Source organism: Panthera leo, chromosome D4 (genome assembly GCF_018350215.1).
Source record: "Panthera leo isolate Ple1 chromosome D4, P.leo_Ple1_pat1.1, whole genome shotgun sequence".
Lineage (NCBI taxonomy): Eukaryota > Metazoa > Chordata > Mammalia > Carnivora > Felidae > Panthera > Panthera leo.
In genome coordinates this window covers 88,975,687-89,084,223 of record NC_056691.1, presented here as the reverse complement: position 1 = coordinate 89,084,223, position 108,537 = coordinate 88,975,687, and the positions used below count along the sequence as shown (strand labels likewise).

The 108,537-nt window shown below is 55.2% G+C and overlaps 2 protein-coding genes and 1 non-coding gene across 22 annotated transcripts; all 3 read right to left on the bottom strand.

The window, feature by feature from the left end:
* Positions 1 to 530: 530 nt before the first annotated feature.
* Positions 531 to 17,063, bottom strand: POMT1 (protein O-mannosyltransferase 1). Of its 7 annotated transcripts, none has more exons than XM_042912714.1 (21): positions 16,330 to 16,425; positions 15,905 to 16,062; positions 14,665 to 14,771; positions 14,167 to 14,217; positions 13,469 to 13,615; positions 12,663 to 12,774; positions 12,216 to 12,281; positions 12,035 to 12,128; positions 11,678 to 11,833; positions 10,616 to 10,746; positions 10,023 to 10,118; positions 8,986 to 9,078; positions 7,388 to 7,484; positions 5,351 to 5,443; positions 4,923 to 5,043; positions 4,447 to 4,544; positions 3,840 to 3,953; positions 2,937 to 3,063; positions 1,756 to 1,933; positions 1,135 to 1,330; positions 531 to 973 (listed from the first exon to the last, which is right to left on the bottom strand). In XM_042912714.1, exons 1-20 carry the CDS (start codon positions 16,381 to 16,383, stop codon positions 1,156 to 1,158), a joined length of 2,268 nt encoding a protein of 755 aa, XP_042768648.1. In that variant the 5' UTR covers positions 16,384 to 16,425; the 3' UTR covers positions 531 to 973; positions 1,135 to 1,155. The 7 variants fall into 7 exon arrangements, with proteins under 7 accessions (XP_042768648.1, XP_042768649.1, XP_042768655.1 ...); XM_042912715.1 differs by having other exon boundaries at positions 1,141 to 1,330; XM_042912721.1 differs by lacking the exon at positions 16,330 to 16,425 and adding an exon at positions 16,907 to 17,063 and having other exon boundaries at positions 531 to 1,330.
* Positions 17,064 to 19,062: 1,999 nt separating this feature from the next.
* On the bottom strand, positions 19,063 to 107,886 carry PRRC2B (proline rich coiled-coil 2B). 14 transcript variants are annotated; one of them, XM_042912699.1, is made up of 33 exons: positions 84,076 to 84,289; positions 82,656 to 82,877; positions 79,930 to 80,099; positions 78,985 to 79,162; positions 76,086 to 76,188; positions 73,496 to 73,568; positions 69,567 to 69,710; positions 67,091 to 67,332; positions 66,505 to 66,626; positions 65,576 to 65,718; positions 60,279 to 60,369; positions 56,941 to 57,133; positions 52,956 to 53,271; positions 50,764 to 50,957; positions 48,401 to 48,596; positions 43,494 to 43,710; positions 40,782 to 42,845; positions 39,262 to 39,458; positions 38,542 to 38,687; positions 37,850 to 37,991; positions 36,011 to 36,093; positions 35,355 to 35,543; positions 35,013 to 35,210; positions 34,483 to 34,569; positions 33,662 to 33,766; positions 33,315 to 33,507; positions 32,374 to 32,471; positions 31,306 to 31,433; positions 30,488 to 30,728; positions 27,540 to 27,719; positions 26,870 to 26,961; positions 24,660 to 24,741; positions 19,063 to 23,353 (listed from the first exon to the last, which is right to left on the bottom strand). In XM_042912699.1, the coding sequence occupies exons 3-33, from the start codon at positions 80,042 to 80,044 to the stop codon at positions 23,219 to 23,221; spliced, it is 6,687 nt and encodes a 2,228-aa protein (XP_042768633.1). In that variant the 5' UTR covers positions 80,045 to 80,099; positions 82,656 to 82,877; positions 84,076 to 84,289; the 3' UTR covers positions 19,063 to 23,218. The 14 variants fall into 14 exon arrangements, with proteins under 14 accessions (XP_042768633.1, XP_042768634.1, XP_042768632.1 ...); XM_042912700.1 differs by having other exon boundaries at positions 84,089 to 84,289; XM_042912698.1 differs by lacking the exons at positions 82,656 to 82,877; positions 84,076 to 84,289 and adding an exon at positions 107,825 to 107,886.
* On the bottom strand, positions 28,474 to 28,557 carry LOC122205729. Its single transcript, XR_006196231.1, has one exon. It is a non-coding gene; the product is annotated as a small nucleolar RNA SNORD62 (small nucleolar RNA).
* Positions 107,887 to 108,537: the final 651 nt, after the last annotated feature.

Sequence of the window (108,537 nt, the reverse complement as noted above, 5' to 3'; positions counted from 1 at the left end):
CTTCCCTCAGCCAGCCTCGGCCGCAGGGGACGGGCCCCGCTCCCCCGGCCCGAGCCCCGTCCCCGGCCCTGCGGGTCGGGACAGGAGGCAGGCTGGCGCCCGCCGTGTCCACACACAGTCCTACTCGGGGTCAGGCCTCCCCGCTTGCAGGAGCCACCTGGGCCCCGCGTGCTCTGCGGACAGGCCTTCCCGGGTCGGGGCGCACCGTCCAAAGGCAGCCCGTCTCCCTGCACACACCTAGAGTCCGCGGCCGCACAGACGGTGCCCGGGCTCCATGTCGTCCTGCTTTGTCTTCCCCTCCCCAGTGGCACCGTTCCCGTAAAAGCGACGCTTTGCCGTTGCCACTGGCTAAACCGCACGGGCACTTCGGGTTTCCTTCTAGCGAGTACTGTGTGTAGTGACACGGATGGGACCTCAGTTGGGCTTGGCCGAGCTCCGTGGCTGCTTTCGGAGGTGTGTGTGACAGTCTTGTCCAGGTTATTTTCTCCCCTTCTGGAGGGAGAATCGATAAATAACACCAGTTACCAATACCAATTTGTCCCTTTTTTAATTCTACACGGGAGGCAGGTTCAGGACACGGATCCGCGGGGCTGGAATACACGTCACGTGCGGCAGGTGCCGCTCGGCCACGCACCTCAGCCGAACCCCGCAGGGGCGGGGGGTTGAGAGTCGGCGGCAGTGAGGGTCCTCACTGCAGCGGCCAGAATCCCACCTCTCCTTCTTCAAAGGCTTCTCACTCGGTAGCTCGTGTGACACCACCGTGTTCAGAGCGCGTCCTCAAGACCTCACCGGGGGCAGGGGCTGAGACCGCCGTAGCCCAGCGGGTCCAGCGGGCGCTCGGGAGAGCGACCGGGGCCTTGGCTGGCACGACCCTCGCTCCCTTCCTGCTTCTCCTCCCGCGTGAGTCCCACACTAGCCTGGTTCGGGAGGTTCTTGGGCGTTAGTGGACCCAGAAGGCCGCGTTCTTTAACGCCTGGAACAAAGAAACTTTGTTGCTCAAAACAAACTTTGCTTATCCCGGGACTGTTTGAAAAATGAAACCGCGGTAGCCCGGCCAGCCGGCCAGGCTTAGGGCTACCCTGTCACAAGAACACCCCCGTAAAAGTTCTGCCTCGCCCCGGCCCCGGCCCAGACCTTCACCGGGTTTGTGTCCTGCTAGTATTTGCGAATCAAAATGTCCCAGCTGTCCTTCCAGCGAAGGGCCTTCAGTTCGCTGGGGGAGAGTGACTTGTCCCCGTAGGTGAGCGGGCGCAGCGTGTTGAACACGTGACAGGCACAGGAGTACCACGCCACAAGCAGGGCGCTGAAGAGGCTCCTCAGGAGCTGGGTCCTGCGGGCACCAGGGCAGGGCACGGGCATGAGGGACCCTGTCACCCTCCTCACGCCCTGCCTGATGTGCCGAAAGTGACCCTCGTGCACCTTCCCGAATCTTCCATCTACACCCACGATCCCACAGTAGCGTCCCCACGTCCAGCGTCATCGCACCACAGCCCTCCCGAGAGGCTCTGCGGCCCCTGACCACCCGGATCCCGAGTGCATGCCCTTTGGGCCAGCTTCCAGAACTCGGGTTTACACATCTGTGCTGTAGCTCTGTGCACCGGGCAGCCCCGCCACGGGGGTCCTTCCCCGTCTCCCACACCCGCACCTCCTCTCCCAGCCAGCCCCAGCTTCGTCCCCTGGCGTCCCTGCTGGGACCTTAGCCCGTCCCACGCCACACTGAAGCCGTCACTCCGGGGCCCCGGGGAGGGCCTGTACCTGCACAGGTGGTCGCTGATGTGCTGCAAGACCACGGGGAGCAGAAGGATCTGGAAGGTGAGCGCCGGCAGGTAGTGGTACAGGAAGAGCGTCTTCTCCATCAGGAAGAAGGGGACGTAGTTCACCGCCCAGCCGCCGGCACACAGAGCCCCCGCCAGCACCCAGCGCAGCCAGGAATCTGGGGCGGGAAGGTCGCCCTGAGCCAGCGCTGCTGACTCGGGCCTCGCCCGCAAAGGCCCTGTGGGTCCCTGGAGCCGCCTGCCTCATCTTTCAGGGTGCCCACTCGCTCCTCCCCCGCCTCCTGACCCTTCCCGTGATCTCTGGGGAAAGAGCGGACTGTGTCGTAAGAACTTTCCAGTGGCTTCCTGCGGGGTCCTCACCATCCCGACCCTCTGAGCCACACCAGCCCCCGGGGTGGGCGGGGGGCAGGCCCAGCTGGTCCCCACGGTCCCCGGCTTGTCCGGGATCACCACCAGGTGGGTCAGCCTCCCGTAAGAGCCATAAGGGGCTGTGTTTGTGCGCCCGGCCGGCCCGCTGGGTCCAAGAGTCAGCGGGAAGAGTGGAGACGGGCCACACGGCTCCCGAGGCCTTTGTGGCCCCGCCCTGCCCAGGTCCTTACAGCTCTTCTGTCTCAAGATGGTTTATAGTGGTTTCTATTACTGTAAAGCACCCCTGCCCAAGAGATCGCCTGCTGGCCACTCTGTGCCATCCAGCCATGCCGGAGCGTGCAGGCACTCAGGCTGTCACGTCCTGAGGTCACAGCAAGCGCTGCCTGGTACCCACACGTCCCCGGAGAAGCCTCTGGCACAACCGGGGAAGTCAACCGCAACATTTTGTCTCTAGGGAGACAAACGTTGATTTAAGTTCCTTCTATGCAGAAAATCGTCTAAGGTGCAGGATCCTGGTGAGGCTGGGCTGTCACCGGAAGTGCTGTGAATGCCCGTCAGAAACAAGCTGCACATTCGGGGCACCTGGGGGGCTCAGTCGGTTAAGCGTCTGACCGGCTCAGGGCACAATCTCGCGACTCACAAGCTCGTGAGTTCGAGCCCGGCGCTTGGAGCCTGGAGCCTGCTTTGGATTCTGTGTCTCCCTCTCTCCCTGCCCCTCTGCTGCTCACGCTCTCTTTTTTTAATGTTTGCTTTCGAAAAAGAGACAAAAAGAAAGAAACTGGCCGCACTAACCCTCAGGGAGGTCACAGATCTTTCTTCGGCGTCTAAGCAGGTACCAGAAGAAGAGCAGAGCGTAGACCACAGTGGCGAGGCTGGCCGAAGCCCAGATCACGACGTTCCCAAGCAGGTGGATCTGAGCCTGTGAGCACACAGGGACACACCGTCGGCCATCGACCGCCCAGAGGGATAAACCCTCGAGGACGCTCGCCTGTCTGCCGGCCTTCAGCCCAAACGCTGGCGCAGGCTGGGACCCCACTGCTGATGGATGTGCCTATTCCCAATGAGTCTCCCTCTGGAAAAGTGCTAAGCTCCTTGATCTGGTAGGCAGAAACCCAGCCAGGCGCGGCCGGCACTCTTCCATTATCAAGTGCCAACCCAGAGCCACAAAGGGCCAAGGACCCTGCTTCCCGGCAAGTGATGGCTCGTCCCCCGCTCCGGCGGGAACGAGAGAGGTGAGCGTTCTCAGCATGAAAATTTGGGGAATATCTGCTGGCAACCGACTGGGCGCCAGCTCCAGGGCCGTTGGTCCTACTGGGACAAGAGGGACGACGACACACATGGAAACGGCACTGGCGGGCTCGGCCGCTCATGCTCCGCGGAAAATACAGCTTTTGTCAGGAAAGGGGAACAGCGTTGCTCCCCCCAGAGCAGTAATGCCTGGTTTCCGTCAACATGCAGACGCGTAGGACCTTACTCGTCACGTGGGGGAGGGAGCACTCTCCCGGCAGGAGCACTGACCCTGTGCTGCCGACTCGTGTAGGGAGAAAGCCCAACGTGGGCTTCTGTGCGGAGGAAGGCCCTGGAGGAAGCCAGGCTGGGTAGGACGTGGTGGCTGCTCTTAACGCCACGGGAGTCTCGAGGGACGACTGTGACGGCCGCCCACTTACGACCAGCGCGAGCACCCCACCCACTTACGCTGGTCCTGGGATGCAGCCAGTACGCGATGCTGGTGTCCAGCGTGACCCAGTCCAGTGGCGACGAGCTGTACTTGTGCTCCGAGCCGTCGCTCTTGGCCGTCAGCATTCTCCACTGCAACAAGGCCACAGGCTTGAGGCGGGCGGACAGCCAGACGCCTCACCGCGCAGGGACCTGTCCCGGTCACGGGGGCATCCCGCTCCCCCTGAGACGCGGCCCCAGAGCTCCAACCACCCTGTCTGCAGACGAGAGAACTGAACTTGGTGCTGAGAACGCTTTTAGAGACGGGAGGCCGGCTTTCTGCTTCTGACCTCTCTCGGGCCCCACCGTGTTGACCGTGGCACACGATGACCTGACCCGGGGGGCTCAGCGTGTGCCACGCTGCTGGCTGGGCTCTGACTACTCCTGCCCCCGACGTCACAGGCCCCCCGGGCTGTCAGTGGGGCACTGGCCACTTCCAGAGACAGAGGAGCCCGCCCCACTGAGCCAGGCCCCAGGCTGACGCCGGGGAGGGAGCCGCTCTCCGGGGCGCAGTGCCGTGTGGCCGGGAGCCCGCGCCCCCACGCAGAGCCGTGGTGCGCCCACCCACCCGCCCCCACCACGTCACCTGCAGCTCCAGGAACCTGGCCAGGAAGCTCAGGTTCCTGTGGACGTCCATCTGCGTGGGCGAGTGCAATTCCACTTCTCTCTCCTTCTGCTCCTGGCCTGGCAGACACACCGGCCCCAGAAGAACGTGAGCGGAAGGTCGGGGAGCCCGCGACACAGCCGTCGGCGTGGTGAAAAGCGGGCCTCCCCCTCCTCAGACCGCCCACAGCGGCTGCGTCAGACCGTGTCACTCCGCTCGGCTCTCCCCCCGCAACGGGACCAAATCTACCCACCAAATCTAGATCCTTCCAGTCAGACAGCTCAGCTCATACCGCCTTCCAGCAACACTTCAGAGTGACGGCTTCGGTTGCTCACGGCTCGGCTGAGCGGGGAGCAGCGTGGACAGCGCGTCCAGCCCCCGCCGGAACCAGAGCCCGCGGGGCCGGCGTCCTGGTAAAGGGGCGGCGACGGGTGGCCAGCAGGCCAGGCCGGACTCACTTTTGCCGTAGCGGTGTTCCTCCACGTTCCACACGGTGCTCTCGTGGTAGCCCCGCGACAGCTTCTCCCCGACGACCTCCAGCTGCCGGAACCCCCAGTCTGGGAGGTGTGCCCCGCTCAGCTGGCAAAACCAAGGGAGGCGGGGCGTGACTGGGAGGCTAGGGGCCCCGGCTCACGCCCGCCGCCCCCGCCAACCGGTCACTTTGTCTGCAGCCCCCAAGGGCGACAGCCTCTCCCCCGTGGGGCCGTCACGGCGGGATTCAGTGGTGAGAAGTTATAAAGTCCTCCCTCGTCAGTGGGCAGGAAACACGGCGAGGACCTTGGCCAGATGTGCTGCCCGCTAGGAGCCCGTTCGGCCCGAAGGATCCGTAAACCGATTTCACGAGCCCCCCGCCCAGACGGGCGAGCCAGACGCGGCGCCCTCTCACCTTCAGGACCGCGGAGGTGTTCACGTGCACCAGGCGGACCTCGGACAAGATGGTCTTCCAAACCCCCGCGTCGGAGTCTCTGTTTACGATGTCCTGTGAAAGCAGACCCCGTCCGTCGTCTCGTTACGTCCCCCACTTCCTTCCACGGAACGTGAGGACCGGTCACCAGACGACACTGCCCCAGGCCGACAGGAGGGGCCAAGCTCCGGGAAGCTAAGAGGACGGCGGCCCTGACCTCGCTGCGGACACCCAAGCACAGGTGCCGGTGCCGCGGGTCCGGGACACACGCTGCCCTCCTGCAGAGTTGAGGGACCTCCGAGAGCTCCCTTCTCTGGCAAGTGCACACGTGGTCCCCGACAGGTCTTTGGAAGGGACTCCCCAGAGTGCATTACGGAAACACGAACGTCACAAGAGCACTGGCCTTGTCATATCTTATCACAGCCTCAAGAAGACCCCGTGAGGCCGTGTGCTGCTGGTGAGAACCAGAGGGCCCGGGGGGCCTGGTGGGCACGGCGAGGAGGCCTGGCCGAGGAGCACGGCCCATGCCAGCCATCTTCCGGCCCTGTCCCAGCTCTGTGAGCTCCCGTGGGAAATGTGGGTGCGTGGGGCTGAAGGTGCTACCAGCAGGAGCAGGAGCAGGGGAAGGGAGGGGGGAGGAGGGGGAGGAGGGAGAGGAGGGGGGGAGGAGGGGGAGGAGGGGGGAGGAGGGGGAGGAGGGGGGAAGAGAGGGGAAGAGGGGGAAGGAGGAGGAAAAGAATCAGCGACAGCAGGACGGCAGAAAGGGCGGCGGATAGGACCCTCAGTAGAGATTCCAGGCTGGGCTGGGCGCGGAGTGTGTGCGTCCAGCGGGGACATCTGGGGGCGGGGGGAGACGAGCAGACTGCAGGCAGACAGCTGCCCACGGAGACGCAAAGCGGGAGACACAGCGTGCACACGAGCACCGACAGCAGCCTCGCGGCCCTGGCTTTGCCGGGACGGCCTACGAGCGGCACCGCACCCCGTGGGATGTGCCGGTCACGCCTGCGAGAACCACAAGTGGGGCGAGGAGGCTGGTGTTCGGCGGGCAGCTGCTGCCGCCGCGAGGAAAGCCCGCCTCTCGTTAGGGAGGGCCCCCCAGCGGGTCACCACGCTCAAGGGACCGTAGCGGTGTCTGCGAGCACGTCCTTAACTCCTGCGGGCTCAAGGACCCAGCCACGGAACGCTTTCCTCCTGCCTTCTTTGCTGGACGTGCGTGCAGCCCCGGAGAGTGACTCTGTGGGGACGGCACGTGCCCCTGGAGGCTCCAAGGAAGGGCGACCACAGCGCCCGCCGCCTCAGCGAAGGGCCACCCCAAGGAACCACCTGACTGAAGGGCCAAGCAGCCCCTGGGGAAACTCTGTGGGCGGGGGGGGGCGCTGGTTAACATCAGGCTCCTCTGGTCAAGGGAGGGGGGCCGAAGCCCCCGACCCCGTGTGTTCGGTGACCTGGAGGCTGAACAAGCAACCAAGTCAGAGGGAACCTTCACCTGGAGGCCCACGTGAACCATACAGCCGGCGTGGAGCGCTGACCCACCGTTCCGTAACCTCGTCACTGCCTCAGGGGAAGTCTCTGTCCCCAAGGAAAACACCTATGACCTTATGACTAAAAGTCACTAATTTTACATCGAAATCAGAATTGTGTTTTTTTTTTTTTTTTTAAGATTTTATTTTTCAGTCGAGAGAACAAGGAGGAGAGAGAATCTTAAGCACGCTCCACACTCTGTGCAGAGCCCGATGCGGGGCTGGATCCCATGACTCTGGGATCACGACCTGAGCTGAAATCCAGAGTTGGATGCTTAATCGACTGAGCCACCCGGGCGCCCCTCCAGATTTTCAAGTCATCTCTACGCCCGACGTGGGGCTCGAACTCAGGACCCTGATATCAAGAGTCACCCGCTCCGCCGAGGGAGCCCCTGGGCGCCCCTGAATCGGAACCGTTCCAAGTGGCGGTTCTGAACGGTCACATTACAAAGGATGCAGTACTGACGGCCACTAAGCCCCGTTTCCGGTGGGGACTCACCAGTCTCCAGAGGTTCTGAGGAGGCATGGAGATGTTGTAGTCGATGTAGCAGGACACCTCCTGCGAGTGGGGGCTCAGGGGCGCCGCGACGTCGTGCCTGGAGAAGGAAACAGGCTTGCGGAGGGACTGCCTCAGGCTGCTCTGAAAAGGCGTTCACGAGGTCTTCGAGGGTCCCCGAGGACGCACCACCCTGGGGCTTGCTGATAAACGTGACACTGAGAAGGCAGCCGCCTGCCACAGTCACACCTCTGGGGGAAAGGACACGTGACGAGGGGTCTGACAGAGGCGTCGTGTCGCTGGACAAGCGCCCACGATCCCCCAGAAGCACGACAACGTGCATCCGGCAGCTCCCGGACAGCCAGGCCTCAGAAACGTCTGGGCTACGAAGAGCACTCTCGGGGGACAAGGTGCCCTCGGTGCCGGCGACCTCCAATGTCCAGAAACACCCACCACCCTCGTTCGCTGTGTCCTACTGTGCGCTGGGCACTATGGAGCAGCTGGGGACCCCACAGGGAACGGAGTCTGTCTCACACCCTGCAGAAGGCAGACCTTCACACATATGGACGCGAGAGTGCCAGGCTTGTAGGGCACCACCGATAAAACCAAAGTAGCAGGGAAAGTGCCCGGGCGACGCTCTGAGGAGGTGACGTTTCAGTGGACACATGGACACAGCAGGCCATGGGGGCGTGAGTCCAAGAACTTTCCAGGCCGATGGAGCAAGTGTCAAGGCCCTAGGGGTGCAGCACTTGGTCGTGTGGGGACAGCAGAGGCCAGGGTGACTGCAGGGAAGGTGACCAGGGGGTCACCAGGGGCAGATCCCAGGGGGCCTGCAGCCAGGAGAAGTGGGGATGTTGAGTGTCAGGGCCACACCGTGGAATCCAGTGGAGTGCTTCTGGCCAAAAGGCCGGCACTGTGTTCACAGGGCGCCGCTGTCGGGGGTGGGGGGAATAGAGGCAGAGGTCGGGGCACCGGCCCCAACAAGCACAGGGATCAGGCCTGGCCTGGGCCGCAGTGAGAACGAGGATGGGAAGAAGTGGTCTTATCTGAGGAGAGGAAGGGAACACAGAGAAGGACCCAGGGGACGGCTCAGCAACTGACTCTTTCCAGAGAGAAGCAGGCCGGAGGCCAGGAACCTGCTGTACCCCAAAGCCAAGGTCTGCGGTGTGGCCTCCGGGGGGAGGCCGGGACCCGAGGCACAATTCATGCGTCCTGGAGAGCCGTGAGATGACCCACGAAGCCGGGTGGAGGAAGAGACGGGGCCCTGGCCCATCGATGTGCGGACGGCTCGGGTCAGGTGAGGTGAGAGCTGAGAACCCACACGTAAGGACCTTTCCCAGCCCCATTGAGCCCACGTTTGAATCCTTCTCGAATTCACGTTTGCTTCAAGCAACCGGACTTCACATCATCCTGTGCGGGAAGCAACTCCCGTGCTCGCCCCAAACTTGTCTTTCGAAGCTCTGGGGCCTCCCGGGCTCGCACTGCTCCTTCGCGCCCACCGAGTGCAGGGTCCCGCGCGGGGCCGCCCCAGGGGAGGCAGACGCGGCTTCGCCAAACGGAGAGCCCGAGGGGGACCGAGGGGGCCGAGCAGGGACACTCACGTGTTGAGGAAGCGCGTGGTCATGCCGTGCACCAGCTGCACCACGTCTCCATGCCTCACGGGCCTCGGAGGGTTGCTCACCACCAGCTGGTGCCTGCGGGGACAGAGGGCCGGCTGGGACCGAGCTCGGGCCCCCGCAGAAGCACCGCGCCCACCGGGCGGCAAGGGCTCCACATTCTCCCACCGGCGGCAATTTGTACCTTATGGGAGGTGAATTCGTAAAAATCAAAACAGAGAAGCCTGGTTAACTCTTTTCTGAGACCTCAGGCCACTTTCCAAGCTTCCTGTCGTGACCCCGCTCGCCATCACCACGCTCTGGTTGCTCTGTGTTTCTCTACAAACGGCGGAGTGGCAGACACACCTGCACCCGCCCAGAAATCGCTCGAACGGATGGAATCTGTTTTCCGGCAAGCCCTCGATGAAAGCGTACTAAGGGCCCGTCGGGTCGGCACCGTGCGTGCGGTCCACAGTCGGACGTGGCCGCTGGCCTCACGTCACCACAGTAAATGGGGAACACAGCCGCCGAGAGAGCAAGCTAAGCAGCAGCCAACGGTTGTGCCACGACGGACACGGGGAAGCCATCGGGCCACCCACAGGGAGGAGGGCGGTCCAGGCCGCCTCCCAGAGGAGCCAGCTGAGGAGGACTGTTCCGGCCAGAGGGGCGGCACGCGTGGAGCCTGCCTCACTCCAGAAACGCAGGGCCGAGGGCAGAGGTCTGGATTGCACTGGATGGGCAACAGCACAGCCTGGCTGACGGAGTGGACTGGGAGAGGGGGACAAGGGGGTCCTCCGTCTGGGAGGCCTGAGCAGGTGAATGTCCGGGGAAGGTGGGGTGGATGGTGACAGAGGAGCGTTTGGGATGCACCTGTACAGAACCCAGGGGTGGCACAGAGAGCGGCCAGTTCACGGAGGAAGGATCTACCCCCCGACTGCGGCTCATCAGCACGGAGCTGCTCTCGGAGCTCCGAGGGAGGAGGTGCACACGGCGAGGAGCCCAGGAGCCGAGCCCTGTCCCGGAGGCCCAGCACCTGCACGCACCTCCCAGGGTCCTTTACGATCCACCAGTTGTTGACGTCTTTGAAGGGGTAACAGGTCACCTGCTGCTGGTGCGAGCTGCCTCGGCCGTTCTCGTATCTGTGAAGGAACCAACACAGAAACGCGTCTGCCAGCGGGCGGCAAGCAGCCTCCTCTCCAGGTCCCTGAGAATGTCACCTAGCAGGGTGGGGGGCCGCGGGGGGGTGGGGAGGATGAACGTCTAAGTCTAAGCGGGGCTGGAAGACTCCGGCAGGAGGCGGTGTCCAGCGTGGAGGGCGCACAGCTGACATGACAGAGCCCGGGCCCCCTGCTCCTCAAGTCCCTCTGTTTTATACACAGAAACGACACGGTTTATTGATAATCAGACTCTCAGAGCCCAAAGTCTTTCTGTCTCGTGTATTTCTTTCTTTTTTCCTTTTTTCCACGCCGTGGAGCCTAACGCAGGGCTTGAACTCATGACCCTGAGATCAAGAGTCAGACGCTTCACCCAGGCGTCCCCCCATGAACTTCATTTACAGTGAAAGCTGGTAACAGTCAAAGTGTGAAACAAACCAAACGTGTTGCAATGTTCGAGTTGCAACGGCCACTTTCCTTACATCATGGGGTAGGTGCTCTGGTGGGAATGAAGCCAGCAGGGCACGGGTTTGCCAAAAACGTTCTTCAGAGTGACCTGGGAACCGTAGGCCACCTCCAGGGGCTGGCCCTGCGTGATCCGAGCCAGCCCTCCCTAAGACAAAAGCGAAAAGGTGGCAAGTGAGAAAGGGGGGTGCCGATCTCACCAGCCTCACTGATGGCCACACCTCCATGGGGTGGGGGGGGGGGGGGGACATATTCACAGTGGTGGCCGTTGTTATCACGTCACATAACTGTGATGACAGGGGACCTAATCGTAATGTCACGTTAGGTAATCGCCAACACAGCTGCTGAGGACTGGATGCTGGCTCTGGGGCCAGGCGCTCACCTACCCTTCCACAACACCCCGAAGATCCGACAGCATCTTCGGAGAAGGGCAACCCTGTCCATTCAAAAGGTGAGAAAAGTAGGAACAGGATGAGCTGACAGATTTGTGCAAACACCCAGACCAGCACTCAGGAGCGGGTCCGTCTGACTGGAGTCTCCTGTCCTAACCGCCCCGACTGGCACATCTCACTATCGCCGCAAAGTCAGTATGAACGAATGCCAGAGTCGAGCTCGTCCTCGGAAGCATTTGCAGCTGCCCGGAGTTTGCAGGACGTCATGATGTCCCGGGGCAGGTCACACTGAAGAGCTAACCCCTTCATGCAATAGCTCACCGTCAGCATGTGCAGTATTAATTTAAAAATACTAAAGCAGATTCCTCTTGACTGGGTTTTCCCCTAAACAGTCAACGTTTATGTGAGAAAACTTTGAGTCCACCCTGTCCTCTTTTTTTAATGTTTTTATTTATTTTCGAGACAGGAGAGACAGAGCACGAGCAGGGGAGGGGCAGAGAGAGAGGGAGACACAGAATCGGAAGCAGGCTCCAGGCTCTGAGCTGTCAGCCCAGAGCCCGACGCGGGGCTCGAACCCACGATCCGCGAGATCATGACCTGAGCCGAAGTCGGACGCTTAACCGACTGAGCCACCCAGGCGCCCTGTCCCTGTCCTCTTTCTAAGGGGGCCGTGGCACCGCGTCTTACCTCCAAGCTGGCCTGGAAGGCACTGGACATGATTTGATCGTGGGGCCCAGAGCGGTAGACCAGACTCAGGTGGACGTAAAAGAACAGCAAGTACATGGCGGCCGGGACGACCAACAGAGCTGCCGCGCGGGCCAGCAGGTGACAGAGCACAGAGACCTATACGGGACGGAGACACGTCACGTCCTGCCCCACGCCAAGGCACGCAGGTCAGCAGCAGGGCTCCGGGCTCCACGCGGCCGCCCGTGGGGGACTCACAGAAGTCTGCCTTTTGAGAAGCCTTTTCTGCCAGCCGCGCCCATCACAGCCCTCTGCCCCACCCCGGGACAGCCACACGCCCCGCTCTACTTTAGCACCTACGTTTGACAGACTCCGGTCTCCTATCAGGTGCCAGGCGTGGACGCCAGCGACAGCGAGCACGAGCAGGTACGTGAAAACACCCACGTATTTGACGCTGAAAGGACACGATGAGAAGCCGTTGCGACGAGGCTCAGAAGCAGGAGGCCGCCAACGCCGCCTCAGACCCGTGGACCAAACTCACCCCACGGCACAGGAGCAGGCCACTCCGGTCAGCGTCAGCCAAAACCACCAGCTCGGAGAGAAGGGCCTGGGGTCAAAGAGGAAGAGCGAAGCTGGGGACGGGTCACCAAAGACCACCCGAAGGCCAGAGAGGGCACGTTTCTCAGACCTCTCGGGGTCGGCTGGCTGTCCCCGAGCTTCAGGACGGGAAAAAACAAATGCTCGTCTCCCAAATGTCGGCCCTGGCAAAATCTCTTTTTAGCCGGGACATCTCTGCAGTTACTTTAAAGTATGCAAAAATGAGAACGTATTTCTGGAGTCAGGAAGGAGCAAAGGGCCAGTCCAGGTGACAAAAGGTAGCCAGCGGGCGGCTCTCCGAAATGAAAAGGCATCAGACCGTCTCAGGTCAACAAACCACCCGAGCCCTTCTTTCTCACGAACTAGGAAGGGCGTGTCACATCCTGCATACCTCTGTTTTTGGGAGTTGGAGAACTTCAGGTAGGACAGCACAGCCAACAGATTAAAGAATATTAACACGGACTCCAAAAGCATTAGCCTTGACTGAGTGATGAGAGCGTTCTCTGTTGCAAAGAGGACACACGTGTCGGTTGTGATGTAGTGAGGGCAGATGTACGGAGGTCGAAGCACCCACGGGAAGGGCCCGCCCTAAAAGTCACGGCACGTGGAGGTGGGAAGTTCGGGACTGGGGGGCCGGACGGGGTGTGGTCCAGAACCACGAAGGCAGGTTCTTAGGTGAGAATCATGCCCAGCAAGACCTATGCAACCCTGGGCGAGTCGCCGAACCTGAGTCTCTATTTTTCCCATTTGCCCAAGGAATACCAACTTGGTGGGGCTGCCCGTTAGGACAGGACACTGGTTCAGGGCCTCCGTTAGAGGGGCCACTCACTCCACAAACCCTAGTTCTTTGTATTTTCTCACATGACTTCTCATCTTAGTTTTCGGTTGTCCATAAACCCGGGCCAGACTTGGCTGGAGGCAGAGGCACCACGGAGCACCCGGGAGCCCCGTCTGGGCAGCCCCACCCCCACATAGGACTGCGCAAGTCTGAACACACGGTCCCGCCACCCTGCAGCCTGGGAGTCAGGTGACTCCCAGAGTCAAATCTGGGCGAACCGGGCATACTTCCCTCCATCCTGGGAGTAGGAGACACCACGGGGGGCGGGGGCACATCTGGGCACCACGCTCACACATAACAAAGGCCAGTGCTCGGTTCTTCCCTGCGTGACCCCAAAGCAGGCCGAGGCCCGGTCTTACCGATGAGCATCAGCAGGGCGGCCCCCATGGCGGCACAGTGAGAAAAACCAAGCTCCGACAGGATCTGGTAGGCCATGGGGACCGACAGGGCCCCCGTGAGGGCGGGCAGCAGGCGCAGAGACCACACGGGCACGTTGCTGCTGTATTCTGAAAGAACAACCACACTCAGCTAAAGGCACCACGCACACACCTTCATATGCTGCAGCCATGTTTTCCAACAGGGCATCGCGTTCACAGAACCGAAAATGCAAGTCTGCAAGACTAGGGGCCGTGTCAGGAACGAAGGTACAAGCTACAAATGAAAGCTCTGAAACGAGCCGCACGCACTCAAAACCTAGCTCTCGTTACGCCTAAAAACAACGCCCGATGATTCGGGAATTGGTGCTTTCCTCATTTACAAATTTACCTCACTTTTCCCCCAAAACATTGCGGCAATGTAGAAAATTTACACGTACAGAAAAGTGACTGTCGTCCGATGCCACATATGCAACGTGCTACGTATGCCAAAAACTCAGGATGCGATAGTTACCACGACTAAACGCTAAGAGAGTTACCAGATCTTTCCGAAGTCTTCCGCTTAGACCGAACTTCCCATACCCTGGACACGTCATAAACCACGCTTGTTAATCCCTATGAAAGCCACTCTCCCTCCATTGTGATACGTACACATCAGTAAAGGCCATGAAGATGACTTTTACCTGCTCCGATTCTGTTCCACAAGAAGTTACCATCGAATCCTCCTAAATAACCTGAAACAGAAGACGAATCGGTAACTCAGCCATTCAGCAAACGATTCTGGAGTTGCCAGACCGTGGCAGGGAACAAGGAAACAATGACAAATAATCAGAAATTTCACTTACAGGTCTGATTTCATTATTACTTTTCTTAATAAACTGCCACAATTTTATTCAGTTAGTTGTTTTTTTTCATTTTTCTTTTTTTTTAGTGTTTATTTTTGAAAGAGAGTGAGTGGGGGAGGGGCAGAGAGAGAGAGAGAGAGAGAGGGAGAGAGGGAGGGAGGGAGGGAGGGAGGGAGGGAGGGAGGGAGGGAGAGAGAGACACACAAAAACACAGAATCTGAAGCAGGCTCCAGGCTCCGAGCTGTCAGCACAGAGCCCAATGTGGGGCCTGAACCCACAAACCGCCCTCGCTTAGAAGTTTTAAAAGGATACTTCTCTCTCGGTAACGAATCCTACCTCCCAGTGCCAGCAGCATGTGGCCAAACGGTGGTCCACTGCCATCCAAAAAGAAGATCCGCTTCATGTAAAAAGAGATGTACTGCCCATAATACACTTCATCGAAACTGAAAAGCAAACCCACGCGAGATTCAACCAGAAATCTTCAGCAAACAAAGGCGCAAGGGCAACCATATACCCGTTCCCAAACAATGTTAGGAAGTGCTCAGCAAAGGTCGGAACTTTTGCCTCAACTGCACTCCGTCCCCAAATATGGAGACACGGGCACGGCATCATCCACCAGGACAGGAGGGAAAACGCACAGAAGCACAGCCACACATACTCTGCAGGTTTGCCTAACACAGACTCTATTTACCCCCACTGTTCCCATTGAGGGACGTGCTAGCAGGCGGCCTACTGAAAAGCCACAGAGACCTGACGCTAATCCCCTCGTTCGCCACCACTTGTGTGACAAAGGGTCCAGAATCACACCTGGTAACCAAACGAAACAGGGGCAGGTGGGAAAGCAAAACACGCAGAAACCAACCGCAACAAATGCTTCAGTCAATCGGGGACATTCGATGACACTGTCGATATTGCCGTTAATTTCTTAGGCGTGCTAACGCTAATATGGTTTTTGTTCTTTAAGACTCGTCATCTTTTAGAACTATACCGAATTACTTAACCATACTGTTTATGACTTGCTTAAAAAGATCCACCACGAGGGAGGGGTGGCTAGGAGTTGATAACTTGTTGAAGCTGGGTGTTTGGTAAGGGTCGTCATACCGTTCTCCCTACTTTTGTGTACGTCCAACGTTTTCGGCCACGAAAAGTTAAACAGAAAGTACACAGGTATTAACCAGAGAGGGGATAGCGCTGCGATAACAGCAGTCACGTCCCGTTTTATAATAAAAGATGCTCTCTTAAGGTCAGTGACGACTCACTTCCGAATTCATCAATCCTCCTCCCTCCACCCTTGATTTTAAGTGGTTACCTAAGCTGTGGCACCTGTTTCATGGGCCAGGTTTCACCTGCTAGAAAACTACGGGTCAAGACGTGATAGGCAGACTCAGCAGGGGCCGTCCGGGGGACAAACCGGCCTCTCCTCTGCCAGAAGCACCTGTCACCAGGAAGCCCAGAATTCCACCCTCCCACCTCCGCTGTTCAGAAAGGCACTTCCGGTCACCGGCGCATGAACAAATGACAACCCTTTCCGAATCCGCCGCCCCCCACCCCCCCCCAACGGAGTTGTTTGGCTTACACCACAGCCCTTGGATAGGAGAGCTGCCACAGGCGGCTCAGTAGCCCCATTGCAGTCAGAGCCACAACGTTCAAGTTGATGTCAGCCGTCACCACGACGGGGTGCTTCAAAAATCCCAACATCCCGTAGAAAAGCAAAAGCGGGTCCTCGAAAACACCCTAGAAAGCAAGGAAGAGATGACGTCGATACATAAGCGGCAAACCTGAAGGCTCCCAAAGGATCACAGCCGCCCTGGCTCTCAGGCGGCTCTAGGAAGAACCATACGCGTCGTGGGGTCATTGAGAGAAAATCGGGAGGACACGAACAGACAACTAAGGTGAGGGTTTGGGAACCTCGTGCCCGAAAATTCACTCATTCAACGACGCACCCCACGAACACCAGCTGAGCACTTCTTGGAAAGGAGCTGCTTTCAGAAGCCCGCTCACCTCGGTGACCTCGACCTTCTGACCCTCAGAAGCCTCCTCGTCTGCCGCCAGCATCTCCGCTCCTCCCCTACCCGCCGCAGCACCATCACCTAGGCGCCCCCCTTCTCACCGTGGGGGTGGCTCTGCACCCAGGCGCCCCCGTTTCGTCCCCGAGGCGTCATCTTCCCTTGAGCGCCACTCGTCTTAAGGCTGCATCTACTCGACGCCCCCTTTGTCGCACCAAATAAAGCTGCACCTGGGGTCTGGCGGTCCCCCTCTCCGCAGAGATCTCATCTGCCCCAGGAGGCCCCTACTGCTCTTCCAGACATTCCCCCCCCCTCCCCCATGGGCTGCACTTGTCCCGCGCCACCGTCCGCCCCAAAGGTTCCATTCGCCCGAGTACCCCTCCTTTTCCCAAGGCTGCACCTGCCGGGGCGCCCGCCTTTCTGCTCGCACTAGCCCTCGGTCCCGCCCCCCGTCGGCTACGACGCCGACGCCGACGCCCCCGCCCCGGCTCGTCTTCAGGCCGCGTACGCGCGTCCCGCGCAGGCTCTCCCGGGTGCCGACCCGGCCCTGGTCCCTGACGCCTCCAACGTACTCGGGTTTCGTCGAGTTCCCGCAGCGCTGCTCCCGCATCCGGCCCCGCCTCGGATCTGCTGGGGGGGGGGGGGGGGGGCTGACCGTTAGGGCTCCTCGCCGCGCGCGGGGGCGAGGCTGCTCGGCATGCGGCACCGCCCACGCGCCGCCTGCTCGGCGCTCGATTCGCCTTGCCTGCGGAGCCTTACGCGGGGGAGCGCGCGTGCGTCCCGGGCCCGGGCGCCGCGCGTGCGCACAGGCGCGGAGGTCCGCCTCTGTGGTACGTCGTTGGCGGCCTGGGTGGGTGTTCGAAGATCGCCGTGCCCGGGGAACGCTCCGGTGTCTTTTTAAAAAACAAGACAGTAGGGCCTTGTCCGCGTGCCTCTCAGCGCGAGCAACCCGCGTGGGCGTGTCCGCCCCGAGCCCGCGGGTGAGCACGTGCGCCGGGAGGGCGGGCAGGGTCCGTGCGGCCGCTGCGCCCCACGGAACCCGTACCGCCCGGCCCCCCCGCGCCTGCGGTCCCCGCACCCCGCGAGGAGCCTGCCCGAGCCTGCCCTGCAGGAGACACAGCGTCTTTGGCCAGGGAACGGCGGGGCCGGACGGTTAACCGACGGCGACACCACCGTTCTCCCCGGCCTCACTCTTCCTGGGCCTCTGGGGTATGTATGCTTTCGTCTCGAGGACGGGAAGGGTGCTGCTGATTTGAAAACCGCAATTGAGGTTCTTGATCGTCTGCAAGAATTTTTATTTCCGGGAATGTTGGTCAACCCAGCATTAGAGAACATCGGTTAAGTGTGTGGTGATTGAGGCGCCTGGGGGGCTCCGACGGTTAAGCGGCCGACTCGAGTTCCGCCCTTGTCATGCCCCGCATTGGGCTCTGTGCTAACAACTTGGAACCTGCTTGAGTTTCTCTCCCTCTCTCTGTCCCTCCCCTGCTGGCGCACACACTCTCAAAAATAAATAATGAACTTAAAAAATGTGGTGGTTACTTCTGACAAGCAGGCTTCTCCCAAGGCTGTGTAGACCGTGCCGGGGCTCCCTGGGCCTGGAGAGGAGTGGGGCTGGCTCCTGGTGTAGTTCCCTAAACTCCTGTCCCTGGGGGCAGTAAATCCAGGGAAAGGGTACCGATGCTAGAGCTGAGACAGCCCATGCCCAGGTCCCAATTCAGAAGGAGTCATTTCTCGTGGAAAGTGTCCAACCTGGGAGTGATTCGTAAGCTTCTTACGTTAATTGGTGCCAGGCAGCTACGTTAACTACTACCGTTACCTCTTTGAATCCACACGACCCCATGAGGTGGGCACAGTTCAAAGTGTGCCTCTGGGGTGGGGAAGTGTCCTTCCCAGCTCCCAGTCTTGCAGTTGTGGGGTGTGGGGTGGGCAGCAGAACTGAGAGGATCACCGCTGGGACTCCGATCCAAGCTCTTGATCCTTCACTGGCCCCAGACGAAAGAACTCCTCCCTCCTACCCCAAAGCGCTGCACTCCTTTCTCCTCCCAGCAAAAGAAGGGGTCACCACCAATAAAACGTCAAATCGGGGATGCCTGGCTGGCTCAGAGGGTAGAGGATATACAACCCTTGATCTCAGGTCATGAGTTCAAGACCCACCTTGGGCATAGAGCTTACTTAAAAATATTAAAAAAAAAAAAAAAAGTGACAAATGCTTGCTCCTCTGACCCACCCACTTCTCATGGGAAGCAGGGGGGAGGGCGGAGGGCAGGCAGATGTCCTGCACACCTTTAATATCACTCAAACGGATAAAGGGCAGAGATTGCTAATGCAAACCCATTTGGAAGATGCACCCCACCTACAGGTTTCGATCCCTTCCCTCCCCCACCTTGCTTTAAAGCATTTCAGCCAAGTCACTCTGGATTTCCTCAAGCACTCTGTAAAAACTCTAATTTTGTCAAATGACGGGAAATCGAGGGACACACAGCCTGAGAAAGCACATTCAGCTTTAGGGCTTTTTTTTTTTTTTTAATTTTTTTTTATTTAAATAAGGAGAATTCTTTCATATGGAAAGAGCTAGTACAATCACATATTTGAAAGGAGAAACAATAGGTACTGATCGGAGGGAAAGGGCAAAGGGTGAGTGTGCCACCATGGCCTGCTGAATCCATGATTCCGTTTCCCATCCAAGGCAAAAGCTTCCCAGAAAACGTATAAACAAGCTGCACGTTACACCTTTAGCCATCGTCTGCCCTTTCAAATATCTGGTCTACATGAAAAGACAAAGAGAGGAAAGGCCAAAATAAAAACAAAAGGGAACAAAAACAAAACACAACCCTTTTAAGAACAACAAAAAACCCAAACCCTTTTACTACACAAGGCATGAAGTCAAAAGCTTAGAGTACAGTATCCCCTTTAAACAATGGAAGAAAGTCATCCACACAGAGCCTTAGTAGAAATTTCCACTCTGAGGCTTCCTAACATGCTGAACACAGGGTCCTGGGGACACGGTCCCCCAGCCAGGGTGGGGAAATGGTGAACAGCAAGATCAGATGCGCCTGAACATCACTAGCCAAATATGTGCTGGTGGTCCTGGAGGAGGGCATGGCTAGGGGACAGTGTCAGACCCCAACACTGAGCCACCCTGTCCCAGGTGAGCTCTGTCTTAGGTCCATCTCATTTTCAAGCAGGATGAGCTGGCTTTCCGGAAGTCTGCATTTCCCATTCATCACAAACCATGACAAAGCAGAGGCACTCTGCAGTGTCCTCGGTTGTCAAAGGCCATTTCCAACTGACCTTCTAACCCAGGCTTGCTCTGCAAGAAGTGCAAAGGGACATACAGATTTGAGGGGCAACATGCAGCCGCTTGGTGGAGGGAAACAGAACAGCGGGGAGGGGCTTTACTGGTTTGCCACACACTGCCTCGGTGGGCCGTCTCTGAACACGGCCATGCAACCACGTGCACACCCTCGGCCTCCTTGGCTCTGAGCATCATTCACAAACCTCACCCACCATCCAGAAGGCAGATCCTGAAGACGGGAAGGCGAGGGCGTAGTTGGAGACCCGATGTCGACATTTAACAAGATACCCCAATATCCCCAGAAGTGGCTGGATGACCACAGCTTTGAACTCAACCAACCGATTTCTGAGTGTGTAGGTCCATCCTTTGTTTTCCCTCTTGAGGAACCCAGAGCCAGAAGTGTATGAATTCCAAGTTTGAAAACAAAAGTAAGGTGGATTAAAAAGGGGGAAGCAACAGTAAAGAAAACCAGACCAAATACAACTGGCAGAGAAGTTTTCAGTGGGTGTATGCCTCTCGGATACTCGACCCCACACTCTGAGACTTCGCCCCGTTCAGTAGCTGGCACTGGACGGACGCTCCTGCAGGGTCGCCTGTTGCCGAGCAACGGGCTGCACCATCAATGGCCAAGGCCAAGCTGCCAGCATCAGAAGGGAGGCAAAGGTGCGGTGAGAGAGCTCCGACCCCTCCCCTCCCCCCAATCTCGGCAGCAGGAAAGCTAAGTGCTGGTCTTCACCTGTTCCCACCAAAGGCCCCACGGCATCCTGGCAGAGGCCTCTGCGTGGATTTACACTCTGAGGATGAGGGTTTGAAACCAAAATAAGACCCTAAGCCCCATTAACCTTGAGCGCGGTTCTAAAACCACATGAAAGGAAGAGATATTGCACCTTAAACACCTCTGCACTAAAAACTGCATTTCATCAGACCAAGGAAGGGACGGGACGTCGGGCAGGCCTCAGGTCTGCCCTCTGCCCCGAGTCCAATTTAAAATCTGCATCTTAGTGGGAAAGAGACGGCAGCTCGGGCACACGGAGGTGGTGAATGCACTGAACTTCACATGCAATTTCCTGGCCTTTCCTGCACAGAATAATTCAGACATTATATATAAATAGAGCAGTGAAACATTTACTGGTTTTCACCTAGACCTACAACATCAATACATATAAATAAATTCTAGTGTTTTGTTTTTTTTTTTTTTATTGGGGAGGGGGAGGAGAGAAAATACAAGGGTAGAGAGAAGGGCTGGAGAACACGTGACCTTGTTTTTATTTTTTCTCAAAACAGGGAGGACTGTCACCCTGACGGCAGGTTTGCCTGCAGGGTACGTCTTGAGTGTGTAACAGCATCCACGACTGTTCTTTGAATTTCAAAACGAGAAAGCCTTTTTTTCCTTTTGACATACAACGTGCACCTGAATTAGGTGTGAGGGTGTGGCCGTGTTTCTAAGTGTACAGGTGAGCGAGGGTGGCTCCTGCGGGGGCAGGTGGTGGCAGAGGGGAGCTGTCGGCAGGGCGGCTGGTCACGGGGACAGCAGTCACACACTTGCAGGGGAGAGAAAGAGCAGGTGCGCACACGGGGGCGGTTGAGTGCGGGCAACTCCTCGAGCGAGCGGCCCTTCGAGAATGGACCTCAGAGTAAGCTAAGCTTCAGGCATGAAGGTGACCAGCTGGTAAGCGAGGTCTGAGGGTGGAGGCAGGAGGGGGAGCGCGGCAAGCTGCAGACTAAGCAACAGGGCGGCTTTCGGGAAAGCCGGCCCTCTCCGGGTGGGCCCCGCAGACGCCCGGCACCCTTGCGGGCAGGACGTGCCCCCGCTTCCTTAGAGCAGGGAACGGGGACAGGGAGTCGCGTGCACAGTTCCTGAGGCCCTGCCCTGCCCGGTTCTGCACTGAACATACAGCTCAGAGCCACAGGGTGTTACACGTCTGTGGTGGCACTCAGGGTGGACTCTGCGGGGCACGTCCCCACTCACCGGCTGCTTGTCCTCTGAGCCAGATCCTCCCAGGAGCCGCCAGTGGGCTGGCTGGTTAGATGCTCTGCAGAGCACGTGCATTACTTGACATTTCCCTTCCCCTCTCCCTGGAATGACAAAACCTGGGACGATTTCCTTCTAGTTCTTATTTTAAGAAAAAACAACAAAAAACCAGCATAAAATGGCTCACACAAACAGTTTGCCAGAGGCATCGCTGCAGACTTAAGAGGCTGTCGTTTTCCCCCCCGAGGCCGCCCCCAGGCTGCTGAGAACAAGGGTCAGACCCTCAACCCTCCCTGCCCCGGGACCCTGCCCCAGTCGTCCGCAGAGACGGACACCCACTGCCCAGCTCCGGTGCCTCTGTCCCAACAACCCGGGTCTGCCTTGGGAGCCAAAAAAAAAAAGAAAGAAAGAAAGAGAAAAAAGAAAGGGATCCCTCCCAGCAGCCTTGCAAGCCACACGCCTCTGCCGCAGACCCAGTCAGACAACCGTCCGTGCGCCCCTGTCCCCACGAGAAGGGGCCTCACGATCTCCAGGGACGAGCTGGGTGAAAGATGGCAGGACAGGAAGATCCAGACAAGAGACAGGCTCAGGAAGAAAAGAGGAGGGCATGTCACGGAAGGCTTCGAGAAGGGCGTGCGGGTCAGACAGCAGCCCCCAGGTGCTAGAGCCCTAGACGCGGAGGCGCCGCGGGGCCCGCGGCGCGGTCAGCTCGCACCGTCCGGGTCACGCCGGAAAACGCCGGTGACTGTGTATCTCCGTGGTTTACCTCAGGTGCCCCGGGGTCAGCATGTCCACCGGCCGTAGAAGGGTCCAGGACAGAAACTCTGTGTAATTCCTACGCTAAAATCGTCATCAGCTTCACTGGGCTGTCCCTACACTCCAGGGGTCCTCAGGCCAGGGGCGAGAATCCAGCCGTGACACCGACCCGCCTCCCCTGTCTCGCTCGCTGCTCCCAAGCAGGCAGCCGCCCCCGGCACGGCCCGGCACCGATTCACCGACGGAGGAAGCACAGGGGGTGGGGGGCGCCCGCCTGCGTCAGGTGTTAAGGGATCGCAGCGACGGACCAGCGGAGCGGCAGACGCGGTTAAGGGTAGGACCGGAACAGGAGGAGGTGAGGGAGAGGACGGCAAAGTAGAAAAGTTCAGCTACGCAGACATAGCTTGTGTTTTTGTTTTTCTTTTCCTTCCGCCTTTGTAAAAACTTCAGCTGCTTTTTACAACAGAAAGCCTCCAACTACAATGGCCCTGCTGACAAACCACTGTGCCTGGGGCCGGGAAGGCTGGGGACCCAGCGGCGGAGCGGGGTGGGGGTGGGGGGGGGGGAGCTCATCTGTACTGCACAAAGGTGGGAGTCACTCCACAGTCACGGTGGAAAGGAGGCGGGGACGACATGGGGTCGGGGTCGTTTGCTTGCTTGCTTGTTTCGTATTAAAGCGAGCAGGTCAACGTCACGTATCCACGGGGGCAAGCCGGTTGGACGATGGAGCTCTCAGGAGTGGAGAAGAGAAGGGAGGTCTCTCAGTCCGGGCCGGGTGGTTGCACGGTGGATCTGGTGAGATGTCAAGGCCGAGCGGGGGCCCTGGCCTCAAGGCGGGGGGCGAGGCGTGGCCAAGCACCTTCAGGCCTTGCTCTCCTCCACTTTGACCGCCCGAGGCTTGATTGCTCCGGTTCTCTTCATCTGGGAGGCGGCCGAGGGGGCCTCCTGAAGTTTCACAGCTCCCAAGCTGGGTTTTTCATCCACTCGTTGTTTGGCCTTTGGACAGATGAATGGGGACAAAGACAGTTACCCTTCCGTAGAAACACCGGTCTGGATACACAGCCCCCACCGCCCCCTGACTGCTTCTGAGTCACAGAGAAAAGCCACCCTAAGAAGCCCATCCTTTGGTGGAAGGACCGGACTGAGAAGGAACTGGCACGAGTAGGAAGGACACTGGCGTGAGATGCTCTCTCCCCTCCCACGGGTGCTGAGGGCGGTGATTCGGAGAGGCAGGAAGAGGCTGGGTCCTCCGGGAAGCATTCTGCGATGCCCACGGGCCTCTGAAGGAGCAGCACTTCCCAGGCCGACCCGAGAGACCTTTTCAAATCCGTGCCCCCCGTGCCCCAAGGGTAAAAGGCCCCCGACCAGATCCAAGTGCACCCCACGAGTCGGAACTCCCGGATGTTTGCCGAGGGGCACGGGGCCACTAGGTGGACTTGGTCCTCCCCAATCTTGGACCTCCCCCGTCTCCCGCTCCGTGGAGACCTTTCCCCAGGACCCTAGTATGCCCTCGAGATTCCCAGCCAGGGTCCCACTGACCTGCAGCTCTGCGCAGTGGACGGGTCACAGAGCGGCCAGCCTCGACTCTGCCCCCCCCCCCCGCCCCCACCGGGGTGCAAACTCTGGAAGAAAGCTTTAGCAGCTCAGTTCAAGCAATTCAAGGAGCGACCCTCCAGGGAACCAATCAAACTTCCACCTCCACCAGCCAGGAATGCGGTTCTAGTAAAAAACCACGCCTGATGCGTAGGAGCTCTGGAGCCCCATCGCGTTTTAGAGCAGTAGCCGAGAACGGTGCCTGAAGGCAGAGACCCTGAGAAACCCCTTCTGTCACAGAATGGGAAGGCGTCGTTCCACGTGTAATCCCACCCAGCCAAGACAGAGACGAGACACAGCACTTACTGGAGCCGGCACGCGCACGCACACACGCGCACACACGCACATGCACACACACGCGGCTTCTAGAGCTGACCCACAGACCTAACCGAGTCCCAGCGCCTTCACAGCCCAAATCGCTGTGGAAGGAGAGTCCACCTTCTGGCACCACCTCGTCAGAGGAATCCGCATCCTCCCTTCTCTGCAGGACAAGGAAGGATCCAGACGCCCGTCAAGAGGAGAAATGCCTTCGCCAGGAGGGACTCAGGCTGCCGGCTGCCGGCTCCCGGCGCCACACTCTAAGCGCTTAGGGCACGTCTCTCTTTATAAGAGGAGCACTCAAATGGGTTGGACACAGTCCCTTCTCTTTTGGCGCCTGGAGATGGGCCTAAGCGTCCGGGGCTGGAAGGTCTGGAAAGCCATCTTCTACCTGTTGAACGTAGTGTCCCTGCACAGAGCCCATGTTAACTGCTGATCCAGAGGGCTTCCCACTGGGGCTAGCAGAGCTAGGCCTGAAAAAACCAAAGGCAGGGGGTGAGAACACGCGCGTCGCCAGACAATGGAGTCAAGCCTAGCACACAGCGCGGCCCTGGCTCGGGCGGCACCCTCTCCGACAGAGGAAAGCCAAGACCTCGGACAGCCAGAGTGCAGAGGGTGCCGGGGCGGCTCACGCAGACGCACCCGAGGGCACAGAGGCCGAGGCCCCTGCCGTGGGCAGACACTGACCAGACGGGTGGACGGGCACCGACCGTCTCTCAGGGTTTGGGGGGTTTGGGCCAATGGGATTCTGTGACCCAGACACACGGTCTATGCAGCTGACTTAAGGGCGGTGCGGAGTATTTTCTTAGGTTTTCACTTTTGTATACGATGGGGGTGGGAGGGGCGGAAAGGGAAACCAAGAGCAACAAAAATCTTTCAGGACGTCTTTCTGAATGTGTTCCACTGACTGGACAATCAGTTCTCGTGGACGCTAATTACATGCCACGTGGAGAAAAAGATTCTGTGGTCAAAAGCTTGAGAAGTGCTATGTGCTGAGTTTGTCAGGACCCGCGATGGTGGGGGTACCTAGACCCCTCTCGTGCTGAGGAGCATGACCCCCCAATAAGCACGTCCAAGGACCTGACCGGAGGGCCCTTTTGTGGCAGGACGTGCCTCAGAAGCTCTGCGTCCAGAAAACATGGGAAACGCTGCTCTGTGAAAATATACCAATTTTCCCAACCCCAGTAACATGCCGACCGAACAAAGGCTATCCGTTAATGTTTATGTTTTCTACATAGTCTTTCTCCAAAGAGTTGGCTGCTGCCATTCTTACGCTAAATAGACACGGACGACTCCTGTTATGTGAGTTTCCGTGTTCTGGTTTGTCTCTGTCCTTGGATGCGGCTAAATGCCACCTGTGGCAGCCACGGAGACACAGCATCTGTTCATCTGCGAAGCTTCCTCTAGTCCAAACTACGCTCACTGTTCTGTGTGGCTGTCTGGCTGCACCTTTCCTACAGTTCTGTTGTTTTGACCTTTGTGAAAAATATGGTTGGGGAACAAAACAAATAAACAAAAATAAGTGAAGCCAAGAGAATAAAAGAAGAACAGAAAAGATGATGAAATGGGGAAAAGGTCACAAAAAACGCCTTTCTCTGGAAATGTGGAAGTATGGAATGACCAGACGGACGGGACAGAGGAGAAACGCAGCCTCGACACTCCAGGAGCGACAGGGCAGCGTGGCCACGGCACGAAGACTCGAGATGGCGACCTGATGTGCAACAGCGTTCCCTTCAAGGGGCCCGGGCCGCCCCGGAACCGGGCTGCTAACCTCTCACAGGGCAAGGGTGCTGCGAGCCGTGCGCGTCTGTTCTCCCCACCCCCTGCCCTGCAAGCCCGAGGGCTCTCCAGGCTTCTCCCACATGAGACAAGAGTTGGCTGCACCCACCCGTGGGCCCCACGCCACAGCATGCTGCCTCCCGTCCCCGCACACTTCTCCTCAGGGGCGAGCAGGTCAGCGAACCACTGGTTCTGCCACTTTCTAGTAGAAGGAATTCAGCACAGGGATTCACACAAAGCCACCTCCAGATCCAGCTAAGTAAGGGACCCGAGGCAGCTATTGGAGGCAGAGACCGAGGCCAAGGACGCAAAGAGAAGGTGCCGGTCCGCGCTGTGGGAGGCACGGACGCCCCTGTGAGGCCAGCAGCCACCGGCCTGGCAGGGCCAGAGGCTCGGTGCAGGGGACAGGCAGCCCTGAGGAAAGGGAATTCTCCCCGCCTTCCAGGGAGTGTACCTTCCTGGCCAGTAAATCCTTTGTAAAATCTGGTGAGAAAGCTGTGAGCAGTCGGGATGGGCCTCACACTAGTAAAACATCCGTTGTTCCTTTTCCTACCTTTCCAGAAAGCTCTCCCAAACCAGAGCATTTTATTATGACGATTAAAGGCAAACTGCTCTGACAGTTCCTGATTTCTCCATGGTTAACTAAAACAGGAGTGTGTCCCAGCACTGAAACTTCAAGGTGACACGTGGCCTCCAAGGGGACCCAGCCTCAGGGCCCTTCCGGGGCTCTCCCTGGTCCCCTAGGACTCGCCAGCACCACTGAGTCGCATCTAGACCAAGTACTCGGCGATGCAGCATCCGACTCCCAGGGCATTTCTTTACCTGTAAGTCTGCGGCGATGGCACGGAGCCTCCTGAAGGAACATTCTGTTTACTGTCGGCAAAGTGGAAGCCCTTCATCTCCATCTGAGAGGACTAAAGACACCAAGAAGGAATGAGGGGTCACTCGATGGCCCTGGAGACACCTGGCCCTCACTGAACCGCCCGTGCAGAGCCGATGAGGACTTCTGCGGACAGAGGAATTCTCTAAAGAAACGCGTACTCCCCTGCCCCCCAGTCTAGGCTCAGGAGGCGGCTTCTTGAAGTGGGAACTGTACTCTGTTTTTGTTTTTTTGAAGTGCAGTGGGGAGACAGGACTGTGCGTCACCACCGGGACGGCCATCAGCAGAGCCCAGGCCAGACACATTTTCTGGGGATCTGGGGGACCGGTCTCTGAAATGGCCCCACAGTGGCTCCACAGGCCGAAGGGCCCAAGCATCAGCATCAGCTACCACACTCCTCCCCTCTGCTCTGGGCCTTGGTTCCCATCGCTAGCTTACACGGGAACCAAGGGGGGCCCGCCATGGGGTTCCCCACGAGCAGGAAACCAGTGGTCTGGTGAGGCCAAGAGCTTGCCCCTCACCTAGACCTCTGGCACTTTCTGCCACAACAGTGGTTCCTGACTAGCTAGTAAGGGCTCTCCCCAGGACGCGACAGGATGAAGTCATCCTTACCTCTCTGCTGGTGTTAAGGACCGAAGGCTGGGACCCAGGTGGAAGGATTCGTCGGGGAGCCCCGACGGAGAGGCTCTGCCCCTGTGGCAGCTGGATGGACTGTGGCAGAATCAGGGGCTGCTGCCCGGAGCCGTACCGAGGCAGAGGCAGCTGGGAGCCAGGCAGCGGCATCGTCAGCTGCTGGATGACAGGGACAGTCAAGAGGAGGCATGGATGTTGGGGAGAAAGCCACAGACTACTGGTCACACCTGCCCCCAAGAGCAAACACAGATTATGCTTCAGGTTCTCGTTTCCAGACAGCTAAAGAGAGGCCTCTGCACAGCCATAGGTTCTGGGTTTCTGTTCGAGCACACCCTCTGAGGGAGGGGCAGGTCTGATCGCCAGAACAAGGCAGGGGGTGAAGATAAGCCCAAGGCCACGCACGCGGCTCCTCTCTTGGGCTGCAAGAGCCACGTGCACCCCAGACCTTCTTGCTCGCACCCAGCAAGGGTCCGCTCAGTGCACGTTACGTGCCGGGGAAGCGCCAGGACATGGTCAGACCAGGGAGCGGCAAGGACCCAGCATGTGGAATGTGGGCAGCAAACCAAACCCCATGTGTGTGGGGGATGGGGAAGAGGAAGGGAAGGTCAGGAAGGCTTCTTAGGAAGCAACGTCCAAGCGAGCCCCCAGAGACGAAAGCTGTGTGGATGTGTATCTTTGGCCTCTTTTGTGCAGCACAAAAAGGCAAAACTCCTCTGTTGCTTTGCTATTGCTCTAACGGTGATACAAAACAAGACACAACTGGGTTCTGGGGTTCAGGGGTTCTGGAACTGAACTGGAGACTCTGGATCCTTCTGAAGGCTGTTATATCAGAAGAAAGTGGGGGCGGTGGGGGGGGTGACAGGGAGGAGAGGGGCCTGGAGACTCGGGACTGGCGCAAGGAAGCCACTTGTCGTCTCTCAGTCACTTTCCTCTTCACCCCCTGCGTTGAGTCCACAGTGGAGGGTCAGAAGGATCTATTGGAATTGCATCACTGAGACGAGCAGCAGCCAGAGCCTCCAGACCCCAGGCTCCTCCCTGCACACGGCAGGGAGCGGGACGAGGAGGAGGACAGCGCTGTATCTCGGGAGACTCGTGTTCCGGGGGCACCCTGGCTGGTGTGTGGAGAACAGACTGACAGGCCCAAGAGCAGAGGCGGGAGATCAGGGAGGAGCCCCCACGGGAGCCTGGATGGGGAGGAAGGTGGAGGGCGGGGATGAGGCGTGGCTGGATTCGGAATGCTTTCCACAGGTAGGGCCAACAGGACCCCTGCGGAAGGATCAGAGGAGGCGCAAGGGGCAGCGGGGACCTACAGGGGACACGGACACGACAGCCAGGAGGACCGGGAGAACTCAGGTCTTGGACACGGTGCCAGCACGTGTCACGCAGGAGATGCCGCAAGACGCCAGAGCAGAGGCGACGCGTGACCCACAGGCTGGAGAACACAGCTGGGGGCACCAGGAAGACAGTCTGGATGGGACGCAGAGCCACAGGGCTAGACAGGGGTCGGAGAGCAGAGCCCGCGGGACACGGAGAAGCCACAGACCAGGCGGGTAACGAGGAGGGTTTCGCCAGGATGGTGCCCGTGAACTGAGCGAAGGACAGGACTCTGGGGGAACGAGCATCTCTGGGTCAAGTGTGGCCGACGGGGCAGCAGGACGAGAGCAAAGAGTAACCATTGGGAACTGATGCGTGTGCTTACACAATTTTGTTGGGGTTTTTTTTTTTTTTTTGAAAGGAGGAACAATAGGGTTGTCTGGGAATAATCCGGAGGACCCTCCTCCCCAGAGGGTGGCCCTGCGAGCAGCTCGTCTGTGTGCTGACGGGACATGTGCTGTAGGAGCGAGCAGGAGGCTGGCTGGAAGGGACGGGGGGTGAGGGGGCCTCTCCCGGGCACGACTAGCCCACCCTGGTGGCAGGAGACCCGACACGAGATCTTGTTTCTCTAGGGACACCGTAAGCAAGATGCAGGCGGGTGGAAGGTGGTAAGGAGGAAGCTGCAAGTCAGGAGCGGGTGCTGGGGCGGCGGGGAGGGACTGGGCCTGAGCGCGGCTGCCGGCGTGCAGCCGCAGGTGGTCTGAGCGGGGCTGGTGTTCTCCTGGCACAGACGGTTGTGCAAAGGCGGGACTGGACTCCACCAAGGTGGAAACACTGCAGGGGGGCCCAGAGAAGAGAAGAAGTGAGCAGAGAAGGAAGTGAGCCCATAGGGGGAAGGTGATAAAAAGGTGGCTGGAGCCGGGTGGCTAGAGGGAAAGAGCTAAGAAAGCAGAGGCGGTGACTGGGTAGACCCTTAATCTTGAGATAAAGAAAGAGGTACAGTTTCTAGCAGTGACCAATCCAGACAGGATCATGGGCACAGCGGACCGGTGGTGACAACGGGGCCTGTGCGTACACAGACGGCGTATCATCTACGCGGACGTCGAAACCACCAGCAGCTGTAACAGGAGCTGTGTCGCAGAGACTGGACCAGGGGCCAAAGGAGGAGAGGGGTGACCCCCGAAGGTGTCTGATATTGCGGACGGTCACGGGAGAGGACGACATGAAGCCAAACGCTAGATTCAAAATATGGACTCACAGCAACACGGAGGCCAGTGCGATAGTCAACACTATGGGCTCCAGAGCTGGGGTTTCAGGGAGAAGGGAGGGACAGCGGTCTAGAAGCATCGGTGGGAATGCCAGGAGGACGCACACACCTCATCTCCAAGCCCCCCCCAGGATGAGGGCGGGAGAGAAGCCGCGGGAGAAGCAGCACTCTTGGGATAGGCACATGAGGTGGGAGACCTGGCCCCAGTTCTAGCAGCCCGAGGACCAGTCCCAATGGTCGCAAACAGCATGTAAGTCAGCACGCAGCGAGAGGCAGATACGAGGGAGAAAGCCGTGGTGGAAGAAAAAAGCCCAGTGTTTTGGGCGAGAGGGGCTGAATTCCTGACCTGTGGAAGCTGGGAGTCCAACAGCTGCGAGGCACCCAGGCCAGCAGCCTGGCCGAGCTGGCCCTCGTAGACCAGGGCTTGGTTTCCGCTCATGGGCTGGTAGGGGGAGCCGGACTGGGGCTTCACCATCTCCAAGGGCTGCATGCCTGGGAAGGCCGAGTAGGGAGGCTTCAGGGCCGTGCCTCCAGAGAGGATCATGGTGCTGGGCGGTGACAGGCTGGGATGCATGTACACCTGAGATCTGCAAAAGCCAGACAGATAGTGGGTCGGGTGCAGGACTACACCAGGGGGTCTCAAATGAGGGCACACCCCACCATCCCCCAGAGGGCTTGCTAAAACCCACACTGCTGGCCTCCCCCTCAGAGTTTCTGACTCAGAAGGGCCTGGGACAGAGCCTGAGGATTTGCATTTATGACAAGCTCCTAGATGGTGCTGATGCTGCAGGTCTAGAGACCACAGTCTGAGCATCACTCGATTACACGAGCGAAATCATCCAGGCTGTACAAGGCACAGGAAAACCCAGTGGATGCCAAAAGCACAGGACCTCAGATGTGTGGGAAGAGCCCACCGAGGGTGGTGGGAGATGGGAAGAGGAGGAGGGGCTCAGGAGGGGCAGGATGACAGGGAAAGGAAAAACAAGGCCAACCATCGAATGTTATCAAGCCCACGGCAGCTCCTGCAGCAGGTTAATAATGACCCTGCGGTGCCGAGACCACCACGCCCCCGACCCACCGCCAAGCAGAGAATTGTGGAGCAGAAACAGTCCAGAGGGGCACATCCACGGGCCGCGGGGGCCTGAGCTTCTGGCTGCACCTCACCTGAAGGGCTGTAAGGAGCTGAAGATCTCCTGAGACTGGGAGACGGGGAGCCCGCCCCTCAGTCCAAGCTGGGCCTGAGCCTGCAGAGACGTGTGAAGGGAAATCGGGATCTGCTGGGCAGCGGCAGCCTGTGGTGGGAAGCCAGGCAGGTAACCACAGTGCCCTCCAGGGTGGGTGTCTGCCCCCCCGCCACACCCCCTGCTCCACGCAGCAGCTCAAACACTGCCCCAAATGCAAACTGGAGCATGGCCTTCCGGTGCTTTCCTTGCTCTTGGGGAAAAGGCAAAACCTGGGTATCAACCCCAAACCATGATTTCCTACATTGGGTTCTATACAACAGCAAGAACGAATTCTGGCTACAGCTGTCCACAGAGGTGCATTTCAGCATGCACCTGTCAACGGGAAACATACACGAAAACTACATTCAGTATGATCCGGTTAGGTGAACATCGATACATCATAAATCTCAACAACGTAATGTTTAAGAACATGTTTCATAAAGAGATCAGGACAGGCCAAGTCCTCTGTTCTCTGTCCCCAAATCTACTTCTGCCCAAGGGCCCCACCATCCAGGCACACAGGTCCATGGGGTGCCAGACCATCAAAGGCCCCGCACCAGGTTCAGGAGGGAGACTTCCAGAACTCTGCCCCTTGCAGCACAGAAAATATGCCCATCCTGCACGAAAACAAACACCTGCACATTTCTAAAACTACCTCTTTCTAACGCATCCATGCCTGGGAGTCTAGGCCTTTCTTCTCTTCATCAGAAGGATACCTGATACCAAAGGATACCAAAGAGAATTCCATTTCAGCTAATTCCCCAGCTAGGACACAGGAAGAACTGACAGAGGGGATCTAGGAGTCTAGAGTGCCAAGCTCCATTCCTCTTCCCTGCCTCTCCTGTGTTCATTCACCAAACATTTCCTGCCTGCTAGGATGGGCTGGGTGCTGGGCGGTCCACGTGAGGGGACACAGAAACAAGACAGTACGCAAGTCGAGAAGGGAAGTTAATTCCACCGTGTGCTGCATCCCCATCCCCCACGGGGCCACCTGTCCGGCTGTCATCACCTGCTGGTAACTCTGCTGCTGAGGTATCGTCTGAGGAACCAGCCGAGGCTGACCTGCAAACACGTGGCCGTCCAGGTACAGAGGTGGCAAGTGGCTGCCTGCAAACAGAACCCGAGAGCAGACAGGACAGGGTCAAGCCTCACCCCTCCTGAACGTCCACACACGCACACTCTCCTGGGGAATCAGTGGGAGGGACGGAGTGTGTGCAGAGCCTGCTCGGTCCCCTGCTGCTGGCCCTGCGCCCCACAGCCCCACACTTGCTCGCCCCCAGGGGAACGCGGGCCCGGGGGGATGGACAACTGACCTCGCTCACCAGACCCCGGGCCCACTGAACCACACCCTGGGGAGGGGCTCCACTGCAGCTCAGGCAGCCCTGGTCTCAGCCCCTACTCCTGTCTCCCTGCACGGAGTCCACGGTGGAGAGCAGGACGGTCCACTGGAAATGCGTCGAGACCCTGGCAGCTGGGCCCTCAAAACCCCTGCCCTCTCCCTTGGGGGCACCAACACAGCGGTCTACCACTGGTGGGCCACCTGCGAGGGCTTGGCCGACACGAAGCACTTTGCAGGTTGACTCTGTGTCACGAGCTAACAGCCCAGAGAGAGCCAGGTGTATCTCACAGAGGAAGGAAGGGGCCGTGGCCCGGAGGGCTGAGCCACTCGAAGGCGGAGAGGACACGGCCCCTGCATGTGACCCGGCTCTGACTCCAAGCCCTGTCTCTGCTTGCCCCTGGTCTGCTTCCCACACCACAGAAGGGACACGGGGTAGAGGGGAGGGCCAGGGGTCTGTAGCACCTGGGAGGCCAGGACCACCCGGCCCATCAACAAGCCCCTACTTTTGCACACTCAAGTCAGGGTAGGGGGAGGCGCTCAGGGCCGGCACCACTTTTCTCCTGACAGCGAAGGGAGCCTCCCTGAGCTGGTTCAGGTGAGGGAGGAGATACCTGGAAGAGAAGCAGAGGGTGCTACGGAGGCCACGGGCATGGGCGGCATGGAAACTCCGCCGAACGAGCTGTAGCTGACGCCGTTGGAGGCGCCCACAGAGGACGGGGGCTGGATTCCCGAGCCCGCGCCTCCCGGGGAGCTCTGCTCTGGCAAACTGGGTGAATTTTCCCAAGCCTTGCGTGCGGACTCCATCTGGAAAGCAAGGGGAGGGAAGAATTACTTCCAAGAAGGCGGGGGACGGCACAGATCGAGGCCCCGGGATGGGCGGGCGGGCGGGGCTGCGTGCTCCAGCCCTCGGCAAGCTAAGGCGCCCCGCAGCCTTCGCCTAGCGCCGGCCTGGCGTTACCTTCAGGGTGAGGTCGGCGGTGGGGAAGGACATTTGGGAGAGGCCGATGGCCCTCTGGATGTGATGATCACGCCGGAGGATGGGAATACTTTGTGTTAACCCAGCCTGGAAGGGGAAAGGAGACCATGGAACACGACAGGCACAGGGCCGACATGACAGCAGAGCAAAACGCACCTTTGGTTTTGCCCGCGGGCGCTCAAGACCCCTACGGTGAACCTGCCGGGAGCAGACACCCAAGCTGATCTGCTCCGGTCGGTGGTCTTCCCCGATTCCCTCAACAGAAGTCTGTGGAGAGCCACCTGCACACCCACAGCCCACGGAGCACTCGGGCAGGGGCGGCCGCGCCAGGCACAACGACGGGCTGCCAGCACAGAGGCGCCGACGCCTGGCGTGGAGACCCCCAGGTCCCGTCTCCGCCCCCCACCAGAAACTGAACGAGGTCCCTGGTAACGTTTCTTCACACATGTGGCCAACAGACCCTCCCATGTGTGCCCAGTGCCCCTCAGCGTATCAGAGGGATTCTGAGTAAACACGTTGGTTTATCCCAGCACTACCAAACATACGTAACCACAGAACGTCAAATAACCGGGACCTGAGAAGTTCTGTTTTCCCGTGGTAAGGTCACAAAACCGGGGCACAGGACATTTACACAACATGCCCGAGGACACGTAACCAGCTAGAGAACGCGTTGTGCCGCGCACCCAGGCCTGACCCCAAAGCTGGTGTTGGCCCCCTCCTCTGGCTTCAGAGCCCCCCAGAAGCCTTGCTCCTTTCTCTCCAGGGCCTGCCAGCACAAGAAACAGGGGGAAACACACACTCACGTTACTGGCCAAGGCATCCTGAAGTTTGACGACCGGATTCCCTGCGGGCCCAGAGGCAGAGCCAGGTGGCAAGCTGAAATCCGAGTCCTGAAGAGAAGGAAGAGCTCACTGAAATCATCTGCCCGCTTTTCAGAAGAGGCACACATTAATTCGATCCAGTCTCCAAGACTCAAGAAATCTAGTGGGCAGCGTCCACCAGATAGCACCCAAAAAAGGACGCCACCCCGTGACCCTCCCTCCGTGCTCCCTGCGTGTGCCCACTGGCCAATCCCGAAAGAGACAGTGAAGATCACTGGTCTGCCCAGCCTGAGAACCTGGCTGGTGTCAGAATAATCTAGAAGGCAGCTCAGTGGCACCTGCCTCATCCTGCAGGCTGACACACTCCCCCAGAGACCTGCTCAGCTTCTGTCCCCCGGCTCTTTCTAGGTGACGGCCCCGTCTCAGCACCTCCCCTCCCTCTCCAAGTTCAAAACCACGGGGGACTTGTGAGGGGGGTTGGGGGGTGGGAAAGAAACACATCCAAGCCTCACTTTTGGATTGACTCCAAATTCAATGGGCGGCACCGGCAGCACAGAGTCCACGTGAATCTCCACCCCGTTAACGGGCGGGACGACGGCTCCCTGCAGCCGCTCGGCCCCCTCTGAGCCCTTCCTGTTTTTCAGAGAGCGCTCATTGCCAATGGGTCCCGGTCTGTGCTCCTTGCTCTGTCCTGAGCCTTGATCCGAGTCCTTGATAGAAAACCAGAGATGCTGAGAAACACGGGCTGGAAGGACCCCAGTCCCCAGCTTCTGAGCACCAGGAAGAGGGGAGAAGACCAGGGACGGCAGTCCCCTGCCCCGGCCCAGGCCTCCGTGGAGGGACTTCCAGCTGACCTTTGGCTCGGGCTGCTTCTGGGCCTGCTCCTTGTGGCCGTCAGCCTTGGGCTCCAGGCCAGGCCCGTTCATGTCCTCCGGCTTCAGAGTGCCATACGGGGAGCTGCGCTGGGAGGATGTTGCAGACGACTCCCGAGACTCGGCGCTCAGGTCAACACCGCTATCCCCCTGGCTGCTCTTAAAACCCTGCTGTGCGAGGCACAAAACGGGTGAGAACCCTGACCCCCAAACTCCAACACGGGACTGCCCAGGAAGTGGGACCAAGTGCGTGGCTGAGACACACCCCCGTAAGCCTGTCCTCTTTAGCCCCGTCCTGACTCGGGCCCTGACCCGCCAACAGTACCCAGCAACTGAAGACGCGATCAAAAAAACCACGATATGCAATGGGCGCCAGGGATGGGGCCGCCAAGGTCATTCCCTTGTGGCCAGGTCAGACAGGGCCTGACTGCCACCACGGGCCCGGTCGCCCACCCTCCCCAGAAGTCAGGAACAAAGACCAGCGCCAAGCCAGGGCCGGTGGAATCAGGCTCTGGGCCGGGCTCATCGGCTCGGCGAGGAAGAGCTGGGCTGGGCAAGGGTGCACGAGGCCCAGGACGAGCCGGCCGTGGGGGCGGCGGGCTCGCGCGCTGCCCGCGGGCGGCTCAGTGGTCACTCACCTCGGCGGAGCCAGGCTCGGCGCTGTTGAAGGCAGTTGCGGCTTTAGTCCAGGAGTCGCTGGCCGGGGCCTGGACGGGGAGGGCTGCCCGAGGGCGCAAGACAGAGAGTCAGGGCCGCGCAGGGGAACCGCCTGGCTGGCGCAGCCCCTCCCAGCTCTCCTGCCCCATGCAGGGCACTGGAGCTGCTCTGGTAGCTTCACCCGACTTCCCAACATCCTCACACTCCAAGAAGCGTGCTTCCCTTTACTTCATCCGCTACTTGCTCTGGAAGGCACGCCAGCAACTTCTCGTTCACGTCCGTGAGAAAGCTGTACCGCTACTCCGTGTACTGACGTGGTCTTAATCTTAAGCCGACTGTTCACTTCTACGAGCCTGGCAGCTTCACAGAGTCTCTCGAGGATCTAGGCTGGTACTACTCAACCTCTGTTAGCTCGAGGACCACTCCAGGACTCCCACCAGAGCCGCAGAGCCTGCGTATGTACGCAAACCCGACGTGCTATTTTCAGAGCCAGGGACCCTCTGAAGCCGTGCGCGCGCCCCCGGGCTGAGCGGCCGGTGAGGCGGGTCCTGGCGGTAAAGGCCCGAGGGCAGGGGCTGGCGTCCAGCCTGCTCCGAGCGACAACCTGGGAGGTTATCTGAGGACATTCGGAGTGTGATACCCTGCTCACGTGTGCTACCAAATCAACTCACAGCCATATTTTATGAAGAGAAGATCATACTTTGAATCAGACTTGAACGTCGTCCAGTGTTATTTGTAACGTGTTGGAACCTAGGTTTTAGCCCGGAACGTGACAGGCCAGGAGGGAAGATTCAAAGAATCAACACCTAGGACCCAGAATTTTGAGTGTCTGTCATGTGGCTCTGGGGTCACGTCACTGCACTCCAGGGTCCTCGGCTACTTTGTTTAACACACCGGAAATGGATAATTTCTCTAGGCTCCCCTGTGAAGCATCATGCTTTTCTTCACCTGTGTACTCTCCAGGGCTCTGCCTCAAGCAGGCATTAATGAAGAATCTGCTCGATTAACATGGTTTTGTATCTCAGGAACACCTGGGTGGCTCGGTCGGTCGGGCGTCCGACTTCGGCGCAGGTCATGATCTCACAGCTCGTGAGTTCAAGCCCCACGTCCGGCTCACGCTGTCAACGCAGAGCCTGCTTCTGGTCCTCTGCCCCCCCTCTCTGCCCCCCTCTGACTCGTGCCCTCCCTCAAAAACAAACGCTAAAAAAAAAAAAAATTGCTTTTGTATTTTAAAACGAAGAGTTACCAAAAAAAAAAAAAGGGCATTGGGTTTGAATTTTTTTTTTTTTTTTTTTTTTTAAGTTCAGGAAAATAAATTTTCCAAAAAGTGAGGTCTCCTCACTTTGGTCTCAAGCCTGTCTGGCTCAGGAGAGCATGAGGAGGAGCGGCCAGGAGCGCCCGGCGTCAGGGCCGGCACGCGGCACAGACAGGAAAGCTTCGGACCCGCTCCTCCTCCCTGGTGGTCACCTGGTGCTCCTCCACAAGCTGAGTTTCTTGGGTGCCTGACAGGGGCAAAGGAGTCGAGCCAACTCCCCCCGTGACCGGAGCCGGGCAGGGACGGGGCCTCCCTTGTCCAGATCAGTGGACGCAAGGAATGGTGTGCTCTTGCCCCAAATCGCAGGCGGGGGAGTTTCCAGCTGTTCAGGGGCTGCCGGTGGTGCCGAGACGGTATCTGACACCGTGGCTCCGGAGAGGAGGCAGGAGACAGGCAAACCCCACAGGCATGCACAGCCCCAAAGCAGGACACTCCCACAGAAGAGACCCCCTGCCCTGGGGACAGCCGTGGACCAAGCAGCTGAGCCCAAGCACCCAACTCTTACCCTGGCCGCTGCTCTCCCAGATCTCCGTGCCCAGGCTGCTGCCAGGCACGGTCACATCACCCTGCTCCAGGCACAAGTTGTTCTGCTTTTTAGCGAACCGAGGAGGAATACGGGAGGAAAGACCTCGACCCTTGACAGGCACCTAAGGAGAAAAGAGGTGACGCTGTCCGGCCCAGACGTGAGGCGTGAAGCACGAGTTCTCCCCGCCAGAACCACACCACGGGAAACTGCCCCAGGGGTGCAGGAACGCTGGCATCTCAAGGCCTCGGCCACGGGTGAATGGCAAGGCCAACCACACCATCCCCGGGAAGGGCGACAGGCCGGTGCACGCAGGCTGCAGAGGCCAAGGGTGCAGGGTCCATGCCTGACTGCAGTTCAAATACAGGGTCCCCGGCCCTCGAGACGCCCTGGGTGACGAATCTCATCCCACACAGGCTGGAGTGGTGGGAGGAGGGGGGTCTGGGGGGCCTGAGGGAGGTCTGCGCCCTGCTGTCACCTGGGATGAGTCACCTTCTCCAAGCACTGGGCTAACATCACCTACTCCCACACGACAACAGGGTTGGTGGATGTCGGGGGCACAAGCACGCTGCTGTGCCCGCCTTCCCCTCTTCTAGCTTGGGCCTGATTCAGAACTCTCTCTCCTCGCTCTGGGTTTCTCTGTGCCGGCCTGCCCTCCACCCCACACCCCCTACCTGCACGGCCTGCTCCTTCTTCCTCCTCTCTTCTTCCAGCAGACGGCGCTGCTTCTTGGTCAGGACCTCAATGAAGCCTTCGCCCGCCATGGGGCCCACCTCACTCTCCTCCCCAGGGCTGGATCCGCAGTTTTCAATGATGGAATCTGAACCCAGATTTCACAAGAAGGGACAGTGTCTCCATTCATCGGAAGAAAGAATAACCCAACCCTACCGGTTTCTCATATCTAAGGACAGCTCAGCTCCGAAGGTCGGGCGGCACCAGGCCTGATGCCTCCAAGGAGCAGACTGTACATGGAGTCTATGGAAATCCTGAAAGGGTCCCTTCTCCCCCCTGCCCAGATCTCCTCGGCACATGGTCGTCTCACACCGCAGACGCCAGTAACACTACAGTTTAAGAAAAGACGCTGGTGACCAAAGTCTCTGCTCTGGTACCAGCCAGCCGCGTGACCCTGGACACACCACACAACCTCGCTAGGCCTCGGGGTCCCCCTCTGTAAAACTGGGGCACCGGGGCTGCTACGGGGGGTGGCAAGGCTGTGAGCAGCAGGAGGGCAGGAACCATATCCGTTCGGCTCACCAGCGTCGCCCCGGAACTTGGCCCACCACCTGCCCAGAGGCCACGATGTCCAGAGAACAGATGGGCAAACCCAGCGACCCTCGAAAGCCACCGTGGCCCTCGGTTTTGAGGGGCCTGAAGATGTGAGGGGACAGACTCACTTCCATAGTTCAGGTCAAACTGTTTCATGGTCTCTCCCTGTTCGCCCGCCCTCTGAGCAACCAGCTTGGCCGCCTCCTCCGCCGTCTCACAGGAGGCCTCGGGGATGTCAGAGGCACCGTGGGCCACCCGCTCCAGCACGTAGTGGCTGCTCCCACTGCTGCAACCGAGACCCGCGGGCAAGGCCTCATCCGGGGACCTAGGAAGAAGGAGGAACCGTGTTAGCTCGGAAGCGGCCAGAGGCTGGGGAAGGACAGAAAGGGACGATCAGCATGTGCACACGGCACGCACGTGGACACAGGGCCCCGACCTACAGCGCGCCCCCTCTGCGCAGTCGAAGCTGCTCCCCGGCGGCAGCCCTCCTACGGCCACACTGCTGCGGTGGCTCTGCCGGCTCACGGGGACAACTGCTCTTCTCTGACCCCTTCCAGGGCTCAGCGCCTCGGTTCTTTCCCACTGCGTGCCAAACTCAGCAGGGCTGCAGACAGGAGAGAACGAAGGGGACCGCCCAGAGCAGGGCCACAGCCCTTACCGCTCCTGACACGGGAGACTGACCAGGGAGTCAAGGAGCCGGGCCAGGCCGCACAACAAGGCTCTCAGCAGAAGTCAGAAGCAAAGCCCCGTGTCAGCAGCTGGGGCCTGGAAAGCTAGGCCAGCCCAACACCTGGAAAGCTCAGCGTTCCCCTAGGGCTCCTTCTTTGGGGCTGAGTGGATTCCAATCCAGGTTTCTGGCCCCCAGGTTTCTGGCCCTGGATTCTCAGGAGACTGGGAGGTAGGAAGTGGCCTTCCTCAGGCGGAGGCATGGATCAGAAAAACAGGCTGCACGAGTGAGTCTCTGCACGGGCTCTCCCCTCTCCCGGATTCCAGGCAGCCTGCAGGCAATGAGCCACACAAACCTGAGCCACCTGGAAGCCTCCAGATCCCCTGAGAGACGCTCACAGGGCCTCAGGCAGCTCACCTGCTTTTGCCACTGCCTGGCTCTTCCCACCAGGAGGTGGTCAATCCCTGAAACGGAGCCGCATCTCCTCACCGCCAAGAGGCAGAGCCACCTGGGAAGAGCTGTCCCTACAGGACCAGGAGGCTAGATGGCCCAGCAGGACGCGGCGGGGAGAGCAGTCCAGGGGCAGAGGAATCTGGGGGACCGGCACCGTGCACAGGAAGCGTCCCCCTCGGCGGGGCGGCAAAGGGTACTTATGGAGGCTGAGCTCTCCTGACGGGTGCCGGGGCAGCCACCGCTCGAGGACCAACGGGCTGGGGCTCTGGGTTTCGGTTTTCAAGCCACAACAACAACAACGACAACAACATGCCACGAGAGAGGCAGACAAGCAGTGTGAGAGCGAGTGATGGAGACGCCCACACACAACGGCCCGGGTGGGCAGCGGCCCTCCTGGAGGACGACAGAGGGACGGAGTCGGGGCGCCGGACACACGGCAGGGCATGCATGCATGGGTGCTGCTTACAACGACAGGCTTGGTAACAGAACAGCAACAGAGAAGAGCCTGGGGTTCGGTCTGCGTTTTACCTTTTGGCTTTCAAAGGCGTCCCGTTCTGTTGGCTGTCATAACGGGGAGAGGCGTCACCACCACCTGGCCTAATGGACTTGTCCCCAAACCCCCCCGGCTCCAGCTTTCGGCTCTGCCTGTCGGCCAGGGGCCTCTGGCTGGAGAAGCTCCTCTTGGCCAGCTCCTTCTTCTCACCCGCGGCGGCCCCGGGCAGGCTGCCGTCCGCCTGCGGGTCGGGCTCGGCCCCCGGGCCCTCGCGCCGCTCCCGCCGCTCGCTGAAGTCACTGCTCTCGGAAGCCGTCTCCCACTCCTCGTTGGCGTGATCGGACGAGTTCTGGTACGAGAGCTCGGGGGACCCGCTCTTGTCCCCGGGGCAGAGCTTGGGCCGGCCCGGCCACGGCCCCGCCAAGAGGTGCGGCTCCTCCTCCGGCCCCCACAGGCCCAGGGACTCCCGCTCCTGCCGGAGGCGCCGGAAGCGAGGGGGCTTGTCCTGACGCGGGGGGCGCCTTCTCCGGAAGGGCCGGTTCTCGGCGCCTTCCGAGTCGGCCGCGTGGTCATCGGGGAAGAAGGGCCTCTTGTCCTCCAGGCGGCCGTCCTCGAAGGCCCTGGCGCCAAGCGAGTCAGAATGTCTGTAGGCGTCAGGGACACAGTCTCTGTCTGCGGGTCGCCGGGACCCGCACGTGTCTGGGGAGCTGTACTCCTGCCAGGAGGCTCCCGGGCCCTTGCTCTGCCAGTGGGCGGCCTCTTTGGACACAAAGGTTCTCCGGCCGTAGCCGCAGCTGCTCAGCCGGGGAGGGAGCGCCCGGCCGAAGGCGCGAGGGCCTCGGCTCTTGGCCTCCGGGCCGCCGTGGTCCTCGGAGCATGCCTTGGTGGAGCGCCAGGAGTCCCTGAAGTCGCCCCTCCTCAGGGTGCTGCCCTCCCGCTCCAGGAGCGAGCCCTCGCTCCCGTTCTCCGAGCCTCGCTGCCGCCGCCGCTTGGGAAGCTCTTCGTACTCAGAGCCCTCGCTGTGCGTCTCGCTGGCGATGCGCCGTCGCGGCTTGGCCCTGGGGAAGTCCTCCGGCTGGCCAAAGTCCCGCAGCCCCCGGCCGCGGCCACTCCTCTGGCCGCCGCCGTAGACGCCCCGCGCCCCGAGCACCCCCCCACCGCAGAGGCCTGGGCCACCGCCCGCCGGCCGCCCTCGGAAGGTGAACTCTCGGAAGCCACGGCCGCGGCCCCGGGCCTGCCCTCGGCCCCCGAAAGCTTGCTCCTCGTCGATAAAGATCCAATTGTTCCTCTTTGTCGCGGGCGTGTCACTGGACTCCCGGGGGGGTCTGCCCTCCCAGGCCCTGGCCGGCTTCTCGTCCTCGTCACACCTGCTGGCCTCGCGGCCCACACTAGCACGGGCAGGGCCCTGGTCCTCCAAGGGGGAGGGGGAGGAGTTGGCCAGCGCGGGGTCGTTCTCTTCATCCTCGTCCTTCTCCGCCTTGCGAGCCGGCCCCTTCTCCTTGGCCACGCGGGCGCTCTCCTCCCCCAGCTCCTGCTTAATCTTCTCCAGTTCCTTCTCCTTGTCCTCCACCTTGAGGGCTTTCAGGACGGGCTTCTTGATGGGTCCCGACCTCCGCGTCCTGCTGGTCTGCTCCTGGTGCTGGCTGCCGGGGCCCCGGGGCTCGGCAGTCCACTCGGGCTCCAGGGACGGCTGTTTGTTGGGGCTCCCGTCCTTCTCCCAGGAGGAGACGTTAAAGGGTGGCTCCTCCCGGGGTGTCCCCTTCTCGATGCCGCTGGCCGTGTCCGTGGACTCTGGCGGGTGGCTAACGTCCCAACTGCTATACTCTGGCTTTTTCTCCGCTGGGGCAAAGTCGGGCTCCAGTGGGGAACACCTGAGGTCTGGGCTGTGACCCCCAGGAGCACCCGCTTCCTGAACATTTTCTTGGGGTGGAAACAAAAGCTCCTGGCCTATTCTTTGAGAAGAGACACAGCTGTCAAAGTCTGCTGGGGCCTTCTTGTCAAAAGCACTCAAGAACTCCTCCCCTCTCTCCTCAAGGAGATCGCGCTGGGCACCTACACCCCCTGACCTTCCGTGGGGGGCAGAGTAAGAGCTTTCATTCCTGAAAAGGAACCAGAAAAATCAGTCAATGTGATTGGAGCTTGGTTCCTGGTTTCCATGCTGAACACAGAGCTTAGTTTTAAAAAGAAAAAAAAAATCTTTTTTAAAAAGAAAATGAAAAAGAAAAAAAACACAAGCACCAACATTTGCTCTAGCTTTAAACACGTCTCAGAGCTGCTGGGCCATGGATTGGTCGGCGGCCCCTGGAGTCCAGAGTGAAGAATGCGGGGGCTGCTGGTGGACTCAGCGTGCCACCTGGAGGCGTAGCAGCTGGGGATCCTCTGGTTCAAGCGACAAGCTGGAGCCTGGGAGTCCACGGAGAGTCTGGGGCCCTGGGCCAGCAGGGCCAGCTTGCTCCACTTGGACAGGAAGGAGCCACGACCCGGGCACGTGGCCCCGCCAGACCCCACCCCTCGCCCTGACCCAAGGTTCAGCAGATCTGCCTCTGACCCAGGACCTCTCCTCGGCCGTCAGCCCCGCCGGCAGGTGAGCGCCTCTCACACAAAGGCGTTCCAGCAAACCTCCTCGTACTCCCCGTCCACGGAAGACACTGCCTGTGGGGACAGCGCCCCCTCCCGGAGCCCCGCACGAGCAGGATTTGGACATCCTGCCTTCACTCGCAGGCCAGGAGGGCGGAGTTCCAGCTCACCTGACATGCATGTCCACGGCCAAAGCGTCGTTTGATTTCGGCTGCGGAAGCGAGTAGCCTTTGCTCTGCAACGCCATGTAGCCCTCTGGGCTCCACACGGGGGCCGGATCGAGGGCGGCCACTTTCCTTTCTTGCAGCGGGGGCACGCAGTTCTGGTCCTCAGAGCGACAGCCAGTCCCCCCGAGGGAGTCTTGGGGCATCATGGGTTTCATCAGTCCTGAAGGAGGCACAGGCAAAGAATCACCCTGCATCAGCCAGCGCAGAGAGCCGCACTCCGACCTCGGGGGCAACCCAAGGCCCGAGGGAGACCGTAGTTACCAGTTACCCTATCAGGCGGACACAGCACCCCACCTGCTCGCCATCGCCGAGCCCTCCGTGTTCTCTCAACACGGAACCTCTGAAGGCGCACGAGCACGCGACGGGAGGGGTCTACGGATCCATTCTAAGACCTGTGAAGTCCAACCTGAGCTCCAGGTTCAGGACCCCATGCTGAAGAGTGCCTCAAACTGGCAAATGGAAACTGGAAATATCTAACTAGAGAGCCCATCATGTCAGCAAAAGGCTAGAGAGGTCAACCCGTCGGCCACGAGGGTCTGTGTGTGAGCAGGGACGCTGAGGTCTCCTGCCCAGGCGCGAGGAAGACCAGCCGTGTGGCCAAGAGGCACACGGACCAAGAGCTGCCGTCTGCAGGCTTCAAACCCCGAGCAGCAAGCCTTAGGAAGGGATTCTGGTGTCAGCTTTGTTTTTTTTTTTTTAATGTTTACTTATATTTCAGAGAAAGAGAGAGACAAAGAAAGAGAGTGCACAAGCAGGGGAGGGGTACAGAGAGGGGGAGACACAGAATCCGAAGCAGGCTCCAGGCTCTGAGCCGTCAGCACAGAGCCCGACACGGGGCTTGAACTCACTAACTATGAGATCGTGACCTCAGCCGAAGTCGGACGCTTAACCGACTGAGCCACCCAGGTGCCCCCATCGGTTCCTTTATTCATTTATTTTTAAAAAGATTTTATTTTTAAGTAATCTCTACACCCAACATGGGGCTCAAACCCACAACCCTTAGACCATTTAGAGTCAGATGCTCTCCTGAACAAGCCAGCCAGGTGCCCCAGTTCCTTTTATCTCTAGCCCTAGGACTGACTGCCACACTCCACGTTTTTATACGGTGAATGGTGGTGCACAGATGACAATAAACTGTTTAACGGGCCTGAGGTGATTAAGACACAGAGGACACCTCGGTCCCTCCAGACATAAGCTACCAGGGGAAAGTGTGCCACCACCCCCCTCCCTGCCACCGTGGCCTATCTGTCCACGTCCATCAACCTGGGGAGAGTGAGGAGGGAGGTGGTGCAGAAATTAAACGTCTCATCAGGCCTAAGTCTGTGGACAGAAAAAGATCTGATTTTTCAGATACTTTCTTCACAGAGCTTATTAGCATACACACATTTTGTGTGGCTTTTACACAGAGATAATCTGGCCAGAAAACAGCTCTGCGTTAGGCCGGTGCGTTAAAGCTTTCTTTTAGCTCTAGAGCGCCCTCTTCAAATGCCACTGATACGTGACTCCAACATAAAGTTAGTGTGAGTCAGCCGGTGGGGACCCTCTCTGGAACCCTGAAATTATACACCACTCATTAAGTACTCATTATGAGGCACACTGGCTTCTTTTCACAGCTCTTATTACCTGGAAAACCCTGCTACCACAAACGCGCGGGGCAGAATAGGTCATCACACATATCACTTGCAGAGCTGTGTTCCCAAGCAATTGGGAAATCTCCAGGGAGTTGAAACCACAGCCACCGGCCAGCGCCACAAGCCGGTGCTTCCTGGAGGGGAGCAGGGGAATACACCTGTCAGTCCTAGTAACCATGGGCTTGGACTCTGACCCCCGGCAGCACAGGGTATGGAGCTTTCTGCACAAGGAGAAGCTGCTCAAGACAGAGGCCCTCAATTCAAAGGCAGATTTAAAAATCTATGCTCTTTTGGGGCACCCGGGTGGCTCAGTCGATTGAGTGCCTGACTCATGATTTTGGCTCAGGACATGATCTCACAGTTCGTGAGTTCAAGCCCCACATCAGGCTCTGCACTGGCAGTGTGGAGCCTGCTTGAGATTCTTTCTCTCTCCCCGCCCCTTCCCTGTTCACATGGGTGGCTCGCTCTCTCTCAAAATAAACGAATAAAAATATTAAAACACACACACACACACACGCTCTTTAGTACAGGGCAACAACTTAAGTTTGTGTCCTGGCCTGGGCCGGTTAGGGAAAAATAGTTTGCTGCTAGGAATGTATAACTGTGCTGGCTTTCATGCAGGTTGTGGGGAGGAGGGTTTAGATGCATTCCCCAAGAGTGGTCCAGAATTTTCCCAAGTTAGAATAGCAAGGGGTTCTAGGAAGGCAAGAGAAAACATAACTGGAGGGACAGACTCTCCCCTCGAGCCGTACCGGATCCCCACAACAAATACAGCTCTGTTGAAAATGAGCTCACAACCCAAAATTCCCAGCATGTGTGGGAAGCTGCCCACCACTAGCCCACAGTAAGCCCACAGGGTTACCTGCCTGAGAACTTCAGATAACAGAATAATAAATACTAGAAATCAGGTTTTAAGTTATTAAAAGCATAAAAAAGGAATTAAAACCTTAAGAAAAACATGACACACACACAAACACACACACACACACACTAGAATTGACAAAAGAAATTCCAATAATAAAAAATATAGTCACTGAAAAAACTCACTGGGCAATAAATTAAAAAGAGAGAGAGAGAGAGAGAGAGAAATTGAACACAAGCAGAGAGAAAATGGACACAACACGGGGAGACGAAACCACAGAGGAAAGAGGAGATTGTAAAGAAGCCAGAAAGAACACAGAGTGGGTTCCACAGAAACGAATCACTCTGAGCAGCCACAGAACCAGAAGAAAATGGACTACTACCTTCCTGGTCCTGAAAAAGAGACGTGCCAACCCAGAATTCTACACCCAGCTAGAGAAAGGGTGTCATAAAGACTTTTTCAGGCCAAGAAAACCTACTGCCAGAAAAACTTCCTGAAGAACTCGACAGAATGTACTTCACAAAGAAGCGTATCGCACCCAGATGGAACACACGGGAAGGAACAGCGAAGGGACAGGCGAGTCCGCAGAAGCAGACTGCAGGAAGCAACAGAAACAATGCCCGATTTGGTGGCATAAAAACAAGAACTAAAACTCGAGGGAGAAATCAGAAGGCAGACTGATGAGCTAACCAGCTCGGCTGAAGGGTGAGAACGCCCATCAGCCTATGCCAGTCACAGGCACGTCTCAGAACGTCCCGTAACCACTAACACAGTACAAACAGCACGCAGAAGTAAAACAACCCGAAGCATAGGAAAACTTGATCCAAAGAAAGGAAGAAGAAAAGTAAGAAAGGCGGGATCAACAGAAAGCATAAAGTAGGACAGCAGAAAATCCGAATATCATAATCGCCCCAAATCCAAAGAGAGGCACTTTGGCGACTGCAGTCACAGATTTTCAGGGTGGGTAAAACCATACGCATCTTGTACCTACAAACGCCCCCTGCAAAAAAGGGCTCAGGGAGGCGGATGGTAAAAAGATACCAAATGAATCTTCATCAAAAGAAATCTGGAATGATGACATCAGTATCAGACACAGTGGACGGGAGAGGTGGACAGCACAGTTAAGGAGGACAGTGCTGTGTGAGGATAAGGAGAACGAGATACATCAGTCCAAACCCGTCTGCTTCCAGACAGAGCGAAGCCCGACAGGCTTAGGGATTCAACACACCTACAGTCACAGTGGGAGATTCTCACGCACCTCTTAGTAAGTGATGGGGGGGGGGGGGGGGGGGTAACAAATCGTGATGGATGTGAGAGAAACTCGCACAGCACAGCCAGCAAGTTCGATGGAATGGACCACATCCAATTGGAGAATATTCTTTTCAAGAAAACACAGAATGTTAAATAAAGAGTATGTAATAGCCTACAAAAAAAAAATCTCAACAAAACGCCAAGCAATCTCGATCGGGAGCTAGCCGGCATACGAATGCCCTTGAGTGAAACCCGACCCGCCACCTGTTTTTAAAAATAAAGTTTTACTGGAAAGCGACACACTCGTTCAATCACTATCGTCTTTGGTCATTTTTGTTCTACAACAGCAAAATGGAGTAGCTGTTCAAAGCCCAAAATATTTATTATCTGGCATTTATAGAAAAGCTTCCTGACCCCTGTTCTAGATCATACAGACAATGGTATCTGACCACAAAGCAGCCACGTTAGAAATTAACACCATCCGGATATTCTTAAAACTCTGTATTTGGAAAATTTATGCCATACTATTAAAAACCATCAACCAAAGAAAGGTAACAAATCAAAATCTGACGAGCACTGAAAACCGTACAGTAACAAAAATGCTGTATCTTAAAACTCCTGTTCATAGCAATTTACAGCTAAAGTAATACTTAAATACTTACATCTAAAAATCAGAAATTACTGGGCTAAGTATTCAGCGCAATTACAAAAGAGTACAATACTTAAAAATGGCATTTTAAAAGTGGGGAGGAGAAATCAAGGAAAAAAAGAGAGAAGTCACAAAAAAACATTGAGAATGGAAAGAGAGATATCCTTCAGTAAGAAAAAAAAGAAAGAAACAAGGGGAAAAAAAAGGAAAGAGGAACAAAAAGGCATTGCAGGGACATCGGAACTAGTTAAAACAACATATAATGCATCATCAGAAAGACTCTGCCCAGTAATTCTTTGCGACTGGTACCATCCACGCCCTCATGGTGCAAACAACTAAGTTAAAACTCAGACTGGTCACGTGCGTTACAGGAGCGGCCAGACTGGATCCCGAAGCAACACCCCGAACACCACACCATCCTGGACGCCACTGGGGTGGCCCACTGGGGCTCGCTTACCCGAGGGATGGAGGGCGGACGGGTAGAAATCCACTGGGGCCCGAGTGGGCGGGATCCGTGGGTCCATGTAGGAAGGCATCATCATCCACCTGGGATCGAAGCCCAGCATTTGGGGGTGGTGGGGGTAGAAAGTGCGCTGTGGGTGGGAAGGTGGGGGGTACACGGGCTGCCAGTGCTGCATCTTATACAGCTGCTCCTGAGCAGACAGAGAGAGAACAGGTCAGACCGGTGCTCGGGGCAGAGACCGTGCAGGTGCGTACACGCACACGCACGCACGCTCACACATATACACACCACACACACACACGCACCCCCCCCACACACCCCCCCCGTACCCACACACTCACACACACAGGCACACTAACCCCGGGCTGTAGGAGTCTCTGATGGCTCCCCACAGCTCTCCATGGAACAGCCCGAGTCCCACCAGGCCCCACGTGACCTGCCCGACCGCCCACCAGCTTCACTGCACACGACTGCCTGCCCACATGGGGCCCTGGTTGCACACTGGGCCCTCCGTCTAGGAGGCTTCCTACTCCCTTGCATCCTGGCTCATCCCTGCTCCTCCTTCAGGATTCCGCTCAAAACGCCCTTCCTCCGGGCAGCCACCCGGAGTCCCTGGACGAGATGAGGCCCCTGCCTCTGCTCTGCAGCACTGGTCCTCCTCCTCTGTAGCACTGACAACGGGTGATCATTTTGAGCTGCCGGTCTCCCTCACAAAACCGTAAGAAACTACACGCCGGGTTCACTGTCGTATCCTTGCGGCCTACCACCAGTCACGGCACATGGAAAATCCAGTGCACAAATGGATGAGTATCAGCAAAACCTTCGAAATCGGGTCCTAGACCCCGTGGGGGCGCATTTCCAGCCCTGCCCCTTCACATCAGTGACCTCCGGGGCTGCCCTCTCCAGTGCACCCAGAATCAGCATTCCGGCAGGACCCAGGTGCAGAGTCAGACAAGAAAATCGGACCGGGCCGCACCCTTCCCATCTGCAAACAAAGAGGCCCGGGCTGGATTCCCAGGACGACTCTGTGGGCCTCCGCCCAGAGCTCCTCCTCCGTCTGGACCCCAGGCCCCCGGGGAACCTGACCAGACAGTCTGTCTGCCAGGCTCCTTCCGCAGTCCTGGTGCTTTCAGACTCCTTTCTCTTCCCGAGGAAGGACTTACCCGTCCCCGCCCCCCAGAAGCGTTACACACAGGAGCTCTCGCTGCTGCGTCTGGCTGGAGTCACCCCAGAGACCTTCCTGGTCAGTACTTCCCCACCAAGCCGGGGAGTAACTGCACAGTGCTGGCTCACACTGTAACACCGTCACAGCACACGAGGAACACAGCTTCGTGTTTACAGCTCAGGACCTGATTAGCTTCCGGAAGACCTCGTAGGGGCCCAGGGGAAGGAGGCTCTGGGGTGAAGGTTTCACAGGCAACTAAATGAGATTCTGGAAAAGGCTGGAGATGCTGGAGATCCTGATTTGTGTCCCTAAGGCACACATGTTCTGTACCGGGCTCGTGGTCATTAAGGATGATTTACTGCACGTCTAGCTGCTGGGCTACGTGAGGTCCACGTTTCATCTGTTTCCCACCCGAGTGCACTGCTCATCAGTAATCATCTGTTCCTTCATTGATCACTCCTGGAACACACACGATCACCAACGGTGCTTCCGGCTGGCCACCAGAGATCGGCACGATTACAACCATCACCCACGTAATCTTCTCTGGGGTGAAGAGCAGGTCCCTTTTAAAGCTCACAAGACACTAATGAAGAGGACACTGATAACACCGATCAACCAGAATGCAGGTGCCACAAAACCCTCGCTGCCCCTCTGAGGCCGGTACTCGTTGTTCCTGGCCCATCTGAGGCCACACTCGACCCGAGAAGCTGCACGATTAGGACCAGGAGGCACAGCAGTTCAACTCCACCCCTACAAACCCCCGTGCTTATCCCAAACTAGTACACCTCTCTGCCAGCTTTCCAAGCCCTCCCGGGCCTCCTCACTCCTTGGGACGGTCCCAGGGCGGACAACACTGGCCTACGGACAGGCTGCATGCAGTACACTGCTCTGAATGAAAACACCACTCTTCAGCGAGACTGCACTGGGTGAGTGCACACCCCGCTGCCACTGCCTCACCAACACCAGACAAGGGAAGACGCTACCAACAACCATTCTATTCATCCACGGGAGAAATCACTCGGAAAAACAAAACACGGCCAGGGATGATCTTCCAAGGCCATAAGTTTTCAGGTGCAGCCCCTAACATCCGTGCCAGTGATGGGGACATTCGAGTTGTTTCTTTTCATCGAAGGGGGAGGGGACCAGAGGAGGAGACAGGGGACATCCACACTCAGCGGTCCGATCTGTTTACCTGCTGTTGCTGCTGCTGCTGGCGCTGGAATCTGGGAGGAAGAGACTTCTGGTACTTGCCGAACTCCTGTGCGGGGGACCCAGCCTCCCTGGCGCCCTCCTCACTGCTGCCACTCTGAGCCACAGCCGGAGGAGCCGTGGGGGCTTCTTCTGAAAACGTGTTGGGGGTTCCCTGGGCGGGAAACTCAGGGGAGCCTGGAGGACAAGTAACCAGAGAAACGGCTGCGGTGAGCTCACGGAAGCCGGGCCAGCCAAACTTTGACGGCAAACGCTTGCTCTCGTCGGCACGGACGGTGCACGAGCTCAGGGGCTCCCCACGACGCCATCGCTTCAGAGGTGAGAGAGCGCTAAGGGTCGAGAGGTCAGAGGAACCACCAGGGTTCCAGAAGAGAAGGGTTCTACTGAAAAGGACCCCAGTAAATGAGAGAGCAGCCACCAGCTCGGCGACAGCCCACAGCCATCACCTGAGCGACACGAGTCAATGCAGCCAAAGGCCGTGCTGGCCACCAAGTCAGCACGCGTCCCCTGGCTGGTTGCCTCATCTGTGAAGGGAGGACAGCAACCCTGTCCATCCCACGGGCCTCTGTGAGCCTTAAGGGAGACAATGCATGCAAGGCCGGTAGCAAGTGCTCCCCACAACTTCCCATCTGTATACTCTCTGAAATTCCCTTCTTCCTTACCTCCACCCACCTTTACAGCTTTAACGAAGTAGAAAAGACATCAGCATTCTTAATCTTACTGCCGGGGACACCCAAACCCTGATGCAAAGCCTCAGGGGCCCAGCGGTGCAGCGCAGGGGGAACACGGAAGCAGCACAGAGCAGGTGCCCACACACCCCGAAGGCCGGTCTCAACTGAACACACTCACACCGTGGCACCCGCTTCCTGGACTCTCCACCGCCTGTCTCAGCGAGTGTGGACACCAGCACAGGCCGCACTCGGGCCTCAGTGAGAGGCGATGGACAGGACAGTGGCGGCTTCTCGGTGCTCCTTGGCCAGAAGGGGGCTGAGGACCAGCAGACCCTGACCACGAGTGAGACCCACCTGAGAAGCTTTCAGGGTCTGAAACTAACATCGGGCCCCTCTCTCCTAAACAGAGTTGGTTTTAGTTCGTTTAAGAAGGTCCCAAAGAACAAAGCTGGTCACAAAGAACAGGTTCTTTACAACTGCTACGAGGCACTTTCCGACGTGCAACGCTGTTCCACATCTCTTATGGAGCCATGTGGGTCCATCCCTCAGAATCCAGGCCAGGAAAAACATACTCTAACAAACAGGCGGGCTTCTCCCCAAGGTCACAAAGATACTTTGTGGTTTTCTTTCTTTCTTTCTTTTTTGAGATAGTGTGCATGTGCGAGCACAAGTGAAGGAAGGGCAGAGAGAGAGGGAGAGAGAGAATCCCGAGCAGGCTCCGCGTTGTCAGCACAGAGCCCAACTTGGGGCTCGATCCCACGAACATGAGATCATGACCTGAGCAAAAATCAAGAGGTGGACGCTTAACCGACCGAGCCACCCCGGCGCCCCACTTTGTGATTTTGGGTTTTTTTTTTTAATGTTTATCCATTTTTGAGAGAGACCGAGAGACAGAGCACGAGCAGGCGAGGGGCGGAGAGAGAGGGAGACACAGAATCCGAAGCGGGCTCCGGGCTCCGAGCCGTCAGCACAGAGCCCGACGTGGGGCTTCAACTCACAAACCGTGAGATCGTGACTTGAGCTGAAGTCGGCCGCTTCACCGACTGAGCCCCCAGTCGCCCCGCTTTGTGATTTTGTTAAGTGAACTCAGAGGGCCCTGGGCTTGCACTGAGGCCCGCCACCATCCGCATCTTTGGTTGAGCAGTGGCAGGGGTGACAATGGCCACAAGGCACGGAATGACAACCAAGCGGGCAGCGCGCACACTTTCCGTATCTAGAAGCTGCACGAGGTGCTTTCTGTACGTTATCTCACGTGCCCCTCAGCGTGTGGCAAAGTGCATACTAATTCCAGCCCATTTTACAGATGAGGGAACGCGCACCAGGGAGGTGAGTGGCCGCAGCCAGCCGGTTTCAGTCCCTGACACGGGATGTGAACCCATGCCGAAGCTCAACGGCCGGTGCTTCCCCGCCCCCTCCAGCTGCCCGCCACAGGCTGAACCAGTAAGGCAGGGAGGCACCCACAGCCTAGGGTGTCCAGTTGATGGGACAAGGGCCCAGCGCCTACCTTTGCGGACAGCAGGGCCATTCTCCTGTGGGGGCACCTTCTCGGTGCCTGGAGATCGGGGCACTTCCTTCTCCGCCGGTTTCGGGGCCTCGCCCGCCTTCTGAGCCTGCTTACGCTTCTGGTCCAGCTGCTTGAGCTTGGCGGCACAGGCTGCCAGCCTCTCCTCCCGTGCTCGGCGCTCCTCCTCCTCCCGGCGCTTTCGGGCTCGTTCCACGGCCTCGGACATCTCTGACTGTACAAACTTCTGCCGTGGAGGTGGCTTGTCCTCTTTGTCCTCGACAGACTGTTGCCGGAACACGCTGCCCAGCGAGGACTTCTGCCAAGAGAATGAAGTCTGCTGGAACAACAGACCCCAAACCCAGGAGACGGGGCCACCCCAGCATGGGAGCGGTTCTGCTTCCCAAGATCCCCGAGCACCTTCGAGAGGCAGCAGTCACGCGCGCCACGGACCTGGGTCTCCGGGCCCTTTCCTAACCTGCAGTGAGGTCTGGGCAAGTGTCAACCCTCCCTCCCTTAGCTCCCCACTGTAAGCTGGGGATAGAGGAGGCCCTCGGGATGGTGGGTGTGCAAGGAAGGATTCGCACCACACTCTGCATGGTGACCGACAAACAAAACAGCACCCTGGTGCTCCCACCACCACTAATGGGCACACAAGATAAGGGCCTCCACGGCTACTGGACGGGAGCAGGGACCACACGCTCATCCCCTGAGTTGCAAAACGGCTCTAGTCTTTCTCCCGTAAAAATACAGAAACCTCTGGGAATAAAGAGGTACGAGAAATTAAAATGCAGTCAGATCGACGGTTACAAAGTGACGCTTCATCTAAAAACATCTCTTCTGGCGACTTCATCCACTCCTGAGTCTCTCTCACCGGTCGCCAGTTACCGGACAGCAACAGAGAGAAGCCCACTCAACACCAGGAAGGTTCCTCCCTGATCTGCAGGGAACACCCAGAATATGCACCAGCACGGACGACGGCCAAGTTCTACCGATCCCCAGCCACTGGAACTCCGGCGAGGTGACCGTCACAACACACAGCTTCCCATTCTGAGTGCTAGTGATGCACAGAAGTGTCACGAGTCCTCAAACATAAACAAACACGGTCTGGGCCTTCTCCGGTCTGCTCGTGAACCCTCCACAAAAGCGCTATGCAACACGCTGACCGCAGTCAAGGACTTTTCCTCCTGACAGCTGGCTTCTCATAATCCAGAGACAACGGTGACAATTGTAAAAGATCAGAAACTTCTGACCTGGAAGCACGAAAGTACTTTCACACGATGTAACTGGGGCCGACGTGTTGCACTGTCCTTCACGTGGCCCTTGACCAGCCCCGGCCGCGCTCTGTAGCGCTGGGCACAGTGGCACGACAGAGCCTCCACCACCAGCCCCCAGTGCTCCCAGAGAGGCAGGAGCAGCACCCGAAGTGTATGAATACTTCCATCGAGACGGCTGACGCGCCTTTCCGAACTCCCCTAACGGTAGCTACCATTTCATAGACTCCATGCTCTGCAAAATACTTGAACTTTTCAGAAATCGGAATGCAGAAAACTACATTTTTCTTTCCCGACTCAGTTAATTCACATTGTTATGAGATCAAAACGAAATCTTCTTTGAATACTCACCAACCCCAATATATGAACAAAATTTGGATTCATTGCAGGGTAATTTCCAAGAATAGGTCTGTGTCGATTTGTTTTTTAATGTTTGTTTATTTGAGAGAGAGAGAGAGAGGGAGAGAGAGAGAGAGGGAAAAAGAGAAAGAATCCCAAGCAGGCTCTACCCAGTCAGCGCAAAGCCCGACGCGGGGCTTGATCTCATGAACCTGGGAGATCATGTCCTGAGCCAAAATCAAGGGTCAGATGCTTGACTAACTGAGTCACCCGGGTGCCCTAGCTCTATGTCAATTTTGTTTCGTTTTTGTTTTCCCCTGTACCCAGCACAGTGCCTGGTACTCAATTTTAAAAAAACAAACAAACCTGAAGATAAAGGTATTTTCATTTTATAAGATATGGAACCAGACTCCCTTAAATGGCAAAGTGCATTAAAAATGGCAAGTTTTGGGTGCCTGGGTGACTCAGTTGGGAGCCTGACTCCTGATTTCGGCCCAGGTAATGATCTCATGGCTGGGCCTGCGTAAGATTTCTCTCTCTTTTCCTCTGCCCATCCACTGCTGGTGAGCTCTCCCTCTCCCTCTCCCTCTCTCTCTTAAAAAAAAAAAAAAAAAAAAGCAAGGTTTGTTTTGGGTTTTTTTCCCCCAAATATATTTAAATTAATGCCTTCTCTGCCCCTAACACCGTGCCTCCTGCACAATTCAGTCCCAAAGTCATGAAGTCATGAAGTGTGGCAGGTCTGGCACCAGGAAGTCACGGCGGCTAAGAGCAGGTGGTCGGAACCCGGGCAGGGAGAGGAGGATGTCCGTGTGGACATGTGGCTGGTGTGGGAGTGAGCGCCCCATCAAGCTGGGTCAGGAGGCAATTCGTAAGGAGAGGTGGCCTAGAGGGGAGATTCAGGGCATCTGTGGGGTTGGGAGTGGGGGAACGACACGGATGGCTGAGTGAGTGAGGAGGGCATCTTTACAAGGGAGAGAGGGTGGGGGCAGAAACGGGAGACGGGTCACATACAGGGGAGCTGATCGAGGAAGTGTGAATACTGGGGACAACGGGAACAGGTGTCTCACTGTGGGAGACAGGAGTTACAGATACGCGGGGGAGAGAACTAGGTTGGGATGTGTGGAACCTGAGATATGACTGTGAACTCATAGTTCTCCACGCAGACACGGGAGTAAATAATAAAGACAACACGAACATGTACGTACGTGTGCACGCACATATCTATGTATACACACACGTTTCCTCACTCTGCCCACCAAAAGGACCCAAGAGCAGTGAGCACTCCTGGTGACCACATACTGGTTTCTCAATATCACAAGGGCTGATTTCAGACCGAGGCAGGGTAAGGACAAAATGAGCTTGGGAAAGGTTCTCCTGGTGGGCCTGAAGAAAAATTTTGAAAGGGCAAGAAAAGAGAGAGAGAGGAAAAAAAAAAAGAGAAAAGAAAAAAAAGCCAACTTGTCTAATCAGAAAGCAAGGGATTTGCTCCATAAGGATGGAGACACATAAAGACAGATGCAGCTTGAAGAGGTTCCCAACAGCCAACCCAAAAATACTTGGGGCTTCAGAGCCAACAATCAGAGGCACAGATCATAACCCATTGGTATCGATAAATAAATTCCAAGTTTCATAAGAACCAGGACATTCATAGCCTCAAAGTATCTCCCCACAAAATTCTCATCAATTACGAATGTGGAAGACAGAAACCCCACAGCGTGAAGTTCGGCGGACATCATAACCTTAGTCAAGAGATCAGAGCGAAGGCTGTCAGCAGGCGGGCAGAGTGGAATCAGTGACCTGGCGGGAGGCAACGTGAGCCAGTGTCACTCCTGAGAGATTCTAGCCACAAATGGAAACCCCGAACCCAATCGTGAGGAAGCACCAGACCCCACTCGAGGTACAGTCTACAAAATAACTGGCTTACAGTCCCCACAAGTGTCCAAGTCCTGACCGTTAAGGAAGGCTGAGGGGCTATCGTGGACCGAAGGCGGCATGGGACTCTGAACCGGATTCTTCCGTACAAAGAACATCAGTGCCACCACTGCTACAAGACGGAGGGGGTCTGGGGGCCAGATGGCAGTGGTTACCGATGCTGCCTTCCTAGCTTTGGCTGAGGTCACCCAGGAGGTAGAAAATAGACGCCAACGTGTTCTGCGGTGACAGGGCCTGGTCAGCCCGGCAACTTACTCTACAAAAGGTTCAGAGAAAAATAGTCTTTGTATCCAGCTAACTGTTTTGAAATTTTCAAAGACAATTTTTTTTTTTTTTTTTTTAATTAAAACAGGAGAAAGAAACGTCCACCTAGGAGTTTTATGCACGCGTGTGCGCCTTCCAAGCTCATCACATGCACAGAACCCCTCCAGTGCCCATGGTACCTGGTAGTCTGGGCCAGATGCCCAGCTGTGAAGCTTCCTAGAAGGTGGCTGAGGTTCTGGCACTTTGCGGACAACACGGGCCACACCCACTGCTTCACCCCAGTCCTTTCCTTCCTCTTGGGGACGCTTAGCATCAGCACTGTCCGCGGAGCTCATCGACAACTGCCGCTGCCGCCGGGGGTCCCAGCTGTTCCTAGGACAAACCACAGTGAATGTGAGTTTCCCCATTCGGCCCCAGTGCAGTCTGATCTTACCCGTCACAGGGCCTCCGGAATGCCGAAGCCAGCCGCCCACATACCAGTGTCCTTCCCTCGAACAGACCCAGCCCCTCACGGCTGAGAGGACACGCCCAGAACACCACAGTCCGGTGGCACCAACATTTACCAAGTCCCTCTTGCACACAAAGCTCTGGGCAGGATGTTTCACACCCATTACTTGGTTTACGGGAAAACAAGTCCTCACCCCCATTTTAAAGGGGTGGTAACGGAGCGTCAGAGAGGCTGGGGAGCTGCCTTCCCAGGAGGAGTGACTAGACTGGAACCTAAGATCCCAGAGGAAGGTCTCTCTCCTCATACCAGGGCTCCCTCCCTGTGCTTTGCATAAAGGAGGTGCTCGATCGATTTTCCTCAAAATAGCAAAAGAAGGCTCACTGAATAATGCCGTAACAGAGACCAAGAGGAGGAAAGCAGAGCAGACTCCACGTGAGAAAGGGGAGAGGTTCCAAAGGGAGGCTCGGAGGGAATGGAGATCCAGCCCCTGCTCACCTTTACCTGCCGCGGGGGAAACAAAGGCACCAGGGAAAAACACTGTGCGCATTTACCAAGCACCTCGTGTATGCAAAACAAGTGCCCAGCACACATCAAGGAGTTCCGAGAAAAGCAGGGAGTCAGGTGTGGCCCACACGTGTGTGTCCGCAGGTGTCCACACACACACCGGGGCGGGGGGGAATGAGGCCGCGGAGGTGGCTGAGGTCACGGCAGGGCACTAAGTGCTAGTGACTACTGCCTTCACCTTGAAAGGCGCGGAAACCACACGAGGCTCCCGACCCCCCAGGAAAGATGACAAGGGCACAGTGTGAAGGAAGGAGGCGAGCCGGCTAACCTCTGAGCGGTCTGGAAAAGAAAGGATGAGGTCCCAGCGACCCAGAGACGGTGAGCGGGAAGGGCTGGGATCCAGGGAAGTGTCCGGAAGCCGTCAACAGGTGGGGAGACAAGATGTAAGGAAGACCTGGGAGCTTGGAGGAGGAGACTCACAACCAGCTCAAAGAACACCGTAGAAAGATCAGGTTCAGCAGGGTGGGGTGGGGGCGGGGGGTGGTTTGGGGATTCTCAATTTGAGATGTCCTTGGTCACATTAGCAAAGCTGCGTCCAAATCCATGCCTAACTCTTTCGGTTGAATATTCAATTCACATCAACCGAAAGAGACAAGGAACAGAGTGTCCTACTATTCCAGAAGTCTGTAATATTTTATGTCTTTGCTTTTGATTTAAATGCTTGCTCACAATTCCTTCTGAGCTTAGTGTTCCAAGAACTGACCCACAAGATATTTCCCAAGTGCGTCTAAAACTTCAGTTAAAATCACACAGCATTAAAATAAATTAGAGAAGCCTCAGATAGTTAACTGTTTGTGTATCAGTGAAAAACTAGCAGAAGGTCACTACCAGCTCCCTCTAGAACAGCTTTAAAGGGAGGAACATCGAATAACCAAAAAAAAAAAAAAACCCCAAGGCTCGCAAACTTGGCCCTCTGAACATTCAGTTATAGACAATAAAACAGACAAAAGGAAAAACATCAAGGGGTGCCTGGGTGGCTCAGTCAGTTGAGCGTCTGACTTCAGCTCACGTCATGATCTTACAGTTTGTGAGTTTAAGCCCCATGTCAGGGCTTGGAGCCTGGAGCCTATTTCGGATTCTGTGTCTCCCTCTTTCCCTGCCCCTCCTCTACTTGGGTTCTGTCTCTCTCTTTCTCTCTCTCTCAAAAATAAACATTAAAAAATAATTTTTTTAAGGAAAAACAGCGAAGCATTAATACCTAAACAATATATAACATTGATCACATTTTAAAGGAAATACATTAAGTCTAATAAATATGCAAAGAACATAGGCAATTCCATACAAAAGAAAGCATCCATATTTGCTGGTATTCAACATAAATAAATAAAAAGCAAATTAATGCAGCTGTAGGTACTATTTAAAAAGAACCAGAGGCGCCTGGGCGGCTCAGTCAGTCGAGGTCCGACTTCAGCTCAGGTCATGATCTCACACTCTGTGAGTCTGAGCCCCGCGTCCAGCTCTGTGATGACAGCTCAGAGCCCGGAGCCTGCTTCGGATTCTGTGTCTCCCTCTCTCTCTGCCCCTCCCTTGCTCATGCTCTGTCTCTCTCTGTCTCAAAAATTAAAAAAAATTAAAAAAATTAAAAATTAAAAAAAAAAAGTACTAGCCATGGACACCTGGCTGGTTCAGTGCATACAAAGTGTGACTCTTGATCTCAGGACTGGGAGTTCAAGCCCCGCGTTAGGGATGGAATTTACTCCAAAAATAATAAAAATAGGGCGCCTGGGTGGCTCAGGCGGCTAAGCATCCGATTCTCGGTTTCGGCTCAGGTCATGATCTCACAGTTTGTGAGTTCGAGCCCCACATCGGCCTCCACGCTGACAGTGCAGGGCCCGCTTAGGATTCTCTCTCTCTCTCCCTCTTTCTCTGCCCCTCCCTTGTTCATGTTCCAGCTCAAAATAAATAAACGTAAAATAAGTAAATAACTAAAAATAAAAAGTCCTAGCCAATCATTCTACAATCAATCTATTATGACAAAAACTAGGGGGACCAGACTACAATGCAGTGATTTTGCAAAAGGCGTCATAAGTAAAATGAACCCAACGAAATGACCCAGAAAAGGGAAGACCGAAGGGGTCGAGGAAGCTCCGGAAATCTCGTATCCCCCGTCCGGTGCTTCTCCCAAGATCCCTGATGTGCACTCTAGCACGCACAACCCCGGAGTAAAGGGGTAAGTTGAACCCCGGTGGTTTCCCAAACGTGCTTGGCTAGAGAAACCCTTCCGGGCACCACACCCACAGAAGTGATCTGTGGAACCAGCGGCGTATACACACACACTCAGGGGGACACCGGCACAGCGGCTGAAACCACCGGGACTCAGCCGGCCCGCCAGCCACCCGGCCAGCGCGCCCTGGCTCCCGTCCCGCACGGCTGTGCCATCCGCAGAATGGAAACCAAATCTGCCCCAGTGAGGCTGCCGGGGCGACGAGGCAATGCGCCTGGCACGCTGACCGGCACCGATGCGTGCGCCTCTGGCCGCGGTCAAGCCCCGGGGGGCATCCTTACCACTTGGGCCTGCCGTCCTTCCCAACTTCCTCCTCCTCTTCATCATCACTGAACTTCAGTTTCTCGGAGTAGTCCACTTCCTCGTGAAGACCTGTAACCGGGGAGGGCCAGGGAGAACGGGCAAAGCCAAGACTCAGCAGCGCCAAGAGCGCCACACGGGGCGAGGGGTGGGGGGGGCTTCCTCCGGTCGGAGCTCGTCCTGGCCCAGCTGACGAGGAGGGCCACCCAGCCAACCGCAACCACCAGACAGACACTGCGGATCAAGTGAGGGACAGCTCCAGCTTCGGGTGACAGCAAGGCGGCCCCGTCAGATTAACCTTCCCACAGAGGACAGTTCTTAAATCGGGACAAAGTATTTTGGAATTATATTGGAAAGTGCAGAAGGGTGAACGAAAGAAGCAGGCAAAAACCAGACAGGACCCAGATCCATCTGGCAACACAGAGGCTCGGCCAGCGTGATTCGTGGGCTGCTGCTTGTGCCCTAGGGCACTCCCCGGCCTGAGCAGCTCAGGGGCAGAAAGTGCCCATCAGCTGGCAAGTGGGCACACACACTGTGGGAGATCCACACAGGGGAATGGTACTTTAGCCACAAAAATGAATGCAGACAGGGGCGCCTGGGTGGCTCCGTCAGCCGGGTGACCGACTTCAGCTCAGGTCATGATCTTGTGGTTCGTGAGTTCAAGCCCCGCATCGGGCTCTGTGCTGACAGCGCAGAGCCTGGGGCCTGCTTCCAATTCTGTGTCTCCCTCTCTCTCTGCCCCTCTCCCACTCGTGCTTTGTCTAACTCTCAAAAATAAATAAACATTAAAAAAAAAAAAAAATGAATGCAGACACACCCCCTCAACAAGACAAACCTTGAAAAACAAGCTCAGTGAGAGAAGCCAGACGTGAAAGGCCACATTCTATACTGGTGCTTCCATTTATATGAAATGTCCAGAATAAGCAAAACCACAGAGATAGAAAGTAGCTCAGTGGTTGCCAGAGGCTGTGTGCGGGGCTGGGGGGTAAGTGAGAGTGACGGTTAATGATACAACACTTCTTTTGTGGCTGATGAGAATGTTCTCGAACTGGACAGTGGAAATGGTTGCACAAACTTGTCAATATACTAAAGATCAATGAATTGCAGACTTTAAAAGGGTACATGTTATGGTATATGAAATTTGTTATATGCACTGTATCTTAGTAAAAAGGCAAAAAGCCCAATACAATGACAAAGCAGATTTAATGAAAAAGCAAGGGCAACTATATGCTGTCTAGATCATCCGCTGAAATACAACCACAAATGGGTTGAAAGGAAAAGGATTAAAGAAAAAAGACACACCGTTTACACAGTAACACCGGAGCAGTAGTAACATAGGACAAGACACACTCCAAGAAGCACTTCCAATGATAAAGGACATCTGCAAACAATACCAAGGGTCAATGTGTCGACTCATGAAAATTATAAATGTGCATATGCCCAACAATAGCTTTGAAATCAATGAAGCAGAAACTGATAGAATTAAAGTGAGAAACAGATAAATCCACAGTCACAGTGGAGAATTTACTGCTTCATTGTCTGAGAGGATCATACAAAAACATCAGTAACTACGTAAGGTCTGAAAGACACATTCCACAACCTTGATAGTGACTAAATTGAGATTTACAGAATGTAATAATCAACAACCGTAGAATACGCATTCTTTTCAAACGCACTTGGAATATTCATGAAGAAAGATCATGTTCTGATCATAAAACAAGTCTCAGTAAGCTGAAAAGAACTGAAATCATACAGTGCATGCTCTCTGACTATAATGGAATTAAATTAGAAATCTAGAGAGCCCCAATAATTAAAATGAACAGATAAAATGAAATAGAAACAATCCAACAATGGAGAAAATGAAAGCCCAAAACTGCCTTTTAGTAAAAGATTAATAAAACCAATAAGCCCTTGGCATAAGTAAGAAAAAGAAGAATACAGATTACCCAATTAATGAGAAAGAAAGAAGTCCATCACTACAGAGCTTACAGACATCAGAAAGAAAAGGAATTGCTATCAACTTTATACCAATAAATTCAATCACAAAGAACAAATAAATCCCTTGAAAAACACAACGTACCAATATTGACACAAAACAACAAAGGGAATCTGAGCAGTCCCATTAACTACTCATAGAAATTAAATTTATTATCACAAATGTCACCACAAAGAAAATACCAGCGCCAGGTTATTTCACTGGTGAATTCTATCAAGCATTTATGGGAGAAATAATCCCAAACTTACAGAAACTCTTTCAGAAAGTAGAGAAGGAACATTTTCCAACTCATCTTATGAGCCCAACAAAGAAATTAAAAAAAAAAGAAAATTATTATAGACCAATATCCACCATGGACATGGAGGCCAAGAACCTTAATAAAATATCAGCACATTGAATCTAGGTATACAAAAAGGTGTAGCTTAGTCTAGGAATGCAAGGTTGGTTTAGCATTAAAAAAATCAGTTGGTGCAGGGCACCTGGGTGGCTCAGTAGGTTGAGCATCTAACTCTTGATTTCGGCTCAGGTCATGATCCCAGGGTCGTGGGACTGAGCCCAGCATCAGACTCAATGCTGAGCAGGGAGCCTGCTTGGAATATTCTTTTTCTCTCTCTCTCTCTCTCTCTCTCTCTCTCTCTCTCTCTCCTCTTCTCTGCTCATGTACATAAAAGGAAGGAAGGAAGGAAGGAAGGAAGGAGAAAGAAACAAACAAAGAAACAAACAAAGAAACAAAGAAAGAAAAAAGCAATCCACCAGATTACCAAAATAAAGGAGAAAAACCTTATAATCACAGCACAGGAAAATTTATTTAACAAAATTCAATACCCATTCGTGATTTAGAAAACATTCAGCAAGCCAGAAATACAAGGAAACCCTCAATCTGATAAAGAACACCCAAACCTTACAGCTGACATCAGATTTAATGGTGAAACACTAAACGCTTTCTCCACCAGATCAGGAACAAAGAACTTGAAACAACCCTGTACTGAAGTACCACACAGCATTTAGGCAAGAAATCAAAGGTAGGGGGCGCCTGGGTGGCTCAGTCGGTTAAGCTGAGGCTCAGGTCATGATCTCACAGTTCGTGGGTTCGAGCCCCACGGCAGGCTCTGTGCTGACAGCTCGGAGCCTGGAGCCTGCTTCGCATTCTGTCTCTCTCTCTCTCTCTCTCTGCCCCCCTCCCACTCTCTTTCTCAAAAACAAACGTTCAAAAAAAAAAAAAAAAAAAAAAAAAAAAAAGGAAAAAAGAAATAAAAGGCATATAATCTGAAAAAGAAACATAAAACCATCCCTATTTATAGACAACATGATGGTTTATGTAGAAAATTCTAAGAAATGGGGGTGTCTGGGTGGCTCAGTTGGTTAAGCATGCAAGTCTTGATTTCAGTTCAGGTCATGGGAACTAGAGCCCCACGTGGGCTCCACACTGAGTGTGGAGGCTGCTTGGGATTCTCTCCCTCCCTCTCCTCCTTCCCCACTTATGTGGTGTGTGCACTCTCTCGCTCTTTCCCTCTAAAAAAAAAAAAAAAAATCTTAAAAATTCTAAGAAATCAACAGAAACTAGTAAAACTAAAGAGCGTATTCAGCAAAGTGCCTACAAGAAGGTCCACACACAAAAATCAACTGTATTATCTATAGGAACACCAAACATAAGAAATAAATTACACTTAAAAAAAAAAAAATCATGCCATTTACAGCAGCATCCAAACAACATCAACTACTTAGGAATAAACTCAACACAAGATGTTCAAGACCTCCAACACTGAAAACTGAAACAGAACTGAAGAAAGTCAGAGATTCACCCAAGTTCCTGGATGGGAGATCCAAGGTATCATCTATCCAGAAATACATTCGACGCTGTCCTACCCAAAATGCCTCTAGGCTTTTTGTAAATACTGACAGGCTGATCCTAAATTTATACGGGAATGAAAAGACCTTACAGTCAAATAACATGAAAGGGAACAAGGCCAGAAAGCTTATGCTACCTGAACTTTAAGACTTACTATAGAGCGACAGTGTGGTGGTGGCATGAATGAATCAATACATCCAGGACACAAACAGCGTCCAGAAATAGACCCACACTTATCTGGTCAATTGATTTTTGGCAGGTGCCAAAGCAATTCAATAGGCAGAGGAAAGTTCTCCCAACAAATGGTGCGGAACCGGATATCCTGACGGATTAAAACGAGCCTCAACTCCATCTTATGTACAAGAGTTAATTCCACGTAAATCACAGACCCCAAAACAAGAGTTGAAACTATAGAAAATAAGGGAATATCTTTGCTGTCAAGGAGAGACGAAGATTTTCAGATAGGACGCAAAAGAAACAACCATAGAAAACATAAACTTACAAATTAACCTTCATCAAAATAAAAAAACTCATCAAAACAGTGCTAAAAAAAAAAAAATGAACCAACAAGACAAGCAATGGGGGAAATATTTGTAAAAAGTAAGTGGCCAAGGACTCGTACCCATGACTTACTTGTAACCTACCGCTCGAAGAAACGAGAAAATCTACCAGTTGCCAAATAACACAAGAAAACTTATTCATCAGCATTAGTCATCAGCAAAATGCAAATGAAATGCACAATGAGACACCACTACACACCCACCAGAAGGGCTAAAATTAAAAAGACTAATCACGTGGAAGCGTCGTGAGGATACAGGGGACCCGCGTTCCCCACAGCCACCGTGGAGAAAGGTTTAGGTGGGTCTCACAGGCCCGATCACACACCTTCCCTCTGACCTAACAATTCACTCCTGGGTACCGAATGAATGAATGTACTATTCGATAGGAACTCCCCTCAGGAGAGGGGAGGCCCTGGGTTGGGAGTGGGGAGTTGGGGGGGGGAGTCTGGTGGGGGGCGGGGGAGGGGGGACATTCGGCACACATGTATCCGTTTGTCAAAACTGCATCATTAAAATGGGCACCTGTCAATGGAATTCACGTGTACGTGAACGCAAATAAAAAGGATTTTAAGAGAAAATCATCAGGTTGGCAGACGGGGCATGGTAGTTGTTGAAGCTAGGTGATGGGAAGCTGGGGGCTCATTACCCCATTTACAGTTCGGTTTAACTTTCCCATTCCAAAAAGTCTTTTTGGCAAGTTAACAAAATCTCCCATGGATCTGAGATCAAGACCAAAGGCCAACAGGAGTCAGTGCTCAGAGAGGAAGTCACCTCTGGCGAGGTGGCTGGTTAAGGGACGCACACCTTGCTGCCGGGGGGCCTTCAGCCCTGGAAAGCAGAGGCGACCCCGACCCTGAAAGCCCCACAACCCACCTGCCCAGCCGTCGTCGGCGTCGGCGTCCAGGTCGTCCAGGCCCTTCAGGTTTTCCGCGTTGATGATCGTGGGCCGCGGCGCCCGTCCCACCAGCTGCCTCAGCGGGCGGATGGGCCGAGTCGTTCCCAGCCTGCTTTCTTTTCTGATGAGGGCGAGAAGAGTAAAGATCTGGCCTCGTGTCAAGTGCACAGATGGCAGCAAAAGCCAATACTTTTCCAAAAATATGTCCCACACTGCAAAGGTTCATGGTTGCATTTAATATTTAAATCCTCTCCTTTAAGGGAAAAAAAGAAAAAAAAAACTTCTAACGGGGGCGCCTGGGGGTGGGGGGCTCAGTCGGTTAAGCGTCCGACTCTTGGTTTCGGGTCAGGTCGTGATCTCTCGGTTTTGCGGGTTTGAGCCCCGCGTCGGGCTCTGCGCTGGCAGTGCGGAGCCTGCTTGGGATTCCGTCTCCCTCTTTCTCTACCCCTCCCCCACTCGCATGGTCTGTGTCTCTCCAAATAAATGAAGCAACTTAAAAAAGTTAAACTAATAATGAAAAGATAAAAGAAACCTACACCGAACAAATACGTCCCAGAGAGTATCGCCTCATTCCACAGTTTTATATACTCGGCACTAACGCCTCGCATAGCAGCCACAAACACATGCCAAAACTTCCAACTCTGTCAAGAACTCGCGATCATAATACAAGCTCGTCTAGCTCCAGATCCCAGCCACCCCACACACCCTGGAGCTCTGAGTTGGTTTTCAGAGTCTCCAGGACTCTGAGCTCTGAGTTGGCTTTCAGAGTCTCCAGGACTCTGAGCTCTGAGTTGGCTTTCAGAGTCTCCAGGAGACAAGACACCTTCGCACATGAGCCCACGATGTTGTGCAATACAACCACCGGGGGCAATTTCTACACACGGGACTATTAATGCAGTAGCCTTACCCATCTTGGTCATTCATCTGGAACTGTCTAAAAGGGACACGGGGCTCAAGACGGAGCTGGGGGAGGGGGAAAGGTCCTCGTTCCACGGTACCCTGGTTCTCTGATGACTGTGGCGAACACATCTGAAACATAACATCAATGAACAGGATTTTCCGGTAATGGCTCAAATTCTAAGTTCCCCTTGCACTCGAATTTGTTTGGGAAAAATAGAAAATGGGAGAAAGAGACAGGCAAGTCTTGGAACTTCCCAGTTAATCCTACCACCATCTCCCCCATCTGTTTCCTGCCGTCAGTAAGTGAACCTGGGGACTCGTGGTGTCCGGGGCAATGCCTGCCTCTCCTTTTGCTAAAGAACCAAGGCTGAAACAGTATCTACATCACCAGGGAAAGAAGCCGAAGACCCTTAAGATCTGAAAAGGGGGAGAGCAAACGCAGAAGTAACGGGCACTTCCGAGGCAGGGTGTATCGGGGCAAAGACACTGGGAGGGGGAACCGAGGTGGATATTCAACCACTTAGAGTAGGTTCTGCCTTCGCAAGCAATCCGACTCCATGGGAAAAAAAAATATGCACACTCTGAAAACTTACAAAAGCAGGAAGCATGTCATGGTATGTAGGTGGGTGGTATACATTTCCCATGAACTGTGAAGCCCCTTTGCGGACAGGCTGAGCCGGGCGGAGAGAGGGGTCCTTAGAATCGCTGGTACATGCCGAGGAGGGGGCTCCGTCTCCCGCACTCGAGTTCCTGCTGCCCAGCTCAGTCGGGGAGGCGCTCAGAGACGTGGCAGAAATTATGTTTCGCCCACCGCCCTCCCTCCAGCTTGTCACATCTGGAAATCGAAAGGGGGCAAAAGGGGAAAGGAAAGAGGAGGGGGGGAGGAGGGATTGTATGAGGGTCTGAAGGTCAAGGGACCCCCTCATTCACCAAAAACAAAAGCCCCAAAAGTGCAGAGTCGAGTCAAGTGGTCGAATCTGTCACGGAAGGTGGAGGACGGACACCTGGCCAACGAGTATGAACTTGCTGCGGGAAGTCGGGCGTGAAGAGAAACGCAAAATAAGGTCCACTCACAGAGAAGGCAGGTAGAAGCAAGACGCGGTCTTCATGGGTGAATATAAACCACGCACACCCACAGATCGACCACCCCAAAGAAATCAGGACAGCCCAGATGAAACCGCGTTGGGCCATCTCTCCCACGATCACTGACCCGTCAGGAGCAGCACTGGCCTTTACGTTAAAACTGGACCGAGTCCTATGGTACCTGGCTAGAGGAGCGTGCAACTCTTGACCTCAGGGCTGTGAGTCTGAGCCCCACTCTGGGTGTAGAGATTACTTAAAAATGAAATCTTTAAAACTGGAGTAAGTCCTGACGTGTTTCGACTCTGATTCAAGGTGACATCTCTGGTCACACAGACTCCCCGGGTCATATGAAGCAGAGCCCCTCTCCCTCCAAGTGGGGGCGTGAAAGGGTCTGGGGCCCTACCCACCAGGCCTTCACCCGACTTGGTCCTGCTCCAGCCCACAGGGCTCTCCTACAGGTCACAGATTAAAACCTTCCCACCTATCGACCTTTCTAAGATGACGTTTCCCACTGCCAAACATAGCAAGATGTGGGGGAATTACGGGCCAATGAGAAATCAGATAAGCCTGCCCCTTCTCAGTCAACGTATGGCTAGGAGGTGAAACACAAAGCCCCTGAGTACTTGACCCTCAAGAGAAAGAGACACAGCACAGGAGCCACAAAATCAGGGTCGGCTCCCGGCAATATGACCGCCTTGAGTGTGACCTTGGGCAAGCCCTACGGCCACTGCTCTGGCCACTCCTGCTTCTTCTCCTTCTCCTCAAATGAAGAGACGGAACTGATCCCAGGAGCCTCTGCTAGGTCTAAATTTCTGTGGTCCTACAAAGCAGGTCATCTTAATCCCAGAAAGCTACACAGTTCTCGGCCTGAGAATTTGGTTACCTATTTGGGGCAGACAAAATAACCCACCACAGGCCCCTGAAAAGGTAACATGCTCATTAAGGAGCCACCTAGTGATCACTTCCTGTATCGGGTGTCAGTTCTAACTCTAACCCCGGGACACCTTGGGGATTAATCAGGACAGGCAGACAGAAGTCCCTCCATTTCAAGACCTGATCAAGCCCTCCCCTCCCCCCCATCCCAAACAAACAAAGTACATAAGAGCTATTTCACAACCCTTGCTTAGAACAGATGGAAAAATCTCATTCCTCAAAAAAACCTTAACCTCTAACCGCTCGAGGCCACTAAAAAGAAAATCCTACCTGCAAGTATTGCTATATAATCCTGCCAACTCCTTGGCTAGACCCCAGGTGAGGGAACTGCGGAGACAAATCCTAGACTGGCTACCAAACAATCCCCAAGGGAACATGTTAAAAACCAGAGATTCTCGGGGCACGTGGGCAGCTCAGTTGGTTAAGTGTCCGACTCTTGACTTCAGCTCAGGTCATGACCTCACAGTTCATGGGTTCAAGCCCCTGCATTGGGTCTCTGTGCTGACTGACAGTGCAGAGACCTCCCTCTCTCTCTGCCCCTCCCCCAGGGATGAGCTCACTCCCTCTCTCTCTCTCTCTCTCTCTCTCTCCCTCTCAAAATAAATAAACTTTAAAAAAAACACACACAAGAGATTCTAATTTGGCTGAGGACGGAGGAGGGCGGGAAATCAGACTTTTTAACAAACTCCCCAAAGGACCCTGACAGGACTCCGCTAGGTTTAGGAACCACTGGCTTAGAAAACAAGCTCCTGGCTCGGGGACAGAGTTAACGCGCCCTCAGTCTGTCTTTGCCAGGACCACCTGAGCAGAGCAGAACTCACGTCTGATGACAGCTGGGGAAGCAGACAGGCCTGGCCCAACCCAGGGGGCAAGTCCCACAGAGGCAGAGAGCAGACAAAGGGTCAGTAGCCACGCTTTCCAGGCAGGGAGCCTGGGCCCCGGGAGCTCGGCTTGCTGAGGACACGTATGCTTCTAACAGGCAGAGAGGCAGGAAGATGAGGGGGAGCCCCGCTGTCCCCACAGGTGCCCGGACAGGGACTGCAGCTCACTCACTCTGAGGGCGGAGGCTTGGTCCTGGCCCATACGACAGATCTAAGACGCCCCTTTCTTTGCCAGCCTTGTCCTGCCCTCCAGCTGCTTTCAGCGTCGGAAATTCCTCGGGAGAGAAGGATAACAGTCGGCTTGAGCCCCTTAAACCTGCCAAGAAAACCAGAAAGATTTAGTTAGGGAGCAAGTGAGATGGGCATCGACAGTTCTCTGCTTCAGCCGCTCCACGGGCCGGAAGCCACACTGCCCTGGCGTGAGCTCCTGTTAAGTGCCCCATCTGTGCTGGCATCTTGTGCTGGCAGGGTGGCACTGGAGACCCCATGTGACAAGGAGAGGCCAGGCGCAGGCTACACCAGGCCCTAGCAGCTAACCTGCAGGAGCAAGGGAGAGGACAGCACAGCCGCTCCAGCTCGGATCCTTCACGCTGCCGGAAAAAGGCAGTAAGGCCCTCCTGGTGGCCCCGGGGGACACACAAACACAGTCTTCAGGGAAATCAGCCCAGGGAGGTCAACTGCTTTCGTGTGGAGGTAATGCCAACAGAAAGGTCTGCACCCTCGTTCCACCCTCATGAGCACCGGACAGCTTACACCTGCCGTCTTGGGATCAATTCCCTCCTTTGCTGTCCCATCCGTTCCCCAATGCCACAGGCCCCTGAGAAGAAGCCCTGCTTTATCTCTGCAGGAGCCCCTCCCAGCACTTAACACTGGGGACCTCTGATCTATTTTGGACAGATAATAACAAAAGGTGCATTCTATGGTCCAGAGTGGGATTTGGTGCTTTTATCCGGACCGAATGCCCAGCACCATCTAAACTTAACACGACAGTAACAGCACATGGCCCATGTCTAACTGAGAAACGCCTCGTTCCCTAGGCGATAAAACCAAACTCTCCCCCCTCTTCCCCACCACTGTTTCACGGACCCATGAACTACAGCGGACTTTGCAGAAAGCAGCAGCTGGGATTGGTGCAGACGCACAAGGCATAACATCCCTATTTAGCAAAAAGTCCAAGGGTCAAATACACCCGCCAGGGTGACACAATCTCCCGGTGTCACGAAGGAGCTCCACTACTCTGCGAAGGGGGACTTGGACCCAGGTTAAAAAATCCTTGGCAAGGATGAAATGTGAAAGTCATGCCTTAAACACACGCAGATCTGGAGCCTGAAAACAAACACTCAGTACTTTTATCTGCCTCAGCAGTCACGAAGGTCTTACTCTATGCGTGAATTAAACTTCCCTTCCACAGACCAGAAGGACAAAGAACCCAAAATCTCAAGCCAAAGCAGCAGCATTCCTAAGGTTTTCAGTGCTCTACAACGTTCACCACCAATGCCGTGTGCTATGTGATCTCTGCCGTGAGAATCTGAGGCTGGAATGTCAGGGGCTTCTTCTAAGGTCCCAGATGGAACCATCCCCCTGGCCTCCACCCGCACCAGTCAGGCCCCCCCACCCCGCCCCGGTCTGACCCAGCTGCAACAGGCCCAAACACCACTCTCCGTGCAGTGGTCTATCGACGCAGGAAGAGCCCTTCTGAACTGCAGAGTCTGAACATGTGTGTGGGCAACACCACCAAGTGCCCACCGCCCTGATGGCACCACAGACTCGTGACGGCAGCACAGGACGGGGAACCGGGGGCTGCTCCCACCTCAGCCCCAGCAGAGGCCTAGGATGCATCTGTCCCTCCTCCCGGGCTCCTGGGCCCTGTTGCCTCCCAGATGAGCAACCACACATTTACAGAAGGTGCTGCTGTGTTTCAGAATTCTTTTCTAGATCACTTATTTTTCATAAGAAACACAATCACATGGTTCAAAAGTTAAGAAGCATAGAAAACTACAAACAGACGACTCCCTCCTGCCTGCGTGCCCACCTGCCTACTTCTGACGCCCTGAGAAAACAGGCGGCTTCCCCCCTCCCTCTCAGGCTTCCTTCCGGAGACTTTTTTTTTTTTTTTTTTTTTGATGGCACCTACATTTTCTATAAGTACACTTTCCCTCGTCCCAATTTTTTTTCATGAATAGTAACATACTCTACATATTATTCTGAACTTTTTTTTCATTTAAGAATATATCCTAGAGATCTTGCCAGATCCGTGGAAAACTACTTTTTTTTTTCCCTAGAGGCAAGTAGTATTTCTTTAAAGCACCAACATTTAATGGACATTTCAAGTGACCGTTTCCCATCTTTCCCTACCACAATTTCGCAATGAGTATCTTTTGAATATACGCCATTTCCCACATTGGCAAGCATCATTTCTGGGGTGATCTTCCTCCACGTGGAAATGCCAGGTCAAAGGGTGCACACATCAGTATTCTGATAGCACCAAGCTGCCCGCCAAGGGGCTGTACCAATGTACTCTAGTATTTCTTTGTATTATTTTTTTTAATGTTTGTTTTCTTTTTGACAGAGAGAGAGAGAGAGAGAGAGAGAGACAGAGACAGAGACAGAGACACAGAGGGGAGCAGGGGCCGAGAGAGAGGGAGACACAGAATCTGAAGCAGGCTCCGGGCTCCGAGCTGTCTGCACAGAGCCCGACGTGGGGCTCAAATTCATGAACCGCGAGATCATGACCTGAGCCAAAGTCGGACACCTAACTAACGGAGTCACCCAGGCACCCCTCTGCAGTTCTTTTTAAATAAAAATGAATGCATGTGATTTACTTTAAAAAATCCTAACCCACAGAGTAAAAGCTGTAGAAAGCAAAGACCACTGTTAACACAGTCTAGTGAGCACTGTCTGTAAAAAGCCTCTTTAAAGACCTAATTTTAGGGGACTGAAATGCTGGTCGCCGTTCCCCTTCCCCCCCCCGCCCCCGCTTATCTTGCCCCCTCCACCTCACCCCACGGACTGGAGAATCCGTAAAGCTCCCTCCTGCCCTTAGCCCCTCCACAGGAGCCGGAGTCTGACGTCAGTGCGCACACTGACTGACGAGTTGGGGACAGAGCCTCCAACCACACAGGACTCCCGCCCAGAAGGGGCACGTGCTGGGTAGGAGCGGAGGGTTTAGGGCAGGCAGGATGTTCGCTGTTTCTCTACACGAGCTACAGAAGGCAGCTGGCGAAGCCTTGGCGGCCAGGGGCACGCAGAAGGCCGAGGGCGCCGCGGTGGGGAGACCGGTGGGGGGAGGGTGGTGGGAGGAAGAGCAAGCGTGGCCCGCCACTCCCACCGGCAGCCCTCTCCTTCCCGTGCGGGGGCATCGCCCAGTTTGGTCCGTACAACATGCTAGAAACATTCGAGCTGTCAGTGGTGGCTGGGGGGTGGGGAGTGGAGCAGTCTGGCCGCCCTCTCTGCCCAGGTGGGCCCTCCCCTCTGCTCTGGGCCTGCCCGGGAAGCCCTCTCACCATCTCCCCTTCCTGCTCCTCCCCGCCATCTCCCCTCTGCACAGCTGCCGCGGCTGAGGTCCCGCGGGCAACACCTCTGACGCTTCCCGTGTCGGGCGCGACACAAACGGTACCAAGGAGCGTGTGAGCCGTGAATGCTCTGGTGTCACCCACCAAAGAGCAAGCAGCCCAACTCCCAGGGCCTGGCTTATTTAGAAGCCCAGGCCCGAAGCTCGCCCCACACCACACCACACCTCCTCCTTGCAGGCCCCAGGGAGAGGAAGTAGGCGCGTGTCGGCCACACCGCTGAGCAGGTAGCAAGGGCACCAACCACACGGCGGAGTCCAGGAGCAGCAGGGCCAGCGCCCAGCCTCCCCACAGCCCCCAGGGGGGATGTCAGGAGTAATAAGGTTCAGTGAAACCAGGGAGCGGACAGGCCTGGCAGACGCAGCGCCCCCACCCCCGGGGGCAGAGGTAAGGCTCCTCAGGGTAGCAGCTCAGTCGGGTGAGAGATCCCGCAAAGCTCTGGCCAAGGGCTGCCTAGACCCGGGCAGAACCGTCCGGAAAAGGCACTCGTCCCTCCCTCCCACCCAGCCCAACGCCACCCGACCACACTTACCACCTTCGTGTCCTGCTGGCTTTCCATTCAGCTGTGCCCATGACTTTGGTCCACCTGGCACTGAATTTGTGTTCTGGAAGAAAGAAGGAAATGAAAACAAAGCCAGCCCGGTCGGCCTGCTTTCCACCCAGCTCCCCACCCGGGCACGGCAGCCTGGGCCCACGGCGCGGGGGGCGGGGGCAGCTCCCACGGCCGGTTCCACAGCCCAGCCAGGACTCCAACCCACATCTGCTTCGTGCGACACTCCGGAACACTGGCAGCTACGAGGCCTTGCTCCAGAGATAAAGACCAGACCCCAATTCTAACACGTGTCTCAAAACCCGTGTGCCACCGCGAACCGAGGAGCATCGGCACGGGAGGCTGGCGTGTCTGATCTTCCGCTGGAAGGGCCACCGCACCGCTCTCCCTAATTACTGTCGTTCTCCAAGGCACAACTACTCAAGTGAGAGGCCTCCCTCCTCCGCTAATCCACACTTGCCTGGCTCGGCACACGAGCCGAGGAGTTGAGCGTGCTGAAAACTCACTGCAGGCGAGGCTTTGTGCTGGGCACGCCCTGCCCGAGCGAATCCTCCCACACCCTGGGAAGGTTCTAGTCCTATCCCAGCGGAGGCTCACAAAGGAGCGACCGGGCCCAGCCCAGAGGGACTTGGCCCCACTCTGCCTGTGTCCCAAGCCCCGGGAGTCCCCAACCACTGAGCCCATCTGCCCCTCCCGACGACATTCAACCAACGGCCTTCCCCTCCAACTGAAGGTGCAAACACACAAAACAAAGCTGGGGCAGCACTTCCTGGGTCAGACCTCACGTTAAATAATCACCCTTTCTCAGCACCCCCGCCTCCAGTACCACCAAGCTCAGGGCAGACGGCGGCCTCTCTCACCTTCCATGTGGAGCCGGCCAGGCGTAACAATCCATTTACCGATCAGGAATTGCCCTCAGCGCCCTGGGGTGGCCACAGGCCCCCCGCACACACGCACACAGACCACAGAAGGGATGTGCCCGCAACGTCACAGGGCAGTGCCACCGGGGCCGGCAGGTCCCCAGGAGGCACAGGGGCACCGCCCGTCCCACAGCCTCCCACTCGGCAACCGCGGGCCGCACGAAGATGCCCCTGCCCTCGCCCACCAGAGGCACTGACCGGTTAGAGAAGGGCTCCCGGGGCCGAGGAGGGGTTACTAACGTTGCCCTTAGAAGGCTGCCGTGCCTGAGGCGAGGCTTTAGGGGCTGGGAAACGCTGGGGGTCCCATTCCCACCACGGCGGGAAGGGCTGCGCCCTGGACGGAGCGAGCGGCGTGCCAGCCCCAGGACAGGGCTCTGACCTCCAGCAGTTTGCTGACAGATGCCGGGACCACACCAGGCCCCAGCCTAAACCCCGCCGTGCTTGGGTACGCCACATAACAGACACCCTTCGGGCGGCTCTGAAGGGGAGTCGGACATCCAGCCAGGGCTGTCAAACCGAGGCTCTCCGATCTCTGAGCTGCCGATCCCAGGAGACAGATCCAAACTCGACTCTCTGTGCTCTGACTGCGTGACGGCACCCATGGATGCAGGCCAATGAATACAGAGTTCCGCGTGAACGTGGACCTCTCTTTCCTTTCCCTTCAGTTCCAAAGGCACAGTTCAGTGTTGGGTGGGGGAGGGTGCCCTTCTGGCAGACCCATACACTGTCCCCCGTGGTTGGGTGGCACCCCAGACCTTCTGCTGCCCAGGGCACAGTACAGAACGAGAGCACACCGTTCAGGCTGTCTTCCAGAGAGCTGCCAAATGCTAGGTACCCGTCCACGCGCCTCGCGGTTTTCTACAGGATTAGGAGACCTCTCATCCAGATTTCTAACTACCAGCTAAGTACACCCTCCTGCTGGCCGCGAAACCCAGACGGACTCGGAGGGGCTGAATATATTACGAGCCCCGGCTCGGTTAAATCCTAACTTTCTGCTTAGGAAAACACTTTACTTATTTAATTTATTTACTTATTTTTAGACTTTATTTTTCAAGCAATCGCTACACCAAACGTGGGACTCAAAACTCACAACCCCAAGATCAAGAGTTGCGTGCTCTACTGACTGAGCCAGCCGAGGCACCCCCGGGGAAAACACTTTAAATGCATCGACAAATAAAGGGTCACAGATCAGTATTTCCCAAGTGTGTTCTGAGGGACAGTAGTCTCCAAAGTCAGTCAGTTAGAAAGATTTCCCAGGACAAATGAGTTGGGGGATGCTGTCCCCACTGTGTCTTTACAGAGTCACAGCACACGTCAGCACGTTAAAGACACTGATGAGAAGTGTGACAGTAAAGGCGCATGCTTAATTTTTTCCACTTACCTGACCCCCAAACGTTCCCGTGGCCTAACCAGTCCCCACGGCGCACATTCAGGGGACCCTGACCTAGCGTAGAGCTGGCCCCAGCGACCTTGCCTCCAGGTAGGTCACCAGGAAGCAAATCAGGTGTCCGTACTCCGTTCTGCATCTGGGGTCTTTCTCCAAGAGCCGCGCGTTCAGGCACCTCCCGGGAACCAGGACAACCTCCCACGCTCATTTTCCGCAGCCACCCGCCAGGCTCACCCCTGGAAGGAACAGGTCACGCGGCACCTACCTCCTGGCTGCTCGACTGTGTCGGCTTCTGTAAGCTGGAGACAGGCCTCTGCAAACCCGGCTGCGGCAGCGACTCCGGCGGCTGAGAGCCCGTCGCACTGGAACTGGACAAGGCAGGGGGCGCAGGGGTCAGATGGGCACGCGCGGTCCCCTCCGCGCTTCCCACAGCGGCGGCTGCTCGGTGGCCCAGGGGCAGCACAGAACCTCTCCGGCAGACTCTGATGCCTCAGAGCCCACAAGAAGCCGGACCCCCTCCGAGGCCTGCCCGCTGACGTCTGCCGGGCAGGACGGTCCTCGGCCCCCTGGCAGGGCTTTCCTGCAAAGGCTAGAGGTTCCCCACTAACAGGTGCTGCAGGGGCTGCCAACAGGGAAACTGAGTCAGCACGGCGAAGGGGCTCTGAGCCCCTCGCTCCTGACCAAGAGCTCATAGCTGTACAGGGGACTGATTGCTTCGCGACGTGATTTTTTTCTTCTCCTGGCTTATAGAAGAAATACATGCCCATAGTGAAAATAAATGTATAAATATAGAGAACACAGGATTTGTCACGATCTCATCCTCCAGAGAGAGATGCCAAGCAGATTTTTCTATATGTGTGTGTGTGTGTGTGTGTGTGTGTGTGTGTATATATATGAACATAGTATTTTTTTTAACACCACACATACAATTCGTAACCTGTTTCCTACTTACTGTATCGAACATGTTTTTAGGACAACGCCTGGATCTACCTCTTTGTTCTAGTGACACAGTGTAGCCGGCTAGATAGGCCCTAACTTAACAATTCCCATCTTTTCTTCCCATTACCGGCGAAACCACAATGAGCACTTTTTATACATAACTTGGCACCCTTTTGTGTAGGTAGTCCAGTAGTCTAAGTTCTTAGAAACAGGACCGCTGGATCAAAAGAGGTTTTGAAGCTTAAGAGATATTGCCCAAGCGTGCTCCCCGGAAGGCGGGGTGAGTCGAGACACAGTCCCCAAACAAGTAGGGGCTCCGAGGAAGACGTCTGCTCACCCAGAGCCTTCCAGCGCACTCCCTCATCCCGATGGGACCCAAGGAGGGCAGCAGTCTACTCCGCCAGTCGCCCAACGCCAGGGGCTCCCCAGTAAGCTGAAGGCAAATGCTCCACACACAGGCTTCCAGGGTTTATGGGATCCAAGGAACTCACCGGGCAGGATTCCTCCATAATGAAGGCCACTCATCTCTTACTTCATCTCCTACCTACAACAGAAGCTTCCAGCGAGTGTTGCTTCCGTGTTCTCCAAACCTCAGCATGGAGTCCCAGCAGCTGTGGCCCTCCCTCTGTCACCTCCCTGACACTCCCAAGGAGGACGTGGCCCCGGGGCAACAGAGGACGGCGCCTGGGGTCCACGGCCTTGTCCGGTGTTCTGTTTCTACCTCTTCCCTGGCTGGCATGCTTCAGCGCGACCGGCCCCACGAAAGCCGCCTCATCCCTCCCGTGCCCGTGTCGGCGGGAGCCGATACCGGGAGGAAGCGATGCCTCGTCCTCTCTCTGGAACTTCCCGTAGCAGCAGCATCGCAACACTCGTGCTGGAATGTACGATAGCATCTACCGTGTGAACTCTGGAATGACAGCGGTGGTAGCGGCACCTGCCGCGTGTCCCCTGCCAGGTGCTGCGCCAGGTGCGCGACTTGCGCTGCCCGGTCTATTTCTTACAAGCAGCAGGCAAGGCAGTAGTCCTGCCGCGCAGGAGGATGCCGGAGCGCACCGATCAAGCAATTCTCCGAGTTCCGCAAAGCTAGTAGTAGGTAGCCCGGCTGACCCTGAAAGTCGGGCCACACCCCCGGCCCAGTGTGACCCCTAAACAAATCGTGAGAGAAGTTTTAAAAACAGCTTTTCAGACCCTAGTGTGGTTACTGCTACCCTATGCTCATCCGAACGAGTGACGTGCTCACTCTCTAAATCTTGTGTCAAGTAACTGCGCGAAGTTTTACAGAAGCTACCGCGGCCGTTCCCGGTGAGATAAAAGGACACTGGCTGGCAGGCTGCACCCTGGGTCGCTTACTCTCTGGATCCCGAGCCTCGGCAGCCAGGGCACAAGAGATGGAGGGCAGGAAGACGCACGGGACCGAGTTTTGTTCTCATCCCCCGACGGGCAAACCCCAGCATCAGGGTCCCATTCCTCTCTGGTCCCTTCCCAGTGCAAATCCCAAACCCTCTCCCCTGGCTGGCGCCCAGAAGACTTGCAGTGGAAGGGGAGGGACACGGGCTTGGGCAGGAGGGAACGGCCCAGGTTACGTGCCCGGGGCAGAGCTGGCACCGGCCACACGACGCAGCAGCAGCCACGACACTCACTCTGTTGCCGTGATGGGGATTTCTGTGCCAGACCCTGGGCCTCCGAAGGCTCCCGGAGGTGGCGTGCTGGCAGAGGGGTGAGCCTACCGAGGCTGCACACCCGCCCCCGATAATGAGGATTCTGGGTTGCCACCCTTCATAACTGGGTCTGTTTGGAGCAACTAACCGCAGCAGTCTGTGTGGGACGCCGCTGACCCCGCACTTAGAAGTCGGCCTCCTCAACCCGGAGCCCAGCACACAGGATGCCCCAGAATGGAGCGTTCAAGCACCCTCTCTGGCCACAGTGGCCCTTACTGGCTCAGGCACTGGCTCTGAGGCATTGCATAAGCCCCTCTGGGGGGAGGAGGTCCTTCCTAATGAGGCACAGGCGACACTGGTCACTGGGGACAAGGCGGCCCACGGAGGCAAGGCCGCGTCAGCTCCAGAAGCCAGGAAAAGCGAAGGCAGGGAGGAAGAACCAACCAAGCGGGGGGAGTCCGAGCAAAAGCAGCCTCCCTCCTCTGGGGTCACCCGGTTCTCCAGCTCTGCCTTCTGCAGAAGGAAAGGGAGCTGCCGGGCTCCGTGAGGCCCCGGCTCGCCACCCACCTCTTTGGGTCTTGCTGGTCCTGCTTGTTTGCCCATCCCGTTCCGTCCTTGGGAACGATAACGATGTTGGGGTCGTTTCCTCTGTTTTCAGACTTCAAGCTTGGCAGGTTTGCAGGGGGCGGCATACGCCGGGCTGTGGCAACTTTCCCGAGACTCTGTAAGCCATGTCGAGGAATAACTGTAGGGAGAGAGGGGTGGGGGCGGGGGAGGAGTTTCAGAAGCTCTCGCAAGCTCTAAGCGACGACGACAGACGGCCGAACCACCACCAAGGGCGGCCCTGTGCCCACAGACCAAATGGCCTGGTAGCTGCTTTCGCCACTTTACGAGCCCTTCACCGAGGCCTCAGACACTTGGGAGCTGCTGAGGTCTTCAGAGGCTTCCACTTTACTAGCGGGCAGGAGCAGGCGTGGGGAGTTTATGACGGGGCGGGGAGCCGGGCCCAGAAACCTCCGGCCCACACGGTAACCACCTCTCCACCACCTCTCCGCAAGTTGAGACTGCTCCGGCCTCCCTGGCAGGACCCAAGGGCCAGCCTCCACCTAGCCCCGGGGCCGGGCCCGAGGCTCAGCAGGGCCCTTGACATCCACAAAATCCTCCCGGGGTGTGGACAAAAGGTCCAGAACGTCAGAACCCCGAAGCCTAAAACTGGTTGCTCTGACGCAAAGTCAGTTCCATTCTACCTCGCAGGGGAAGAACTATCTGTGGCCAACGAGGGAACACGGTTAAGGAAACAATCCCACTGTGGCAGAGAGGGGGTATTCCTGCTCGAAATCAGACATCGAACAGGAGCAGGGGGTGACCGCACGTCCCCAGAACTGCCTGGTGACCACTCCGTGCCCCGAAGACCATCCGGCCAGGCGGGGACCCTGGGTCCTCACAGTTCAGGACCTGGAGTTTCTCACGGAAGGGAAAGCATGAAGAAGTGGCCTCCAGCCCGGTTCTTACCTGAGGATCTGACCGCGTCTACTGATTTTCCTTTATACTTATCAAACAGGCTGAGAGTCGAATACTTGCTTTTCCCATCCTTGCCCTTGGTTATTTGCCCCAAACGATCGGACATTGCGATGAAATGTCATCTAGTAAGGAAATTTTTCTCGGCACCGCTCCCGATCTGCCTTTGAAATGTAAGAGAGGAAAAAAAAAAAAGAAAAAAGAGTGTTAATCCGCCAAAGTCCCTGAGCCAGGGGGCTGAACCCACCAGGGATCACGGATCTCCTTGACGACCTGAAGAAAGCCCTGGATTCTGTCCCCAGAAAAACACCCTCACCGTGCACAGGCTGTTTCGCCCACATTTAAAGTGCGTTTCATTGTAGGTACCTTCCCCAACCCAAGTTCAGAAGTCTTACTCTGTCTGAACTGACCAGAGTCTACTGCTCACCAGTGACACAGAAATGTAAACTTTTCCACACAGAGTCCTCCGGCCAAGTCAAGGACCGCTCCTCAAGATGGAAAACCAAATCCTCACCGCTGTAACGACCTAACATGAAAAACTAAGGCAGAGCGGGGACGTATGTAACCTGCTTGTGGAAGGCTGTTCATGTCGAGGATGAGCAAAACCAAATCAAAGGGAAGCCACCAAAATCAGTAAGTCTTCAGGAACAGCTGGGTGTGTGCACTTTTCAAACTAAAGAACCAGCCTCCAGAGAAAAAACACCTGCGAGGGGAACATAAGCGGGGTTCTCTGGGGCGCAGGCGTAGAAGAGGAAGCAAGGACTTTCCAGGGAGAGACCACCTGGGGGGCCGTAGCGGTGACACCGCCCCCTCCACTCAGAAAATCTTGAGGGGATGACCAAGAAAGAAGCCCCTTCCCCCTGCCACTTTCTGACTTCCTACGGGCTTCACCGAGTCTGTTAGCCGTTAAAGCATTAATTCACTCACTCATGCATTCACTCAAACACCTAGCGTGTGCCTGCCGAGGGCGGGTGAGTGCCACAGGGCAGGCACTGGGGACTCAGGGCCACAGGTTCTAAAACTTGATCATGATAAACTCGGAGAAGTGCCCACCACTTCCCGTTGGAATTAATGGATGGGAAGAAAGCTAAACCATCCGCTTAGGCATAGTGCTAATAATGTCTTTAGTGACAAAATGGAGGGAACCGTAAAAACATCCACTGGTAATAATAAGACCTTGGTGGCCCCAGCAGTACGCTTTGCCGTCTTATTCTCTTCCGAAGCCACGCAGGTCAGAAGGAACACGTGCAGTGTGCTGGCAAAGTGTTCTGCACCCCCAGAGATGACTCTAAGATAAAACCCTATACGTTATGATCCAAGACTTTGTATAAAGCGCAAGGGGCAAAGAGGCAAAGATCAATTATCAACCGAGGCCAAGAAAAGCGAACCAGGGGACAGTGACATCACACGGAGCCCGGTGCCACACCAAGTGTGAACCAAGCTTGTTCTGACACAAAGCCGGGAACATCCACCCTTTCATTCAAGATGTAGGAGAAGCAGCCTCCATGAAGAAACCAACCAGAAACGCTCGAAAGTGCTCACAGCTCCCAAGTTTCCAGGTTACATGCCAGCAACCCTCCCCCAACGCGCCTGCCTCGTGTGCCAGGAGCAGAGTGACCAGGAATGGAAACTGGCCAAACGTGTCCAATTTCTGATTTTGGTGCCCAGGGGTTCCATAACATACCTCTTTCTTTAAAATTCCCTCCCCGGAGCTGGCTCCAGGGAGTTTCTGCCCTGCCAGGCCCCAAAGTCCCAACTGGGAACAACATCCCTCCCCCACGCTCAAGGCAGGGACTAGATTTCATTTTCATCAGAATAAGTGGCATTTAACAGGCTATCAAATGTAAGTCAACTTGAAATTCTCTATTAAGATCAGAAGAGATCTAACTTCTAGACACTTCTATCAAATCAAAAGATCATGCAGATAAAAATACAAAACACCACACCCACACACCCCACACTACTAACAAGCCCTGGAAACTTCCAGGGTGGGCGGTGACGGCAACATGTGGAGCCTGCGTCACAGAGCTCACAGTCCCAGTCCCCAAGGGGTGGCAAACACTGGTCGGCGACCGGCCAGTGGCCTGTCACAAAGCCCTCAAGCTAAGAATGATTTTTTAAATCCGTTTTCACCTTTGTTTAAAAAAACAAAGAATGTGTGATAACCCCGTGTGGCCACTGGTAAGAAAACTTTGCAGACCCTGAGCCTAAAAGAAAAAGCCTTGAGCAAGCACTTTGAAAAGTCTCCAGGAGGGAGGGGCGCCTGGGTGGTTCATTCAGTTCAGCGTCCAGACTCTTGGCTCAGGTCAGGATCTCACGGCACGGGTTCGTCAGTTCGCTTCCAGTTCTAGGTCTAGGTCTAGTTCCAGCCCTGCATCGAGCCCTGCATCGGAGGCTGCTTGGGATTCTCTCTCTCCTTCTCGCTCTGCCCTTCCCCTACTCGCTCTCTCTCACAATAAATAGATAAACTTAAAAAAAAAGTCTCCAGGAGGGAAAGAGATGAGAGTGGGGAGAGAACCAGGGAAGAGGCCCTACTGCTCAGCCAGGAGACGGGGCAGGGCTCGGCACAAGGGGGAGGGGCCCAGGCAGAGCAAATTATTCCCTGGACTGTGAACTGGGCCCTTAGGGACTTGTCTACTTAGTACTTTTTACAAACTTGTGTAGCACGCTGCATAACCAAGAAGTTCACATCCTAACTCCCGGACCTGTGACTTCCTTACCTTAGCAGCGAGAAAGGGATTCTGCAGATATGATTCACGTAAGGATCTCAAGATGGGGATATTATCCTGGATTATGCGGACAGGGCCACTGTGATCACAAGGTCCCTAGGACAGGGACGGGAGGGCCAGAGTCAGAAAGGCGTGCCATCCGGAGCTAAGGCTGGGGCGTGCTCTTCGAGGATCAGCGGGGCCACTGCAGAGAGGTGCAGGAGCCCCTGGGAGCTGGAGAAAGCAAGAAAACGATTCTCCCGTGGAGCCTCCAGAGGGAACCAGCCCAGCCCACGCCTTGACTGTATGCAGCCCAGCAAGATTCACCTGAGACTTCTGACCTCCAGAACTGTAAGAGGATAGGTCTGTGTTGTTCTAAGTCACTGGACTTACAGTAACCGGTTACAACAGAGAATGCACTCATTAACAGGCTTTTAGTAGGCACTGCCCTGTGCCTAGCACTGAGCTGGGCGTGGGATGCAGCAGACAGCAGGCTGGGCCCTCCCCTCCCCATGTCCAGCCCGCAGAGACGACGGGACCACCCACAGTCACACAGCTAATCAATAAGGAACCCGTTCCAGAATTTTTCACTTGGGCACAGCGATGAAAACTGCTCCTCTCTGCCACCCCTGACCACGGCTTTCACCTGACCCGTGAACCTACACACAGTGCTGAATAAAACCAGCGTGAATAAAGCCCCCTTCCTGGCCACATGCCTTGCGGGACTACACATTTAGCACTGTTAAACTTACGTAACTACAGAGTCCTTTACTAAATTAAAAACCAAACTGACAAAGAGAAGAAAAAATCATCGACCAGCCTATCCAATTCCCACACGAAACCTTAATGGGCTTGATTTTGACACATCGAAGGTCTTTCAATTATGAGACCTGGCGGAAAATACTTGTTTCCACAGATAGTGATCAAAAGTCCTCTTCAAATCTGTCAGCCCAAACTCCTGCCAGTTCGTGAATACAAACAGGTCTTTCTTGGATTGATTCCGCACCGCCTGGGCCCACGGGCAGAGGTTAGAGTGAACACAGGTGGCTCCCTCGGGCCTTCCTGGGGACAACACACTTCTGAGAACTAACCTGTCCGCACCCCCACCCCCAGGAAGCACTGGGAGACCGGAAGCCTGACCGCACCCTGACTCCTGGCACCCCTGGGAAAAATTAAAGAAAAACCCCGGGCCAAGGGGATCCACTCTCCCGGGAACTGAGAATTCTGTCCACGACCGTTAGCTGGCCCGCAGCTGTTGCCTGAGGCCCTCCCAAGAAATCCAACCATTCAGCAAATAGCTGAGTCCCTACTGCGCTGGGACCCCTTGCAAACGGGGCTTCAGAAAAGCCAGCACAGGCACGCGCTGAACTAACGCCCACATTCAACCTGCGCGCGCAGTTTTTTGGTGGCCCCCCTCCTCCTGCTTTCTCACCCAAGCTCTGCACCTGCGGGCCACGTTAGCGGCCTCTCTTGCCCTCAGCCTCCCTGTCCACAGAACGGAGGGGCCACAGCAAGATTTCACAAGTGGCAGCCGGTTCCAAAAATCAAACACGCCAGTGGGAAAAACCCACAGCCACAGCATTTAGGAATGACTCCCGGTCAAGGTGGCCGTCTCTTGCCACACACGTGCTACTGCATTCTATCTTCCGACCGAACCTGGGATGCTGCCGGGCAGTGCCACCGAGTCACCGTTGCTATGGAGACAGCACCTGTGGGGGAGGGGCCGGATACCTCTCATTCTAACGCTGGACGGGAAGACCGTACAGACGCAGGGTCTCCCGGCCCCCATTTTCCCTTTAGAACTGGGGTCGCCGAATTACTGACAGCCCGAAGAATATGCAGCAGAGGCCTAGGAGGCCCACAAAGCATAACCTATTTACCGTCTGGCCTTTAGATTACAGACACCAGCCTGACAGCATACCAAGTTCCTTTCATTAGGCCAGATTTCACTGGACACAAATCTAAAAACACAAATATAGTCACTCGGGTATTATTGCCATATTTGGGGCCCAGCCCAGCCCCACACCCAACTGGCTACTCTGCCTGCCCCTTGGTTTTCATAAACCTCAGGCCGGGAGCATTAACTGTTAACAGGAGTTTGAACGGCTTACAGGTATCTGCTGAGTTGCTACCCACCAACACACACACATACACACACAACATGCTTGACAGGCCTCATCAGATGGCAGAAAAGTGCAGGCAAATATCTGGCTGTGAATCATGAGGCCGGTCAAGGCGAGAGAACGTCGTTCTCGGTGGATCAGAAGCATGTTCATTCAAGCCTGACTCACGGCCGGATCCGTGGGACAAGAACTGGCTGAGACGCACCAGGTCCTTGCAGATGGGCATGACCACGCTTGGCTTGTAGCCACCGCTTTCTCTCCCTTTTGTAGGTACCAGAATTAATTTTCTTTCCCCAAATAAAACCTAACTTGGACCCTCCATATTACATACACAACAGCCAGGGATGCCCTGCCAGGAGGGGTCCGGCCTACACCCCACCCCCTACACTGTAACCCACTCTTTCCCACAGCAGCCACTCTGAGACACCAGGGAGGCATGCCGCAGGGTCCTGGAGCATTTTGGAAATGGCTGGCCTAAATGAAAATATTGCCATTAGGCACAGAAAAAAAGGGCCTAAGATCCATGTGTGAAGAGAGGCACACCTGGGGGGCTCAGCCGGTTTAAGTGTCTGACTTCAGCTCAGGTCATGATCTCTAGGGTTGTGAATTTGAGCCCTGCATCAGGCTCTCTGCGGTCAGCCTGGGGCTGGCCAGCTTCTGATCCTCTGTCCCCTGCTCTCTCGGCCCCTCCCAGCTCGTAAGTGGGCATCTTGCTCTATCAAAAATAAACCAACATTTAAAAAAAAAAAAAAAGGTCTGCATGCATATTCTGGCAAGTTATCTAAAAAAGCTCAAGAGGCCCAGGATTTGCTGGCATAGAAACAACCAGAAAGATTCGCCAACAAAGAAAGGCAACTTAATACCCAAGCCCCGCCTCTCCAGACAGTAGCCCCACCTGTCAAGCAGGTTACTGAGCCGGTCTGTTATCTGCCCACCAAAGGGAAAACCTCCCTGTACTCCCATCTTATCAAAAGCTATTTCCGGGAACAGGATTAATTTCACTCTGCTTGGGTCCCGGCCAGAGTCAGAAGCCCCCCTGGCCAGGCGATCTGGGATGGCCTATAAATCACCAGGGGACCACTGCAGCTACACGTTCACTCCTGAGAGCCAGGCACCCTGCTGACCAGCCACCACTCTCGTGCCCTCACAGGGCTCCTCCCAAGAGCCCTTTCTGGAAGACGCTACTGCCACCAACCTGCTTTACAGAGGACGCGAAGGCGTAGTTGGGGCGGAGAAGTAACTTGTCCAAGGTCACAAGACCACACCCGGAGACAGCACCAACACTGAGGAAGGACCCACTGTGTGCCCCAGCTCCAAGATGCTCTCTCAGAGCAAGGCCAAGGGATCACGGACGACCCACGACCCGCTGACACAGGGCCAGAACAGTGCGGCACAGGCAGAACTCCCAGACCAGGGTGGGGGGAAAAGGCGGCAGAATGTCCCTGTAGAGAAGGAACAGAAAGACCCCACTGCCACACAAAACATATCAAAAACCCTGATCCGACAGGAGTGGAAACTGAGAGCAGGCTGGATAAATGCTTGAGAAAACAACCAGTGGGGCCGGAAAGGACGTGGTCATTAGTCAGTACACTTGTTAAATCTCAGTCAGACGTGAAGAACCATCGCCACAAAAGCCAGCTAGAAGATTAATAAGTAATTCCGCCCTTTTGCAACACGCCAAAGGCATGTTCTCTTCTCGGGCAGAAGAGAACTTTAATGTAAGAAAGGCACCGCGCCACCTACTCCAAATTCTCATTTTTTGTGTCGGCAACGAGACTCCAAGCTTGTCCCCAGAACCCTTTTTCTGTGAAAGGACAAACAGTATGTCAGGCTCTGCGGCCGCAGTCCCCACCACAGCCACTCCACTCTTACCAAGGCTGTCACTGCAGCACAGAAGCTACCACAGACAACACGCGCAAAAGAAGACTCGTGTTCTCATAAAACTTTATTTACAAAAACAGGAGGCAGGAGGGTTCGGAGCAGCAGTCTGCTGACCCCACCCTAAAGGAAAATGATGGGCTACAGTTAGACGGATTCAACTAAAAGAGGTTCGCATACACAGCAGGATAGAGCAGGGGCATGCGACAGACGTGGGGGTGGGGGATCCTAGCTGGGTTTCGCAGGGGAACTCTGCCGCCTCCCCCTCAGCCACAGCAGGGGTCAAACCTTCCACTCCCCCCCCCACACACACACCCCGCTTTCAGAGGCTCCTTCTGGGGCAGCAGTGAGAAAAGCAGGGACCTGTACTTGTGCGTCCCCTGCCAGTCTTTCCACCTGCAAATGCCCGGCCTCGAGGTTTCTGCAGGAAAAGTATGAGGGGTGCCTGCAGACGACAGCACAAAGGGATGAAAACGAGGTTTCTGGTCCCCACCATTGGGCACCAGAGCCCCCACCCCCAGCCCCCCAATTCCCGGACAGCATGTTCAGGAAGCAACAGAAATTAAAGACAAGAAAGAAGGCGTGTGCTGCAGGGACCCAAGCACTTCCCAGGCCCCTCTTCTGCACGCTGGGTTTGCCAGCCCCATCCTTGATTCCCCGGACCACACACAGGCTCAGCTCTCGCGGACTGGACTGACCCTCGGGCCCCCTCCGGGACCGAACTCCATCTGCAGCCCCTGCTGTAACCCTTTCATCGGCACGGCATCGGGCATTCCCACCACGGCACAAACAAGCCCGAACTTCCGGCCCGATACCCTGGCCCCAAACAGGCCCCTCCAGTCTCCCCCCCACGCCACCAGGCTCCGCTCTGCAAAACAAGCGGCTTGTATCTTGACTCCGCCCCACACTGGCTGTGACTTTAGGCCTGTTTCCTCGTGGACTAAACAGCGATGAACATACTGTCACCCACCTCCCAGGTCTGACGTCAGGAATAAATGAGACAAGGAACACAACACACGTGACCCAGAGCTCGCCTGCCCTTAGAAGGTTCTCAGCCAAGGGCAGCTGTCACACCGGCTCTGCACAGTCCGGCCCTCAAGCTGCCCCGCCCCACCGTCAGCCTGGCACACAGCACTCCTTCCTCCGGATTCCCGTGCAAGCAACGAAGCCTTCGTTTTCCCCACCTCTGGGCTCCCACAGGCCTGGGTGCTGCCACACCTGGGACCTGTGCCCGCCTCCTCCTGCGATCAAGGGACCTGTCCCCACTTCGGGGTGTCACAGCTTAAGAGCCCTGATGCAGAGCACAGGCCTCTAAAACCACGGCAAGAAATTTGTTCAATGTTCAGGATCTGTTGGTGAACCCCATAATTAATTCTCAGGAGACAGACACGCTTTAATTCTCAGAAAACCCCCTTGAGATAAAGAGTCCGCTGCAACTACCTTTTAAACAACACTCGACTGCCCCCGCTTCAACGTTTCCCACTTCAGGGCAATAAGCATGGTGTTCAACGCAATCCCACACCAGTGTTACCACAGACCCCCTCGAGGAGGGGGTGATCCTAGCCCCAGTTCCTTTCTTCATCTGTAATATTCTTTAGGAAAAGGAATACATACTGGTCACAAGCTTTACGACATACAGAAAAACGGGCGCCTCGGTGGCTCAGTCGGTTGAGCTTCTGACTTCAGCTCAGGTCACGATCTCGTGCTTTGTGAGTTCAAGCCCCACACGGGGCCAGCAGGCTCTGTGCTGACAGCTCAAAGCCTGCAGCCTGCTTTGGATTCGGTCTCTCCCTCTCTCTCTGCCCCTCCCCTGCTCACATACTGTCTCTCTCCCTCTCTCTCGAAAATAAACAAACATTAAGAAAATATATATACAGTCAACCACCTCCCAGCTACACTGGCAGCTCTCCCTCTGCCAGTATGAGTACTCTGGCCACCTGCCTCCCGTTCCGCTCTTCTGCTCTGCTTTTGTTTCCTATTTCAAAAGAGTTCGGCAAGGAAGGTCATATAAAACACTGTCACTAAATTCTAAACCGATTTGCTACTTGTGTAAAAAATACTGCACAGGGGTGCCTGGGTGGCTCAGTGAGTCAAGCGACTTCTGACTTCCGCTCAGGTCACGCTCTCACGGTTTGTGGGTTTGAGCCCGTCTGTGCCGACAGCTCGGGGCCTGGAGCCTGCTTCGGATCCCATGTGTCCCTCTCTCTCTGCCCCTCCCGTACTCGCACTCTACCAAAATAAATAAACATTTAAAAAAAATTTTTAAAGAAAATTACACGAATGACTTTAAGGATAGCTCCGAGAGGGACAGGCGGTGCACAGGCACACAGAAGGAGAGTCCCGGCAGTGACTTTGTTGACAGCCACAGCCTCCCCGCAGGAATGATGTCACAGCCCAGGCTGGAAGCTGGGCTAGAGGAGGGAGGACCGTGGGCAGAGAGCATCTTTCTTCAGCCCAGGGGAAAGCATCCCGCCACCTTCCCAAAGCCCGAGTCCTCACAGATCCGTGGCTATAAACACACAGGGAGGTGCAGGGACAGAGGCTGGTTCTACAAATGCCGAACACCAGCCACCACTGACCCCATCGCTTCACACCTGCCCCAGTGACCACTAAGGGGCTCTCGGGCAAAGCCCCCCTACCAAGGGTGAGCCCCCTCGAGCAGACAGTCGCACCCTCTGCACACACGCAAGCAAGTGCCAGGAGTCCAAGGGCCACCTCAGCCACTTCCGTTTGCCTCTCTACACGCAGGGACAGGAAGTGTACTTCAGCGGGTTGTTAGAAATGCCGGTCGCGAGACGTGATACAAACACGCCTGGTGGAGGACTCGCGGCTCCAGTTACTCCCCTCCCACCCTCCTCCCTGCGCCGGACTCCCGCCAGGACTCCCTCCACCGCGCCTGCAGCCCCAGAAGCCTCCGGCTCCCAACCTTCTCAAGAGAACTGGAGGGGAGGGCAGAGTTCACACTCCACACGCAAGGAGGTGGAGACAAATGACCAGGGATCCCAACCAGCCCTTTCACTGTAGTGGGGGAGGGGTGGGGGACAGCAGCAGCAGAGCGGTGTAACTGACAGATACGTACACGGGTACACACGAGCACACATTCAAACACGCGCACGTAAATATGACCGAGTCTCTATATATGCACACACGTCCCTTAATTCAATTCCATCCAAAAAACACTATATAGAGTATGGGGGATTCTGGTTAAACACGGACAACAGGCATTTCTAGCTCACCCTTCCAAAACCCCCTAAAATGAAAATACACAAAGAGCACCCAAAGGTCAGGGACAATATTGGCAGACGAGAAACAGACACACGAGTGGAAACTGATTTCACAGACTGAAAGATCCTCAGACAGGCCTGCAGGACACTAGAGAGAGCTCAGGAGGCACTGGGAGGCGGTGGGCACCTTGTAAGACGGGGAGGCAGGGATTTGAAGGTGGGACAGCTTCTTGAAAGACCCCTCCCCCGCCTGTATAAATTAAACAAGAGAAGTCTAGACTTGAGAACGCCAGGGTCAAAGGGAATGGAAATGAGGAAAAGACTTAAAAAAAAAAAAAAAAAAAAAAAAAAGCTAGGTGAAAACCTGAGTCACAAGGCGAATCGTGGGGTGCCTCAGCCCTCTCTGCTGTGGGCCTCATTGCAGGGTGGCGGATAAACACATTCTGTCCCTTTCTCCACGTCCCTGGCAAAGATGAAGGAGTCTTCTCTTGAAAACCAATAGACACAAACACTTGGGTCTTGAGAAAAGAAGGCCGGCTTCCCACCCACTCACCCTACAGGGAGGCAGGCCACCCAGAGCCAGCCACCCCATCCTCAATCAGCTGTGTGTGCCCAAGACCACAGTCATCTGAAGGGCCTCACAAAAAGGCTGATACGAAAAACGCAGACAAAAGAACCTGCAAGAAACACACAACACCAGGAACCAAAGATTCAAAAAAAATAAAGTAACATAAAATTAGGGGCTCCGGGGTGGCTCGTTGGTTAAGCGTCTGGCTTTGGCTCAGGTCATGGTTCTAGCCCCACGTCAGGCTCTGTGCTGACAGCTCAGAGTTTGCAGCCTGCTTTGGAATCTGTGTCTCCCTCTGGCTCTGCCCCTCTCCCACCTTTCTCTCTCAAAAATAAGTGAATTTTAAAATAACAGTAAAAGAAAAAAAGAAAGTAACATAAAATTAATATCCTCAGAAAATCGGAAGATCCTACACCCATCCAATAAAAACAGGGTTTCTTTTCTTCAGGGACAATCAAAAAAAGCCCTAGCAAGTATTAAACACAGGACAGGCCAACCCCCACCACCTCACGTGAATCACGAGGAAAACAGCAGACACATCTCAACTGACAGATATTCTAGAAAATACTGGGCCGGTACCCCTCAAAACTGTCAAGGTCATCAGAAACAAGGCAAATCGGGTAAGGGTCAGTCTGGAGGGAACCAAGGAGGCATGACAACTAAATGTGGTATCTTGGAACAGAAAAAGGACATTAAGTATAAAACTAACAAAATCTAAGGGGCACCTGGGTGGCTCAGTTGGGTAAGCTGCCAATTCTTGATTTGGGCTCAGGTCATGATCTCACAGGTTAGTGGGGTGGAACCCCACGACAGGCTCTGTGCTGACAGCACGGAGCCTGCTTGGGATTCTGTCTCTCCCTGTCTCTCGGCTCCGCCCCTGCGTGTGCACATGCTCTCTAATAAAATTTCAATTAATCATAACATATCAGTACTGGGTAATTAATTGGGACAAAGAACCGTACTAACACTAGAACTTCGTAATAGGAAAAACCGGCAGCACAGTATACAGAAACTACAACTGTTGTGTAAACCCAAACTCTTCTAAATTTTTTTAAACTTTAATTTCAATAGAAAAAATGAAAAATAAAGTGAAGAAAATCTCAGGAAATTAACAAAGAGATGAACGCTAGTCTTTCTGTCAACCCAAAATTAAAGGATGAACCCAGGAGTCCAAATTTAACCAGGAGTGATAAAAACAGAGAGGAAAAGAGGGGAGACGAATTTATCAAATGAAAAAACCATGAAAAATCCCCAGAGCTGAAGTGCCCAAGATTGCAAGGGCACCCCTAGTGCTCAGAATAACGGACGTGAAAAGAACAGAGTACAAGGTGACATTCCAGTATTATGAGGGACAAAGAGAAGAACCCCAAAGTTTATGAAAGCACCCCACGTACCAGGTAGAAGCAATGAGAACGGCCATGAAGACTCATGAACAACAATGATGTGTGTCTGCATTTCTCATCCACATCATTCCCCTCCCTGGAAAAGGATTTTCAACCTAGAATCCAATACTCAGCTGACCAAATCAAATACGGGCAAAGAAAAAGATACTTTCAGACTCACATGAGGACTCAAAACATATACCTTCATAGAAAGTTCCAGAGGAATATACTCTAACAAACGAGAGAGCAATCCAACACAGAAGCAAACATCATAGATGCTAATTCTCCCTTCCTCTTTCCTAGAGGAAAAGTGATCCCATCCTTCCCCAGCCTGAGGGGGCTGACCCACACCCTGCTTGGGGGGGGGGGGGTATGCAGGGTCTAGAAGCCCATTCCCCTGGCTGGGCTGGGCTGTAGGCTCAGCGGCTCAGCATGGGTTCATGACCCACCCAGACAATTAACATACCTGGTTCCTCTGTCAATAACGTCCTCGTGGTTCAAGGCAGCTTAAGATGGTTGCAATTACTTGATGTTCAAATTACCCGACTGGTACACACATGGGATCCAGGAAACAAGGGATCCAGCACAGAGGGACAAAGTCCCAGGATGACATGCAAAGGAAGCCCAAGATGGCCACTGCACGACAGGCAAGAAGACGGGGAGGGTTCCAGGAGGTAAACAGAGCTCACAACTACCTAATGTATCTGTGTAATCTGAAAACAGCATTTGCTGCATTTTACTGAGCATTTGCAAAAAAGGAGAAGATTCAAGTTTTATTGTCATTCAATTTATCAACCAATGTATACGTTCTGGTGTGCTTTCCCACGTAAGGGATTTTGTCTCACCTGAGATCGGAAAGATATTGTCCTATGTTTTCTTCTAGAAGGTTTACTGTCTCATCTTTCATGGTCAGCTCTATGCTCTATGTAAACCTGATTCTGGATATGATTTGAGGCAGAAGATTCATTTTCCCAGTACCTTTTTTGAAAAGGCCATCTTTTCCCTTTGTCGTGAGGCACCCTTGTCGTAAACGGCCTTCTGTGAAGTCTGTTTCAAGACCTCTCTTCTAACAGCCTATTGTCTATCCTTCTGACAACACTGTGCTGCCCTAATTACTGCAGCTTTTATAAAGTCTTGACATCTGGTAGGATAAGTCCTTCAGCTTTGCTATTCTTCAAGACTGCTTTATTCTTGGCTCTCCGCATTTTCGTATAAATTTCAGAATCAGTTTGTCAATTTCCAAACAAAACAACAACAAAAGAAAGCCTGCTGGGATTTTTACCGAAATTACATGGAACCCAGAGTTCAAACTCGGGAGAACTGACATCTTCACAAGGCCAAGCGCTGGTGATATGCGTGGCCAGGACAGCTGCCCCGCACTGCCAGTGGACGTGCCCGTTGGTAAAATCACTGGAAAACTGGCAGCCATCCATTAAAGCCACACATATGCCGACCCTGCGACCCAACCTTCCCACTTCTGGGTACGTACCCAACAGAACAAGTTCGCACACACGTCCAGGGATATTTGTTTGAAGGTGCACGGCAGCATCATTTGGGAATAGCTCAAAATGGAAACTAACAGAAGCTAAAAGTCTATCACCACTAGAACAAATAAATATCATACCCACATAATGGAATGCTACTCAACAATGGGAATGAATAAACTGTCACACACAAACCACACTGATGAAACTCACAGATATCATGCTGAATGAAAGCACGTACAAAAAAGAAGCAGAACAGAGAGTCATTTTATAAGCATCAGGGAGCAATCCGTAACGAAAACACGGACTGGCGCAAACCTATATATGCAGAGTAACTTCAAAATGAAAAAAAAAAAAAAGGCATTGAAAAAAATCATTGTTAAATAGAAAACACTGGGAAAAAAATCTCTGCACCTTGGTGGATAAAGCCCACTCAAAAGAGAGAAGATCACAGATGGTCTGATTAAGGTAGATCAGCCAACATGTTCAGAAAGGGACTACATGGCACCCGCCTGACCGGGTCGATGAAGCGCGCAACTCTTGGTCTCTGGGTTGTAAGTTCAAGCCCCACGTTGGGGGGCAGAGATTACTTAAAAATAAAGTCTTTAAAAAAAAAGAAAGAAAGAAAGAAAGAAAGAAAGAAAGAAAGAAAGAAAGAAAGAAAGAAAGAAAGAAAGAAGGAAAGAAATTACTACACATGAAACTTTAAGGAAAAACCCAAATTCTGAAAAGCAAAACTCTCTGACCATAGTGCAATAAAAGAAGACATAATGAAAGCAGAAGTAAAAAAGAACACTACCGGCTGGAAAACTTAAAACACTCTTAAAAAATTCTGAATCAAAGGGAAATTCAAAACCATAGATGCAGAATCCCTAGAAAACCACAAATGGAGGACAGAACACTACACTATCAAAACTCTTAAAACAAATTTATACTCAAAGGAAATTTAATAATCTAAAAACGTTAAATTTCCTTTTTTTTTAAATTTTTGTCTATTTATTATTGAGAGAGAGAGAGAGACACGGAGCTTGAGCAGAGGAAGGGCCAAGAGATGGAGAGACACAGAATCCGAAGCAGGCTCCAGGCTCCGAGCTGTCAGCACAGAGCCCAACGCGGGGCTCAAACTCACAAACCGCGAGATCATGACCTGAGCCGAGGTCAGACGCTTAACCAACTGGGCCACCCAGGTGCCCCAAAAAACTTTAAATTTCCAAGAGAAAAGAATGAGATTAAATTAAGCATCCAATTCTAGAAGTCAGAAAAAGACACAATGGAATGCAAAGGAAAGCAGAAACAATGAAGAAAAATGAACTGAAAATAATTAAATGAATTTAACTGAATACATTGGAATAAAATGGTATTAAAAGTAGTTCTTTGAACCAAGAAATAAAACAGATAAACCACTGAGAAACAGTTATTTGTACCTCATTTCACAGACAGGACACCAAGTCTGGGAGGTTAAAAGACTGGCCCAAGGTCACTATCAACAAGTTAGGACGTTGTAAAACCTGAGCCTAAACCCAGCTCAGTCTGACATTCAGGTCTGCTCTGAAGCATGGACCCATGTGGGCACCAGAGAATGACCACGTGGCCACCAGAATAAAATGCCCACAGTACCCCCCAGCTCTCCCAGTGCTCCTGGGGCCGTGGTGAGTGTACAGGTCAAATGTGGGCTGGGGTGGGGTCTGAGGAGGCACCACGTCAGGTGAGGGACTCTAACAAGAGTCCTGTGGCCCCAGCGGGTGTGCCAGCAAGTGGGGGGGTGGGGAGGACGGAGAGAGAGGGAGACACAGAATCCAAATCGGGGCTCAAACTCAGGAACCGTGAGTCGGAAGGACGCTTAACCGACGGAACCACCCAGGTGCCCCTACAGGGGTCTGTCTTGAGTCTCTAAGCCACCGTACCTGAATGGTTCCAGGGACCCTGTCATCACTCCTGACCAACTTAAACTCTGTTATGGCTCCTTTCTTCATGGGCCATGGGGTCAGTCACTACACACCCAGCTCACAGGCACAGAGGAACGGGATGAAGCCTGCAGAAGAGTCTGCTAGAAATCCATAAGCAGTCTGCAGAGCTCCCAGCCAACCTCACCTTTTGAACATACAGTTAATTTAGTGAGAGAAAAAAAAAAAAAGGCAATTTCAATTTACAGCTGGAGATGGACACTCGGGATAGACATGCCACACACAGGCCTCCCTCTCCAGGGTCAAAACTTACCAAGGACTGGGTGCATGGGTGGCTCAGTCTGCTGAGCATCTGACTCTCGATTTCGGCTGAGGTCACGATCTCAGAGTTCATGAGATCCAGCACAGAGCCTGCTTGGGATTCTCTCCCTCTCCCTTTGCCCCTTCCCCATGAACACTCTTTCAAGTGCTCTCTCTCTCTCTCTCTCAAAATAAATGAACAGTGGAAAAAAAGAAACAAGAAAAAGAAAAACTTACCACGGACCTGGCAAAAAAAAAAGAAATACACCTTTATTTCAGTTTCTCCTTCCTTTTCTACCTCCCGTTAACGGTAAATTAGCAAGTGAGAAGCACTTTGCAAATGCCACCAAAATCCATGTTCTATATCGTAAGGTCTGAGTGAGCAGAGAACAGAAACCGAGACGGCATTTGAATTGGATTGTTCTTTCTAACCAGATCAACAAAGCGGTTTCCAAGGGCCATGAACAGAGACACATGACTGAATCGGGTGGATTCCTGTGAACCGTCAGGGCCCCAACACCAGGAGCGGGGGCACTCGGGATGCGGCTGACCAAAATACTGACCCTGGGCGAAGCTGTTGCCGGAAAAGAGCCAGTAATGCGCGAGCTGCCCAGTCCTGGCCCCGACCACCCACAAGCACGCATGGTTGTTACACCTGTACGCCCTTCGCAACCAGTACCCGTCACTACCCCGCATCCAGTGTAACAAATGCAAATAACACGACACGTCAATCCAACTCACTAACGTGGCAGACGTCCTCCATACCGTTTCTTCTCAGCTCGCGCAAACCTAGCAGCGGCCCGGGGTCTTGGAGTTTCAGCCCACCAACGTGGGAAGTTTCCGTGTTATGCTGTAGCTCACTCTCTTAGTACACTGGGGTCATCTTTCCAAGAAAACACATACAGATCCATCTCATCGTCTGAATGCCTGATCGTATTTCACGGCGTAGCTGTGCCTTTACCCACTGCCCTACAGACAGATACAGAAACGACTTCCAGCTGTGTGCTATGACAAATAATGCGCCAGCCGACATCGCAGTCCACACGCCTATACGCACTCGGGCCAACGCTTGCGGACCATCTGACACTTCCACGGAGCAGGTTTCCAGTTTGTGCCCAAGGAGCTGAGAGGCAGCAGATGAGAGCTGTCACCCCGCCCCGCGCTGCGGACTCCAGACCCTTCCCCCGGTGAACCTCACGGGGGACAGATGCCCTCTGGCAGGGGTGCCCTGAGGGCTGCAGAACGCGCCCCACTTGCGACAAGACGAAGACCCCATCTTGCAGCCCTCCTCCAACGGTGGCACTCTCGTGGCTGCACCCTGAGGAGGCAGGGCGGGGGGCAGCAGTGGCCTCCTGACAAGCCCCAAAGGAGACTCCCTAGCAACAAGCCATGCCACCCGGAGGTGATGCGCCCTTTAATCCGGCGAGGAAATACTTCACCAGGCCGCCTCAGTCACGGTCACAACTGCACAGAGGACCCTGCTAACCACCGCAGAGGTGGGTGTCCTAACTATCACCCCCACGTGGAGGCCACAGGTGAAGGAAGAACAGGCCCAGGTCACTCCGTTCTGTGTTCTGTCACTCAGCGACTCATGCCGACCCAGAGGCGAGCCACACACACCAGGGGGTGTGCTTACGCAGAGACGTTTCATCAACAACTCAGCCCCTGCAAATCCACCTTCTCTTTGAAGAAAATAAATTAACAAACCCAAATATGCTGAAGGCGGGGGCGGGGGGGGGGGGGCGCTAAAAGGGCTCGGTTGGTTTAAATGATCTCCAACAAAGCCCAAAGCACTAGAGCCCCGGAACCCACAGGCTATTTATTCCCCAAGCCTCAGACACCACAGGAAACCCAGGATGATTACAGCCACTGGGCCTCCAATCGGGCAAGACCAGGTCTGAAGTAACAAAAAGGAAGAACCCAAAAATAAGGGCCAAGGGTCCCCAGGGGCTCTCACGGGCGCGCCAAGCCAGTCACAGGTCAAAAGGAACATGTGCGCCCACGGCTGACACACCAACTCCACTCACTCATTATTCGTAACGGGTCTTAGAGACGTCACCCCCACCGATGGAGCTCTATTCTCACAAATCCCGGGCCCCCTCCCGGCTCCGTCGTCTCGGCCACCATCCCCGAACTACCACAGGCCGTGTGTGCTGCTCTCTACCCTAACAAGTTCGCACCACAGACCACACGGCCCACCTCGTTCCCCACTCCCCGTGTCAACACCGAATCGCACAACCGCAAGATCTCTGCAGGGCCACGCTGGCTCATTAAATCTCCTCTTGCCACTGCTCAGTATGACCGGCACAGCGTCATGACTCGCCCGGGGTGCAGGGAACTACGAGGGCCTTTTGTTTTATTCCTTAAGAGAACAAGAAAGGACCCCCGTGATAATATATACATTATATAAACATATAATATAGGAAATATTATCTAAATCTGTAACACAGGCAATTATACATTTAACATATACATTAAATATACAACATATATGGACACCACATATAAAATGTCTTTTATTTACCTTTGTTTATATTAAGATATACCTATAAGCACCTATTAGCTCCTATTTTCCAGTGGTCACTTCCGATTTAGAATTCATATGCATAAAGCCTTCCCATTAGTGGAAGACAAAATTGCTCTCCAGACAGCACTCATCAACTGATCTGAAAAAGGGATGGCAGCCTATGGCCATCCCACCCCGAAGGTGCCCTATCTCATCGGAAAGCAGAATAGTGGGCGGGAAGAAGTGACTCATTTTCTACTCTGGGCACTTCTAAAGCGTTCGGGCATTTTTGTAACAAGCCTGTGTCATTACTGATACATTGTTTTTAAGGTCTGGGTAAACTGAGCAATACAGAATCGACACCTTACACCGTTTGAGCTGAGTAGGTGCCGTGGTCACCGCCACACCGTATGACAGGTTTCATCCCCATCTGGCAGGAAGTGGAGGCTCGAAGGGATGAAGGGCACTTGTTCAAGGTCCTCCAGCAAGTAGATGGAAATGAACGCTCCCGTTTGCCTGATGCCGAGACAGGTCGTAGCCCAGCAAGCTGCAGGGCCTCCCTTGCACCCGTCAACTGCCTGAGTGCACCTATCTCTATTCCTAGCAAGACATTTACCTGCAACAGCACAGGGCGCCAGCAAGTGACCAGATTTACCTTGAACGAAGACAAGTATGGCAGAAAGTGCTCCGATGCACCTGCCCCTCGGGGAGGCCCCTGCTTAAGGTGTCTGAGCTCCTGGAGGTGAAGACGGGGGCTATCTGATTTGGGTCTAAGTCTTCTGCACGTAGCACAGGACTTAGCACACTATTAGAAACAGCCACATCTAGTAAACAAATGAGCCCCAAGTGTATACGCCTGCCTACTCCAAACCCCCAGGCCCTTGGCTAGTGCTGTATCCAGGAACCATTAATAGCTACTGTTTACTGCGAGCCTGCTTGCCTCGTGCCTGGTACCTTCTACACACTTTGGTACAGGACCCACTGGATCCCTCCCCCTTCCAGGAGGATGGCATTACTACCCCCCGTTTTGCAGACAAGAACAGAGACTCCAAAAGATTAAATAACCTTAAATCACCCAGCTCGCAAGTGGATAGACGAACCTGGATATGAAGCCAGTGGACCTCGAAGCCAAGGGCTACTCTCCATCAGGAAAGGGAGCAGAGGAGAGGGCAAGGCATTCCCAACCCTGCCAGCGACTGCTTCCAGTTCAAGCTAACAATAACAGCCCTCAAGGGCAGGAGCAGTGTAATCCCAAAGGGTACCTCCCCTGGGTACAAGCACAAATCCTTCCCAATCCCGCCTGATGAAATACCATCCAGGCACTTCCAGGGGCTTCCTTTCTGCAGTCACTTCGCCCAGGAAGTGTGATTTCCTTGAGTAGCTAGAAGGGAGAGAGACGTGGGCCCTGAAGCCAAGTGGTTGAGCAGATCTGCCTAAGAGCCATTAGCAGGAAATGCAACGGAGAGCTGGCCTCCAGGTAAGTTCCACACAGTAAGAAATATTAACAGCAACAAAACCACCAAGGGCTGCAAAACGGGAGCCTCAGAAATCTCCAGAGAGGCTAGGCTCCAGTGTGTAAAGGCTGGAAGAAAACATCTGTGCCAAGAGGCTACCTGTGCCTCTCTCCACAACCTCCTTCTGGTTCCCACCCTGACCTTCCCCCAGTGAGGTGCCCAGGGCACCACTCCAGCACCAGAAGACCACAGTGAATACTGCTTCCATAAAAAAACCCTAAGATTCGACACTGACTACTAGAGCAAGTCCGAAACAGTGACTGCTTTTGATTTGGGAAACCGCGCTCATTCATCCAAAAGGACAAGTTAAAGGCTCTAGGGTTAGTAAAGTCCACAGTCCAGAAACACCCGCTCTCAGATTTATACTATTACTTACAAATGGGCACAAAGTTGGGTTTAAACTTATTCTTATTTCTGAGAGAGAGAGGGAGAGAGAAAGTGTGAGTGGGGTAGGGGCAGAGAGAAAGAGGCACAGAATCCAAAGCAGGCTCCAGGCTCTGAGCTGTCAGCACAGAGCCCGACGCGGGGCTTGAACCCACGAACCGCGAGATCATGACCTGAGCTGAAGTCGTATGCTTAACCCACTGAGCCTCCCAGGTGCCCCCGACACAAAGTTTTTTGAAGAGGAATTTAGCAGAATTCTTTCCAAAATGCTATTCATCTCGAAGGGTCCACACTACAGAAACACATGCAATTATGTACAAATTATACATTTCTCAAGAGAAAATTGGCAGAATTTTACCAAAACTGTGCAATATCCAAAAGTCAGAAACAGCCCCAATGTCCACCAATGGGAAACAGATTAAACCAAGTGTATGCACAAAACATCCTCTGCATTGCTAAAACAGACGACGTAATCCATCTGTACGGACTGTCGTGGCATACGTGTGCACAATTTTTTTCTGGAAGGAATGACAAACTTCTCACGGTGGTTTCTCTACAGAGAGACTGGGGAAGAGCCCTTACACTTTTAATACAGCTTAACTTTCCTAACTGTTTTCTTGAAAAAAGTCAACTGGAAATATCTGAGTCGTGGAATTACTAGCTGTTTTTGTTTTTCTTCATACGCTTGTAGATTTTTTAAAAGCTTCAGAAGTATTATCTTAAAAGTGTTAGCAGCGTAACACACTGGTACGCATTAATATGAAAACGTGCTCTTGATGTGTTTAAGAACGCATGTCGTGGGGGGCGCCTGGGTGGCTCAGCGGGTTAAGCGGCCCGCTCTGGGTTTCGGCTCAGGTCACGATCTCCCGCTGACAGTGCAGAGCCTGCTTGGAATCCTCTGGAGAGCACTCGCACGCTCTCTCTCCGCCCTTCCCCCCCGCCCTTCCCCCCGCCCTCAAAATAAATAAACTTAAAAAAAAAAAAAAAAAAAAAAAGACTCGAGTCTGGGAGGATAAACACACTGAGCTGTAAACAGTAGTTACTGCCTGGAAAGCTAGAGGAAAGAGCTTTCATTTTCCCTCATACACTTGCTTTTTCTCTTTCTTAATGAGTGTGTATACTTTTGTAATTAATTTTCTATCAGGGGAAAAAAAAATTCCACTTTCTGCCTTAGGACAACGTTTCCACTGTCCCCAGCTATTTCTGAACACTCAGCCCATTCACTCCCCCGGCAGGTCGGCCAGGCAGCACCGCTCCCAGACAGGCCTATGTTTCTGTAGCGCCTGAAACAGAGCAGTTCTTTAAGCTCTGAACTGTATGTAAACAACACCTGCCGAAAAAAGCGCTGGAAGACACAAAGGAGCCGTGGAAAGAGTGGAAAGAGTGGAAAGAGTGCCGGGGATGACCTCCTTTTCCCAGTTGGTCCTGCGGCAACGCATCCCATCCTTCTACACAAAGAGATGATCTCGAAGCCCCGGTGGGAGAAGTCAGCTCGCGCTTCCGAAGTCCTGTCTGCCCTCCCCCGGGCTGGCCACCAGCCACAGCAAAGTACTCGCCTAACAGGTTCCCGTCCAAAGGGCTCTCGCGTTCTGCAAAGCAAGCTGACCGGCAAGTTTTCTACCGTGGCTCACGCGGTTCTGATTCCAACTTAGAAACGCATTTTTAATACTCCAGGGGGCTTGGCGTACTGTTTTCAACAGGTGCCTGGTTCTGTTTAAGAATTTTTTTTTTTTTTTTCTTAAAGCAATCTCTACACCCAACATGGGGCTCAAACTCACAACCCTGAGATCAAGAATCACATGCTCTTGGTCAGGTGCTGATTTCCAAGTCTGCTGTAGTTTCCAGAAGGTCTTCCCTGACCACCCCACACCCAGGCTGGGATGGCCTTGACTCCCACGCACCTCATCTGCAGCTCCAGTGCTTCCGCACCTGAGCCCCCTCCCTGTGTCAGACACCCGAGCACAGCAAACAGGAAACAGAATGCTGCTTCCTGGCCCCCCCCCCTCACTCACCCCACTGGGGAAAACGTACCCGTCAATAAAGAGCAAAACTGCATTCAAAAGCTGTCATCACTGACAGACGCAGGGGTAAACGAAATGTGATAGATAAACAGAATATGGAATACTACTCGGCCACCAAGAGGAATGGAGTTCGAACACCCGCCACAGCCTGGGCAAACCCTGAAAGCATGAAGTCAGACACAAAAGGGCCAATAGGGTATGATTCCTCTCAGAGAGACATAAAGCAGACGGTCGCTGCCAGGGGCTGAGGGACGGGAAGTGAGCAGTCAGTGTTTGACGGGCACAGAGTTTCGGTTTGGGAAGGTGACAACTTTCTGGAGGGGGGTGGCGGTTACACAACACTGTAACTTAACGCCACTGATCGTACACTTAGAAATGGCTAAAACGATAAACCTTATGTATATTTCACAATAAAATAACTGTTTAAGAAAGTGTATTTAAAGTTGTGAAAAGAACTACAGAGAACAGCAACGGAGGAAAGGAAAGAATCAAGGGAGGTGATGACACAATCGGGTTGAGAGGTCCGGAGGCCTCTTTAAGGAGGGGCTCGCTTTCTCCCCACTGGACAAGCTCCCAAGGAACACAAACGTGGCACCAACAGCCATGTGGCCTCAGACTGGTAAATGTCGAAGTCAAGACACTTGGTTCAGACTCAACCCAGTAGATGGATTAAAACCCCAAACTTCACTCATCAGACAGCTCAGCCAGGACTGAAACAGCCAGGTCCGAGACACCCAGAACTTGGTGGCTCAAGCAGGAAGCCACCTTGGGAGTCAAAAGGGACAAGGGCTAAGGGAGAAAACAGAACTGAAGAAGGAGCCTGCATTCTCTCTGGCCAGGAAATGCCACTTATGGGAAATCATGAGCAACATACACCAAGATTTACATGGGAGGATGTGCCCTAAAATTTTGTTTACGTGAAGGAAAAATGGTAACAACAACTTAAATGTCTAATAACAGAGTTAAAAAAAAATCATGGCAAGTCCATATAAAGCAATTACACAGTTACTAAAATGTTTTCCGGGGGCCTAGTTGGCTCAGTCAGTGAAGCGTGCAACTCTTGATCTCAGGGTTGTGAGTTCAAGCCCCGTGTCGCACAGAGAGCTTACTTAAAAAAAAAAAAATAATAAAGTAGGGGCGCCTGGGTGGCTCAGTCAGTTAGGCGTCCGACTCTTGGTTTCGGCTCAGGTCATGATCCCACGGTTTGTGGGTTCGAACCCTGCATCAGGCTCTGTGCTGACAGTGTGGAGCCTGCTTGGGATTCTGTCTCTCCCTCTTTCTCTGTTCCTCCCTTACTTGTGCAGGCACGCACTCTCTCTCTCTCAAAATAAATAAACTTTAAAAAATTAAAAACATAAAATGAAATAAAAATATGTTCTCGATAAGTTAAGAAAATACACTCTAACGGTAAGAACTATAAACCATGGGGGCACCTGGGCAGCTCAGTCGGTTGAGTGTCTGACTTCGGCTCTGGTCAAGATCTCGCGGTTCATGAGTTCGAGCCCCACCTCGAGCTCACTGCTCTCAGCGCAGAGCCTCTGTCCCCCTCTCACGGCCCCTCCTCCATCTGTTCTCTTTCAAATCATAAATATAAACATTAAAAAAACCAAGAACTATAAATTGTGAACAGCGTATATAGTATTTGCCTAACTTTGAAAAAACAAATACGTAAGCAAAGGAAAAAAATACACCAGTCTTTTCTGTAGTTCTCTCCATATGGTGAGCTTAGAGGTGTTTTATATTTTTTTATCTTTTTTCTTTCAGTATTTCCCTTTTTTTCTCTTTAATAAAGATGTTATTCTTATGAATAGGGAAAAACGTACTCCTAGGGCCTTGCACAACGCCTGGCAAACAGTACACGCTCAAGGAGTAGCTGGTGCAGGACAGCGACTCTTAAAGGCGCTACATACTGCCTCGCCACACCGCCGCTGAGAGGGAGAAAGGATCCAGAGCCCGAGCTCCAAAACCAGCTGCAGAGGTGGGAGAAGAACGTGCTCTCAGAGGGAACGCGAAGGGCCGCCAGCAACCTAAGATAGACCTCACTCTGCCCACAGACCGCTCCCGCTGCAGGCAGAGAGCTCTACAAACCAGTGCGGCTGCCAGCATCATACAGAAGCAACCCAGCCCTCGGCTCAGGCCACACAGGGCGGGGGACAAAAAACAAAATCAACAAGTACAGCTAACAGCAACACTCAACCCGGACTTCTGGCTCTTGTCACCAGAGCAAGCCTCTCTCCCAGGGCTGAGGCTTCGCACACGCCAGCCACAGACACGATCGGTGACACAGGTCCGACAACGGAGTCGGGGTCTTGGAGCTCCCAGGTGAGGCGGCCTGGTCCAGACGGCACCTTTGAAGCCGAAAAGCTTGTCATCCACAATTTCCATCCACCAGAAAGCTCTCAGTCTTTCTCATCCGTCCTGAGCACCACAAGCTCTATTTCTCCGTCCAAATGACAGACCAAAGGTTCCCAAGTCCACACGAGGCCCAGAAAAAAACGAGACTTTCTTAAGAAACTTGAGTTACGACTTGAAAAGCAGTCTGGTTACCCCTGACCAAAAACTCTTGAGATTCAGAGCACAAAGCCCCACAGCTCTCTGCCGGAGACTATTTTTCAAGGGGAGCGCACGGCTTTAAAATCTAGTGTAGACAGGCCCCACTTAAGATCTGCCTGCCCATAACAAGACACATACGCTTGATAGTAGAGAAGCCTCATTATCAAATTTAGAAATACATGTCCTGACCCACCCGGCCTATTCTGGTGTGAAACAGAAACCAACACAGAAATGATCAATCTTAAATGGTAGAATAATGAGACATCCAACCAGCACACAGCCATTAGCAACATGAGTCAGGACTTTGTGCAAGCCAAAAAAAAAAGAAAAAGAAAAATCTTTCAAGTACAATAAAATAATCCTTCAGGAGAAAAGAGAACTGAAATTTAAAAGGGGGTGGGGGATGGTGAAGGGGCACAACAAAAATCCCTCGGCAGGGCCCCAGGCAACCAGTCGGTGCTGGAACTAGTTCTGACTTGCCATTCCTGAAATTCTACTCTCCCAGGGCTTTCTGGCTCTCCCTTCCCCAGGCTCTTTCTTTACCCATTTGGGCTTGAAGGAGACTGCAAAGGACCCAGGCCGCTGCAGGCAGGCCCCCACAATGGGCAGAAACGTGGCCCCTCCAGGAAGCCTTGGGTAACTGAAATTCACAGGTAATCCAAAAGCTTAAGGGGAAGGACAGCGGATTCTTCTCCTTCCCTAAGTAATAGTGCAGGGCCAGACCTGGCCACAATGAAATCAGACAGAAAAGACAGGCCAAGAGGCAGGAAGCTGGGAAAACTAAAGACAGGGCCCCCCGCTAAGATGTCTTCAGTCCCGCAGCCAGTGGGCCTGGAGGAGGTTCCAAGGAGGCTTTAAAAAAAAAAAAAAGAGAGAACACAACAAAACCAAGATGGTTGGGGGAATGCCAGAGTGTACCAAAACAACTGCCCAGGAAGACTGCAGAAGCACAGTAAGCCCAAGCAGAGCGTCTCCAGGGCCGTTTCCAAACATGCTACAGGTGTGGCCCAGACATAACCTGGGTCTCGGCCCTCACCCATGACCGAGACCCGGGTCAGTTTCCCTTGCATTAGCCTCAGTCCTCCCTATGGTCTCTAATAAACACCCCGGGGCAGCCTAGCTGCTCTAGGCCGTTCTGTTGCTTCCAGGCCCCGAGTAGTGGCCGTGACACGCAAATACTAGCTAAGGATAGAATGTGGGGTGGGGAAGTCACGGCGCCATCAGCCAGGAGAACAGGAGAAAAAGTTCAGGAGCTGAGAAAGGATGAGAAAAGCGGGAAATCAACAAGAACGACATACATTCTCGTCACCCTCCCACAGAACGAAGCGGTTTGCTGTACAAACAGAATATGAGGCTCACAAGAGCCCCAAACGACGCTCCAGGCAAGGCATAATCATTCCCATTTCACAGATGCAGGAGCCGCGGCTCAGAGACTTGCCGAGGGCAAGCCGGTGAAGACCAGAATGCAGGCTCCAGGAGAGACACTTGCCCGAGCAGGCACAGGCTCCCCAAGTGGTCATCTGCCATCCCCAAAGGAAAGCGGTCATCCTCCAAAGTCCCCGGCCTCTGCTTGTTCTCGGTATCTCTCATTGTTCTAAGTCTGCCTTACACAAAGCTGGAAACGTGCCTGGGAGGGGGCAAGCAGCCCAGACCCGAGGACACGGACTTACAACCATCGGTTCCTGGGAGCTCCACACGCTACTCTCTCCCACCCTTGTCTCCCCATAGAGGCTGAGCACCGAACAAGCCAAGTGCTCCGGAGACGTTCGGTGCCTTCGATGCCTCTCCCGTCCACGCCTTAGCCCAGCACCTGTGGCATCTGCACCAGCTCTGTCAGGTCAGTCAGCCCTACGGGTGGCATCACGGTGGCTAAATTCCATCCTGGGGCTTGACGGCAGTTACAGAAACTACTGCTAAACACTCAGCTGCGGGCCGGGCCCTTCCAGATCTTTCACCACCTCCCTAACTCTACAAGGTGGGGGATGCGAAATGTAGGCCAATGACGGCTCTCTGAACCCTAGATTTCTCTGGCAGAAGGATCTGCACCCCAAAGCCTGGGCCCCCCCCCAGGCCCTCTTTGCACCACACCACTGTAAACCGAGCTAAAAGGCTCAGATTCGGAGAAACCACGCTCGGACTTCACACGGCTGGTTCCAAAAACCAAACTGGATAAATGTATACACAGCCACACAAAATGCACAGAAAATCTTAAGAGGGGGGGGGGGGAGGGCCAATTTAACAACCCCGTAAACCAAAGGCTTCTAAAGGTTTCTCCCTGGCAGCCATTGAGCAAATGACACCGTCTGGGGAGCCTCCCCAGCCCCCGTTTCCCCCCACTTCCTCCGAGCTACCCATTCCCTCGAAAAACACCTCCTCTCCTCGCCGAAAGGTGGGCTCGGACCTCCCACGGTATTGAGAGAGAGAGAGAGAGAGAGGGAGGAGAGAGAAAACCGCCTTCCAGCTTTGTGTGTGGGCAAATCCACTCCAGAGGCCCACGGTCTCAACAGCGCTGTTCCTCACTCAGGCGAAAGGGGGGAAAAAGAAAAAAGAAGGAAGGAAAAATCCCCATCTGGCAGGCCCCGAGGAGCGACATCCTGTTTATTATTAAACACGCTCAGTAACAGAGCATGGAGTATTTCGAAAATAATCCCGTCGCTGGCGCACCGAAAGGGCGGCCGGCGGCGGCGAGCCCCCTGCCCCTGCGCGCCCCCGGCCGGCGACTCCGCGAGGGGGAGGGGCACCGCCGCGCCCCCCGCCGCCGCCGCCGCCGCCCCCCACACCGCCCGCCGGGGAATGGGGGGAAGGGGGGGCGCCCCGACCCCGGGACTCCCGGGCGGGGTGGGGCCTCTGCAGGCCGGCCCGGGGGGAGGGGGGGGCGGCGGGGGGCGCAGGAAGGCCGCCCCGGCTACTTCCAGGCCAGCGGGGCGCTCCGGGCCGCCGGCCCCCGGCGGGCGGGAGGCGGCCCCGGGACGCGGCGACCCCCCCCCCCCCCGCCCCGCCCCGCCAGCCCCGACCCCGCCGCCCGCCCGCCCGCCCGCCCAGGCCGCGCGGCGCCGCACAACAATGGCGAGCCCGGGTCCGGCCGCCCGCCGCCCCCAGGCCGCCCCGCCCGGCCCCGCGGCCCTCGCCCCGGCCGGCGGGGCCCAGGCGGCGGCGCGCTCGCGGACGGCGGGCGGCCGGGCCCGGGCTCGCCGCTGTCAGTCGGTCGGTCTGCCGCCGCCGAGACAAAGCCCCGCCGGGCCGCGCCGCCTCCATCTTAGCGCCCGACCGCCGCCCCGGCCCCCGGCCCCCGGCCCCCGGCCCGCGCCGCCGCGCCGCCACCCCCGCCGCCCCGGCCCACCTGGTCTGGTTCCGCGGGCGCGACTGGGCCGGGCGATGGCGGTCGGGCGGCGGTCGGGCGCGGAGGCGGCGGGATGGCGGCGGATTGCGAGGCGGCGGCGCGGCTGCTCGCTCCCTCGCTCCCTCCCTCCCTCCCGGGCTCGCTCGTCGCTCGCTCGCTCGCTCGCTGGAGCCTCGGAGCCTGTGTCTCGCCGCTCGCCTCCCTCTCGCGCTCGGCTCCCCGCCCCCCGCCTGCCGCCGCCCCCGCCTCCTCCGGGCCTCCTCCTCCCGCCGCCCGCCCGCCCGCAGCCGCGCCTCGGCCCGCGCAGCGCCCCCTGCCGCGCCGCCCGCCCGCCCGCCCGGAGGGGGGGGGTGGGGCTGGGGGCCCCGGGAGGGGAGGGGCCGGGCGGTGGGGGGGGGAGGGGCGCCGGAGGGAGGCGGGGGCGGGGTGGGGCCCCCCCCCGAGGAGGCGAAGGGGCCGGGCAGCGGAGGGGAGCGGCACGGGAGAAGGGGGTTTGGGGTTCGGGGGAGACGGAGGGGAAGGGGCACCGGAGAAGGGGGGGGGGCTGGGGTCCCGGGAGGAGAGGGGAGGGGAGTGGCCGGGCAGCGGGGGCGGGGGAGGGGCACGGGAGGAGCGGGGCTGGGGTCCCGGGAGGGGAGGAGCCGGGCAGCGGACGGGAGGGGCACGAGAGAAGTGGGGGGCTGGGGTCCCAGGGGGACAGAGGGGAACGGGTA

What these genes read in the sequence shown, in the direction of transcription:
- POMT1 (XM_042912713.1), bottom strand. Translation starts at nt 16,383, where the DNA reads ATGCTGGCGGCAGACGAGGAGGCTTCTGAGGGTCAGAAGGTCGAGGTC. An exon ending in TCCTATCCAAGGGCTGTGGT is followed by an intron (nt 14,772 to 15,904) that starts GTAAGCCAAACA and finishes TTTGCTTTTCAG; the next exon opens with TTTCGATGAAGTGTATTATG. An exon ending in ATCGTAAAGGACCCTGGGAG is followed by an intron (nt 9,079 to 10,022) that starts GTGCGTGCAGGT and finishes CTGTCCCCGCAG; the next exon opens with GCACCAGCTGGTGGTGAGCA.
- PRRC2B (XM_042912698.1), bottom strand. Translation starts at nt 80,044, where the DNA reads ATGTCCGATCGTTTGGGGCAAATAACCAAGGGCAAGGATGGGAAAAGC. An exon ending in CGCCGACGACGGCTGGGCAG is followed by an intron (nt 60,370 to 65,575) that starts GTGGGTTGTGGG and finishes CCCCGGTTACAG; the next exon opens with GTCTTCACGAGGAAGTGGAC. An exon ending in CATCTGGCCCAGACTACCAG is followed by an intron (nt 53,272 to 56,940) that starts GTACCATGGGCA and finishes TTCTCTTGGCAG; the next exon opens with AAGTCCTCGCTGGGCAGCGT.